This window comes from Molossus molossus, unplaced genomic scaffold (assembly GCF_014108415.1).
Source record: "Molossus molossus isolate mMolMol1 unplaced genomic scaffold, mMolMol1.p scaffold_m16_p_1, whole genome shotgun sequence".
Classification (NCBI taxonomy): Eukaryota; Metazoa; Chordata; class Mammalia; order Chiroptera; family Molossidae; genus Molossus; species Molossus molossus.
In genome coordinates, this window is record NW_023425344.1 from 207,936,143 (window position 1) to 208,072,624 (window position 136,482).

Genomic DNA, 136,482 nt, shown 5'->3' on the forward strand with positions numbered 1-136,482 from the left:
GGTTCTGTTTCTGAAATTCTATCATATGAAAAGTCAAATGAGAGCCTTAAACCTTAGGAGAAAAATAGAGCTGGGGAGACCATAAGCAAACCTCGGAATATTCTTTGTAGTACGGAAACCAACAAAGACAGCCTCCTAACACCTTTTTCTTCTCCAGACGTCAGCCAATCAATTTGCTATCAAAATAGATCACCCTGTCTGGTGGACATTATTTGGCACAGAAAAATCAAGTCTTGCCTTTCTGCTTCGCATACAAATTATTGGAGTTATTACTCTATAGCTTTTCTCCCAAGACACTTCGAAATGATTCACTCCTGTGATAGTAATCTCACTGATTTGTATCCTTTAGTTTTGACGTTCCTTTCCAGGGATGGTTTTTCCAAGGCTTCGCTTGTGCACAATGTACCCTAACCGCTGTCATATTTTGTTGCTGACTCCCTGCTCTGATCTTGTCGCTGATTGTTCCTCTTGTCCCTGATATTCTGTATGGATCTTCAGAGACATTTTAGAGGGGACGTGTATTTTGCAGTATTACTTTCTGTACTTACAGTAATAATGAATTTTGTTTAAATTCTTCTGTTAATACCTGGTTGACAGTCTAGCTCCACCTTCTGCTGGTGGAGGGTTTGGAATACTTTCTGCTAATGGGAGGACCAGAACTCCGGACACACAGCAGGTAGGCTCTACTCAGGCAGTGTCTCGCCTTGGTTCCTACTTAACTGGCCAAAATCCCCCTGGGCACAGCTGCTTGGATCTGCGTCCACACCTCTATGGCTCTTTCTTACCTACTTCCAACTTTGGTTCTGCCTCCTTCCCCATCTTCTGCCTTCTTCCTTCTTGTGTCTTTACATACTCAGGTCGTTCATCATCAACAAGACCTCATGCTTCACACTGAGCCCTCCCAGCTTCCGCCTACCCTTGGCCTCCAAGCCCATCCCCTTCTCCTTCCCATCAACACGTGTATTTTTCTCATGAGGTGTTAGAAAAGCAAATTTCTTGAACTCATTCATCAATGACAACCTCCCAAGGCTTTATGTATGTAACACATACATATATACATTTGGGTTAACCACTCAAGTGAGTTCAATTTTGATGATATTTCAGGCAATATCACAGAAGAATCTGGGGGGCTTCACATCTTTCCACCGAATCCCCAAGTTAGCCCTGCACAGGGCAAAGGGAAAGGAGAATTCTTGCCTCTGACCTTTGCCCTGTCTGGAGGAAGAGTTGGCCATCACTCCGCAAACCCCTTGACCTACTAGCTTTTATGCTGGGCTCTGAGACAGAGACTGACCATTTTCATTTGTGAGGGTCAGCACCTCTCTCTTAAGAAAGATGAGTTCTGCTCACCCTACCCCCTGACTCTCTTTAATCCAAATAAGATTCAGTCTTCTTGGCTCCTCAGAGCTGGGGATTGGCTCAGAGGTCTCAGGGGAGGGAATGATTCTGTGACACAGATCACATCATGATCACACCTCTTTTTGTAGAAATCTTCAGAGAGACTTCTATTCCCTTGAGTTGATCCAAGAAATGGCTGGAATTCTGTTTTGTTCTGTTTTTCTGTGATAAAATAATCGCTCAATGATTCATTTGTTCTTAATTACTATTTGGCACAACTAAGCAAGCCATTAAACATACCATCAATATATACAAGCGGACAGTATTGATTTGTATATGAATTCACCTTATTCCCCTTGTTACATTTCCCTGTGCATCGCAGCCCACACATAGCTGGTGCCGTCTGCAACTCCCTTCTGATGAGTAGGCTGAGAAAGGATAGACAGAGCCCGCAATGAGACATGGACAGAAAGTAGGGAGGCTTTAGCCAGAGAAGGCAAGTCAATCAAAATAGTAAAGAACTAGCTGGGCATGGCCAGGGGGAGGAGGGAGAGAGGACTACTATCTCAAAGAGATTAGAGGAAGAGTTGGAGGATTTGACATATGAGAAGCCCTGGGACAGCTGTGAGGTAGCAGACACTGGGTGCGCAGGAGGGAATGTGAAAAGTGGTTCTGGCTTAAAAATTCATCTCTTTAAAGTTCACCCAGAAATGCAAGTGAAAATGGCCTTCTTTCCATTTTTTCTAGTTCTTTTTAAAATGTATTTTTTAAAATTACTTTTTTTATTGCCAGACTGTGCTTCTTTATAAGCAATTCGCTGCAGAAATGGAACCAGGAGTTGTCCCAGATTCTTTAGGGTTACCTATATAGCGAATATTTAGAATTTGGTACACATGTACCATGGTTTTCTGCAGACAATTTGGAAAAAAACAAAAACAAAAACAGAGGGGCTATTGTTTCTTATCCTATGACCAACTTACATCAGAAACTTCTTTTTTTGCTCCCTGCCTAGTCACCCGAAGGAATACAAAAGCAGTTTTGGAATTTCTACCAATGATGTCTTTTCATTACACAAACATCTGTTAACGACCTAGACTGTGACAAGCAAAGATGAATAGACTGTGGCCCTAGCTTTAAGGGGCCCAATACTAATGAGTGAGGTGGACATACACCAGCTCAATAAAACAGTGCAGTTAGTGCAGACACGGAGACAGAGATGAGGGACCACGTGCCCACAGCGCAGGGCACCGGCTGTACTCGTGTGCCAGGGAAGGCTTCTGAGAGAAGCTCAGTCTGCCAGGATAGGAGGGGTTGCCAAAAGGAATAAGGGCATTTTGGGCAAAAGGAAGAGCACATGGCAAGATGTAGAGGAGAAAGGGTGGGGCTCCATGAGAAACCTGCCATGAAGGCGGCTGCAGGGTGGGTGGACGTGGGTTGCAACAGGTTAAATAATAAGGATAGAGTGTAGTTGGGTGACATTTCAGAATGCTTTGTATGCATTCCTGGCAAAGGAACTAAAATATCCTGTGAGTGATGGGGAGGGGAAGCACTGAGAAATGTTAGCAGGGCAGAGTGACATGTTCAACTCCTCACTTCAGATACGTACTTCTAATGGTCCTGGCTAGGAAGAGAGGCTGGAGCGAGGGGAAGTGTTGCAGTCATATAGGGAAAACCAAGGATTGTGTGTAAGAGACAGGAGAAGAGTAATAAAGGGGTGGTCAAAGAGAGAGGTTGGTGGTGGGAATGAAAGGATGAGGAACTTTAAATCAGACATGGGGTAACACAAATAAATGGGTCTGGTACTCTTTAAAAATTTTTTTCCCTATATTGATTTTAGAGAGAGAGGAAGTGAGAGGGAGAGAGAGATAGAAACATCGATGAGAGAGAACATCGATTGGCCTCCTCCTACATGCCCCACACTGGGGATTGGGCTCACAACCTGGGCATGTGCCCTGACCAAGAATCGAACCTGCGACCTCTTGGTGCATGGGTCGATGCTCAACCACTGAGCTACACTGGCTGGACATTTGATACTATTCTTATATTTCTGCTACGGGCAACTGGTTTATATTCCTCATTCAATGAAATGATGGTATATACAGGGGAACAAGCTTTGGATGAAACTATATATGTGTGTGTGTGTGTGTGTGCATGTGTGTGTATACATATAAAATTTGGGAAATGTTCCTATAAACAAACTCCAACAAACATCCAGCTAAAAAGATCAGTGATGCAGGAGAGATTAGGCCAAAATGATGTTCTCTTTGTTACCACCAGTCTCTTCTACCAGATGTAAGAAATACAAGGTACCAATGCCTACACACAGGGCCATTGATGAATATTAGGTTTTACAGGCTTTTGTTTTATGCATTGATAAAATGTATCTAGGATAGGTTCATATTTAGTTACTGATGGTATGAACTGTTAACGGTGAGATGTAATTGTATCTCCTAAGAAATAAATACTCTGCAGACAGTATGCATGCTTACCACACTTGTGTTAAGAGCTCTGAACTGGATTCATCTTCTCTCCTAGCCAATCTACACCCCCACATGTTTTTTCTCTCCAGAAAATGAGGCTATTGGGACCACTTGAAAGCAGTGAGGTTAATGACAGGAAGAGAAAGATCTTAAAATCTAGTTTTCACTTCCCAGCAATGGCCAGGGTAACCTACTGAGAGTTTGTAAGGCCCAAGCAGAAGGTGGCCAACTTCCCAGAGATGTTATTATTGTCAGAGAGAGATTTTCCTATGCAGACCAGAGGTACGTTCCAACCACTCTGACGGTTGAGAGGAGAGTGAGAAGGGGAGAGAGAGACTGGAGCAAAAGAAATGAAAAAGACCTGTTTGAATCCAGCTAATGCCAGAATCCACTAGTCTAAAATTAGCCAAAGGTTTGTTTCTCTAATCTTTCCAACCATTAATAGTTGTTCTAATAATTTTTCTTAGACTCGGCATCATATATATTTACACTTTTGTATAGAAGCTTCTGGTAATGCTTGGCTCCAAGATTCCTGATTTGAGGTCATTCATGTCTGGTTTTCATCGGGTTGCAGGAGGCTGTGGGCATCTGTGTCCAATCCTCTGCCCCTACAACAGCTCTTTTTGCTGGTGTTTCAAAAGTGGGTCCTCGTTTTTTATCTTACAATAATCCATTTGTAATTTTCTAATGTTAGTAAGTTGATATCAGGGTCCTTTTTGGTAAAAGACTTCCAGGAAGAAATAAAGAAACTCTGTTCATGGGCCTTCAAATGGAAGTAAAGGTGTCCTGGGAGTGTCTCAGAAGATTTCATAGAACTCGAATCCTGTACCTTCTTGGCTAGTGTGCTGTAGTCCCCAAGGTGGCTTAGGAAGACTTACCTGGTGACTTACCTGATGATCCAGTTATCCTGCATCAGCCCTAGATTTCCAACACTTATTTGATTTGCTGGAACAGTTAAGGCAAGACTGGATTTAAAAAGTGGAGTTGGAGAATTAACTCTGTCACTCGGGAAAATTAACTTTCCAGGCGCTAATTCCTGAGGAAGGATTTCTTAGCAGTGCAACCTGGACACTAGAAGGATTCCCCAGCCCCCAGCCTGTGTTTAATCTGTAGCTTCTGTAAAACACCTTGTTGGTGTTGGGGGAGAATGACTCGCAAGCTGAATAAATTGCCACCAAGAGCATCAGGATGTAGTCATGAACGAAGCACCTGTGGGGAATCCCGAAACCAAATACTGGTCCTGGTTTGGGGACTGCGCCAAAGTCACTTGCCTTCTCTGAGCTTCACCTTCCTCTAAAATAACAAGAGCTGATATGTATGGAACACTTCCTATGTTTCAGGAATGTTTACATTGTTTTTGTGTACCATCTCATCGAATCCTCAGATTTCTGTTGTGGGGTGTGACTATCATCTTTTCCATTTTGCAGATGAGGAAATCGAGGCAAGTTGAAATTAAATAATTTGCCCAAGTTCATGCAGTCAGTAACGACAGCTTGTATTCAAATCCTGATGGGTGAAGAGACTTCCTGCAGTCTCAACCCTCATCCATAATGCTGCACCACCTCCTACTGTGACAGATAAGGACTCTGCTGGTCCTTTCACTGTGTGGGGGTGGGGTGGGGGGAGGCTTCTATTTCTGGGCTGGGACTATATAGCATTTAGGATCACCTCCTTCTTTTCCACCATATGTGTTCACTGTTTGGCTACAGGTAGCTTTGTAGGACTTGGTTTAGCTCTGTGCCCCACAAGAATACTTATCGGGGCCATTCTTTTCTGAGTATGTGGGTTAAGCAAGACTTCAGTGGTAGTGGGACCTTGGAGAAATGAGCTGTCTGGAGTGTTGGCCACAGAGAAAATGCTGCAGAGTACGCTGTAAGCATCCAGCTAGCTCATTTGAAAGGGACTACAGTGAGTCAGAAGGAGCCAGTGAGGCTGGGGCTGGGTCTCAGGGCCAGAACCTGGCCAGGGGCTGGGGCTGTTGACCCCCCGCAAAAGAACAGCCACAGCAGCAGCAACAACAATGAAAACAAGCCAAGTTCAAACTAAGAAAGCAGCCTGTGTGCTGGCCAGGGGGCCGCCAGCGAGGCGAGGCAGCTGCTGAGGCGGTTGTGGAGGTGAGGGCGAGGGACCGAGAAGGAGAAGCAAGGAGCAGGCAGTACCGAAGGGGCTTGGAACAAAGGGGAAAGGGGATTCTTCCAGTCAGATAGAGTCAGGAGCCCAGGAAAAGGCGAACCCCCTGGTGAGCCCCGAAATGGAATGAGGGGGAAAGAAGAAAGCAGCTCACAGCTACCCAGAAGAGGAGGAAGTGGGAGATGTGCTGCTTCCTGTAGAAAGAACGATGACTGAAGACAAAGCTGGGTGGGGACTAGTCCCTGGGCTGCAGGCGCCGCTGCTACACACACACAGCGGCCGCTCGGTGGGCAGCTCCTACTACAGCTGGGCTGGGCTGGGCTGGGCTGGGCGGGCTGCGCGGAGCTCGGAGCTCGCTGCACACACCAGCTCGGAGAGGAGAAAGCCTCTTCTCTGACCAGCCTCGGAGCCAAGGTAAAAGAAATGCTCTCTCGTCCCTCCTTTTTAACAGTAAAATGACCGTCGCCTGTGGTTTTAAGGGCAGATTTCTAAGGGAAGATTGGGACATTGTTTCAGGATTGGGGAAAATGATTAGGATGGGTTCTTTTAGAAGGGCTTTTTTGAATGACCACATTTGCTGTTTTTTGAAAAGATTGTTAATGCTTAGCTTGGGTGAGTGGTCAAGAAAACACAGTAAATGTAAGAAGCTGTTTGCATAGTTCTCTTGGATGCAAAGCAGGGCTGAGTTGAAATCAGTTGGGCTGTGTGCTGTGCCCTGATCATCTGAGCGTCGCAGTCCTGTTTGGGGGGTGTAAGTGGTGTAAATGTTAATTGCATTATCTTTCCTACACATTGCATTGGGGCAACATCTGTTTTGCAGCATAATGACTGTGATTTGGCTTTGGGAGGGGGGTGTTAAATCCTTTTGTACTCAGTGTTCGACAACAAAGGCTGTGGAATTGCAAATGTGAGGGGCAGTATTTACCATTAAAACACGGTGTCTTCTTCCCTCTGCTCTGTGTAGCTGCTTTCAGAGAAACCCCAGAAACAGCTACCATTTGCCAGTAGGTCTTATCCTGAAGTTGCATCTTTTCTCAGAGGAGTGTGGCGGGTTTAACTTGCCCAGAATGAGATACCAGGGTATACATGGATTTTATGTTTATATGGATTTTATTTATCTCTAGGTCAAGATGCATGTTAATTTCAGTGAAGGATAAAATAGAAAAGTGTTGCTGGGCTGTTACCTTACCTGTATACACCACTGATAGACTGAAATAATAAAATCGAAACGAGATTTTTATTCTTTGATTTTCTTGAGCAACGGATGCTCTTAGTGAGTCTGTGACCATGACTTGTTCCTATTTATGAATGATATGTAAAAGTGCATTAACTAGGTCTAACGGACAAGAAATGGGATTGTGGATGCCTTTGGCATCATATGTTGGAGAAAGAGTTTAATACTCTAGTATAGCTGGTTTTAAAAATTAAGCTTTGTCTCCAAAAGAAACAGCAATAAATGGTCATTGATGAAAGGTTTTTCTTGAGTTATTAGAATGAAAGCAGTACATTTTCAAAGGAAAGAAAGAATTTTTATAGTAGAGTAAAAAAAATAATAAAAAGGTCACATTTAGACACTAATACATTCTTACAATATAGGTTTTTAAACACTAAATAAGCCATTGAGAGTGTATATGCCTCCTCATTGATCACCATCCTCAGCGGTGAAGAGCTACAGGATTTTTTTAAATGCCATATTATGAAATTGATTTGACTTCTCAAAATTTGTGGTGTAGCAGCACATTTGGAGAGAGAAGAATATTTTAGTACCCAAGGAAAAAAATGTCAACTTTTCTGAGGTTCCTTATTAAATTAAGCTATGGCTAAGAGGCAAGAGATTGCTGGTGTTGAAACCACGGAGCTCTTCTGACAGATTCATTGCATTTAATCATATCTGTGGGCAAAACAAGCCATGCCACGTGTTCTACAGTTCCACTTGCCATTTGCCTTCTACAGTAAAATATGTAAAGATAATCTGCCCAGAGAGGGGATCTAACCTAGATCCGGGATCCAGAATGCCCCTAACTGGGGTTCTCTGGTCAAGCTGCTTGTTATTAAATAAAGTAGAAAATTGGAAATCTGGGCTGTATGAATGACTGTGGCCTCACCCTCTGGTACTTACTGATCTACAGGCTGTATTCACTAGATAATGCCAACGCTCTGCTTGTTTGGGGCGGGGTAAGGGGTGTAGACAATCTGCGTTCCTCTTCCCAGCGTGTTTCACACAAGAGTAAGAAAATAAAACCTTGGCCCATAGGCACTGGAGGGTCCAGAGAGCCCCCTGCTCTCGTTCAGAAAACTAAGAGGTGCCTATTTCCTGCACATCATGAAAAAATGTCCTTAATTGTTAAATTCCAGCTTCAGGCACAACATTAGAGAGTAACAGCAGATCAGTAACTATAATGGTAGAAGGTTTAGGAAAAAAGATGAAAATGCTCCTACGCTGTAAAATGAGGCTATTTCCACTTATTCTGTCCATATGGAATATAGAAAGACATAATGCTTTTGCCCAGGGTAACCAGTGGCTTTTGAAGGAGTCGACCAACACTGAAATTTTAATTGACTGTGTTTTTGTTTTTTGTGTGTGTGTGTGTGTTTTTTTTTTTGTCCTGCCATATGGCCAATGGCTGAGAGGAAACATGACTCTTATTATTTCATAGCTAGCCCTGGGCCTCATAGGGTAGGCACGTAGTGAGTGTGTTTGGTTGACTGACTTTTAGCCTACTTCTGAAGGCAAGCCCAACTTTTAAGTATGAAAGTTCTATAGCCAAAGCAGAATGCCGGTTCGAAGAGACCACCATGGGTAGAAGAAAATAACGTCATGGACTGAATGGAAAGCAGGCTTTGAGAGTTGGCAGATCTGCCTTTGACCCCTACTGCTGGGTTTTACCACTTGACCTGGGATGTTAACTTACGAACCTTAGTTTTTTCATTGGAAAGAGGGCTTAATACTACTAATCAAGGTGGTGGGGTTTTTTGTTTGTTTGCTTTGTTTGGCTAGGTTTCCTCGATTTTTATTTTGTTTTTACTTTTGTTGTGGATATATGAGTCCCTGGGACATGGTTGATACTCAGATGTCATTTTTTTCTTCCTGAGTGGTGTACAGAAAAGTTAGCACATGCTTGATTTTTGCCACTACCACGAAGTTTCTAGTCACTTTTTTTATGTAGTAAAATATATATATTATAAAACTTCCCATTTTAACTATTTTTTTTATTTATTATTTTTTTTATTGTTGAAAGTATTACAGATGTCCCCGCTTTTTCCCCCATTGACCCCCTCCTCCCCGGTCCCACCCCATTTTAACTGTTTTTAAGTGCATAATTCTATGGCATTACACATATTGATATTGTTGTGCAACCCTCACCACCATCAATCTCCAGATCTATTTCATCTTCTCAAACTGAAACTCTGTTCCTATTAAACAGAAATTCCCCATCACCCCCCCGACAGCCACCACTCTGCTTTTGTCTCTATGATTTTGGCTGTTCTAGATACCTTATATAGGTGGAACCACACAGTATTGGTCTTTTTGTGACTGGCTCAGGTCACTTGGCCCTTGTCTTCAGGGTTCATCCACGTGGTATCCTGTGTCGGAATGCCCTTCCTGTTAAGCTGGGTGATGTTCCATTGTATGTGTATGCCACATTTTCTTTCTTCATTCAATGGACACTGGGTTGCTTCCATGTTTTAGTTATTGTGAACAATGCTTCTGTGAACGTGGGTGTGCATGTATCTGTTTGAGTCCCTGCTTTAACTTCTTTTTGGGTACCCACAAATAGAGTTGTTGGATCACATGTTAACTCTAGGTTTAATTTTTTTTTTTTTTTTTTTTGAGGAACTACCATACTGTTTTCCACAGAAGCTGCCCGCATGATTTTGCATTCCCACTAGCAGTGCCCAAGGGTTCCCTTTTCTCCACAACACTTGTTATTTTCTGGAGGTTTTTTTTCTTTTTAAATCCTCACCCGAGGATATTTTTCTGTTTATCTTCAGATAGAGTGGGAGGGAGGGAGGAAGGGAGAGAGGAGGAAGGGAGAAAGAAAAGGTGTGTGGGGGGGGAGATATGTGAGAGAGACACATCGACTGGCTGCCTCCTGCACAACCCTGACCAGGGCTGGGGACAAACCACAACTGAGGTACGTGCCCTTGATCAGAATCGAACCCGAGACTCATTGGTCTGAGGGCTGATGCTCCAACTGCTGAGCCAACCCAGCCGGGGCTGTTTGTTTGTTTTTGATAGTAGCCATCCTAATAAGTATGAGTTGATATCTCTTTGTGGTTTTAATTTGCATTTCCTCAAGGATTAGTGATTTTGAGTGTCTTTATGTGCTTATTGGCCATTTTTACATATTCTTTGAAGAAATGTTTATTCAAGTCCTTTGCCCATTTTTCACTTGGATTGTTTTGAAAGACACATTTTTAAAAGATGGGATCTCTTAACATAGTGTCATAAATATCATGATTATAACATTTGTATTTAACCTTCTGCAAACATCAGTATTATTCCTGCCCAAGTACAATACTTCTCTCAAAAGTAACTTTTAAAATAAAAGGAGAAAGTAAGAAAATCTGTATAGCTCCTGGTAATTGGTGCAGTCAGGAACCTGGTAGGGAAAGTCAACCCTTATGTAGACAGTCACACCAGGGACCCTGCTGGATCAGGCTACTACTGTCTCTTAAGTGTCTTTCCTGTTGCCCCGCAGCTGGATGAGGAAAAAGTGCCCGATAGGTAGCAGTGTCAGAATAAGGGAGGTGGTACTAAAGTTTGCCCCCAAATCCTTTAAGTGGGGAGCATTAACCTGTAGAGAAGACCTAGGGTAGTTAAAGAACAATAGATTTCTGGGACAACAGGTTTCTACTAATGAAATGTGATTCTAATCTAAAGTTCATGTTCTAAAATAAAGTATCGTTCTGTGTTTAATTTTCCGTGACACATTTCACTCTGATCCCCATCCTGGTAGGTGGGGTATAAATGGGGCTGGGGAACGCTGGGCCAGAAGATCGGGGAGGACTCTACTGAACAGGATTGGTGTCTGAGCTTCATGCTGTGGTGTAGTCACTGACCCTGAATGGTTTGAAGGGTTCCTCAGTGACTGCATGTTAACTTTTTGTAATGCACTGTGTGTGTGTTGGGTGTTGGGGAGTAGGGGGTGGCAGATAATGACCCCTGACTTTGTTTGCTTTTCAAATCTGTTCATTTCCCAAGTTCCATGAGGACCCATGCCTGGTTCTATGGGGGCCCAAGGAAGAAGGAAATTACGGAGCTGTGTTAAGGTTTAGTCCTTGGCCTAAGACATCAGGAACGGTAGAGCTGAAAATAACTTGGGGACCAACCTAGCCTGTATCAACCCTTCCATGACTGATAAGGAAATAGGCCCAGAATTTAGATGATCTGTCCAAAGTGGCACCGTTGATTAATTCCTCACCTCTCAATTCGATCTCCATTTCACTTTCTTCTATAATAAACTCTTTAGACTTTGTCACTTTAAAAAAAATTGTTTACAAGACCAAATTATTTTGTTTATAAAGAAGAATGCAATGTTTACATTTAACACCCTATGTAAAGATGGTGTTTCTTTGTTCAAATTTGTTCAAAGGTAAAGACGCCCCTGTGGAAATGAGATTCAGATTTTCGGGTAAGCGTATTAGAGCTATATGTGGTTTCTCAAAACTTTCACGTTACAGAAAACGAGTTATATTTAATGAGAGTCAGTGTTCAGACAATCTCTAGAGAACTTTGTTAAACATCAAAAGAGAGGAGGGGTCAATTTAGTGATAATGTGTTTCTTAGAAGTGCTACCACTGTATACCAAGGTTTAAGATAAGACAGAACCAACCCTTTTATTTCTTGGCAAATATATGTAAGCAGTCAAGCTCTTAATGGAAAACCAGTCACTTGACCCCTGTTCCTTGGGCCTTCTCTTGCCACCCTGCCAGCCTGGTTGTCAGGGTCAGACAACCCCGTGATCCTTGCTCCCAGGTGCCTGGCAACCAGAGCTAATGGAGAGGCTCTAGCAACTGGATTGATGAGTTCTTCTCCAGACCCATTGCAACAGCAGCAGAGCCGTTGCTGTTCTTTGAAAATCCGTTTCTTCTTTTTTTTTCTTTTCACTTTCTACTATCCCCTGTTCATTTGTTATGGAAACCATTAAACCCAAGTCCCCACCCCCTTACTCATGACAGACAGCCCACCTCAAACTTACTCCTTACCACTTCAAGGTTTCTGTCTTCATTCACGCTCTTCTCCTTCCTTCTTAGGTCAAATTAACACAGTCCTTTTTCAAGGACTTTTTCAGGAGTACACTCTCTGCTTGGACGCTCCATTCCGTTTCCTTCTACTTTCTAGGGCCCTAGGTTCTGACAATAATTCTGTCTCCTTCTTATGTATTTGTTTTCTTCTCTTTATTGGCCCTTTACTCTTTGCCTGCAAACATGCTTAATTTACACACATCAATTAATAAAAAATTATACAACCCTGATGCTAGCAAAGCTTCCACTGGACTCTTTTAACCTCTACTAACCTGTTCTCCTCCAACCTGTAAGGAAGGAAAAATCATTTTTCTTCTATCCTTCCAAGTTCTCAGCTGGGCACCTTGTAACAAAAGACAGATCAATAAGAGAAAAGGAGACGTTTAGTAACATGCATACCTCATGTATACAAGGGAGATACCCAGGGAAAACTTTGTAACTCTCAGAGTTGGTTTAGATTCAGGCTTAAATAACATCTTCAGCTAAATGACAAAAGTGAGGTGGGTGAAGGAGGCCAGTTATGGGGAGGTGATCAGGAAAAACTTGCTGAGTAAGAGTGAGATTTTCATGCAGATTTAAGTTGGTGCCTCTCCATAGAGGAGAGTATCTAGTTATTTATTTATCCTCCTCTGCCTGGTACAGAGAGGGAGGCACTTTTACAAATAAAGATTTCCTTCATAATTGTAAATTTTTCTTGTAAAAGAGGTAACTTCTAGTCTGTTTTCAGAATTTCTCCTGTGTGTGCTGTTTCCCAAAATAATATGCTCAAAATAATCCTTAGGCCAAAGAAGCAAATTTTGTGGTGGCATAGTCTGCCACTCTTCATTCCTCTCTGTAGGTTCCCAACTTCTCCACTACTGTACCTTCTCTCTAAATATGAGAGTTCTCAAGATTTGATAATTCTGCCATTTAATTTCTCTCCCTTAATCAAATCCCTTCCTATGGCTTCAATCATTGTTGCTGTGTGGGTCAGTCCCTAAACTGATTCTCCATCCTGATCCCTCACCTACTCCCTAAACTTACACATCAAGCTCCTGGCAAATTTCCCAGAACATCCAACCCCCTGACAGTGAACCTCACATTGTCCAAAACAGTGCTGGCCATCACCTTCCCCCATTCCTCAAAATTAGCTCCTTACCTGATTCCATGACCATTAATGACACCCATTCTTTGAGTTCCTCAATTATAAAAACTAATTTTCACGATTTTTCTCACCAACAACCCACGTTGTAGTCAGTTGCACAGCCCTTTGCATTGTCATTGAAAATATATTTTGACACTACTCTTTTCCATGCTGAGAGCCATGTTTTAGTCCAGGCCCATCTAACCGCAAGCTGGGCTGGTCTGTTGTTGGCATTCTTGCCACTCCTTAGAATAACTTTCCTACTTCCCCTTGCACGTGTCACCTCCACAGTCTTCTCTAGATAGCCAAATCCCATTTATCCTGTCAGGTTCAGGTCAAATGCTACCTCTTCCATGAAGCCTCCCTTGGTTTCTTCCCTCCCCTCCCCAGTGAACAGCACTGTCTACCTCCCCAGAAAGCTTTTGTTCTTTCATCACAGCAATGAGCACATTCTAGGGTGTGTAATGGCAGTCGGATTTTTTTTTTCTTTTGCAAGATCTTTGAGGAGAAAAGCCACACCTAGTTTCATCTTTATCTTCCTTAGAGCACACAAGAGCAGTTTGGGTTTTCTTTTGTTTGTTTTTAGCTTCAGCTTTATTGAGGTATAATTAATAAAATTATAAGATATTTAAAGTGTATTTCATGGTGATTTAATATACATATACACTGTTAAGGATTACTCCTATCTAGTTCATTAACACATGCTTCATTCATCATCTATCTGTCTATCTATCTATCTATCTATCTATCTATCTATCTATCTATTTTTATATGGTGAGAGCGTTTTGTTTATCATTCATTTATTTAATGAATTTTTTTGAGCCACTTGCTTTTTGATGCAGAGTGGGTTTAGATAGTCCAGGAGCCCATTCATAAACTTCCAGGGAAACAGACAACTGCTGACATAATCATAATACACTTAGTCTGTCCACGTATCTTAAGTGAATGTCTCCAATGTGCCACATGTCCTTGAGGGGTAGGGGAGGTTGGATGAACAAAATAGGCCAGTCCTTTGTTTTCTTGGAACTTACACTATAATGTTGGGAGAGGCCTAGTAACCACAAAAACCAGTGTAAACCAGTGGTTCTTAGATCTGGCTGCACACTGGAAATCACTGAGAGCTACTTTAAAAAACTACCTGTGCCCCAGCCTCAACCCAGATTCATTAGATGAGATTCAGCCAGGATTGGACCCCAGTGACAGACACAAATTACAATACAAGAAAATATCAGTTAGTGATAAGTGCTAAGATGAGTTAAAATTCTGTTTCTATAGGTTTAATGATAGAAGTTGTGTGTATGACGGTGATGGTATTGGGGAGTTTACTTTTGTTGGGTAATCCCTGAAGGCCTCTCTGAGGAGGTGACATTTTAATCGAGACTGTATTATGATGAGAAGTCAGCCATATGAAGATCTGGGGGAGCGGGTTCCCAAGCAGAACGTGCTAGATTCTGAAATAAGGATGAGGTTAAATTCCAGAGGAAATGTGGCCTTTTCACATATATATATGATAATCTATAAAATATGTCTTTCATCGGTGCAAGAAGATTTTCAATTCAACGAGGCCGACTCCAAATGAACACTTGGCTATTCTGTTGAGTACTTGATCTGGGCTGAATTTTACTTAGATCCACTGATTTACACAGTCGGGAAGATGACTCCATTTAATTATATTTTTCTACATTGCAATCAGTACTACAGGGCTTGCTGTCTGACTTAAACACCAATCTCATTGTTTAAAATAAACTTGGGTACTTGGTGTTATCTCTCCCACGAATAACTAGAGAAAGCAGCGACTTCTACCCTTACTTCTCACTCCTGTTTGAATGAGTGAAGATCAACACGTTTCAAGAATCAAGTCGAGAACTAGCATCTGTTGCCCATTCTGTTTGTGTGCTGGATACTTTAGACACATTACTGTTTCCCACTAGTTTTAAAAATAAGTCTGTGAGATGAGAACAGTATTTTTCTATGATACTTTGGCTGCTAGTAAAAGAACACCCTACCAAAATGGCTTGAACAATAGGAAACTTATCTCAAAACCTCCTGAAAGGAGGGTAAGTCCAGAGTTAGTTATTCATAGGTGAACAATGTTCTTAGCAACCTGAATCCTTTCCTCCCTCCCATTCTGACATCCTCAGCAGACTGGCTTACCCTCCTCTGCCCATCCCGCCACGGTGCCGAGATAGCTACTCAATTTCAGAATTACAGGCAGGTTTCAGTGTCTAGAGGCAAGGTGAAGTGGCTAGTTTCTTCTCATGAACCTTTTTTTTAAGGTTACAGGTAAAGCTGTCACCAGCAGAATTCTCCTCACAGTGCACATGCTCATCTCCTAGTGGCTGGGCAGATGGCCCATGTGACTGGCTGATGTAGGAGTCTCCTCCTGAGGCCCTGAAGCAATCGCCTCTCTGAGGAACACAGTCACCAAATCCCAGAAAAAAGACTTATTCTATTAGCAAGGAAGAGGAGTTAATGGTTATCAGGTAGATAGTCAACAGAGTCTGCCACTAATATTATCCCCATTTTATAAGTGAAATGACAAGACTCGGAAAGGTTAAATCACTTAGCAGGAGCACACAGCTTTGAGTTGAACAGTGTTTCCATGCATTTCCCTTTGAAAACACACACACACACACACACACACACACACACACACACACCCCCCAAAAAACTTGTTTTGGTTAGTGGAGATGATCTAAGTAGATTGGAGAAAGAATCCTGTGAGGAAATACAAAATGACTGATGTAAGACTAAGTAAAGAAGAAGCTTCTAAACAAATTATTCCAGAAGAAAATACATCAGGTTCTATAAAGCAATAAAAATAGCATTTAATTTAGACAACCAGCCTGCATGTCTGCATTGGAAAAATATATAATTAAATTGAGTCTTTTCGACCGGTCATTTAAATCAATCTGATTGAAATAAAATCCATCCTGGGCCAAGACACGAGCTCGAGAGGCCCAGGTTCTATGTATGGTGTCTGTCGGACTTGAAGGAACACCTTGTTGTTTTTTCTCGACAGGGATGTATTTTGTTGATTGCAGCACCTGTAAGAGAAGAATGAGTAATCTGTGGACTTTTTTTATTATGAGTTATTTTGAAAATAGGTTTTCACTTTCCATCTCCAGAGGCAACATGCAGTTCTATTCTTGTTGCATTTTCTTTGTGATCCCTACCTTTCACTTTGGCTTCTGTGTCAGAGGCTACATGTGTGAAGCAGCAATAGGGGAAAAGGGAAATTTCAGTGGAACTGGCATCATTACGGTGTTTTGACTGCTCATCTCGAGGTGTCTTTCTGTGCATTCTCATCATAACAGCCTGAGTATTCACGGTAGGAGTACTTCGCTGTAATAAATGATTGAGTGCTTCCTACTCGTGTATCTGCATTTTTAAAAGGGAAAGTCAAGTTAATTTTTAGGCTTTGCCAACAGAGCTCTGTTTAAGAAGGGTATTTATCTGATCTGCACAGAACCATATGAAAAAAATGGTGAAAAATTTAAACAGGAAAAAAAAAAATCTCTCATTTTAGAGGCTTTCCTTGGAGAACCCAATTCGTCCTTTGCTGTTTTCTTAAACCTCATGAATGATGGTTGTGCTTAAGGAACACTGCTAGGTATAGACATTAAAGACATTTCACTAACAGTATTATTTTGTTTTTGCTTCGGAAGGGAGGGGAACTTGATATAGCTCCAAGGTTTTTAAAATTAAAGTAATAAAAATGTATGCAAAGGTGAAAAATCCTAGGCCAAAAAAAAAAAAGGTACAACTTGTCTTTTATTATGTCTTAAAAGAATTCCAAAATACTGAGTGTAGAAAAATAATATCCTAAGGCTTCCTACACAGGAGAACACGGTAATTAAAGAACATTGGAATCGGAATTTCTTGGGCAAGTTGCTTAAACTGTGTATGCCTGTTTCCTCGTCTATAAAATGGGATGTTATAATGACAATGCCTACTGCACAGAGTTATCAGGAGAAAATTATATTATGTATGTAGAATGGTGAAAGAATCCTGGGAGAAAATACAAAGTAACTGATGTAAGGCTAAGTAAAGAAGAACCTTCTAAACAAATTATTTCAGAAGAAAATACATCAGGTTCTATAAAACAATAAAAATAGCATTTAATTTAGTTTATTTAGCATAGTGTCTGACTTACAGTAATTATTCCGGAGTATAGCTGTTATTAGTACAATTGTTACTGTTACCACAAGCTAGAGTACAGTATCTTTTATTCTCATGGGATTCTTACCAAATTCTAGCAGAAATGATTATGGCCCATCAGTAATAGGCGCTCAGAACTTGGGGTAAGGACTCACCTAAGGAAGCCTGTGTGCGTGGGAAAGTCACATGTCGATGTCCTGACTTAGTGTCAGCCTCAGTCATGTGCTCTTTGTTCAGTAATCCGTGTGCTTCATCATAAATATTTCCAGTTTTCCTTCCCAACTCGTCATACGTTTATGCTTCTCTGTCCACTTTAATTAGACGTAGCCCTAATAGCTTGCATTGGCCAGTGAAATGTGAGCAGAAATGACATTTATCACTTTCAGGAAGAAGCTTGTAAGAACCAGGTAACAGCACATTCCTTGGAAACTGTGCACAGAAAGGGAGGCTCCCCTCTTAAGCCTGAGTCTTAGAGTGAAGACAGCACAGAGATGGTCTCTCCACTGAGACACTGAGATTAGGGGGCTTGTTTGTTACCACAGTATAACCTAGCCTATCCTGACAGATACACTCAGGTTATCCCTTTAAGCTCTAGAGAAAGATATATCATTGGTAACAATACATTAAACGTGTAGTCATTTGGAGGTAGTTCTTTTTATTGACGATTTTGTGTGTCTGTGTGCATATTATATATTGTATTACACATAAGCATCAGGAGACTTAGACTCTTAAGTTCAACAGATCTATATAAAAATTTCTAGTTAAATTTCTTGTAAAATAAAATTTATTTCCACTTCATACAGAGGAAATCAACATACCAAAATTACTAGCATATTTTTGTTTTTGGAGGGAGTCAACTGCCACACTTAAGTCGGACTCTGAATTCTAGGTCTGATAGGGTCATTAGGTGACGGTCGCTCTCACTGAGAGCTTATGCAAAATGGTGTCTTGTGAAGCAAAGGGTCTTTCCAAGAAGAGATAATGCCCTCAGCCATGCCGTGGCTCCCATCTCTCGTAATAAAATAGTCTTCCCTCACCCCTATTGCAAGATTCCAGTTATAAACAATGGTGCTTAGTACATAGAAGGTCTTGATAAATATATATTGAATAAATAAATGGAAGTAGTCCACAGTGCTTCCAAATGTCTGGACTCTTTCATGTCTACATTTAAAAAATAACTGTCTTTATTTTGGACATTGGTTTAAAAAGCTTTCGGCATTAAGACATTTATTCTTTTCTAACACTTTACATGTGACCAACCATGTGCCCACCGATTTAGGCTATTTTATTTTATATTTTTTAGTCCTGATTTTATTTCATCTTATTATTACCTTTAGGTCTCTAAAACTACCTTATGAAATACCGTAATTATTTAAATTGGGAACAGATTAATTATCTCCAGTGTACACACTCAAATTAATTTCATTTTTAACTTGAGTTTTAAATTGATTAATCTTGGAGTGTTAAGAAACCAAATGAATTTTTTTTTCTTATCCTTAAGGAGAAGGACATATTTGATTTGATGAAACTCTCTCTATCACACCCATTATGCTAATAGGAGTAAGAGATTTGCAAGAAAACTTTGGATAGATTTTATAAACCAGCCAGAAACCTGTGTGTCTGGGGCTTCTGGGGGAACAATCTGTGAGTCATTTTAAAAAACAAACACACTCATTCTCACCGAGCATGTCGTTGCCATGGTAATTAGGCCTGTGGCATTGGCTTGCTTGTGTTCCTATAAAGGAAAGAAGGGGAGAGAAACTGAGAATTCAGAGCTTTGACTATCAGCTTCAATTATTGCAGGAGAGAATATAGGGTGTTCTGGAGAACATATTGGCACAGTCATCCTCGGAGGGAAGTAAAGAAACTCTGGCATCCTGCCTTTGTTGTTGAATACAAGTTAGCCATATTAGTGCTGGGTGTTGTGATTCATGGGTGCGAAAAGGACCATTTGGCAATCTCTTGGGAAGAAGGAGGAAAAAGAGAGTTTATAATCTGATCTGTTATTACATATAAATCTCTAAGGTCTACCTGGTGAACTGTCTTATATGCGGGTGCACAGGGCTTTAATGATCCTCTAAAAGGCACAGAATGCCACTGGCATAACAGTGTTGCAGATTTAAAGGATCCTCAGTGCATTATTCTAATATGGTTAGAGACTGGTTTTAGTGAGGCCATTCTTCCAGATCTGACCCCTAAGTAGACCACGTATCTTTACTGTATTTGGGACTCCTTTGTCTTGGACAGTCATCCTATAATGCAGGCCCCTAGGTCACAGAGGAGACCGGGAAGGTTATGTGAGCCCTGCCAAGTCTGTCACCCCTCCAGGGGAAAGTGAAATCAAAAACTCTGTTGATGGACAGTCAGCAGTTGTCGGGCCAGTGGAATTGCTGTAAGAGTGATTTATTATGATTCTATAGGGAGAACAAACAACACCCTTAAAGGTACGAGTTAGTGCACATACAAGACTGCTTTTAAGAATGTTTCTTGGTTCAGTTTAAGAAGTCTTTGTAGCCCTGGCCAGTTTGGCTCAGGGGTTAGAGCATCGGCTTGCGGTCTGGAGAGACCCGGGTTCGGTTCCCGCTAAGGGCACGTACCTCGGTTGCAGTTTGTCCCTGGCCCTGGTTGGGTCATGCGAGGCAGCCACTCGATGTGTCCCTTTCATGTCAGGTGAGGATAAAAAAAAAAAAAAGAAGAAGTCTTTGTAGCCTCTTAAATGGCTAAATATACAGTAGTTCCTCACACTAATTCCCCATATCTGTGTGGGATACATTTTTTTTTATTTATTTATTTTTATCCTCACCCGAGGACATTTTTCGATATTTTGTTCAGATAGAGTGGGAGGAAGGAGAGAGAGAGAGAGAGAGAGAGAGAGAGAGAGAGAGAGAGAGAAACATCGACATGAAAGGGACACATCGAGTGGCTGCCACCCACACGACACAACCAGGGCCGGGGACAAACTGCAACCGAGGTACGTGCCCTTAGCGGGAACCAAACCCGGGTCTCTCCGGACTGCAGGCCGACACTCTAACCACTGAACCAAACCGGCCAGGGCTGTGTGGGATACATTTTTAAGAATCCCATTGCATGTTTGAACCTTGGATAGGACCGACCTTATATGTATTATGTTTTTTCCTATACTTACATACCTTTTCACTTAAAGGAAGCACTTTACTTCTTCTTTTAGGCATATTCTAATTGCCAGCATCACTATTCTTGTGTTTTCGGGCCATTTTTAACTAAAATAAAGATTACTTGAACATAGGCCCTGGGTTACCATGGTGATCAATTTGATAACTGAGAAGGCTACTGAGTGACCACTGGGAGGGCTGCATATACATTGCGGATATGCTGGATAAAGAGATGATTCTCATCCCAGGCAGAATAGAACAAGATGGTGCAAGATTTCATCACACTCCTCAAAATGGCATGTAATTTAAAACTAATGAGATATTCATTTCTGGAATTTTCCATTCAATATTGTTGAACCATGGTTTACCATGGAAAGTGAAACCACAGATAAGAAGTAACTACTGTAATACTTGACAAGAGTTTTTTATTTTTTTAAGTGTATTCCTTAAGCAGATTTTGTTTAGACTTAAACAACTTTCCCTGATTAAAACTATTTTTCAAAAGGTTTCACATGAAGTGCTATGGGGTGTGACTAAGGGTCACACAGACTCGGGGGGTTTGTGTGTAATCTGTGCCCTGGAGCCATGGCCAGTTTGGCTCAGTGATTGGAGCGTTGGCCTGCGGACCAGAGGGTCTCAGGTTCGGTTCCCGCTCGGGGCATGTACCAAAAAAAAAAAAACCAAAAAACATCTGTGCACTGGCATGTGATGTAGTAATGACTTATGACTACAGATTCCATTTTTTTCCTCCTATGTGGGAAGAAGGCATATGTGCTATCTTAATTTTCTTAACATCAGTAAGCGGAGCTTAACTTAAAATTTTCTTCTAATGATCAAAGTAATTCATGGTGATTATTGAAAATTTGGAAAATGCTTAAATTGTAAAGAAAAAGATAAGAATAACCCTTTCCATTAATTAGGTTGTTGGTTGAACTGCATGTAAGAGACCTGATTTCATAGTGGCTGACAAATGCTGGGAGTTATTTCTTTTTCACATAACAATCCAGAGGTGGGTGGTCCAGGCTGGTAAGATAGCTCTTCTCCACAAGATCATCAGGGAACCCAGGCTTCTTACATCACGTTCTGCCCTCATTCCTAGCATATTTCCCTTGCCTCAGGGTCTCACATGACTTGCCATAAGGATCCCACTATACCCAGCAAGAAGGGAGAAAGTTGGAAGGGGAAGGCATGACTCTGAAGTTGTACATATCACTTTGCAGCCATTCCTTTGAACTTTGACTCATGGCCACACACCTAGCAGCAAGGGAGGCTGGGAAAAGTAGTTATTTTTGACATGTAAGTGGTATGTGCTAGGTTAGAATTCAATTATAAGCATGGAATAAGAAGAGAGCAGATATTGGGGAATCTAACAATTTCTGCTACTTCTATTATTCTATACAAAAGAATACACTATTTACATTTTGACGTATCTCCTTCTAGTCTTTTTTTCTAGAAAAATATATTTCAGTGAGATGATGTATAATATTTACTGGAAAATATATATGATATAGTAAAAGAATATTACATATGAAAAAATATAGAAAATGTGTTAGAAATATGTATTTGTAAATACGTATATTAGTAAATGAGTTGAGGTTATACTATATATAAAATTTTATATTCTTCTTTCACATAACTTTATATCATTGTGTTTCTCCTCATTTAAATTTTTCGTTTTCATTGTTTTAAAGTTCCATCATGTGGAGTTTCTCTGTTTTATTTGATGGGTTGTGTTTGATATCTAGGCTATTTTTTTTTTTTAATTCTCACCTGAGAATGTTTTTCTATTTATCTTCAGATATATTGGGAGGGAGAGAGAAAGAGAAAAAGGGAGAGAGAGAGAAACATTGACATGAGAGGGACACATTGACTATTGCCTCCTGCATGACACCGACCAGGGCTGGGGGAACCACACCGAGGTACATGCCCTTGACGGAATCAAACCTGAGGTTGATTGGTCCACAGGCTGACGCTCCACCGCTGAGCCAAACTTGCCAGGGCTGATATTTAGGCTGTTTTTAACATATGATAATAATTCTTTGTCTACATTTTGGATTTTACTTATTTATTTATTTTCCATTGATCTTCAGATAGAGTGTGAGGGAGAGAGAGACAGAAACACCAATGTGAGAGAGACACATCGATTGGCTGCCTCCCATCAGGGCCCTGACCAGGGCTAGGGACAAACCGCAACCGAGGTATGTGCCCTTGGCCAGAATCGAACCCGCGACTCTTTGGTCTGCGAGCTGACACTTTAACCACTGAGCCAAACCGGCCAGGGCTACTTATTAATTTTTGCATAAAGTCAAGGTGTGGCATCTCCAAGACAATGACTGAGAAAAGATTTGAGGATGTTGATAAATGGTGCCAAACTGCTTTCCAGAGAAGTTTTGCTGATTTATGCTGTTGCTCATGATATACGAGCATGCTGGAGCTCCCTTGAACAGGCTTATTTGGTAGTCCCACTAATCATTGTTCTCCCTAGGGTTCATTCTCTGAAAATAGGTTGTTTTTGCCCTTGGCTTGTTTTTTTGTTTTTTCTTTTGCTGTCATTAATCATAATAATAGTTTTCTAATAACTTTGGTTCATTTGAAAACATATGATCCTTAAAGTCATCTGGGACTATAATTGGTTGGGTTGAGACTGGAGAACGCCTTAAGCATGTGTCTTCAGCAATGTGAGACCACTAGAGACACTGGTGTTTGATTGGCTGCTAGGACCCAATACGAATTGGATTTTCACCCTTAGTCTGTACTTTATTTTATTTTATTTATTTATTTATTTTATTCCTCACCCAAGGATATTTTTCTATTTATCATCAGATAGAGTGGGAGAAAGGGAGACAGAGAGACACAGAGAGAAACATCGATGTGATAAAGCCAAGCCACATCGATTGGTTGCCTCCCGCACGACCTGACCAGGGCCGGGGGCGAACCGCAACTGAGGTACGTGCCCTTGACTGGAATCGAACCCGCGACTCATTGGTCCGCGGGCTGACGCTCTAACTGCTGAGCCAAACCAGCCAGGGCTTAGTCCATACGTTAGATGTGAGGTACTTCTTTGTTCTGAGCCACCACAAAATAGGAATGGTAAAGCACTTCCTGAGGCAGAGGTATTCCCTTTGAGCTGAGTGCTGCGTAGCTTCTCCTGAACATAGGCACTTTCTTAGATAGGCACCATATTTGGATGGTAGGCACAGTTAGGCCAAATCTGCTCAACATCTTCAGAAATCATAAGTGCTGGGTATACAGGTGCCTCTACAGAAGCTTTGGATGCTAAAGATGCTTTTATAATCACTAACTTGTCCATATACCCTCTTAAAGCGCTAGATACCTACAAATAGAACTCCAATCTGCCCCTAACTCCTGGATAAAGAACATGCTCCATCTCTGCCACTTTGTCCTGCTGGGAGCAAATTGTTTTTGTTCATCTCACCGGCCTCTGTCACCAAGAACTCTGCCTCCCCGGGGTCCCCAGACAACTTTGCGTTTTCATATTTTCTTTCAGGCGAGGGGTATTCACAAAGAAAGGAACTCCTGTTTTCACAAATATATTTCTTAAAATAAAAAGAATTAACAACATATCTGTTTCTTGGCTCAGAAGTGTAAACCTGTCAGACCTTCCTGCTCTTACAGCCAGCCCGCCACGTACAAAACATTCATCTGCTTGTTCAGCTCTCACGTAGCATGTTATTTCTCCTTTTTCTAAAAAACACATTTCCTCTCTCTTTCTTGACAGCCAGATCTGCCAGAGAGCCTCAGGCTTCGGGACCTGGAAAGGTAAGGATTCTGAAATATCTTCCTCTTGGATCTTCTTGAATATAACCAGAACTTCAAGAGGAAAATAAATATCCTAAGTGATGCTATAGATGAAAGCATTTGACATGTGATATTTATCAAATAGTCATAGCATCTGTAGCAATAGCAACATGACTTCAGGACTTAAAGGGGAAAAAAATGGCTCTGCTTGATAGTTAAAATCAGATTTCTCACCCAGATTTCCCCATTTTCTTCTAAAACCCATGTTGGGGAGAGCCTTTGAGGTCGCTGCCTTTGCAACATGTATTCCTATGGCACTCATGGGATGCAGCCATTGAGAACATGCCCTGTGAAAGACAGACCTTAGGTAGGTCAGAGATTAGATCAGAGAGGGGAAACCCTGTTCTTAACAGATAGGTTGTAGACATGGTAAGGGCATTTCTAGCAGCAGCAACAATAACTACAATAAAAGGTCAGTTTAATGCTGGTGGGGTTTCTTCTTGAAGGAGCTGACTTGGTTTTTGAAACTAGCTAAAGCCATTTTAATCTGGTCGTAGATTTGAAAGGTCACCATATTGTTGAGACAGGTGATAAAGTGTGTGTTCTCCCCAACCAAGACAGACAGTTTCCTCTAGTCAGTGAAATTTAACTTTATTAACTTTATTAAATTTTAAATTTAACTTTATGAGGAAAAATTGCAAGTATATACCAAAATCAAGAGAACAATAGAACGAACGTCCATAGCCCTATTCATTTAATTTTAACAATGATCAACTCACACCCAGTCTAGTTTTACTCCTCTTCTTTTCCCATTGGATTATGTGACAGTGGCTTGAATTTTGTTGTTGAATTTTTAATCATGTATTTACATAATTATTTAGTGGCTAAAGCAAAATGCTAATGAGAAATAAAACCTACTTATAATGACTTAGTTGACTAAGCAAATATTCTTTCAGCAAATATTTAGTATTTACTAGTGTCAGAACCTTCTTAGGACACGAGAGCCAACTTTCTCCACCTCACTCTTATGAAGTCTTCAAATTTGGACTTCTGACATCTCCAGATAAGGTTCTCTGCCAGAGAGACGCTGACAAGATGAAAAGATGACACTCATCCTATAACTGTGTTAAATATAAACATTTAAAATGTGCCACACTTTTAAAAACCTGTGTTGACATTTTTTTCATTTCTTAATGCACTGGAAACTTAAAAACACAAAACACCTTTTCCAACCCTCTCACGTACCTTCTTATTTTACCATACATGTTTGTTCAGTTATCTGCCTCCCTTTCAAGAACATAAGCTCTGAGGAAGCATTTTGCCTTTAGTCTCTAGCAAGGCGTCTGGCACTTGCTACATATTTAATACAACTGTTGATTGAATGAACAAGTGAGTGAATGCCAGATGCCGGGAATATGGAGATGAAAAACACACAGGTCTTACCCCAGAGTTGCTTGATCTCATGGGAGAGAGAAACTTGCAAAAAAAAAAAAAAAGGAGGTCTCTGAGTGGAGCGCGTGGGGTGAGACAGGAGAGGACCAGCCTGGTGTGGAGTTTGGTGAGAGGCTTGCTGGACAAAGTGGACTTTATTTGAGTGAAGACATGAAGTTAGAGAAAGGAATTCTGGGAATAAGGAATCATGCGAAAGTACACAGACATCCCAAAGAGCGTGCTGGAACCTTTGGAAATTTGCAGTGGCTGTGCCATGGTTGGGACATTGAAGGGACGTGGCTGGAGAAGCCGGCCGATGGAGCTCGGGTAGGCCTCCAAGGACTGGGCTCCAGAGTGGGTTCTAGTTTGGGTGGGAGGACAGAGAAGGGCACATTCTTTCAAAGGATAATTCCTCAGGCTGCAGAGTAAAGTATAAAGATGTGGAGAGAGACTAGCGGGAGGGAGACCAGTAGAGGTCTTAAGTTTGGGAATGTTGAGCCTGATACGGGAGGGCTGACGGAACTGCTGATGAAGGATGGGGAGTGAAGGGCCCGAAGACATCTGGAGTAACTGCCAGATTTCTCTTTTGGGAGATGATGTGGGTTGTGATAATTGGGCTACAAATACAGGAAGAGAGAGTTCAACTCCGTGGGGTGGTCACGTCCAGGTAGATATGCCCGGTAGCCTGCTCACAGATGGGGACTAAGTGGCGGTTCCTAGTCCTGACTGCACATCAGAGTCTCCAGGGAAGAGTTTAAAACACTCCTGTGTGGACCCTGCCCTGACTAGTCAAATCAGAGTCCCTGGGGCAGGACCTGGACATCTGCCGTTTTTAAAAGCTTCCCAGGTATTTTAATGTGCAGCCAGGATTGAGAATCTCTGGTCTAGAGCTTATTAAACAAAAGGCCTGTATGTGTGTCTGCTTTTAAGACTGTGTATAGCTTTTGCTACTCCATGATGAGTTTCTTTTGGAGGTCAGTACTTAACATCTTACAGGTGAGGGTTGAGCCATCCCTACACTCTACCAAATATGACACATAATGAAGACTGTTTTATAAGTATTTGATATTCTTTGTCTACTATTTGGGTTGATTTCTTCTGTACTAATACATGTTTTTAAGTTGTTTAAATCAATCCAAGAAGAATTTCTCAATGGGGGCTGCAGCATGTTGAGGGGGACAATTCTTCACTGTGTTTGTTGTTACCCTGGCCTTGGCTCATGTGAGGCCAGGGGGATCTTCCGGTCACTGTGATAGTCGGAGACATTGGGAACTACTGTGTCCTAGCGTGCAACTTGAAAGAGGTTATTTGGCATTTTGTACTCTCACCTAAAAGCATTTTTGCCTCTTGCAAAATTATTGGTTTCAGTTATGCTCAGTGGTTCCTTACGTAAGTGGTCTCTGTGCTAACAAACCAAAGAGAGAAACTAAATAAAGCAGACATGTGAAAGGAAGTGTTGTTTTGTACTGTCATAGGGATTTCGAGTATATTTACTCTGGTACTAAAATCTATTTTTTAAGTCTATGTAGAGAAGCAAATTAAACACTAGGTAAGCAATGGCCACATTGGGGTTTAAAGCAAAATACTACTAAGGCATTGAATAGCAATGATGAAGAATGTATTTATTTCCTATCGCTGCTGTAACAAATGGTCACATCCAGTGGTATAAAACAAGACAAATGTATCATCTCACTGTTGTGCAGGTTAGGTTCTGGAGGGATCTCCGAGCTAAAAGCGAAGTAGCAACAGAGCTGCATTCCTTTCTGAAGGCTCTAGGGGAGAATTAATTTCTTTGACTTTTATGGCTTCTGAAGGTCCACTTTCCTCTATCTTTAAAGGCAACAGCATTACATCTCTGTCTTTCTACCGTAATTATCTCTAATTCTGAACTCATCCAGGAAAGGCTTTTTTATCTTAAGGACCCATGTTATAAATTTGGAACACCTGGATCATCTAGGATAATCTCTTCTTCACAGGGTCTTTAATTTAATCGTATCTTCAAAGTCCCTTTATTCACACCAGGTTCCATATTAACAGGTTCTAGGGATTAGGACAGGGACCTGTTTGGGGGCTATTATTCTGTGTACTCCAAAGCAATTTCTCGCCTTAATCTCTTTAAAAGGTAGAAATACCACAGGTAGCAGAGATAAGATTATCTAACACTTTCCTGTTTAGGTTGAGAGGCTTTAGGGTTCCCGAACTGATGAAGCAAGGTCTTGTCCTGACTCTGCAAATCCTGTTTTCCAGGTGCAGGCGCTGAAGGCTTTTGGTTTTCTTGGCACATTTGGCATGGGATCGGGTGGACAGGTTGAAGTCCAAGGGCTCCTTTCTTGGCCAGACTTTCTGGTACTGTGGGTGTGGCCTCAGGATAGAGTGCTGCTTTTGGCATTTCTCCAACTCTGAAAAGTTTGCCTCCAGTGTGCAGGTTCCAAGGTCTTTGAATAGCAGCAAAGAAATGTGAGATTTTTATTTTATGCTGTTATGTCTGCCTGTCATATTATACTTTATTTATTAGGCCCTAAAAGGTGAAAATTGAAGGAAAAAATAACACAATATTTCAGAACCTCACTGTAGTGGTATTTACTGTAGCTAATTTCTGGTATGGTCTAATTTCCTCCATACGTTAGGTGGGTCATCCCCTGCAAAGTAAGACAGCATATCTTACCTGTGAATGAAATGAACTCCTGGGTTAATTTTTGAAAACCATCTCTGGAATAGAATGTAGCCGGAGTTGTTGATGGAGATTGAAATTTTTTCAGCTCTTTTTGTAGCAAGTCCCCTTTCTATCCACTTTGAGACACTTCCGCTGTGCAGATCCGAAGGCCAAACCTAGCGCCGGCAGCAGAGTAATAAACCATCCTTATTTGTCCGAAACAGAGTTGTTCCCTGTACACACACCTTCAGTGCTGAAACTGAGTCGCGGGACAAACTGGAACAGTTGGTCAACCCAGACGTCTAACAAATGGCTCTGGTGGAAAGTGGCTGTCACGTTGATGAATTAAAATAGAAATGTTGGTTGAGTTAAACAATGACAACAACCCTCGGGGTTTGGGTTGACCATAAGCGTGAATGTAACTTGGAAAATCTGTATTCACATATACATGTTTGCCCAAATCAACTTAAGAAAAGAACAACACTAAGATTCAGAACTAAGAACCAGCAACATTTATGAAACACTGTTTCATAGCCTGCCCTGCCGCTCTACATTGTCACCAGGAGGTGACGTGCTGTCTCTGATGGTCACAGCTTTGATGACTTCATTATTGAGGTGACCTCAGGACCTCGTTGAATCTTCCTCAGCATGTCAGCATGTACGGAAATTAAAAAATCCAAGTTTGCCAAAGTACCAGGAAGCTCTCTTAGTTTAAATCCTGCCTTTTGTAAAAGAAAATTGACCCCCCACCCCCCATCCCCCCCCAGACAGCGTAGGTGATTCATTCCGGAATGGATAAGTATTAGGAAGCCTAACTCGAAGGCCCCAGGGGAAGCGGTTGGAGTGGATAATATCTCGGAGTCTGATCCAGCTCTAAGAACGGGTGCTTCCCGACCTCCAGGTTGTAGAGCATAAACTACTTGGTGATGTAGGTGGCTGCACCCATAGCAAAGCCAGACAGAGGAAACAGGAATACAACATGGAAGGTTCTAGGCCCTCATCCCTTACATTTCTGTGGCCTTCATTTGGAGGTTTTTGCTCTATGAGCCAGTGGGACTAAGCGGAGACCGAAAGTGTATTTGAGAGAGAGATAAACCAGCTTTTTCCAGAACAGACATTTGATTTTTAGAGCTGGTGATTGTGAGTGTATATATGTGTGTATTTCATTGTTCCCTGTCTTCCCAACTGTCCTAGTTGAGCATTATCAGTCATGGAGGTAGGATCTGAGTTTCTGCCGAGGGTGGGCCTTGAATAGAATTGTGAAGTATTTGGATACTCTCTTAGCTTCCTTTTCGGGGTTCCTTTCTTGTAGCACTCTCAATCTTGGTTTTATTTTAAGACCAGCCTCATTTCAGCTTTGAACCTCTCCTGTTTTGGGGGGAATCAAACAAGTTTCAGCGGAAATGAAAGCAGGTCAAATCATGATAAGCAAGTCATTTAAAAAAAAAGTTTTATCTTTGTTGTTGAAAGTATTACAGGTGCCCCCTTCCCTTCCCCCCATTAACCCCTTCCACCCGCTCCCTGCTCCAGGCTTTTACTGCACTGTTGTCTGTGTCCGTGGGTTATGTAAATACACATATACATTCTTTGGTTAATCTCTTCCTGTCCCCCTTCCCTCTGAGATTCATGATGCTGTCATTTAAACCAATTCTTTCCTTCTTTTCTGAAGAGAAATCAGAGAGTAAATATAAATGAGAGATTCAAATGACAACTCCAGGTACAGGGTTTGTTTGAGGACAGTAGAAAGGTCTGGGAACTACATGGAGCCTATGACTGTACAACACTGTGAAAGTACAAAATGCCTTTGAATTGTACACTTTAAGATGATAAATGGTTAATTTTATGCCATGTGCATTTTCCCTCAATTAAAAAAAATGTCAGTTAAACTTCAAGAAATTTTTTTTCTTACAAGACAGTTTCTCCTTACCTTAAATTCAGGAAGAAGTCTACATCCATTTTAACACCCTCACATTAAATTTTTAGGCCAAAATTGTTATTCTATGCAGTCCCATTACTGGCAGAAAGTATTTGGACTTAAATGTGTCTGCAAAGCAGAACTATGCAGAAAATGTCATGGTGGTGAAAGAGGAACATCTCTGAAAATTAAGGCACTAGTGGTTTATTGTTAAGATGTGTGGTTGCCCTGGCTGGGTAGCTCAGTTGGTTGGAGCATTGTCCCATACACCATAAGGTTGTGGGTTTGATTCCCGGTCAGGACACATATGAGAGGCCACGGATTGACATCTCTCTCTCTCCCTCCTCCCCCTAAAAAAAAAAATCAATAAACATATCCCTAGGCGAGGATTTAAAAAAAGACATAGTTCTTGTTACTAGAATATAGACTGGCCTATATTTTGCAATATTGATCAAAAAACAAATTTGTTTTTTAATTGTAACAATTTAAAACACTGGACTTTCTTCCACCTCTCGTGGGATAAGAGTTGTATTAATGAAACTGGAAAGTTTTTTAATGTCCTAAGTAGCAGACTGCAGTTGGATATGATAAAATGGGAAGATGAGATGACTGTAATGAAATGTGAGCATGGGAACCAATTTCACAAAAAGAAATGTCTTTATTATATCTCCTTAGAAAGCCTCAAGGCTGTCACCTGATCAAAATCTGATGGTGACTCGTTTAATGATGACTCCATAGGGTTTCTACACACTGTCTTTGGTTTCATGATGAAACATTAAGGTTTTGTATTCCTCCTAGACTCAGAGACTATCATTTTGACCTTTCTCCTGAGATGTAACTAGGCAACCAGTACAGGACTTAACTGGTGCACAGCATCCAAACTTCATAGCTATTGCATCATTTTAAAAAAAATACTATTTAAATCTGTCTTTTAGCTTTGGCATATGCTGCTATGTAACCTTTAATTTCTTAGAAAATATCATGCAAACCCCCAGCTATAATATAGAATGGCTCCTAGAAGCCCAGCATCGTCTTCTGTCTGCAAGGATGGATGCTCACAAGAACAGTGTAAGAGTTCAGAGGTAGCTGCACGCACTGTGCTTCGTAATTGGGAATTAAGAAAGCAGGTTTCATTTTTGGTGTGTGAAAGTGTAAGAGTTTAAAACCTTCCCCTCAGCAGGTGGTAATGAGCATTTCTCACAAAATGATTAATGGGCAACGTACATTCACAGAGATGAAAGCTGGCTTTTATTCTGGTGAAACTGATTGTACTTTGCTGGATAGGTGGTACTCGTGTGATCGGCAGGCAAGAATGTAGTGAAAGCTTTTGATGCGTGCTGTGTTTCTTTCCTGTGATAACCATGCTTTCACTTTTCGAAATTGTTTTTTATTATGAAAGGAATTTATGTGTAAGAGTTTACAAATTCAAGTGGTAGACATAGGAATAAATGAAAACTAAAGGTTTCTTTCCAAACACTGACTTCTAGCCCCATTCGCTAGAGGTAACCACTGTGAATAGTTTCTCGTATGTTCCAGACATGTTTTATCTCTTGGTTAATCCATATTGAAAAAGGATTGTCATTTGTGCCATTAAACCCTCTACTCATAAGCTTCTCGTCTGAACTATATCTTTGAATTTTGACCCCCTACTGGATACTTCTTTTTGAAAAGTCCCTTTGAAAACTGAAAAAGTAAAAATGTCAGAGCCAAAGCGATGCTGCTGGAGGGCTGGTGTAGAGAGAACTGGAACTGAAGAAGGGCAGTGTGTACTTTTAGCCTCCATAGAATTGACATGCAGAACTTAAGGAATAAATCTCACGGTAGTTCTTTGTGATTTTCAAAGTCATCTGGAGTACGTTATCTCCCTTTATCCTCTTGATCACCCCGTGACGCAGGAATTGTTTACTTTACTTTACAAAGGAGGAAGCTGTGGTGCCCAGAGGTTAAGTAACTTGCCCACAAACACAGCTGGAGAGTGACAGGGTCACAACTAGAACATGAGCCTTTTCCAGGTTTTACTCCTGAACCAGACCACACTGGTAACTGTGAGGAGCGGCGGGCACAGAAACACCTCTGTGCTGTAGCAGCGACAAGCTGTGTCCCAAAGGGGATAATGCTGGGCTTGCAGTCCAGAGATCCGTTATGAAGTTGTTCTGATTCTGTCCCTTGGGCAAATTATTTAATAAAGTATGTACAAATTAGGGTGGCTGGCTCTCTCCCCACAGTTCCCTCACTGGCTATGTCTACTTCTGTTTTGTTTGTTTGTTTGGGTAACACTGGCCACAGGGATGGGGACTTGACCCAAGCAGGGGAAGCCATAGTATTTCAAGCCCAGACCACAGGAGTTGGTTCAAAGGGTGAACATATAACCCAGCAGGGGCCGATAAGTTCTTCCTCTGGAATGTCCCAACTCAAGTTGAAGGAAGAGAGGTTCCAAGGCGTTAAGAATCATGTAAGTCTGTGTTTTCGTCTGTTGAGAGAATGAAGTCCAATGCACAGATGGGAAGCAAAAGAGAGAGAGACAGACAGACAGACAGAGACAGATAGATGAAGGCAAAGAAAGGTGAGATCATTATAACAGTTGGAGTCCACGAATCCAGTTGATGTGAGCCAATACAGTTCCATTTTTTTTTTGCCTAAGCTAATTTAAGTTGCTACCAAAAGAGTCCTGACTGATATCTCCAAGCCTTTATTTCCTCATCTATAAAATGAGAGTTATATTTGCCCTGACTATCTCTGAACTACAGTAGTCCCACTTATCCACAGGGGATACATTCCAAGACCCCCAGTGGACACCCGAAACCTCAGATAGTACCGAATCCTATATATACTGTTTTTTCCCTATGCATACAATAAAGTTTAATTTATAAATTAGACACAGTAGGAGATGAACAATAATAACAAGTAATAAAATAGAACAATAATAATAGTATGCTGTAATAAAAGTTATATGAATGTGGTCTCTCTCTCTCTCTCAAAATATCTAGATGTACTGCACTCACCCTCTGCTTGCGATGATGTGAGCTGACACTCTGCCTCTGGGATGAGATGAAGTGAGGTGAATGCTATCGGCATTGTGACACAGTGCTAGGCTACTATAAGGGTTCCTGGCCCACAAGCACTGTGATGCTATGACAGTCTGATCTGATAACTGAGACAGCTACTAAGTGACTAAGGGGTGGGTAGGTAGACCATGAGGATACTCTGGACAAAGCGATGATTCAGGTCTCCAGTGGGATGGAGCTGGATGGCATGAGATTTTATCATGTTACTCAGAAGAGTATGCAATTTAAAATTTATAAATTGTTTTTTTCTGGAGTTTTCCATTTCATATTTTCAGACTGCAGTTCACTGGGGGGTAACTGAAACTGTGGAAACCAGAACCGTGGATAAGGCGGGACTACTCCACTGTAAAGAGCAGTTGAGATAATGAATAGGAAAGCACTTTGTAAATTGTAAAATGCTGTGTAAATACAAGATGTCATTATTCATTGATATAATGCATTGAGTTAGGAAAAGTAGAAAGAATGAAATTAACTCTCATTTGGAAAATAAGGAGAGCTTTGTAAGAGCCATCTGGTGTTATGCAGATTTAAATGGAAGCTGCCATAATTCCCCAGATTTTCTTTGGAAACATTCTTAAATTCTTGCAGATACTCGTAATGAACACAAGGATAGCTCTTACCTTGCTGACTCAGGTTAATTCAATTTCTCTCTTCTTGCTGTGGCCCTAATCTGTGGCATACAGACATGAATAACATCCATGTGTACACACACACGCACACACACTCCAAACAAAAATAAATGAAGTGCCATATTAATACTTCTATAGTTTAGCTTTTTCACATAAAAGAGCTTTATAGATTCATGCTAAATAGCATTTTGGCTTCATCAGAGAAAAATCATCAAAGGAAATCAACCTTAAAGTAACTATTCTAGTTATACTTCATTTGGGAATGATATAGTTGGGGTGATTCTGGGGATGGGAGGTTAGTTGTTTTGGGCTTAGATGAGATTACAACCCGTTGTTTTCCTTAAAGGACCTGTATCTTTGTATAAACTCCAAGGAATTAAGAATCTACATGAGATTATAGTACATGCATAAACAGAATCGCATTGTTTACTACATATAAGACACTTCTCAATGAGAGAAAACAGATAGTACCTCTGAAATCTGTTCTCTCTCTTAAATTTGCTCTTAGGCAGTTTTTTTTTTTGTAGCCAATATCTCATTCCTCACATTTGATAATTAGAGCCCACAAAAGCGGTTGATAGTCCCAATCTAGGTAGAATAGCATATGAAAAAAGTTTGAAGGCACCATGGAAATATACTCTGTAAGCGTGAAGCAGATATAGCATCCTGGAAATGTTTTACATCTCCTACATTTTAAAATCTGAGAAATGTGCCCTGGCCAGTTTGGCTCAGCGGTTAGAGCGTCGGCCTGCGGTCCGGAGAGACCCGGGTTCGGTTCCCGCTAAGGGCACGTACTTCAGTTGCAGTTTGTCCCCGGCCCTGGTTGGTCGTGCGGGTGGCAGCCACTCGATGTGTCCCTTCACATCGATGTTTCTCACTCTCTCTCCCTTCCTCTCTCTCCCTCCCATTCTATCTGTACAAAAAATGGAAAAATATCCTCGGGTGAGGATAAAAAAAAAAAAAAAAAAAAAAAAATAAAAAAAATAAAATCTGAGAAATGTATCCACTACCTTTATTGTTCTTGTAAATCTATATGAACATGCCTTCACCTTACACGCGAGCCAGTGCAGTCAGGTTGAGGCAGGGCTGTTTGACCACACTTGACCTGACCATTGTTTATCTTTGCCTGGGCGTGACATCAACCCCATGAATGTCAGTGTTTTCATGTCAACTGAGGTCTTGGAATAAGTTCATTTTCTGAATAGCCCTCAGAAAATGTCAGCTGCATTGGAAACAGTTGACAGCCCCAAACTGATTAGTTTTAGCAGAGCTTAATAAAGAGAATATTTACAGACACATGGGGAGAGTATAGGGAAAGTACCAGGGAGTGCACGTGTCTTTAGGCTCGGTGACCACCTGTTGGCCTGAAGGGACGAGGACTGGGAGGAGAGGACCTCCTGAGTGGAGCCTTGGCCTCCGGGAGAAGGGGAGAGCCAGATTACAAGGACACTTCAGGCTGGGGTCCCAGGAAACAAATGCCCTGAAATGATTCTCCTCTGTCCTCTGATCTGCTTGTGTTCCCCACTCACCAAAAACAATGGGAAGACAAAGAACAAGAAAGCCTGCTGCTGAGTCCATACGGTTCAGTTTCCTAGTGCATAGAGCTGGGTGGAGAGAATGGAGGATGAATCTGGAGAGCAAATGGAACACACACTATCCGGTACTGTTAACCTTCACTGTGAAAGTCTTTTGTGAAAGAAACGGCACCCTTCCCTCCCTCAAATCTAGCTATCTTACAAAAAGAAATTGTTTTAACCAACTTTCACTCTTTAAAAAATTTTATTTTATTTTTTTCTTAGAGAGGAGAGAGATAGCAACATCAATGAGAGAGAGAAACATCAATTGGCTGCCTCCTGCACACCCCCTACTGGGGATCAAGCCCACAACCCAGGCGTGTGCCTTGACCGGGAATCGAACCAGGACCTCTCAGTCCCTGGGATGACACTCGATCCACTGAGCCACACCAGCCGGGCCCAGCTTTCACTTTTTAATTAGTTTTACTTAATCCAAGTCACAGCTCATTCAAATGGGCCTCAATACAATGGTAGCACTTGTGCGGAGTTCAGTTGTCCGTGTGGTAAAAGGTGACCTGAAGGGGGAAACCACCCTCGTGCTTGTCCTATTCAGAGATGGGCTGACGACCTCAACTCCAAGTTCAAGTTTGGTGAAAGGGGCAGCAAACAATAGGCAGCAAGTCCAAATAGTCCACGTCCTTGGGCCTCCCATAATCAAAGGAGTGACTATTGTCCCAAAGGAGTACACTACCTGGCTAGTGGGCTGAATGGCCTGTTTTTTATTTTGTCCAGCTTGCTATTCATCTCAGAAGAACTATTTTCAGTCCTTGGACTCAAGGACCAGGGTTCCTTGCCTTGATCTAATCCAGATTAACCACTCTGAACCACTAAAAATGAATAAATCAATGGAATCAAATATCCCCCTTAGTTGGAGAGGTCTTGGTGGCAGCATAGAATGGTAAGCAAAGAAAACAAATTGGGTATGCCACACCCAAAGCATAAACCCCTTCCATGGCCCAGAAAGTTCCCTGACTTTGGAAGTGCTAAGATCCAGGGACTTGGGGATAAAAGAGTTGGGTCTGTAATAGGAACAGTGAGAGGCAGTGTGGTATAGTGAAAAGAACATGGATTTGGTTGTTCAGAATAGAATTCAGCTTAATACTGACTGCAGCCACCCTGGCAACTTACTGAACTCTCTGCATCTTGGGTTTCCTCATGTGTAAAAATGACAATAATTTGACTTGCTGTAAAATTAATTGAAACCTTATATGCAAAGTGAAGGCAGTGTTTTGCACACAGTAGTCATTCAAGCACTCTTCATGGGGTATGCTCACTTTATAAATAATATTGTTTCTTAACAGCTTTATTGGGGTATAATTAACATCAGAATATAGTTGACATGCAATAAATGATACATATGTAACGTTGATGTATTTTGACTACATAAACCTGTAAAACTCTTGCCACAATCAAGGTAAAGAACATACCCATCCAAAGTTTCTTCATCTCCTTCCCAAGCCCATCTTCAGGCAGCCACTGATTGGCTTTGTCACTCTAGAAGAGTTTGCATTTTCTAGAATTTTATATAAATGCAGTCATATATTGTATTATAAAATTCCAGAAGAAAATGTCTTTTTTTTTGCTCAGCAGAATTACTTGGAGGTAGATCATGTTGTATGTACCGGTTTATTTCTTTTATTACTGAGTAGTGGCCTATTGGATGGGTGTATCGCAGTTTGTCCATCTGCTCACCTATTAGAAGAAATTACTCAATTATGTTTGACTTCTGTTTCCCTTCTTCTTTTCTCATCAATAGTATAAGAAAATTTCCACATATTTCATGTTAGCAGAGCTGACATGGCCATTAACGTCCTCCAGGAGTAGCCCAGTTTACAAGAATTGGGTATAAATGCAGATATAGCAATAATTCTGTTTATTAAGCTCTGGCTTGAGTTGAGTTCTGAACTGAAATTCAGTTCCTTCTGCGTCCTAGGCTTTCTTTGTTTTCTATACCATAAACAAGCAAGCTGGAGGAAACAGCTCAAATGCCCATCAACGGATGAATGGATGAAATTACGGGCTATCTCTACAATAAAATATTATTTGCCCAAAAAAGGAATAAAATACTGATTCATGCTTGCGTTGTGGATGAACCTTGAAAAGATTATACTAAATGAAAGAAACCAGGCACAACAGGCCACATGTTATATGATTTGATTTCTTGAAATGTCCAGAGTAGGCAAATCCATAGAGACAGGAAATAGATTAGCGGTTGCAGGGCTGGAGGGGGTGGGGATGTGGAGTGACAGCTAATGGGTGTAGGTTTTCTCTCTGGGGTAATGAAACTGTTTCGGAATTTGATAGTAGTGATAGATGCACGACTCAGTAAGTATTCTAAAAATCACTGAATTGTATACTTTAAAAGAGTAGATTTTATAGTGTGTGTAGTATATTTCAATAAGGCTGTTGCTTTTAAAAAGCCATCTGTGAAACTTTGCTTGGATGAAGACATTCAAGAGCAGCAATTTAATTTCTCTTTTTTTGTTTGCTAAAAGGAAAGCCCACAGCTGTTTTCCTCATTGATCTGCTGCCCCTGCATTTCCAGGTCTTGAGCACAAAGTGGAACTTGCTAGCATTAGGAAGTAAAAATGTCACATCTGTAATACGTCGTATTTTGGGAGGTAGTTCAGTATCATGTTGTTTCAGTTTACTTGAAATGATAAATGGCCTGACGCTACCTTGACTTTTTTGTCTTTTCCTTTCCTTTTAAAAATAACATGCTTTCAGATTGTCTAATCACCCCTTCCTCTTGCCTCAGTTAGTTAAACTAGATACAGGATATCCTGTCAGTAAAGCATCTTAGCTAAATCAGATTATTTACCAAACTTCTAGCAGCAGTAGACAGAACAGAGTAAGTGAAGTAGAAGTCCAAATACTCAAAATAATCCTTGGAAAGGAAAAGAAGCCAGTGGCTCAGAATTAGCAGTGGTTTCAAGCAGCCGTGGAGGATGGGAATGAGGACAGACTTCCTCCCTTTCTCATTGTCTTCCTTCACCTGCTACAACACCGCCTCGCTCAGAATGCTTCCAGCTGCCCAGCTGCTGTGGCTCAGGATCAACACTGTCATATCTGAAAATAGAGCGCCACCTGGTCTATTCCCAAGACACCAGTGTTTCCTGGGGACTCGAGTTTTGTCCTTTAGAAAAGGCTTTTTTGTTATGGTTGTTCCTGGTCTTGAAAATCTTACTAGCCCGTTTGAGTTTTGGTGCCCTTTAGTTTGTATCATAAAGTGAATGAAAGGTATTAACCTAGGGTGAGAGAAAAACCCATGTAATGCTACTCAGAAATGTTACCTTTGATGTTTACTATAACTTGGCAAATAAAGCTTTCCCCAGGTGACTTGAAAAATTTTAAGTTGGTATGCGTGTTTATCTTGGGTTTTCTGTTATATTCTCTCCAGCTCCTGGTACACTTCTAAAAAAATGCCTTGGAGAACTTTCTGTTTTATCCTGGCCCTGGAAGAACATGGCTCCCAGGGATGTTCCTTTGAGGATTACTCTAGAAATGTATCTATTCATTTATATGTTAAACGCATCCACAATGCAAAGTATACCTGGAAGATGGTTAAGTGGCTTCTCCAGTAACAGGATGGGCTTTGTAGGCTAATAGGATGGGCTTTGTAGGCACAAGCCAGCACTGACCCAGATTCTTTGTGTGTGTGCGTGTACATGTGTGCATGTGTGAAATGTACTATACAGTGAAAGCATACATGCATATACACACATACACATACTTAAAGACTATTAACTAAACAAACATGCATATTATTCCTTGTCTTTTTCCCCAAGCTTTATTGATTAGTATCACTTAAAAATTGCTTTTAATTAATTATTTTTTTGTTTCAGTATAGTTGATAACAATCTTATATTGGTTATATTAGTTTCTAGTATATAATATAGTCATTTGACATTTTTATACCTTACCATATCATCACCCCACTGATTCTAGTAATTATCTGTCACTGTGTAAACTTATCATAGTATTATTGACTCTATTCCCCCGCCCCTTTCACCCATAAATTTATGAAAGGGTAAAGAAGATGTGGTGTATATATGTGTGTGCGTATACACACACACACACACACACACACACACACACAATGGAATATTTCACAGCAATAAAAAAAGAATTAAATCTTTCCATTTGTGACAACATTGGTGGATCTAGAGAGTATCATGCTAAGTGAAATAAGTCAGAGAACGGCAAATACTGTGTGGTTTCACTTATACGTGAAATCTAAAAACAGAACAAGCGAACGAAACAAAAACAGACTCATTTTTAAAGATTCCTTTTTGCCTTCCCCTGACCCCTTTCTGCTTTCTTCTCTGAATTTTCATTTTTACTTGTCAATAATGTTCTCTGAATTTCAGTTTTGTTGTAGCAATGTTATGAAATTCTTTTTGTAAAGAACCAAAACTGGTTTTATTTTTATTGTGAACTATCTTGGTGAAAGAGACCAGGAAAGAAATTGGTTTTTGTTTACCACATTTGATAAAGTTAAATGGACCACTGCTGTAGATTCTGCCCCTAGATATATGTTTTCAAGTAATAGCCACACGGAAAGTCTCATTTATTTTCTGTTCTTAAAATTTTTAATTTTTCAAATAGTTTTAATTTGCAAATTTTTAAACAAATAAAACGGTACAAAGATGTATGAAGAAGTTTATTTTCTCATTTTCTCCCTTATCTCTCCCCTCCCCTAGGTAACCAGTATTAATGCCCTGGGGTATATCATTCTTCATTTCTTTCATGCTCATAAATATATAATAAACTTATATTAAGTTGAGACCTATGAGACTGCCATTTTATTAGCTCCAAAGCAGTTGAATGTTAGCAATTTTGTGTAGTTCAATTACACATATATCAGCAGTTTCATACAGTTCAGTAACACTGCCTGCATATCATATCTTTGTTTTTTTCAAATATAAGTGTTACCATGCAACTAGCATTACGTGCAAAGGTCACAGGCATTTATCCAGCTCACTGGTGTGGATCTAATGCACTCAAGTTCATGATTGCATAGTGTTCACTCCACTGTCCCTTTATGGAGAGAAATCAACATGGTTTCCCTTGGTTGTGGTTGTGTTTTGTCTGATTAACTTGTACCTGTATACCAGTACTGCACTCTAGTTGAACCCCAAGAGTGGGATGGAAGGGTTCGTCGAGTCAAAGGCACATGTATCTTAAATTTTAAGATATGTTGACACATTTCTTTCCAAAATAGTTGTACCCATTCAGGCTTTCATTAGCAACTATGAGACTACTTGTTTTCTATATTCTCGTCATTCTGCTATTACTACTCTGTTGGGTAAAGAATTATATTATGTTTTAAATTATATTCCCTTGAATTTTAGTGAGGTAGAGTATATTTTCTTATATATTTTGATTGTTCTTTTGTATTTCTTCTTCTGTGAGTTGTCGTTTCTTATCCTTTGCTCATTTTTCTAATAATGTTATTTGACTCTTCCCTCAATTTGTAGGGAGCTCTTAGTTTATTAGTGATAATTATATTGTCTTTGATCTACATGATGCAGTTAATAATTCCCAGTCTATCATTTGTCTTTGATTTTGTTTATACTATCTTTTGCCATATAAAAAAAATTATATTTAGTCATATTTATCTAACTTTGCCTTTATGGTTTTCTACTTTGCTTAGGAAGGCTTTCATTAGCAACATATTTCCCATCCAAAGAAATATAAACATCCTCCTAACTTTCCTTTTAATCTTTTCATTGATTTATTTTTATATACATATATTGTCTATGTGGAATGTATTTGTATATGGTATAAGGTATGAATATAACCTTATGTTGTTTCAAATGTAAAGCCAGTCTGACGACACTACATACTTTAAAAACCTTCTTTTATCTATTGGATTGAAATGTGACCTTGGTCATATATGGCTCACATATACTTCTATCAATTTCTGTACTTTGTGTTATATTTCCTTGACCTAGTTTTATTCCTATGTCAATATGATACAATCTTGATTATAATAGTTTTATTTAAGTTTGATTATATTGGGGTGGGAAAACTTAGGTTTACAGTTGTTTGTATGGGAAATAATACAGTGATTACTAAATAACAATACAAGAATAAATTCTGTGTTTCACATACTCACAATGATAAACCTACTTTTGTTTGCCTACTCCTGTATAGAAAAGCAACTGAGTCATATTTTACTCTTCTTTTTAATATTTCTTGGTATTGTTTGGCATTTATTTCCATATAAACTTTGTTTTATTTTAAAGTCAAAGGCCTTGAGTTTAAAGGCATTATTTTTTCAGTTGAATTTATTGGGGTGACATTCATTGGTTCACAAAATCATACTGGTTTGAAGTATACAACTCAACGAAACATAATCTGCACACTGCCTTCACTCCCCTCACCCAAAGTAAAGTCTCTTTCCATCTCCACTTTCCTCCCTTTTCTCGCCTCCACCTGCCTCGCACCCCCCTTTCCCTCTGGCTATCACCACACTGTTTCTGTGTCTATGTGTTTTATGTTACACACACACACACACACACACACACACACACACACACACAAATGCCTTTTTTTTTTTTTTCCCATTAATCCCTTCACCTTCTTTTTCTTTTATCTTTACCGGAGGACATTCCTGCATTCATTCTTAGGTAGAGCAGAGGGAGAGAGAGGCAAAGAGAGAGAAAGAAACATCGATGTGAGAGAGACAAATCGACTGGCTGGCACCCACATGACCCCGACTGGGGCTGGGGACAAACTGCAACCGAGGTACGTGCCCTTAGTGGAACCGAACTCAGGACTCTCTGGTCTGTGGGCTGACGCTCTGTCCGCTGAGCCAAACCAGCCAGGGCCCTTCACCTTTTTAAAATTCATTTTGTTACAGTCTCTAAAGGGGGAAACAACCATTGGAGATTCTGATGAAAACTATGTTAAAGTCATATATTAATTTGAAAAGGATCACCTTTTTCATATTCAGCTTTTTTTCCATTCAGGAAACATGTTTCTCTGTTCAAGTCTTGTTTTATATTTTCTAAAAATATTTTGTAATCATTTTCAAACAGATACTGTAGCTTTTGTCTAAAATGTATTCCACCGTATATATGAGTTTTTGTCTTTTGGAATTGGAAGTTTTATTAAATGGCTGATTATAAGATAAACGTAAAAACAAATAGCTTTTCTTCTCTTAATGCTAAAACTTGTTCTCAGACTGAACTACAGAGGAGGCCCTAGTTCCGGTCCTGAGGGACAGATGTGTCAGGCTGGACTTAATGAATGTTAAAAAGAACTTTGTGCTCCTGAGCTCATTCCAAAATTGCTACTGTGGGGCAATGTTATTTTAGATAAAGGCAGCACTTACAGCTTTATGTGATTATTTCTCCTTTTAGTTCTGGATTAGCCAAGATGTTGTGAAAAGTGGGATCTTAACAGAGGAAACTAATTATTGTGGCTCAGTTGGTTGGGCATCGTACCAGGCAGCTCCTACCAAAAGGTTGCCTGTTCGGTTCCTGGTCAGAGCACATGCCCGGGTTGCAGGCTCAGTCCCTGGTAAGGGGTGAGCAGGAGGCAGCTGATCAATGTTCTGCTCTCACATCAATGTTTCTCTCTCGCTCGCTCCCTTCCTCTCTCTCAAAATCAGTAAAAATAAAAATATGAAAATCTTTAATTATTAGATTTACATTTCAGTTTTCCTTGAAGCATAATTTTATCTGTTGATTTTTATTATCAATTAAAAAAATACAGTACCCCTGTATTTACTTTTAAAGCCTAGAATATACAAGTAGAAACCTATTGCCCTTGGAAACTGAGGGCCTAGTAGCAGTGTAGAGAGCCTTCTGCATATTGAAACCCAGCAAAATGCCAATGAAAATGTCTCAAACAAATGAGGTTAATAACATAACCTCAATATCCAAAAAACAAGTCAAAAGAGAATTTTCAAAATAACCCAAATAATTTTTAAATATTTATAAAATAATAATGAACTTTAAAATTGCCTGATATGCCCTGGCCAGGTAGCTCACTTGGTTAGAGCATTGTCCCCATATGCCAAGATTGTGGGTTCCATTCCACTCGGGGCATATACAAGAATCAAACAATGAATGTAGAAGTAAGTGAAACAACAAATCGATGTCTCTCTCTCTCTCTCTCAAAAAACAAACAAACAAACAAATAAACAAAATATCTGATTGGAACAACCAAAAAGTCTCAGTCAAAATTCAGAAATGAGTCAAATATACTCTAAATGATAAGAAACAAGATATAAGGCCACGAAACAAAGGCCATGTAGTAAAAATTGCAATATTACAATTAAGGACATTTCTAGAAGTAGTAAAGAGTTTACAATGAAAACCCATAAACAGTTCATTAAAGGTATATGCTTATTAACTACAGAATCAAATCCAAAATTAGATAGCTTAGGTAAAAGAGTATAATTAATAGCAGACCAAAATGACTCATTTCTAAAGTTGAGCACAGTGTTTTCACTCAGAAATAATATGAGTATGTGAATTGATAGAAAAAAACATAAAGTTTAAAGAATCAACAATTTAAGGTATATAGTGTTAGCCTATAAGTAGAAACTAACATCTAGAGAAAGATATGAAGACATTACTTTTAACATTTCAAATTTCAGCTAGGAAGAAATCTTAAAACATCTGGATTGAAAGGCCAGATAACACTCAGAATACTGATTTCAGATGTAGCCACAATTGAGACCATGAACTCCCCAAGGAAATGAAACATCTGCAGTTCTTTTATGGAAAAAATTATCTAGGCAAGATGTCATTCATTTGGGAAAGCTAAAGAAAGATTTTCACATATCCCACCAACCCTAAATGTCTCTGACCTTACTTACACTTTGAGTCCAAAACAGGAATTTCTTTATATTGTGGCTGACTTACCAACTCTCAAGATGGAAGATTAAAAACACTAGATCTTAAAAGAAGAGAGGAAGGGGCCAATATTTAGGGAGCATCTACTATGTATTATATTTTTTTACAATGCATTATTTTACTTAATCTTTAAAAACCCTGGTGGTATGATCCTCTTGTTTCAGATGGGAAAACAGCTCAGGTTAAGTAACTTGCTTTATTAAGTAGTAGTCAGAATGTCTCTCTGACCTGCAAGAAAAAGTGAAAGTTTCAGAATAACAGTCCAAAAACGGAGGCTGAGATAAGAAGGGAAAGGGTTGACACCCATACTCATGGAAGGAAGCCTAAGAATTTTGGGTTTTCTTGTGACTATAACTAGAAACCAGCAGAAAAATCTATCTGATGACTGTCACAATTGTGTGTATGTGTGTGTATTGGTGTATAGATTTGGTTTAAAACGAAATGAGTTCACTCTGCTTTCTTTCAAACATATTTCAAAAGAAAGAAGGAAGTATACATACAGCATTTGGTTAATACCAATGGCATGTGTTAAGCGAAAGTAAGAAATAGCAAAAATAAGAGGAAATAAAGAACGACAGATGATGGTCCAAGTGTAATCATCGTAACAGATATGAACTTAATTATGCTGCAAAACAGATGCATCTAAAACAAAAAATCATATACTAAAATAAATACTAGGCAAAACTATGATAAATTAAACATCATAAGGACACAGAGAATAATAATATCTGAGAATTAATTGCACAACAAAATGTGTGAGGTTGGAAACAAACAAAAGGAATCAGCAAATAATGTTAAGACGTGTAAGTGGCGATATGAGGCTGGAGTGTCTCCTTTGAGGGGGCATCGTTCTAAGGGTGGAGGTTGGCTTATGGTGGGGTAGATTCCAAGAACCCTTAGGGCCAGGGAAGAGCTTTGGCCTTTTGGGATGTAGAAATACATGTTGTACACTTCTGATTTACTAACACCGAGTGGAGTTGGACAGTCAGCTTTTATCTGGACTGAGATACAGCAGAGTCAAACCATTCGTTCGCTCAGTCAGAATGTGTGAGTTTCCTGGGCTTGATCGTCTTGAGGAGGAGAGAGGACTCCTAAGGTCACGCAGCTGTAGGAGGGATGGTTCCCAGCGCTAAGGAGACTGGAAATAGATGTGGGAGTCCAGGTTACTTCATACACAACTCCAGGGGGGCCGGGGAAGTAAACCTGTGATGGTAGAATTAAAGTGTTAGAAAAGGGTGTTAGAATAAGGTGTCGAATAAACAGGTCATTAAGGTGGAACCAAGTATCCAGTTGAATCAGAATTCTAGTGATAACGTCAGGAAGGTGAAATAAACTGAGGAATTTAATTGATGAAAACGTTACTAGGTGGTGCATTGGTGGTCAGCTCTGCTTTGCGGGGACATCAGCCTACCTGTGACGTGGCCTGTGGTTCCTCCGTATCTGGCCCTGGAAAGGCAGGGGACTCCTCTGCTGAAAGGCCAGGTGGAGCTGAAAGCGACCGAGTGGACAGAACACGTTCTTGGCCCTGCCGTGGTTGAGACCACGGTCCCACGAGGTTATGACAGCCGCATGGCCCACGGCATACGAAGGAACAGTGTCTTAAAGAAAGGCTGTGGGAAATATCTGCCCGATGGTCACATTCTCTTCAAGTCCTGCCCCAGGATGGGGTTGTGGGGAGGTGGGCCACTCTGAAAGGGGTTCTGTAAACAGAGAAACCTCTGGCTATGCAGTGAACAGTCCCTGGCTGTTTCCCAGAAGATTCTTGCTCTCTGGGTATTGTTTTTCATTTATTTTCCATCTGTGGCCTGGACTTCTCGAGTGAATTGTCTCTGTCCTGCGGTTACATATGTTAGAGACCACAGTTTCTAGTTTACAGATCTCATATTCTGGAAATTCTGGAGGGTTTTTATTCCAACCATTTCCTTAAGCTGTCTTTGAGGCCGATGTTATTGCTTACGAATGATTATGAAATATTTAAATTATACAGAAAAGGACATAGACTTTCTTGCTTCGTGGTTCTTTTGGATGATTTGCATGATGCGTTTTAAGCATAGAAACAGCCCCTGCGTTTAGGTTTTGCTGGGTCTGAGTTTGACACAGACATGTGTTGAGTAGATATAGGAAGGAACACCACAGGCCTGGCCAGGAGAAGAGATGCCCGCATCGGTCTTTCTTTGTTTCCTCATCCCTGTTTAATAAAAGTAAAAAAAACAAAAAAAAAAAAACAAAAAAAACCCCACACACATAAAAATGTAACATGAAAGAAAGACAAGAAGATCACTCATTAAAAAAAGAAAGAGAAAATTGTAAAATAATAGCTCCAGCAAAAGACCAGTGGAATAAACAAAATAGCCACGGAGGACTGGGGAAAGCTCTTTGTCTGAATTAAAAATAACTAAACGGGAGGGTGTGCATTGAATGCAAATGTGCGTTTCACTGCAGAGTCCTCTGGCTCTGTTCCTTTGCAGCCTGGGAGACAGCGGGGCCTCTGCCACCCTGGGGAAGCGCTCCCCTCACAGCTGCTAGGGCCAAGTCCCTGTCCCCTGACTTCTTTGACAGTCCACTACAGCACCTGGACACTCAGGTTCCTGCCACAGCGCCTCGAGGATTTGGTGGAAATAGAATAGGTGGGGTGAGGCAGACCGCTCATGAATAAAGCCCCTGTGTTCCGATGTGGTTCCCCGACAGCAGCAGGGAGGGGACATGGGAAAGAAGGGGAGGAAGGGTAGCTGTGATCAAATCTCCACCCCTGATAGGGCCTTGTCAGCTTTCTGGAAACCTGCTCTCCTCTGGAGTTGACCCTCAAGGACTTGTGTCCCAGCCTGTGTAGAGACCTCCCCGTCTCTGCAGCACACTTCCGGCCCTCACAGCCTTGCTGACAATTAGGACTTTACTTCTGGGCTCTTCTGGAAAACCGAGTGCTTTCCCCTGTCCCAGTCCATCTCTGCCCATCAGCTCTTGTTTGGCCTTGGCTCTGCTAAGGTCCAGCCATCCTCAGTCAGCCCAAAGGCTCTGAACAAGTCCCTTCCCTCCGGCCGGGGCCGTCCCCAGCCCAGGCCTTAGTTAGCACTGAAGCAAGAACAGTACTGGCAGTAAGGCAGAATTATGATTGATATCAAAATTAAGGGTAGGATAAAGGAAAACAGCTCAGGTTTTCTTTTGAGGTTTCTTTTCTTTCTTGAAATTGTGGTAAAATGCACATTACAAAATGTATTGTTCGAGCCGTTGGAAAGTATACAGATCGGTGGTATTAAGCACATTCTGACTATTGCACAACCATCATTGCACCATCGCCACGCATCTCCGGAACGGCTGTCATCTCACAGAACTGGAACTCTGTACCCATTGCACACTAACGCCCGTTTCTCCCTGCCCCAGCCCCTGGCCGCCACCATTCTGCTTTCTGTCTGTATGAATTTGCCTACTGTGGGAGCCTCATATAAATATTTGTATACAGTATGTCTATTATATACAGTGTTTGTCTTTTTGTGTCTGGCTTATTTCACTTAGCGTAATGTCTTCAAGGTCCACCTATGGTGTAGATGTATCAGAATTTCCTTCCTTTTGAATTACTTTGAGTAATATTCTACTCTATGTATACACCACATTTCATTTACCCATTCATCTACTGATGGACACAGGGTTTGCTCTCGCCTCTTGGCTATTGTGAATAAGCTGCTACGAACATATACGTACACATTCCTTTTCAAAATCCTGCTTTCAATTCTTTTTCATAAATACCCAGAAGTGGAATTGCTGAATCATATGGTAGTTCAATTTTTTTTTATTTTTTGAGGAACCTTCATACTGTTTTCCACAGTAGCTGTACCAATTTACATTCCTATCAGCTATGCACAAAGGTTCCCTTTTCTCCATATCCATAACAACACTTGTCTCTTGTCTTTTTGCTAACAGCCATTCTAACAGGTGTGTGGTGATATCCTGTGGTTGTGATTTGCATTTCCCTGATGCAGTGACACTGAGCATCTTTTCATGTGCTTATTGACCATCTGTATATCTTCTCTGGAGAAAAGGGTATTTACGTCTTTTGCCCATTTAAATTCTGTTGTTTGTTTTTTATTATTCAGTTGTAGGAGTTCTTTCTATATCCTGGATGTTAACCCCGTATGTGATTTTCAAGCATTTTCTCCCATGGACAGCCTTTTCTGTTTATTGTGCCCTTTTATTCCCAAAAGTTTTTAATTTTGATGTAGTCTAATTTGTTTTTTTTCTTTGTTGCCTATGGAAAATATTTTTCTCTCAGACACATAGGATCTTATTAAAAGGTATTCTCTACTTGAACACATGAAAGTTTTCAATAAGAACTTTTAAATTAGCCCTGCCGGTTCCGGTTCTGGTCAGGGCCCATGCCTGGGTTGTAGATTGGTTCCAGGTACGGAGTATGTGGGATGCAGCCAATTGATGTTTCTCTCTCTCCCTGTCCTTTCTTCTCTCTCTAAAAACCAATTTTTAAAAATCTTTTTATAAGAGAACCTAAGAAATCAGAAATTATATCATCATGTCACATTTTGTGACCATAGGACAGCTCGCCCCAAAATAGTTAAAATGAAAATAACTATATATAAAATAATTTGACTATGACCGAGCCGTACAAAGGAAGAAGTGTGTCACTTTCAGGATTGCTTTATTCTCCATTTCTGTCTTCCCTGGAATCATTGGCCAGAGGAGAGGAGGAGTCTGTAATGTTTGAGAATGGGAAGAAGGAATAGACAGCAATGTTTTGGATCACCTGCCAAATGACAGGTGATTTGCATGTTATTTTATTAATTTCTTGGCAGGCCTGTGAGGGAGGCATTACAGCTGCCAGGTCACAGGCTAAGACCCAAGATGTTGCCCAAAGCCACAGACTTTCTGAGCAGCAGAGCTGGGATGGGAATCCAAACCCTGTTTTTTTGGAGTTTTTTTAAAATACTCACCCGAGGACATTTTTGCATTTATCTTCAAATAGAGCAGGAGGGAGAGAGGGGGGAAGAGAGAGAGAGAGAAACATCGACATGAGAGAGACACATCTAGTGGTTGCCACCCACATGACCCCAACCAGAGCCGGGGATGAACCGCAACCAAGGTACGTGCTTTTAGCAGGAACGGAACCCGGGACTCTCTGATCCACGGGCCGATGCTCTAACCACTGAGCAAAATGGGCCAGGGCTTGTTTTTTTTTTTAAGCCCATCACCAAGTAAGCTAATAATTAACTAATAGTTAACCAATAGTTAACAATTTCAATTGAAATATAGACAGGACACTTTATGGAACATAACAAAATTATTCTAAAACTAATTGGTAAGGATTAACTTTAAAACTATCAAAGAAATAAGGGTGATTAAAAATGTATTATAGCCCTGGCCAGTTTGGCTCAGCGGTTAGAGCATCGGCCTGCGGTCCAGAGAGACCTGGGTTCGGTTCCCGCTAAGGGCACGTACTTCGGTTGCAGTTTGTCCCCGGCCCTGGTTGGTCGTGCGGTGGCAGCCGCTTGATGTGTCCCTTCACGTCGATGTTTCTCTCTCTCTCTCCCTTCCTCTCTCTCCCTCCCACTCTATCTGTACAAAAAATGGAAAAATATCCTCGGGTGAGGATAAAAAAAAAAAAATGTATTATAATGTCTCACAATTCAAAACAGTGTGATAGAGAATTAAAAAGGGAAACATAGATTATTGTGACAGATCAAAGACCTCAGGAATAACCTTTATACACTTAGGCTTTAATATATAATACTCTGAGTTTACACAATTGTCAGGGGAAAGTGACTCGTTTGAACAAGGTTGAAATAACTATTAATTCATATTTAGAAAAAGTCATAGACCAAAGGGTCCCACGTTAGCCAGAGGTGTGTTTGACCAGAAAGGTGTGTGTGTCTGTCTGTCTGTCTGAATTTGAATGCTTCTGTGTGGGACATCCAGGCTACAATTTTCCAGGGAATCTACCTTCCTTATAATCCTCATCTTGTAAAACTGCATTTCTTTACCTGCCTGGCCCCTTTGCCATTGAAGCTGAGTTTGGATGTATATACTTATTCCAGGTGAGTTATTCTATACAATTGAGCGTGCATCCAAGTCACCTGAATGTCTGGTTAAACACAGACTGCAGGACCCCACCCTCAGAGTTTCTGTTTCATAGGCCTGGGGTGAGGTCCAAGAATCTGCATTTCTAACAAGTTCCCAGATGAAGTATAGTCCTTGGACCTGAGAGTCCATAGAGAGTAAGCCCTGAGAAACTATTATATACAGATCATGTATCATAGAAATGTACACTTGAGACCTATATGATCCTATTCACTAATGGCACCCCAATAAATTTAATAATAGAAAATAAAATAAACTTTATTTTGCAAGTATAAAAAAATGAGAGAGACTATTCTACTTTTAAAAGAAATTTCTATGTGACAGAGTAGTTTGGATGTTTGGATTCTGTTAAATCTAATAGTAAAAATGGGTTTGCATTTTTGTATTACTTTTTAATTTAATTTTATTTTTCTAGTAATATATTTTTATTAAACTTTATAAAGGTATTGGTCCACAGCCCTGGCCAGTTTTTCTCAGTGGTTAGAGCATTGGCCCACGGACCCAAGAGTCCCAGCTTCAGTTCCTGCTAAGGGCACGTACCTCGGTTGCAGTTTGTCCCCGGCCCCGGTTGGGGTAGTGTGGGTGGCAGCCAGTCGATGTGTCTCTCTCAGTCGATGTTCCTCTCTCTCTCTCTCTTTCCCCCCTTTCTCCCTCCCACTCTATCTGAAGATAAATGCAAAAATGTCCTCGGGTGAGGATAAAAAAAAAAAAAAAAAAAAAAAAGGATTGGTCCACAGGGATTGGAAATCAAAAACAAACAAATGAACAGAAAACTTGTCCGCAACCACAGGCAGTTTGAGAAGCCCTGACCCGCTGGCATGGCCTTGGTGGGATCGCGTGGTCTGAGGTAGGCCACAGCCTGTGGGCCCAGAAACTCGATCCGGTGAGGAACCAGAGTCACAACACAGACACTCCGTCAGGCTCCACAAAGGGCAGGAATGTCAAACCACAGGCCAGTGATCATTTCTTCGCTTGCAAGGAAAAATGAAACTAGCAACTGGATGGATTACTCATGGTGGCCTGGCCAGTGAATCATTTCTGCGCCGGGGAAACCAACTTATAATCTAGAGGTTACTCCGTGAGCAGGGACATGGGGAAAAGGGAGCTAGATATGTGTTTTGTGTATTGGTGACAGCAGGCTGTTGATAGGGATCCACCTGCCAAGTGGACCCCACATTCCCCTAAGCCGAGTGCTTAGATTCGTGGACTTGTACCAACGGAGCTTCCATTGCTGATCCACCCGGCTCCCCTTCGTAACTGACAGGCGATGAAATTAATGCAGCCCAGTCACTGCCATCAATCCAGTCAGCCCTGTCTGGAAGTAATTCTGTTTCTGATGATGTCTTAACAAATCACCGTGAACCATTAAGTTATGATTGTCAAAGTCAATTTTGAAAAATGTAAGAACATGAATCTTACACACATACATAGTGAGCAAGTTAAAGATTTAATTAACTCGTTAAAGGAAACAGTGAAGGAAAAACCTAATTCAAAGAATACAAGAAATATATCACCCTCGCCAGTTTGGCTCAATCGGTAGAATATCGACCCATGGATGGAAGAGTCACGGGTTCGATTCTGGTCAAGGTCACGTACCTGGTTGCAGATTCGATTCCCGGCCCCGGTCAGGGTCGGGCAGGAGGTGCCAATTGATGTGTCTCCCTATGTCTCTTTTACAACATCATTTCTCTTTCTCTCCTTCCCTCCATTCCACTCTCTAAAATATCCTCGGGTGAGAATTAAGAACAACAACAAAAGGATACAAGAAATATATATAGCCAATCAAAGAAAGAATGTTGAAATAATATTGCCAAGTTACATACAGAACTGGTTAGTCTCCACAGGACAATAAAGGCATAACCTTTGGGGTTATTTTTTCAATGAAATAATGTGCATTTCTGGCAGAAAAAAATATCATCTGTAATTTATCAACCTTCTACAAGTAAATGTCTAGCTTTGCAGAGTCTGGGCCCTAATCAATAGTAAATAAAAAATCTGACTTTCTCCAGTGTCAGATGAAGCTGGGCAAGCTCCCAGGACGACACCCAAGTGGCAGATAGTCACCTCTCTGCCTTATTTCTGAGTTTTGGAATATTTATCTTCACAAACTGAACAGTTCTACTCTCAGAGAGCAACCGTTTCCTTGTTTTGATGTCCCTGGATGAGGGGAGGGATGGGTCTGGGGAAGAACAGAGAGACACCATTCAGTGGTCTCCCCTGCACCTTTCTCAGCTCTTCCCGACCAGAGGGACTTGGCCCTGAAGGGATTTGGATCGATCGGTTGTCCCATTGCTGCAAAGAGGAGCTCAGTATTCACAAATGAATAAAAGCAGTGGTGTGAATGCGCCTATGGGTGTTTAAGTGCTCTTATTAACCGACTATAGGTTATGTTTATTTAGGTTAGATATTTAGCCAGTACATACAAAGTTCAACTGTGGAACATTGAAGGATGAGTCCAATGTGTTCCCACATCCTGCCAAGCTGACTATCTAAAATATTTGGGAAGGTGCGAGATTTGTTATCTAAGCAGGTGTCACATCTGCAGGAATTACATTTCTGCATAATCATTTCCTACAAAGCATTTATTATGTGCTAAAATACTGAAATGTTTTCATATTATGTTGGTAAAGAGGAATTATGTCGCCATTGGGATTATAAGGTGTCTAAGGATGTCAGCCATCAGTGGCCCAGGAGGTGGTAATGGACCCGGGAGGAATGCAGGACAGGTGCTGGGGGCCCCAGCAGCCACTGAGAGCTCCAGGAGGCAACAGGGCGGTCTGCGCACAGTCCTCCGCCTCAGGGCTGCCTGCAGTTGGCAGGGCAGCCAGGGAGGCACAGGCCCTCCGGGAGGCCCTGGGAGCCAGACACATACCTGCTGTGAAAAGCCTTTAGTATCCCAGCTGCACTAGAGTTTAATTACTATCCGTATATGGTGAAGTCATTGATGTGGTTCTTATGGGGCATCGCTTAGCTAGGTAACAGCTGTATCACAACAATTTGCAAAAATCAACCAATGATTTGGAAATTTCTAAAATATTTTGATGACTCATTTTCTCCATAATCTATTACTTATGAATATATTAGCATGTCATTGATTTAGAAAATAAAATGAATAGTAAATATATTTCTGTTAAATATTTTGGTTTATTACATAATTAACATTTTAGCTTGCCAAGTGTTAAATATTTTGAATGTGATTCATTTCTGGCTGTTTAAAAAATTTAAATATTCATTAAAATGAATGGACAATATAATAGGTAAAGATTTATTGTTTAGATATACATAAAGAAAGTGTTTATTCAAAGCTAGAAAGATGACATATACCTGCAATCAATTTTTAGTGAGGCATTTTACATAAAAGCAAAGGCAGGCAGAGGGGAGGTCCCCCAAGGGCAGGGACACTATGTGACAGGAGCCTGGCCTCCTGGTTGCGTGGTAGAAACTTGTGAAATGTTATGTGACGAAGTGAATGACTGGATCAGTCTGTGAAAAAGCTTTTTATCATCAATAGTTAAGTAAATGCAAACTGAAACGATCATGAGATACAGTGTTATACTTATTAAGTTCATGAATTTAAGAAATAAAACCAATGCTGGAGAGCCTTTGGGGAAATGAGAAAGCTTGTCACCACTTCTGAAAGGACCCAGTTAATTTATTACTAGCAATCAGGGAAGTTAATGTATTACTAGCAATCAGGGATGCTCACTTTCTTCACCAAATGTGAGGATTTCGCCTCAGGAAACAACGTTAAAGAAAATGAAAACTGCCCTGGCCAGTTTGGCTCAGCGGTTAGAGCGTCGGCCTGCGGTCTGGAGAGACCCGGGTTCGGTTCCCGCTAAGGGCATGTGCCTCGGTTGCAGTTTGTCCCAGGCCCTGGTTGGTCGTGCGGGTGGCAGCCACTCGATGTGTCCCTTCACGTCGATGTTCCTCTCTCTCTCTTCCTTCCTCTCTCTCCCTCCCACTCTATCTGTACAAAAAATGGAAAAATATCCTCGGGTGAGGATAAAAAAAAAAAAGAAAATGAAAACTTACTTTAGAAATGTTTATTGTAGTGCTACATATAATAGCAATAATTGGAAGCAATGAAATACCTGGCAGCTCAGTGGAATAGTATACACTTGTTTAAAATGATACACGTGAATGTGATATAGAGAAGTTTAGAAGAAATGTTAACTAATGTGCATATTCTGTCTGCAGCCGTGTTTAAAAACAACATCTATCTATGAAAAGCTACTGGGGTGTAATTTTGATTAAGTTCCCTTGCTAATGAACAAACAGATATTCTTAAAGAAAAACTGACCTCCCTTATAGATTGCTCATTTAGATCATTATTACCTCAAATCGTTATTAGCGCATTAAAATTTAATCCAAATTTTATTTTCCCAAAACCAAAGATTGTTTTCTTTCTGCAGTTTACATTACTCCTCACAGATAAGCTTCATTCAGGCATGAGTTATAGTACTATTGGCCTCTAGTTCAATGTTAACAAATCAGCAATATATATTAAAATAAGTTCTTTATTTTTTAATTTTTTTTTATCCTCACCTGAGGACATTTTTGCATTTATCTTCAGATAGAGTGGGAGGGAGAGAGGGAGGAAAAGAGAGAGAGAAACATCAATGTGAGAGAGACTCATCAACTGGTTGCCACCCACACGACCCCAACCGGGGCCGGGGACAAACTGCAACCGAGGTACGTGCCCTTAGCGGGAACCGAACCTGAGACTCTCTAGTCTGCAGGCCGATGCTCTAACCGCTGAGCCATATCGGCCAGGGCAAAATAAGATGTCTTTAAACAGAAACACACATAAAGCAAGCTTATGTATTGATCCATTAACCAAATGTTATGACCAAAGCCTCCCAGGAACCTAACCCTGTGTTTCTCGTAGGTGCAATGCTGCAGCATTTGCTAATTCAGTGCGTGCAGCAGCTTGATAGAACACACCTACCACATGGAATGAGAATTGACCATATGTGGTTAGTAGGGGCATAGACTTAAGTGTTCACATCTGGTTGAGTATCTCTGTGATCTTCAATGTCTTGGGCAAGGCAGATAAAAAAACAGATGTTTTTATAGGTTATTGTTTGTACCCCCCACCCCCATGGCAGTGAACATACACAGTTCCAGACCTCAATGACTTTCAGTTTTTGTGGAGTTTTTCAAATCTTTTATTCCCTATTTTCTTCTAAGATCAACAAGAGTATTATTGTTCGAGCAGTGGAGACCAGCACAATAAATCCTAAGAAAATGGCAGGAACCTGATATATCCAATATTTTTACTTATGTCCCCACAAGATCAGAAGCTTATTAACTATTACCAATTCTATGATTTGGGAAGAACTCAGATAGTGACATGGTGGCTGTGACCCAAATCCTACTCAGACAGCCCATGCTGGACATAAAGACTCAAACCTCAGAGAACCAGGGTCTCTTCCCTAGTTCTGTCCACTGTGGGCATTCATAGTTACAAGGAGTCATAACTAACTTGGGCAAATTTTTCCATAGAAGGAACTTATCAAAAGGATACATGACACTCACAGAATCTCTGGGAGAGCTGAAGAATCTTGATACATGGAGGATGGTTAGTCAGAAATAACACCTAGCCCTGGCCGGTGTGGCTCCGTTGGTTCAGCATCATCCCATGCACTAAAAGGTCACGGGTTCGATTCCCAGGGCATGTACCCAGGCTGTGGTTCGATCCCTGGCAGGGTGCATATGGGAGGCAACCAATCGATGTTTTTCACATCAATGTTTCCCTCTCTCCCTCTCCCTTCCTCTCTTTCTAAAATCAATAAAAACATTAAAAATAATAATAATAACAACATATCACAGAGCTGGTCCAGAGAAGACTTAGGATTCATTTTGATTACCTTTACCTTTTCACTGTGAACTGTAGACAAGCTCAGAAAGAATAGAAGTCAATATGTCATAGAAATGGGTGACCCATAGCAATAGAGTAGGTATTCCTCGGTTGAGTGCCTTCAGATATAACAGAGACTTAAAACAGATAACATTTCTTTCATCCTTCTAAGTAAACTTTATTTCTGTCACTAGTCTACTGAAGTTTCTAGAATTTTCCACTTGAGGCAGGAGTTTTTATTCCCTGCCTTTTCTACCACATGCCCTCAAGGGCCCTGCTCTGTTCCTTCTTTCCTCTTCCTTCCTTCTTTATTTTACTATTCCATATTAATCTTTTGATATACTAGGAATTACAACATTATAGTACATTTTATATACCATATTTAATGTGCAAGGAGACTGCTCTTTTTGTTTAAAATGTATACTCTGTAATGTAAATTTACGCACACAGCATGATTTGCTTAGACAATGCACTGAATTTTCACATTCAGGAGTGGGCAAAACAGAGTTAGATTGCAGTTATATTTCAGTGGAGAATGAGAGAGAGTCTTTCACTAAGATAAAATTTTACAAAATCTCAGTGCATTACATATTGGAAGCTATATTTTTCATATCCATTGACTAAGAAAGCTATTAATTGAAAAGCAGTTTTGAACAAATTCGCATTTGATGTATCACACGGTCATCTACTCATATTTAGAAAATGGAAGAGCACGTGTTGAATATATTTTACAAGGAGCCTGTTTGAGAACCCCTTGCAGGGACCTCATGATTTTTTTTTTTCACTAAGTCACACTGGAGGCACAGACATGACCTCTCCTAGATCTTATGCAGGCTGGCGGCCACTGCCATCTCTCCTTGGACCAAGGTGGCAGCGAACTGATGGTGCCTTGGCAGAGATTGGTTCCCCCAGACATGCTGGCCACGCTTCCCTGACTGCTCGTCGATTCTTCAGATGATGGTTCATACATGTTTGGTTCAGTTATATAAAATGTGCAATACATGTGCAAGCCATTTTAAAACAGAACATGAATGCCATTCCTTGAACTATTTCAACAGATGCATATGGCTGGATTAAACACTACTGAAATAAGAGTCTCAAGTGGAAACACACCAACAATAATAGCAGAAAAGACTGGTAGAACAATGGAAGCTCATTTCCTTCTCTTGCCATTAAGTAGCAATAAACTTACTCAGGAAATGACTCCATTTCTTCTTCCATCAGAGACCTCACTTAGCAAGAAAATAATGAACAGCTTTTCAGCGGTTCTGTCCTTTTGTCTTTGTTATGAGTGTTCTCTTATGGCACGGAATATGCACCACTGCCTGAATCAAAAAAAGTAATGATTTGATTGGGTCAGATAAAAAAAAGTCAAGAAATCTTTTAAAATGTACAAGGTTTTATTTTGAAAGTCTGAGACCAAATCAGTTCCGGACACCTATGTCTCTGGTGACTGCCTGTGATTCAGTCCCTTTCCCTTCCTCATTAGCAGTGCCCGGCTGGGGACAGAACACAATGCCCTCTGGTAACTTTAGGTGCTGGTCTTGACCAACTTGAGGTTGGTGCAAAGCGGGAGCCAATGTGAGACTGAGTTCAGAGCACAAAGGTGGTAACTTCAAAAGGCAACATGAGCAGATTGGGAAAGTGGAACTGAAAACTGGAGTGGATGTAGTCCTGTGTTAGTTATCTATAGCTGCCCAAGAAACTCACTCAAACAGTGTCTTCAAGCAACAAGCATTTATTATCTACCGGTTTCTGTGGGTCATGAACCCAGGAGCAGCTCAGCTGGGTGGCTCTGGCTCAGGTGTTCTCCTGGAGCTGCAGTGAAGGTGTCAGCTGGGCTGCAGTCATCTGAGGCCTGACTGGCCCCGAGGGTCTGCTTCCCAGCGCATTCATGCAAAGCCAAGCGTTGGCAGGAGGCCTCAGTTCCTCACCACAGGGGCCTCCGTACAGCTGCTCATGACATGGCCTCCCCCAGAGCAAGTGATCTAGAAGGGAGGACACCCAGGTTGAAAGCATTTTACAACCTAATTTTAGAAATAACAAGCCATCATTTCTACCACATTCTACTGGTCACACCAGGGGGCAGGAATTATTGTAGGTCATCTTGGAGGCTGGCTCCCACAGGTCCGGGGAACCAGCTTTTCAAGAAACCATGCAGTGGGTTAGCTGAGTCTTTGTACGTCTGTTGCGGTAGCTGATCAAGTGAATAACAATGACTATCAAATTTCAACACAAATGTTATGTTTTTGCTTAAAACTGTAAAGTTGAATATTATTATATGTAAATAAAATATAGTTACAAAGCCTGTAAATAATAGGTAATAGTGCACAATATAGAAATTTAAATTGTCATGTAAACGTATAACCATAGTTAATAACATATCTATATATCACTATACAATATATTTAATGAACACTTTACACTATTCTGAATCTTTTTTCTTTAACTTAACAGTATATTGTGGATCTCTTTCAAAATCAGCATATAAATTCATTTTTTATTAGCTGCATAATCTTCTATTGAATGACAGTAGCAAATAGAATAACTGTCCAGAATTTTCTAATTAGTCCCTACTGTTGAACGGTTATTTTTCTCCCATTTTTAGATAAAATGAGAATCATGTTTGTACATATATCTGCTGTGTGAGAATTCTACAGGGTAAATTTTCAAGGTGAGTAACTGAGTGAACTCACCAGTTTGGCTCAGCAGTTGGAGTGTTGTTGGCCCACGGACTGAGAGGTCTCATATTTAATTCCAGTCAAGGGCATGTGCCTGGGTTGCAAGTTCAATCCCTGGCCCTGGTCAGGGTTGTGTGGGAGGAAACTGGTTGATGTGTCTCTCTCACATCGATGTTTCTCTCTTCTTCTCTCTTTCTCTCTCTCTCTCTTTCCCTCCCTCCCTCCCTCCCTCCCTCCTCCCTCCCTCCCTCTCTCCCTCCATCCCTTTCACTCTCTCTAAAAATCAATGGAAAATATCCTTGGGTGAGGATTAACCAAAAATCAAACAAACAGAAAATTTTACTAGATACTGCTGAATTGTCTGCTAAAAAGATAAACTTACACTCTCTCCAGGGGTGACAAAAGTGCCCCAAACACCTGTCTTCTAATGACACACTATGCTGTGATTTTGAGAAAGGCACATAGCATTGTATTTTGCAAAGAAACCTAAGACAAAAAGAAAGGGCAAACACCCATGGTGAGCAGAGTAACCATCAGGGAGAGTGGAAAGGACCCTGTGAGTGGTTGATTCTAGGCAGCTGCACCCCACCCCACCCCCAGAGTTCTGCATGTAGCTCCAGAGCCCAAGTGTGGCTTCTGTGCCTTGAGTATGAACATTGGGATGTTTACCCAGCTTTCCTCTTCACGAAATAACTCATGTCTTCAGGTTTCTATGCATCAGTGAAGGCAGTAACAGCCTGGATGTGAGGATAAGTGGATTGTAGATAAGAAGGCAGTGGATGTGAAGATAAGTGGATTGTAGCAAGCCGCCTTTGCCAGCTTTCCAAAGGCCTGCACAATTCCTTCCTGAAAATCTCACTATTGCTTTTTTTTTTTTCATTAATTTTTCTTTATTGATTTTAGAAAGAGAGGAAGGGAGAGGAATAGAGACATCGATGAGAGAGAACATTGTTTGGCTGACTCCTGCATGCCCCCCACTGGGGATCAGACCCACAACCTGGGCATGTACCCTGACTGGGAATCGAACCAGCGACCTCTTGGTGCATGGGTTGATACTCAACCACTGAGCCACACCAGCCGAGCCCTCACGATTGCTTTTGTCTGACACCTTGGACTCAAGATCCTTTAAGTAGCACACATATTGTCTGAGAAAAGTAGTGCATTGATATCAGCCACTAATATATAAACAAGGTTAATATTTTACATTATTTGAAGAGACCATTCATTCATTCATTCATTTATTCATGGATTTAGTCAACATATAATAACTATTGAGTACACACTGTAGGCTAGAAGCTATCATGGGCCCTGGGCATATAATCGTGAGCCCAAACAGACATCAACATGGAGCTGCTAGTCCAATGGGGAGATGGACAATAATCAAATATTCACAAATATATACTTACAAACCGTAATCATGTCTACAAATGAGCAGTAATTTAGGGAACCAGGAAGGTGGAGATGTAAAGGATGAGCTTGAGGTCAGTAGGAGAGAGGCTGGGAGACTCAGGTCAGGTAGAACGTAAAGTAACGAAGAGCATGCTGGCACAGGCTTGAGGTGGAAAGGAGTTGGGCTGTTTGAAACACTGAAAAAAGCCAGTGTGTCCAAACAGGGTCATAGTAAGAGATAAGGTTGGAGAAGGGGCTGGGAGCCAGATCATGTGGGGCCTACATATTTTGCTGGAAGAGCAGTTTGAAAAAAAGGAATTCAGGATATGGGAATGTTCAAAAGGGCAGGTATGAAGGAGCGGGGGCAAAGGGATGGACATCTGGCTGGAAGGATGAGATGTTAGCTGGACGAGAAGGCCCCGACGGCTTCATTAGCCATGTTCCTCCTTCCCTCGTTATCCACCTGGGCTTCCTGGGCAGAAGGCTCCCGGGCGGGGACCCACTGTTGCAGGGCACACACCCCAGGGGCCAGCAGCCTTGCCAAGGCCTACCTTTCTACCCTCATAGACTTAGAGGTCTGTGCCCCAGTTCAGCTGCCTAGAGGATTCCAACAGAAGTCCATGCCTGATTCTATTAATTGAATTACAGTGGAAAGGCCCCAGCGCATTCAACAAACCTTAATCCTTCCACATCACCGTGCAGTGTTGAGTGTTTTGAAAAGCCCACTGCGGCATGCCTCTGGAGTGGCACTTAATTGACATAATATGGGTCACCTGTCTACATGGAATTAGCTGGTAGAGCTTCCAGAACAACCTACTTTCCCTCCCTTTTGCCTTCAGTTTTTGAACTGCTGAAATGCATCACTGCTGCTAAGTCATTTCTGAGCCATTATTTAACCAAGAGGGGTTCAGCTGAGAGCTGTGCTCCTGGCTTCAGAGCGTGTAGCCGTGCCCCTGGGGACGTGGGCAGGCAACGTGGGCAGGGCCTTGGGAACTGGGTCAGGGGCCTGTCAGTGCGGCTCACCAGGTTGGTCAGCTTCAGCTTTTGTTGTAAAAAAAGTATAACATGACGTGGTGTCATGCTTTAAAGGTGTCATGCTTTTAAGGTCAGGCTTCATAAAAATTGTGTGTGTGTGTGTGTTTGGGATGGGGACATGCACGAGTAAACCTGTCATGGGGCAGGGATGGGAATGTCCCTCCAGCTCTGTGGGAATGAAATAGCCCCTGAGCATGAACTTGGTGTTCCTGTGTCCTGACTGGGGAAGCCTGAGAGCCAAATGGCCAAGGATGTGGCCTGGAGACCCACTGCCTGAGCTCAAAACCTGGCACCACCACTTACTATCTGGGAAATCTTGGAGCTTTATTTTCTTCACTGTAAAATGGGATAATGATAGCCTTCTCTCGTGGGGTTTTTGTCAGGATTAAAAGAGTTGAGGCAGGAAAAGGGCCTTTGTGTAACATAATTATTTAGTAGATTTAAAGTACAGCTAACAGCGCCAGTCTCTGTTCTAAGTGCCTTAAACATATTAACTTATTTAATCTTCACAAGATCTCAGGAGACGTGCGATTATTCTTATCATCCCCACTTTCCAGATGAGGACAGGGAGGCACAAAAGTCAAGTAACTTGCCCGACCTCACCCAGCTAGTAGATGCCAGGACTCCGTCTCTACCTTGGACATTTGGGCTCAGAGTCCGAGCTCCTAACCACTTTGCTCCACTGCCTCATAGAGCCGTATGCCCACGATAGCTTTCATTATCACTGGGAGAGGGGAAGAAAGAATGGGGGGAATGTGGTAAGAGTAGCCAGGAAAGGAAGAAGAAAGCACTCGGACTCCCTTGTATCTTGGCCAGGACTGGGAGCCTCTCTGCCCTCCAATCTCTCCCCCCTTCTACCTCTACCCTTTCATTCTGGTGGCTCAGACTAAATACTGAGTATGTCCAGACAATGTTACACCCTCACTGAGACCTCCTGATCCCAGTAAGATGTGAGGGAGAGACTGCCACTTCCTGCCAGGGGTCTTTGCAGGGGTACCTGCCACCATCGCCAGGCAGAAGCCCTCTTGTGGGTTGAGTCCTGTGCACTTTCATTACCACGGGCTCCTTCGGACACTCCAGAAGTCCTCGGGGGTGAAATTCTCATAACAGAATTATGATGACCAGATCTGACATTCTAGAGGAGAGTGAGTCCCTGCACGGTTACCAGCCTAGATTCTTTCCTCTAATATGCCCATGATTGTAATGTGAGGCCAGGGTCACCACCCAGGGGAGGAGCACCATGCGGGTGGTGCTTACAAAAACCTCGCACCGATGCTGTGCCGCAGCCCATGTCTCTGCTACCTGGCTTGGTTTTGTTTTGTGTCCTTGAGGTGGATGATTGCCTAGGAGATGCCAAAATAAATATTTAGGTAAAACTGCCGAAGTTCACTCACTCTCTGGGAATTATTTTAAGCTGCAATGTTAGTGTTCTGCTTTGAAAGGGATGCTACTGCTGAAATGTTCAGGTTGGAGTCTAATGATGTCTGCTACCTGTTCTCAAATGGTGGGGAGAGACAAAAGGACAGAGAAAGCAGAGGGGACAATTGTTCCATCTGATGGGATGGTATGTCAGTGTTTATTGTTTTATTCTTTCAACTTTTCTGTTCACAATTTTTAAAAATAGTAAGTTGGGGGAATAAAAACATTAAAAAATGTTAAGGGGAAGAATTTTTTATTTTTATTTTATTTTATTTTATTTTATTTTTTATCCTCACCTGAGGACATTTTTGCATTTATCTTCAGATAGAATGAGAGGGAGAGAGGGAGGAAGAGAGAGAGAGAAACAGTGATGTGAGAGACCCCAACCAGGGCTGGGGACAAAATGCAACCCAGGTACGTACCCTTAGTGAAAAACGAACCCGGGACTCTCCCATCCACAGGCCTATGCTCTAACCACTGAGCAAACCAGCTAGGGCAAGGGGAAGAATTTTTTAAAATATGGTTGCTATGGACAGGTAGCATAGGAGTAGTGGTCTTTTTCTTCAGCCATCAGCCGCAGGAGCAGGAAGAGCAGCCAAGACAGGGAGAGATTGTAGGAAGAGAAGCATACAGGAAACAGGGAAGGGATGCTCCAGATAAAGAAGTAGGCATCTCTGGTGCAGAACTCAAATTTGCTTTTGTTTGCGCGCGCGCTCTCTCTCTCTCTCTCTCTCTCTCTCTCTCTCTCTCTCTCTCTCAATCCTCACCTGAGGACATTCTTGCATTTATCTTCAGATAGAGCAGGAGGGAGAGAGGGGGGAAGAGAGAAAGGGAGAGACACATCTAGTGGTTGCCACCCACACGACCCCAACTGGGGCTGGAGACAAACTGCAACCAAGGCACGTGCCCCTAGTGGGAACCAAATCTGGGACTCTGGTCCGTAGGCCAATGCTCTAACCACTGAGCCAAACTGGCCAGGGCCAGAACTCAAATTTTCTGTGCGAGTGAAGGTTCCATTATAAATCTAATATTAGGATTGAGGTATTCCCTATATTCCTTTGAAACGGATCCAACAATAACATCAGGAAGGTTGCGCATATATATAAAATATTTTCCACATGTTTCACTTCATATGTATATTAAAAATGGTGGAAAGAACATTCCTCACATTTTCTCTAAATGGTAAACTACAAATAATTTTTATATTCTTTATATTACCTCTCTGGGTTGCCCAGGTTCTTGTCAAATGACATATTTTATAATCAGGAAAAAGGCAGTATTTTATTAAATAAATGGTATGTACATAGTATCTGTACGTAACTTTTTTCTATATTTGCCATATTAACAACTGCACCACATGGAATTTACTCCTTTTATCCAGAAATTAACTTTAGATATTTCCAGGGAGTATGTCCTATACCTCGATAGGAGTTAATGAATAAACCTTTGCTGGCTTTATTTATACTTTTGATTTTATGAATTTTGACCACCTTAATAATTTGCCCAATTTTGAGGAGTTTTTCACTTGTACTGATTTAAAAGTGTTTTGGCCAATAGTCCCACAATTTCAGTCTTACTTTCTTGGAAACAAGTAGAAGCGTGCTGGCCCGGTGACCTGTGTGCGTGCAGTTAGCCTGTCAGGACTGTGACATGCATTTACCACGGCGGGATTCATTTGCTCAGACGTTTCTCTTTCCCAAGATTATTTTCAGATGGGACTCTCTCCAGTGGCTTCCTGAATAAAGAACAAAGCCAAAAATTCATTTAGTTTCTTGACAAACATGTTTTCATCCCTAGGCCCATATTATGTCCACAAGGAACCAAGTGGGTTTTTGTTTTGTTTTTTTAATTTACATGAATGAATTTTATAAAGGACACACAAAAACTCTTTCTGATCTAATTTCAAATTTTTATTCAATTTGCCATATTTACTAGGCCTATTTGGGTAGGAATTTCCATATGTGTGCTTGATACGGGGAGCCCCTCTATCAAGTATAAAATTCAAGGTTCTCACCCTGGCTGGTTTGGCTCAGTAGTTAGTGCATCGGCCTGCGGTCCAGAGAGACCCGGGTTCGGTTCCTGCTAAAGGTTCGGTTGTAGTCTGTCCCTGGGTTGTGCGGTTGGCAACCCACTCGATGTGTCCCTTTCACCTCGATGTTTCTCTCTCTCTCTCCCTCCCACTCTATCTGAACAAAAAATGGAAAAATGTTCTCGGGTGAGGATAAAAACAAAAAATTCAAGGTTTCTTTTTGTTTGCTTGCTTTTTTATATATTTTTGCACAAGGTACTTAATTGCAATCATCTTGTGTTTCTTGAGAATGGAGCGGTTCCATTTGGCTCCTGTGTGTGTCTGTCACCACTTTTATTCCAGCTAGAGGCTGCCAGACGTGGAGAGCCATTGCACAGAGATCGGCAGGTGACAGGAACACACATGGGATCAGGGCAGTGGAAGAGGCCCACCGTCGTGGGCAGCTCTGTTAGGCCTAAAGAAAGGCAGACCTGCCCTGGCCGGTTTGGCTCAGCGGTTAGAGCATTGACCTGTGGTCCAGAGAGACCCGGGTTTGGTTCCCGCTAAGGGTACTACCTTGGTTGCAGTTTGTCTCCGGCCCTGGTTGGTCGTGCGGTTGGTGGCCACTCGATGTGTCCCTTTCACATCGATGTTTCTCTCTCTCTCTTTCTCTCTCTCTCTCTCCCCCCCCACTCTATCTGAACAAAAAATGAAAAAATGTCCTCGGGTGAGGATTAAAAAAAAAAAGGCAGACCACATTGACGTAGCTCCTGTTTGAACAGTTTCTTCCCGAATCTTCTTAAAAAAGCCTTCCTGCTAATTGTGCCCTGAGTGGAGGAGGGATGAGAAGAAAGGTAAACTGTTTTGGCAAGAGGTTTGGTAAATCATTTTAGATGCTAAGCCCATATAACATTTTCTGATAGTGATGAGATACCAGCAATTTTTAGCTATTTAAGGCTTTAAATATACCACACAAGTAATGTGCTTCAAGTGCTTATCACTAATTAATTAATTCATTTGTAAGTGAAATATCTAATTAAAGCAGCCTAAGGAAGCTCCTTTGCGGCCCTTATCTGGTGGGTCTGCAACAAGCTGATGAAGCTTGTTGGATGTATTCCCATGGGGCTTGTTAGCTTGATCAGATTTTATTTGAAGAGTTTTTTTGTGTGTTTGTTTTTAAGTGTAATACATGTTTAAATTGGTCTTTAATATTGACCAGAGTCACTCATATTCATAGCTTTGGAAGAAACTGGAAGACTATATGATTAGGATCTCTCTTTCTTTTTTATTTTTATTTTCATTTTTATTTTTTGGTACTTGTCTCTAGCAGGAACCAAACCCGGGACTCTATGGTCCACAGTCCAACGCTCCAACCACTGAGTCAAACCAGCCAGGGCTCTCTCTCTTTATTAAAGCCATTCATTCATTCATTCATTCATTCGTTCGTTAAAACACAGTGCTGCAGGCTGAGTGAAAGAAACAGATAAGATTTGGAACTTGATCTAAATTAAGGGGATTTATATAAATAATCACAGTCAATGTACTATAGTGTTATAATTGTGATATTTGAAGAATCTATAAAGAATAGCAGTGGCCCAAAGGACAGTAACTATCTCAGTCTGGAGCAGGAAGTCAAAGTTGAATTTAAGGAAACAATGAAACTGAAGCTAGATCTTTTTTTAAAATTTAATTTATCTTTATTGTTGAAAGTTTCACAAATGTCCCTCCTTTTTTTTTTTTACCTCATTGACCCCCTCCAGTTGACAGCAGATACACATGCCTTACTGCCGTGCCATCAGGAAGGGCTAAAGAGCCTGTCGCTTCAGGAATTCTTCCTTGGGTTTAACTTCAGGGACATTTTTTTCTACTTATGAGTTTACTTTGCCTTTACCTTGTCAGAAAACAATTTAACCCAAAGTATTCACTGTTTTGCCTCAGTTATTAAATTTTGGCCATGTTTAGAGCTCAAATGTTTTAATCAGTTCAGTTATCTGTTCCCTATTCTCTCTTTCATCTTTCCTGTTCTTTTCTTAGAATAAGGGCATCACCCTTAAAGGAAAAGAGCCTTGTAAAGGCAGTGGATACAAATAACAATGTTTGGTTGAGAAATGTGTATTTTATGATACTGAGCCTCTGCTCTGTTAGGAGGCAAAAGGATACATTTGAGTGTAAGAATCGTGACTGACTCATAATGTGTTGTGTTCTTTTAAACTGTGACAACCTCAAATAAAACGAATAGAACAAAGAGCATAAATGAATTCACCAAAGACACCTACGCTGCTGTAGGTGACGGGAGGCATTTAGAGAGGCAGCAGGTAAACAAATTGAACTTGGAATAAATGGAAAATTGGGGGGGTGGTAAATATGATACATTAGAAGCCACCCTTTGTCTTCTGTATAATCGTCAGAAATGGGGTCTGGTTCTCACACAACTTTTCAAACAAACCCCAGTCCTTGCTGATCCCCAATCAGAGTTAACGTGTATTTTTATTTAAAAAACAACCTTCCTCTATAAATTTTAAATCCTTAAAAGAATTTCTCCACAACAGTAAATTGATATTCTTCTAAAATGTTTTGTGAGAAAATGCTATTTGAAAAAAAAAAACTGCATTGCTCTACATTAGTTCTCTGAAAGGAGCATGCACTTAGCAGGAAATGCCATTTTGGCCCACATACATGATGAAGGGCGTGTGTTTAGAACTTTGTAAACAGATGTTGTAGTCTTTTCTCAGGCAGAAACATACTACGGAAGACCACATATATGCTTTTTTTTCATTCTGCTGGGAGTGTGACAGTAGGCAACAACAATATTTAGAGAAAGATAAACCTATAATTATCGTCCTTTTCAGAGGTGAGGCATTAGGAATACAAAGGATATAGTGGGATTATAAAATATTCTAAGTCAACCTCAGAGATAAATTTATTGAGAACAGGATCTCTTATTGTTTATTTCTTTGTCCCCTGTTGTACAACATAATACATAGAATAGACACCAAATGAGTAAAGAAAGTTGATTCAATTAATGGAATCATGCATCATTGTATCACATAATCATTTTATTTCTGTATGGATTTTCCTTGTGTTGACTGGTTGCTGATAGTATCTAACAAAGGACTAATTTTAGGTGGAAAGCCATATTTTAGCTCTATTATTATTTTAGCCAGAAGAACACACAAATTGAGTGGGTGCTGGAACACATCCATTATTTGCCCCCTGGAGATAAATAAAGTAGTTGAGAATTGTGCACCGTTGGCAGAACATGGTGAGAACATTTGCACACTGGCTTCCCACAAGGACCTATTTTGTGCTGTTATTTCATATTTCAGTCTCGAGGATGCCAAATTGTAACATTTTGAAGTGCTAACATTTCACCACCAAAATAATTCTGAAAAAGAAAATGGACCTTAATCAAATTAAGCACCCTCTCCTGGGGAGATCAAGGTTTGTAGCAGGTGAATCTTCATCTGGGCCTAGTGAGAAGGGAGGACGCCCAGAGCAGAAGAGGGGGCACTGGGAGACCCAGCTGCCTGCAGTGTGGTGGGGGCTGCCGCCTCGGACCACACCCAGGTTAGTGCAGGTATCCCAGGGGTGCAGAGCGATGGACAGGGATGTCAGCTAATGAATAGTGTTAGGGTCCCAGGGCCATCTGCCAGCTTTGAAGCTACCTCCTATCTAATAGCATTTAAGATTCAGGTAGGAAGTCCTACCGTTGAGGGGTGGGGCCTGGCTGTTGAGGGGTGGGGCCTGGCAGAAGGCCCAGCCAAATGGGCAGAATGCAGGGAACATGACCTGGGTGCCCAGGTGTTCCCAGCTTTCTGGCTGTATGACTCAAGAAGCAATATCTATTTCATAACTCACCCACTGCTGAAGATGTGATTTTAAGTACACTGCCAGGCTTGTTTGGAGCTGGCTCAGATACCAGCTTGACAAAGCCGGCTAGGAAGGAAGGCTACCGCAGGAGAGGAGGTGGCGGTAGCCAGGAAAGACGTGACCTAATGGATTTCCCCGAAACCTCTGGGAGCCCTCAGACATGTCAATGCATCTCCAACTGATCCCTCACCTTTTTTTTTTTTTTAATTTTTTGTTTCTTTATTGATTTTAGAGATAGAGGAAGGGAGAGGGAGAGAGAGATGGCAACATCACTGAGAGAAAACATTGACTGGCTGCTCCTGCACGCCCCCCTCTGGGGATTTGGTCCACAACCTGGGCATGTGCCCTGACTGGGAATCAAACCGGAGACCTTTTGGTGCATGGGTCGAGGCTCAACCACTGAGGCATACCGGCCGGGCTGATCCCTCACCTTTGAAAATGATTTCCCATTTCCGAAATTTCTTCCATCAAAGTGGAGACAGTCCCCAAATGCTCTGGACTCAAAATACCCAGTCACCACACTTCCCAGTGAAACCCAGCCACTGCTGGGAAGATGAATAAATAAGGAGCAATTTTCCCACAGAGGCACTAGCTGAGCTCCGGGAGGAAAGCATAAGAAAACTGCAACCCCTTTGTCAGCCGGCCCATAGGACCGGTCTCCTTCGTCCTGCAGTCTCCTCTGGAATCTTCTGTGGGATGAACATCCTCTAGGATTTGGCACCGGAACCTTAGCTGCGTGTCCTTTTTATTACTTACCTTCTAGCAAATGATATATTTTTAAATCAGAATTTCCTCTTACTAGTCCTGGCCAGTTTGGCTCAGTGGTTAGAGTGTCGGCCTGTGGTCCAGAGAGACCAGGGTTCAGTTCCCGCTAAGGGCACGTACCTCAGTTGCAGTTTGTCCCCAGCCATGGTTGGGTCATGTAGGAAGCAGCCACTCAATGTGTCCCTTTCACGTCGATCTCTCTCTCTCTCTCTCTCTCTCTCTCTCTCTCTCTCTCTCTCTCTTCCTCCCACTCTATCGGAACAAAAAATGGAAAAATATCCTCAGGTGAGAATTAAAAAAAAAGAATTTCCTCTGATTTAAAGAATTTAGAATTAATCAAGGGAGCTTGCTTTTTGTTCCCTTCAAGTAAAAATAAGCCTTTTTAAAAGTAAAAAAGATAAACCATTGAGCTATTTAGCCATGATTATTTTAATCATAAAAGGAAATCTGAATTTTTGATCATTTCCTTATCAATCATCAGACACACTATTATTTTAAATACTACCAAGGAAGCCCCACCTCCCTCTCCAAAAAAGGGAAGAAGACTAAAGTTACAGGGTAATAATAAGCCTTAGTGGTAAGGGGAACAGTGGGATTTAGTGGGTAGAAGCGATCCCCAAAGCATCGTTGACAGTGTCAAAGACACCTGCCAGGGCCGGGGCCCAGTAAGACTTGGCTGTGGCGCCAAGATGTGGTCAGCACGCTGGTAGAGACTGGACTATCTCTGCAGGGCGGTTGTCCTCATGTAAACAGAAGTCCCAACAGAGAGCATTTTTTAAATACAAAGTTGACTTTTATCTCCATTTAAAAAAGAGCAGATTTTGCCATTTCATTTTGATTAAGATGAGGCTAAGTGTTAAATGTGAATTTCAAAAAATTTCTATCCATCCCAACTCACACAAACGTATTTTCTACTAATAAAAAAAGTAGTTGTTCATCTCTGGCATGGTCCCCATGGGAGAGCGCTTACCTTGTATTTTGAAGGGTCTCTTTTCAATCATTTATGCTTCTCAAAGTAAGTACCATATATAGCACAAAAATAAGACAGATTGTACTTGGATCCATCTATAAGATAGAAACTAAAGCGATTGGGTCACTTAGGCATGAAGTTAATGCTACTGACTTGAATCTGTTTTCTTCATTGTTACTGTTCTTGAAGAAATTCTTATACATAATCATCAAGGAAATAGAATTTAGAAAACTGTTTATAATTAAGCTACTATAAAAATTTTGTTAATTTAACTTCCATTAATTCACAGTTCGTTTTGTTTCAGATAGTGACTGCATTGACATTAATTTTACTCAACAGACTCTTTTTTTCCTCTGTGAATAATAATGCAATTATTAAAATACACTAATGTGTAAGCAAGACTGTAAGAATAATGTTTAAAATGGTAAAAGAATAATTTGTTTTTGAGCATCCTGAAGGACTTTTGCAATGGCTCATTACATATAAATGTGCATGCCAAATAGAAACATGACAAGCACAAATTATTTTTTCTAATCTTTCAAGCAGGTTCCCAAAGACGTGTCTTATGGCAAGCTCTGCTCACCTAGTTTGAGTTATACTTAGAATTTAAAAGTCATGCATTTCCTTCTAAACATGTTTCATAATTTACATATTTTCAACTGGTCTTCTACTTAGTTTGATGATGGAGGTTTAGCGTTATGACCAGCTCCACACTGGGGGTTTCTGACCCTTAATGAAAGGTAGATACATAAGCCAACTAGACTTCTGCTGATGGAAACGCTGTCTATTTGCACATGTTCTACTCTAGTAATGGATGTGATGCAGGTAATGAGCACTGAAGAAGAAATGTTTATTAGGCAAAATGTAGAACAGCCAAAGACCATCTTTTAACACTGTGTTTGCTGAGTCTTTGGTGTAAGTTCATTGAACAAATATTAACTGAGCACCTATTACATATCAGGTTCTAGGCAAATAAAACAGAGTTATCCCCTGTCCTGAGGGAGCTTACAGTCTAGCTGTAACACAGACACATACAGGTATATATACAATTACAGATTGTGTTATAGAAGTACTCTGAAGGCTAGGAACAGGGTGCATGGAATGCATGAGGGGAGATTTGCTTCGGATAGATCTTACAAATGGAAAGGTCAGGAGAGCCTCAGGAATTTTGAACTCTTAGAATAGTGTTTTTTGAATGGTTCTTAGTTCCTCCTTCCCCTTCGTTCTTTATAACTGACCAGAATGTCCCAACCACGAATTTTGCCTCTGTTGCTGTCGGTATTGATCTTTCTTAACCAAGAGATCATAAACTTACATAGTCCTGACAAACTGCAATTGTTTGGGTTATGATAATATGGGAGAAAATGTTGCCTGGTGAAAAGGGTACTGGGCTCCATAGGAAAACCTGGATTATTCTGGGGGGTGGAGGGTGACAGAAGAGGACAGTACTCACACATTTCATTAGGATTAGAGTGATTTTGGTCTGCTCTGGACTGTCTAAGAACTAGCTCTATGTCCCAAGAAAAGTCACCTAACTTCCATTGACTCTCATTCCTTTTCCTATAAAATGAGAGTTAAGATGATATAATTTCTGAGGTCCTCTCAGATTCAAAGTCCTGAAAACCTGTATGGTAGAGTGACAAAAAGTACAGACTCTGGAACCAGATTGTGAGGGTTCAAATCCCAGCCTTGTCTCCTGTTGACTGTGTGACCTTGGGTAAGCTTCTTAACTTCTCTGTGCACCCATTTCCAAAAATGTAAAATGGAGGATAAGGATAGTACCCACCACATAGTGTTGTGAGAATTCAATGAATTAATTAAAGTACTTAGAACAGTGCCTGCCTCATGGTATGTTCTTAAGAAGTGTTACTATTAGTAATATCCTCTGAAAGGAGGTCACCTCCTTGAAGGATGGGACTCCAATAGATGCAGAATGCTCAAGACACTGGAGCAAACATATAAACAGATGAGTATGTGGGAACCGAGATTTACAATCCCCAAGTTCCTACCAAACCTCCCTTTGTTTTAAGGGATAACTTTTTCTCACTGGCAGAGGGGCAATAAGCATAGAATGCTTTATTGATACCCTCAGGGACTCTTGTTCCTTAGAACACAGGCAGGCAATGAAGTCCCTGGGCATGGGGTGTGTACAGGATATTAAACTAGCGCTTACTTCATAATGCTGTTAGCCTGCGGCCAGGGCAACAGAGCAGCAGAGATCAATGTCATTGCCGGAGGTGCTGAGATGTGGATTCTCTTAGGGCAATGAGTTTTTGTTCTTTTTAAGGAACACAATGCGACCTCATAAATTAAACTTGGAAAGGATTTTTTAAATCATGACAAGTTCTTTAAAAATGATAAGAATTCACTTCAGCTGACTTCTGCCTACTGTAGAGATTGTTTTAATAAAGCTGATACAGAATTGCAATAAGCAGTGGCATTTTCTCTTCATTTCTTAATGAATCCAAATCTCTAAAGCCCCTATTATTTTCCTTTGTAATGTTTTCCTCGACATTTTCTTCATAAGTGGCAGCACCTGGTTTCAGTGAGAGTGTAATACATTTTTATTAAATGTTTAATGAATGAATGACAAATTGAGACTGCACTATATACTTGTGTGTGTGTGTGTGTGTGTGTGTGCGCGCGCGCGCGTGCACGTGTTTAATCATGGTAAAGCCAAATAAGTCAAATTGTAAAACTCGAGCCTTTTTCTATATACTTACTCAGGTTCTGGGATGTCTGAAACAGCGGAGGAGATTTTGCTTCTTTAGGAAAAGAAAAACAAACTACAGTAGTATGATGAGAACATTGCTTGTGAATCTTGTAAAATACAATATGCAGCTTTTTAGATAAAAAGAAAAGAAGAAAAAGACAAGAAATTAAGTCTATTCAGAGAACACCTAGTTCCCTGAAATTTTTCTGGGAACCAGAGCACTAAGATTTCTCCTAAACATTCTTGCATGGATGCATCCCTTTCTGGGGATAAGGCCCCAAGTGGTTGTCCAGCCAACTGCTCTTAACCCTGATTACAACACCTTGACCCCACGCCTCTGAACCACCCAGCACTGAGCTTTAACCTCAGAAAGGTCTTGGACACTTCCCTCTGCCCCTCCCTGGTCCCCAGCGGAGTCCCCCATGGAGTCTCCTCCCCATCGTCAGCTTCTCCTCCCTCTCCAAAGACTGTTCAGAAGGAGCTCAGTTTTTCCTAAAGAGTAAGAAACAAAAAAGCCTTTATGCGGGAGTCTGTTTAAGAAATAACCGACTCCTGTTTATAAAGGCCCCTTTCATTCTGTTTGCTGGTATGTGCTTCCTGCAGCCGCGGGTGGGATGGCTCCGTAGAGCCCAGTCGGTGACTGCAAGGGCGCCTTTCCCCGGCTGGGGCGGGGACGGGCCCGCGCGCGCCCTGGCGACACGTCCCACCAGTCACTCAAAGCGGCTCCAGGCGCTCTGCCTTCCACAGGCCCATTCATTGTGGTACCAGGGCAGTTCTTTCTGCCAAATAACACTCTTTGCGGCTTTCCATGTTCAGAGGTTTTATTTTTCACAAAATACCCATATTTAAAAGTAACAACTGAGCAGAGAAAATAATAGGCATTAAATAAGCAATGATTGGAAGCTGTCTAAGGTTTCTTTCTCCGCGGCCACCGTCAGCCAGAGGGTGAGCTGTTTCCCGTGCATGCCCAGAGCCAAGCGGAGCGATTAGGGCCGAGTTCCCGCGTGGTCCTGGGTTTTAAGTTAGAATTACATCAAGGTCACCAGGCTCCTAGAAAATTTGACTCTGAATTGTGGCGGTCAAGAGGGGGTTGACAGTGATTCACAACTTTTTTGAAGCTATAAAAAAAGCAAAAGGTTAGTTTCATTTCCCCCCATACATGCACATACAGGTATATGACTTAGATTTTATATCCATGACATATTCCATATACATATATGATTTAGATTTGAATGAAAAGACATCTGTTTGTGGGACTCTTAAACTGGGATAGTGCTACCCTATACCAGGATTCATATAATACAAGTTTCACTCTATTTTATTTTTTTAAATTTATATAAAAGTAAAAACATGGAATAGAATGCAAAATGTATGTGAATTTAAGGTAAAAATGGAACATAACCCTTGCTTGTGACAGGATAGGCCCACACACTCCCTAGGGACATAGGTTTACCCTCTTCTCAGCCGCAGCACAAACCCCGAGACACCTCACCTTAGAGCTGGCCATGCAGGTCAGCGGGTGTGGACAGCAAAAATGTTTAAATATACCTAAATTTCCACACACACACACACACACACCCCTTTATTCTATAACTATAAATTCATTCATCTTTCCAGCTTTCTCTTTTTTACAGCATATATCTCTAGTTAGGTTTAAGCAGTTGGTCATCCACATTTTAGCATGAATTACTTTAAACAACTAGCTTATTGTTCCGATTGGCTTTACAGACCAAATCAGAAGCTGTGACTTCCTAACGTAAGGTTACTTAAGTTTTGTGGACTAGAGTTAGCCAGTTTATTCACCTAGGCTCAGTTTCCTAGTCTGAAAATAGGAATGAGCACCTGCTTTGCCATCATAGAACAGCTAGGAAGTCAGAATGCCGTGCAATGTGCATGAAAGACCTCTCTTAAATTATGAAGTACTATTTAAATATCCGTTATCACTACTAATCATTTTAGTTGAGACTAGTTAATAGATGAGGCAGAATGGCATAGGAAGAGGTAATTTTGAAATATAAGACATCTGGGAAAATCAGACCTACAGCATTACCTTAGCGAGAGACTTGGGTATTTGAAAGTATTACCAGTCAGAGGAGAGAAGGAAGAAGAACGAGCTGAGTAAATGCCAGGACAAACTTCTGCTCTGCAATTCAGCAAAGGGACCTCGAGGTAGACCCCTGGTTGCCCAAGTTACCATAAAGGAAAAAGTCCAGAGATGAAATTGTTAGACAACCCCCAAGACACAGACAAATATTTCTCAATGCAGAGAGATCTACCAAAAGTGTAAATAATGGAAGGTAAACACTAGTTTCCTTTCGAAATGTGTAGTGTTCTTTCTGCTTCTCATGATGCTGCCTGTCATCTTTTCTCTTGTTCATCATCCTAATAACAGCTACAGTTGTTAGGCAAGTACTGTGTATGGGGCACTATACATAAGTCATTTTATCTTCACAACCCTAAGAACTAGATACTTTACTACTCCCACTTTACAGCTGACAAAACTGAGGCTGAGTAAGTAACTAAGTAACTTGACCAGTTAGGATATGGCAGAAGATCCAACTGAAACCAGGTAGTGTGACTGTAGAACTGAATAGATACCATGTCTCTTTCTTGTACTTCCTCCCAACACAAGGCATAGCGGTTGCTGGTAAAGGTTATTGCAATGTTCAGGAGACAGGAAGCACTGGGCGTAGGCTTCTCTGACAATCAGAGGATGCTCCCTTCTTTGGGGCCAGCACTCAAATTCTCTTATGCAAGACGACCTTGAAGCCTTAAATGTACTTGGAGAGGTGAGGACAGAGTGGGGACAAAACGGAAAAGACTCCAAGGAAGTGATCAGTTGTGTTTTTGTTTTGTTTTTTAAGCTGAAGAAGGGTTTGAGAAGAACACAGGTGTAGGGACATTAAGAACATAACATGTCCATTTTAAAAGTGATCTGTAGTCCGGCTGGTGTGGCTCAGTGGTTGAGCGTCGACCCATGCACCGAGAGGTGGCTGGTTCGATTCTCAGTCAGGGCACATGCCCAGGTTGTGGGCCCAATCCCCAGTGGAGGGCATGCAGGAGGCGGCCAATAGATGTTCTCTCTCATTGATGTTTCTCTCTCTCTCTCCTCACTTCTCTCTGTAGAATCAATAAAGGGGAAAAAAAATTTTTTTTAAATAAATAAATTAAAAGTGATCCGTAGTATGTAGTGAGCTCTCAGACCTGTTTGTTGGCCATGATGAGATACACTGAGTTGTTTTGCTGTTTCCAGATCTCCCTGAAATTGTCAGTTTAACATTATGTTTGTTTCTAACACCAGGCTTCACCAAGATGCATTTGGAGAAAGTCATGAAGAGCTAAGCAAAATAGTGGATTTTAGATCTTATCTTTTAAAAATATCCTCTCTTCCATTCTAAAGAAGACATAGAAATTATAGGCAGAAATAGATTCATATGCAAGAAAAAAGGTAGACGGTTTATATCTGATTCTTGAATGAGCTTTGGACTAATTTTTTTAGGGATGGGGGCTGCAATGGGCAGAAATGTAGTCTGAAGGTTGATGTGCCCGCATTCCGTGCCCTACCCCAAGTCACCACTGACACAGGACAGTAGTGGCCCTAATACTGTTCCCTGTCTGAGATTTCTAATTTTTTAAATGACTACTTTTGTTATTGTTTGTCAACTCTTGTTTTCAAAACGGCTGTAAAATAGACTAACATTTATAATAGTCTAGGTATTAAAATCACCGTAAGGCAATCTTTTTGAAAAAATACTTGGATATAGGTACCAGATATCTGTGTTTCTCTATTTTCAGGCTCATTCATATAAAATGACTTTCACGTATAGTGTTGATCAATAATATAGTGTGTGGGTGCCTTGCTCAAGATCCCCCGTGTTCAGAGAGGGGAGGCCCTTGGAGGCGAATGCAACTGTCTGACCTGAGGCAGGTTGCCAACCATGTTGCAGCTGGTTCCTTTTCTTGGACTATTAATTAGGAGAAGAGTCTTCCCTCCTTCCTGGGCTGTGCTGACCTTCTCATTTTTTGTCTCTGACCATTAGCAGTCCCATTTGGCCAGATAATTCCATTTGAGTGCACAGTCAATCCAGCAGCATGGTCAATAATTTTGTCTAGGATCAAATGTCTATTGCTTATCAGGAGCTGATGCCATTTTAAATTACAGTCACCACACTCCATTTCCCTGACCTTTTTTCCCCATTTAAGAGCATTAGAAGCCTTCGCCCTGGCCCGTTTGGCTCAGTGGTTAGAGCGCCGGCCTGCGGTCCAGAGACCCGGGTTCGGTTTCCACTAAGGGCACGTACCTCGGTTGCAGTTTGTCCCTGGCCCTGGTTGGGTCGTGCGGGTGACGGCCACTTGATGTGTCCCTTTCAGGTCGATGTTTCTCTCTCTCTTCCTCTCTCTCCCTCCTGTTCTGTCTGAATAAAGAATGGAAAAAAGTCCTTGGGTGAGGATAAAAAACAAACAAACATTGGAAGCCTTCAAATTCGGGTCTTCTTCTGTCAGTTAGGGTCTCTACTTCCACTAAGACTCACCTCCCACTGTGTGAATAACAGCAAATAACATTAAACCTCCAAAATCATTCATGTCTGATTATTATTATTATTTATTAAAATAATTTTTTTTTCTTTATTGATTTTAGAGAGAGGAAGAGAGAGTTAGAAACATCGATGAGAGAGAACATCCATTGGCTGCCTCCTGCATGCCCCCCACAGGGGATCTGGCCCACAACCTGGGCATGTGCCCTGACTGGGAATTGAACTGGTGACCTCTTGGTGCATGCATCAGTGCTCAACCACTGAATCACACCGGTCGGGCATGTCTGGTTATTTCTGTCATTGGCTCAAATTGAAGTCTGCCTTGATTGTGTGACCAGGGATCAATAAGAATTCATGTCCAAAGCTGGAGAAAACTGTTGGTATCTTTGTTTTCAGCATCTGTCATCAGCTTTCGTCACATATTTCAATTAAGTTCCTTGCCTTTCTCACTGTCACTTGAAACGTTTTGTTTACCTTGAAGTCTGTGACCTGAACAAATTGTACACTGAGCACACAGAGCTTTGCAGTTATTAGCTAGAGATAAATTATTATTTTTGTACTTCACTGTTGTCTTATTCAAGATTAAACCCCAGTGCCCCTTACACAGGTATTATAAAGCACGTTTTTAGTAGTGTGTTTTTTGTTTTCCTGGAGGACAATTTGTGTGCAGATTCTTCCTCTTTTTTCTCCAGCTTTATTGAAATCTAATTAGCATATAACACTGTGTAAGTTTAATGTATACAATATGATTATTTAAAACATAATGTGTTGCAAAATGATTACACCGTAAGGTTAGTTATTCTCAGGACATATTCATCTTAGAAGTTTGTCCCCTTCTACTGACATCTCCCCATTTCCCTCACCCCAGCCCCTGGCAACCACCATTCTACTTGGAGAGAAATTCTTATTTAACCTAACAGATCACTATATTTCACATTAGTACTATAAACTCTTTTTATTTCTTCTTCTCTCTGGGGTGTGAGGGGGGCAGGGAATGGGTTAGTGCCCCACCTGGGTGCTTCCGTCATACCTGGGCTGTCTCCTGTCTTAGCACACATGACACCATGTTTAAATGGCCTCTTTATGGGTCTGTCTTTACCTTTAGAGTATAAGCTCCTCAAAAACTGGGTTGTGTCCAGTTCCCTATTCCAACTTAGGCTCCCAGCACCACCTGGCTCATTAAATAAACAAGCCCCAAATCTCTTGATTACACTGAGATCTGAAAGGAAAGTAACCACAGAAGGTGGTCAGTCTTTTGTTTAATTGCCCAGTTAGGTGACATAAAGCCACACAGGTGTTTAGGAAGAACCATCTGTCATATAAGGAAGACTGAAAGTTTTTTAAACTAAGCCTCTTGGTGTTCTTTGCAAACAATGGGAAGAAAGGATGATTGATTGCCTGTGTAATTAAAACCCTAAGCTTTTGTTGAGACACTGAAACACTTTGTGAAAAGACCAAGTCTCCTCTGAAGCCCCTCTCGGGCGCTGGCCTTCTGCGGTCTTGAGCCACCACAGACCTGGTGCGAACTGAGCCGCGGAGTCACAGAGCTCAGCTCCTTGTGCGCCACACCAGAACCTCTGTCGTCTTAAAAGGCTCACTGAAGCTTCTGTTCTGTCCTTTGTGTATCGGTGGAACACTTGGGGATAAAAAGTATTTTACAAGCAAGTGGAACTACCGACATTAGGGTCTTTAGAAGCAAATTCTAGGAATTTCAAATGACTTTGTCGTGTCACAGTATTAATTAGACCTCTGTAAAAGGAATGGGCTCATTTGCTTAATCAGGCGTCGTCTGAAGGACAGGCCCAGCAAGTAAGCTGGCTCAGGCACAGGCTTGTTTATTGTGTTTTCCCCGCTATTTTAAATAGCTGCTGTGATGGGGCCACTGGCTGTTCCTCCCGTTCCTGTCCACCCTCCAGAGGTGGACGCGGTTCACAGCTGCACGGCCCGGCGCACGTTGTAAAGAAGGGAAAACGGGAGAGGGTGCTGAGAATCCAGAGCCACTCGCTGAGCAGCCTTTCAGACACACACCGTTTCTGAAAATGAGGATCTACAAACCACAGGATTCTCTAGCAGCTTCAGCAGAAGTTATTTCTCCAAGGACAGCAAAAGCTAAAGAAAGAATACCAGGCATTGTCACAACTGTTAGCCTTATGTACCTGGAGCCAAAAGTAATTAGGTATGCCCTGGCCAGTTTGGCTCAGCGGTTGAGCGTCGGCCTGCGGACCAGAGAGTCCTGGGTTCGGTTCCCGCTAGGGGCACGTACCACCAAAAAAAAAAAAAGTAATTGGGTGGGTTGAGGTTAATGAATATCCGAGTGTTGAAACCAAATATATGTCCACCTCTCTTTCCTACTCAGCTTTGGTTTGATTTTCATGGAAATATTCTTTAGGATGAGAGAATATTGGCCTGGCCAGTGTGGCTCACTGGTTGAGCGTCAGCCCATGCACCAGAGGTCAGCTTGTTCAATTCCCCATCAGGGCACATGCCAAGGTTGTGGACCCAAACCCCAGTGAGGGGCATGCAGGAGGCAGCCAATCGATGTTCTCTCTCATCGATGTTTCTATTTCTCTCTCCCTCTCCCTTCCTCTCTCTCTAAAAATTAATAAAGAAAACACGACACACAAAGAGAACATTGGATCCACTTGCCACAGGGACACCCCCACCCCCCCGTCCTTCTGTGGTTGGCCGGGTGGAGAACACAAGGGGGGTGTGAGGCTGGTGTTGAGAGGAGAGGCTGGCAGTGGTAATCAACGTAAGTTGCTCTGATACCAGTCTGACAGATAAATGAAAATTTTTATAGAACATTCTGTGCCTCTGGAAAACTGTTTGCTAGGATGATAATATCTGTTCCCACCAGCCAGAGGAAAATGTACCATCCTAATTCTAGGCTCACCATGATGGAAGCATCCATCTCTAGGGCTTCCAGAATGTGTTTCTATGCAGACTGCTGATCACCACCCCTGTCTGTGAAGTGGCTCATTCACCTTGGCCTCAACCTGTTTGACACATAAACAACCCTCAGCCAAGCGAATCATGCTCTGCCCAGGCATGAATCGCTCTTCTGCCTCTTGTGCGCATATGTCCTGTGGTGTATTTGGTTAGCACATTGTACAAATATGGTTTGAACACTCATATTCCTCTTTAGTAGAGTCAGCTTGCTTCATTCAGGACCACAGAATGCTTGTTCAGCCCTGTCCTGCCATGTTTCTTGGTGATGGGGCCTGACTAACCCATCACCACCGTAAGCAAAGTGTTTCTGAATGTGAGCTCCGTTCTTGACCCTACTTAATGGAGGATATTAGTCATTTTCATAGGAAAGAACTGGTAAGAAAAGAGATTCTATTTTCTGGTGTTTTCTAGTGAAAGTACTAGGTCTCAGAGACATAGAACTGGCTCTATCACCATCTGTGACTGTGGTCAGGTCACCTGCTCTCTCTCTTGTTTCTTCATCTGAAAATCTGTTTCTGATTCGCCTCAGATGTGTTTCCCCCAAACAGTGGAAATACAGTATGAGTTTTTGAAGGAAACTTTCTACAATTATACTTACCATTCTATATTGATGGCCTAAAGTTAAATGGAACAAATAAGCCTTAGGAGTACCACTTAAAGGTTAGCATCAAATCCCCTAACCTATATAGGTAAGAATAATACTTAGAGGGTCCAACAGGAAACCTGTTTGAAAGCTAACTTTCTGGAAGGTCTTTATTTATTTATTTTCAATCCTCACCAAAGGATATGTTTTGCATTGATTTTCAAGATAGGGAGTGGGAGAGACGGACACACACAGACACACACAAAATGATGTAAGCAAAAACATCAATTGGTTGTCTCCCTAACACACCCTGACTGGGGATCGAACCCATAGCTGGGTATGTGCCCTGACTGGGAATCGAACCCGCAACCTTTCAGTGTACGGGACGATGCTCCAACCAAGTGAGCCACACATGCCAGGGATCTAAGGTCTTCTTTAAAGTTTCAAAGTGCCAAAGCTCTCAAGACCCATCTACAAATAAGTAAGAGAAGCGAACCCCATTTTGGGAAATGACTCATTTGACAAAGGCATTATAGATACTTCATTCATTCATTCACTCATTTGTTCTTTCATTCTGCAAATAGTTATTGAAAGCCTGCCATGAGCCAGCCACTGTTCTAGGCACCAGTGATTCAGCAGTGGTCAAAACAGACTAATTCTCTGTGCTTGTAAAGCCTGTTATATTAGGTAAAACAGACAGTACAAATAAATAAATCAAGAATATATCAGGTGGTGTTAAGTGCCAAGAAAAATGTAAAGCAGGGTAAGGGGGATGAGAAGTGTAAGAAGGAAGGGTGCTTCTTTAGACATGAAAGCCAGGGAAGGTCTCTGATAAGTTGGTGTTCGAGCAGACACCTGAATAATACGAGGAGGTGAACTATAAGAAGAGTACTCCAAACAGTGATATCCGTAAGTGCAAAGGCCCTGGGACAGGAGTATGCTTACCCATATCCAAGAAACAACAAGTAGGTACTATTGCTGTATTAGAGTGAAGAAGAAGAGACTAGTGGAAGATGAAATCTGAAAGATGCCCATGGACCTTATTATTTAGCTCCTATAGACCATGTATAGAACTCAGCTTTTACTCTGAGTGAGGTGGGAAGCCACTGGAGAGTTATGAGCAGAGGACTGATATCATTTTGACATGTTTTATTAATGAACACTCTGGTTGCTACTTGAAAAATGGACTGAAAGGGGCCAGGGTAAAGTCAGGGAAGATAAGGTAGTATTGAAATATTTAAGAAATAAAGGTGACAAGGCCAGTATGGTAGTAGTGGAAGGGAGGGATGGGATTGGGTTCTGGAGATATTTTGAAGGAACAGTCCAGGAATTTGCTGGTAGGTTATAGGTGAGATGTGAAATAAAGAAAAAGAAGCAAGACTGTGCTCAGCGGTTTTAATATGAGCAAGCAGAGGAATGTAGCTGCCACCGGTCTCCATGAAGACTGATGGAGGAGCAGGTGTGGGGAGAAAATGAAGAACTTGGCTTGGGACATGTCAAGTCTGAGATGTTCATTCATGTGGAGAGGTTGAGTAGATAGTTGGATATATAGGTCTAGCATTCAGGGGTAAGACTGGTAATTGAGATATAAATTTAAGAGATGTAGTCATGGGTCTGAATGAGATCATGCAAGGGAGGGTAAGGGGTGAGTGTGACATAGAAGATAAAAGTGCAGACACAGTGAGACCTGGGGATCAAGCAGATGAATAAAACCAAGGAGGAAGACTGAGAAGGAACTGACAGGAAGTAAGCCAAGACTCAAGAAAGACAGTGTTGTGTGAAAGGAGAGAAGGGGAGCACTCCCCTTGACAAGGATAGAAGAGGCGCTCAGGCCTAACAACACGCATACGATGAAGGCATTGCCACCTACTTCGTGGCTTCTAACCATCGTTGTTCACATTTCACGTGATCTCACTTATCTGTGGAATATAATGAACAAAATAAGCTGATGAACAAAATAGACCCAGAGACATGGAAGTAGGGACCAGACTGACAAACCTCAGGGAAAGGGGGCGATGGGGGAGGGCTGGAAGAGAAAAACCAAAGAACTTATATGCATATATGCATAACCAATGGACACAGACAACAATACTGTGAAGGTGGGGGTGGGGGGATGGGAGCTGGGACGAGGGTGTCAATGGAAGGGAAAGGAGAGATATCTGTAACAAAAATAAATTAAAAAAAAAAACAAAAAACAAAAATAAATGAGCAACATGCTAAAAAAAAAAGAAATCAAGAAATACAGAAAATAACAAGTGTTGGCGAGGATGTGGAGAAATTGAAAGCCCTTGTGCACTGCACTGTTGGTGGGGATGGAAAATGGGGGAAACAGTATGGAGGTTCCTCAGAAAATTAAAAATAGAATTTGCATATGATCCAGCAATCCACCTGCTGGGTATATATTCAAAAGAACTGAAAGCAGGATCTTGAAGAGATATTGAACATCCATGTTTATAGCAGCATTATTTACAACAGCCAAGAGGGAGAAGCAACCCAAATGGCCACTGATGAATGAATGGATAAACAATATGTGATATATACATACAACAAAATAGAAGGAAATTCTGTCAGATGCTACAATGAGGATAAAACTTGAGGACATTATGCTGAATGGAATAAGACAGTCACAAAAAGACAAATACTGTATGATTCCATTTATACGAGGTATTCAAGATAGTTGAACTCACAGAAACAGAAAGTAGAATTGTGGTTGCCAGGGGCTGTGGAGAGGGGGAAATGAGTTGTTCAATGAGCATAGAGTTTGTTTTGAAAGATGAAAAGTTCTAGAGATTTATTGCACAACAGTGTGAACATAGCTAACACTACTAAACTATACCCTTGAAGATGGTTAAGATGGTAAATTTTATGTTATGTGTCATTTACCACAATTATGAATCAATCAATTAAACAAGAAAGAATAGTGCCCTGGCTGGTTTGGCTCAGTGGTTAGATCATTGGCCCGCAGACCGGGGAGTTCTGGGTTCAGTTACCGCTAAGGGCATGTACCTCGGTTGCAGTTCGTCCCTGGCCCTGGTTAGGGTCATGCAGGTGGCAACCTGTCAGTGTGTCTCTCTCACATCAATGTTTCTCTCTCTCTCTCTTCCTCCCTCTCTCCCTCCTGCTCTATCTGAAGATAAATGCAAACATATTCTCGGGTGAGGATTAAAAATAAGAAGAAAGAATAGCATCTCTGAAGTCAAGTGAAGAAAGGGTTTTAGGAGAAGGGAGTAATCCACTGTGTTAAATGTTCCTAGAAGGTTGTAGAAGATTAATAATGATCCCTAAAGATATTCAGTCCTAATTCCTGGAATCTGTAAATGTTACCTTATAAGGGTAAAATAAAGACTCTTTGCAGATGTGATTAAGTTAATGTTCTTGACATGGAATCATTATCCTAGATTATCCTAAATCCAATGATAGTATGCTCATCAGAGAGAGGCAGAAGGAGATGACACGAGAAGAGGAGGAAGCAGTGTGACCACGAGGCAGAGTGGAGTGATGTGACCACAAGTCAAGGAATGCTGGGGGCCACCCCAAGCTGGAAGAAGCAAGAAATGGATTCTTCCCTAGAGAGTTTATGGAAAGAAGGCCCAGATGACACCTTGATTTTTACCTGTGGAACTGATTTTCAACTTATAGCTTCCAGAACTATGAGAGGATAAATTTCTGTTGTTTTAAGCCCTCGAGTGTACGGTAATTTGTTATAGCAGCCATAGGAAACCAAGACAGAGGTCAAATAAAATGAGGACTGAGACATAACCATTGGATTTGGCAGACTGGAAGTGGGACCTGCTGGTGACCTAGACAAATGCAGTTTCTGTAGAGTCATTGGGGAAAAACTCTTCGAAGTGAGTACAAGAAAGAAGTGGAGGAAGAGAAGTGGACACAGCAAGGCTAGACAAATCTTCCACGTCATCTGTACGAGAAAGCAGAAAAACGGGATTCTTGCTGAGGAGGACATGCAGAGTCAAGGGACAAGTTTTGTTGTTGTTTTTCTTAAGATGGGAGATGTTTTAGCAGCTTATATGCTGATGAGATTGCTCTAATAAAGAGGAGAGGAAACGTGATGCAGGACAAAAACAAGAGAAAAAGGACAAAGGATAAGTCCTTTACTAGATAAGAGAAGATGGGACAGGGCTAAAGTGAAGGGGCTCCTCACCAAAATACAACAAAAACAGGGCATGAGCATTTCATCGTCACAAGAACAGAGAAGGCAGAGTGCATGAAGGTGCAGGTACAGGTGAGTTGGTAGGTTGCTCATGGGAGAATGGGGTGTTCTCTTCTGGATGCTGCTACTTTTTCAGTGAAATAAGAAGCGAGGTTACCAGCTAAGGATGAGGACTGGGAGAGAGGAGGTATTAGAGGTGTGAGGAGAAAGAACAGGGTATGAGAAAAATCATTGGAAGTTGACTAAGAAAATGGGAAAGAAATGCTGGGCAGTACCAAGGGCCCACTTGAAGTTCTTATCTATGAATGTGTGGTTGTGTGTTTACTCAACATTCTTTAGTTGCCCAAGGACAGATTGAGGGTTGGATTCAACTAGGGTTGGGGATTTATCAGCTGGTATGATTGAGAGAGAGAGAAACAGAGTTGCTGTGATTTGAAAGGGAGAGACCACATGATGGACCATGAGATCTCTAAGCCTGGGAAGGTGGCACATGAGGACATGAGGGTTTTGAGGGACAGTGAAGAAACAGCAGGCTCAATAGATTGGTGTCCTGAATTCTTAGAACTGGGGTTCAGCGGGAATGATCTGGAAAGACAGGAAATGGGCAGGAGAGAATGGGAGGCTTGACTCCTCCTTTCAGCCAGCTGGGGTCCTCTTGGTCTGAGGCCTTTTCTGCATATTCACTCACTTTCCTTGGACATTTCATTTTGGGATTTGGGCTGAAACTTGACTACGTTGAGAGAGTTCCAGAGCTGTGACATTTTGTGATACTGTGACAGGAATGGAACTATGTTAGTATCTCTTGAACAACTAGCAAAAAGAAAACTAGAGGGAATCACCCAGTCACCCATCTCAATTCTCTCATTTTACAGAAGGGGAAATTGAGGTCAAAGAGGGTAAAGTGACTCATGTATGATTACGCAACAAACTGGAAACTCCAATTCAGACCTCCAGCCTCAGAATTCACACTCCGTATTGCCCTATATTCATTCTGACATTTTCTTCATTAGCGTTGGTTCAGTACCTTGGGATGCCATGACTTCAGCTCCTTGAGCATCCTCAGGGCTCTGCTGCTTCCATATCCTTCTGTCTTTCCCTTCACATTTCCATTAAGAGAACCACATTTATTAAAAAGAGATGGCCTCGCCCTGGCCGGTTTGGCTCAGCGGTTAGAGCGTCGGCCTGCGGTACAGAGAGACCCGGGTTCGGTTCCTGCTGGGGGCACGTACCTCGGTTGCAGTTTGTCCCCGGCCCTGATTGGTCATGCGGGTGGCAACCACTCGATGTGTCCCTTCACGTCGATGTTTCTTCTCTCTCTCTCTTCCTCTCTCTCCCCCCTGCTCTGTCTGAACAAAAAATGCAAAAATGTCCTCGGGTGAGGATTAAAAAAAAAAAAAAGAGATGTCCTCTAAAAAAATCCTTAGGGATCTACATAATTATCTGTTTCTCCTTCCACACAACATTAAACCTATTTTATTTGTTTGTTTGTTTGTTTTACCCTACCTCTGGTCTCTCTCTCTCTATAAGATGTTTCCTTTGCTGAAAATAGTGCCTAGGATTGTTTTCGTCTCTCTAATTCATGCTTATCTATAACACATCAGCTTAAATGTCATATCGTCAGAGAGCCGTCCCTGACCTCCACTCATGAATCTATTTTATTTAAGTGCAGGGATCTGCCTAACAAATATTATTCACTCACTAATCAGAGAAACTTTGTAGTCAAATTTGCTAGCTATTTACATTCTTTGCAAAAATAGTGCAAAAAATAACTAAAGTGGGGAAAGCAAGTCCAGTTCCTCTAGTCTAAATAGATCAGAATGTCTCACTGTTGAGTAGTCATCAACATAGGGTGGCGAGGGGTCAGTAGAGAGAGTAGGCTCTTATTTTTACTTCATTGACTCCCTTCTCTCCGTACCCTATTTTCCTGATAGGTTTTCCCTAGTAGTGCCCATACATTGTGGTGGGGGCAACTGAGTAAGAATCTCAGCCTTAATAATGCTTCCAACGTAGGGAGTACTAAAATGTTAGAAATACTCAAGAAACGGTGAAAATCGCGTCTAACTTTTAAACTAGGGTTTAAGTCTTGGATTCTGAGGCTAGGTTATAGCTGTTTTTTAAGGCAATTCACTTAATCATTCTGGCCCTTAAGCTTTTTTAATCTGTGAAATAAGGGTCTTGGTTCAGTGGGTTTCAAAAGTCTTATATTTGGCCCCTCTCTAAGCATTGGTGGCATAAATTTGCAGAGGACCATTTTTTAACATTCATTCCTAGGAAAATCCTAAACTCTTATCTCGGAGTGGCCTCCTTTCTGAGCCCCTAAGAGGCCTGCTCAAACTGGACCGAAAGTTAAATAAAACACAGTGCCACTCTGGGCTCTACACATTTTATTTTCTAAGCCTATATGTCTGTCATAAGTGATTAAAGGGTATTAAATCGGTGGTTATAAAAAAGGTTTATGTTTTGGGTAGACAGTTCTGCAAGATAACTTCTGGGCACTGCTAAACTCTGAGATTTAATAACTACTTGAATTGCAGAGTAAATTAATTAAGGTCAGTCCAGTTCACAGCCTTTGCTTTCTCTAGGTAGCTGGGGACTGATCTCAAGGTGTTTCTTCTGTGAGGGAAGGCTGGAAGAAGAAGAAAATGAGCAGCCAAAGTGGTTAAATATCTTCTGAAAATGCTACCTGCAATTGAGGTGCTTTCAGGACTATCTGTGCACAATTATTAAACCTTTCATCAGCACACCAAAACGGTGACTTTGAGTGTGTGTATATAACTTATACCTTGATAAAACTGACTTTCCAAAAAATACCTGTAAGATGAACTCCTGGTTCCCAAGTCAACATTTCAAGCAAGTTCCTCTCACCCTTTGATGGCAGATAAACAGCTGTCCCATTCAGAAGGGCCCTCGACTTTCCTGTCCTGCAATCCAGGGTACTTCTGACTCAGCGTGAGCAGTAGTTGTCTATGTCCTTACGTAGTGACAAAGTAGAAAGAAAAAAGAGGTTACTTGTTTCTTCATCTTTAATTTCTTAGCTTTCTCCTCTGTTCACTCTTTATGATCAGAGGGCCATCGGCATGGCAATTTATTTTATGCACCTAGAGCAGCAGTTCTAAAAACTATTGTTTAAAAGAAGAAAAAATGACTCTGTAAGACAGATATGTAATAGCCTTGAAAGATGTAATATAAAAGTTGACACTTGAGTAATGGGGAAACATTAAAATAACTTCATTTTCGCCCTGGCCGGTTTGGCTCAGTGGTTAGAGTGTTGGCTCTCAGACCAAAGAGTCTCGGGTTTGATTTGGGTCACGGGCATGTGCCTCGGTTGCAGTTCGGTCCCTGGTCCTGGTTGGGGTCGTGCGAGAGGCTATCAGTTGATGTGTGTCTCTCACATCGACGTCTCTGTCTCTGTCTCTCTCTTCTCTCTCTCTGTCTCTCTCTCCCACTCTATCTGAAAATCAATAAAAAAATATCCTTGGGTCAGAATTTTAAAAAAAAATTTTTTTTTAATAAATAAACAAAATAACTTCATTCTCTTAAAGATGTTGGGCAAAAGAGGACCAAATCTTGCAGTGTGGATAATGAGAAAATATCTCAGATGGTCAACGTTTCTGCAAGGCCCAGCAAATGGTTATGTGTATTAGTTAATATTATCTTCCCAGCATGATATCACACACCAAAAAAATAAGCACTCTACGTTGAGGAAGGCACTGGGAACATTACTGTGAAGATTAATTTGGCTGTCTACTGGTGGAAAGATGATAGATTTTTGTTTTCTGAATCTCTGTGTTTTTCGGTTTTCCAGTAATGGCTATGTATCTGTTTTATACGAAAAAGAAATTTTTTTAAGCCCTGGCCGGTTTGGCTCAGCGGTTAGAGCGTCGGCCTGCGGTCCTGAGAGACCCGGGTTCGGCTCCCGCTAAGGGCATGTACCTCGGTTGCAGTTTGTCTCCGGCCCTGGTCGGTTGTGCGGGTGGCAGCCACTCGATGTGTCCCTTTCACATCGATGTTTCTCTCTCTCTCTCTGTTCCTCTCTCTCCCTCCCACTCTACCTGAACAAAAAGTGGAAAAATGTCCTCTGGTGAGGATAAAAAAAAAAGAAAAGAAATTTTTTTAAAGTGAATTGGGGCTAAAGGGGCCTCCTGCTGCTTTCCCTGACATTAAGCTAATAGAAAGGAGACGAGACCTTCTCTGCCTTGTTTTGGGGGCTGTGGTCTGTCTGGGGTTCTGTCTGAGAAGAGTGCTCACAGATTGGTGTTGGGGGGGGGAGCACAAGGCCACATTACAGAAGAGCCTTCAGCACTGGACTGACATTTACACTCTCTAACAGAGCGTTTGTGTAACTTTGCAACTGGGAAAAGTTACTGATGCTCTATGTGTTACCCAAAACAACCCAGAATGCATCTGGTCACTTGAGGATCTGTTCGCTTTTCTGTCAGGAGCCAGGAAATGGTGAGAGGGAAGAAGGTGCAAGTCACAAACAAGCTTATCTTTTGCCCCAAGAATGTGGGGATACTTGACGATCAGAGGAGGTACAGAATTTGGGAGGTCCCTTTTTTGGGAATACGCTTCATAAGCACATATGCTACCAAACAAAGGCCATTGTTAGCAGTCTGTACCCAGAACACATGTTTGGTGGGGCTACAGAGAGGGGCGTGTGTGATGCCGGTGCCAGGAACTCATCCTCAGAAGTAGCAAACATTTACTGGTGCGTCCAACATTACGCACTTAAGGCTGGGTGCTGGGGGTGCTCTGGAAGACGTTCATTCATTTAACATATATTTACTGAGCACTTTCTGTAAATACGACAGGCAAGGTCTTTGCTCTTAGTTTACATTTAGAGGAGAAAAGAGACTAATGATATATAAATTAATTCAATAACTTCAGATTATTGTAATGCATTGAACAAAATAAACAGGGTGATGTACGGGAAAATGACTGGGGCCGGACGCCGCACTTCAGATAGTGTGATTAGGAAGGGACTTGGCATTGGAGCAAAGATCTGAAGGGGAAAACAGCAGCTGTGTGCGGCCCCACCCAGGGAGGATGCAGCAAGGCAGACCTGGGAAACAGCATGTGCAAGAGCCCTGGGGCGAAACCTGGCTTGGCCTGTTGAACAGTGAAGACAGACAGACTTAGAGCAATTTGGGGATAGAAAGGCAGGTTTGATAAATATTTATGGGAGGAAGCCTGGACAAAATACTGACAACTGGGAATACTAGTCAGCCTGCAATTTTAAAAATAGGCAGAGAAACGGCTCCTGGGCTGGGGTGGGCTTGAGGGACTGAGGAAGTTGCTGTAGTTGCAGAGGAAGGTTCCTCTGGGGAAGAGAGGCTTGAGCTGGGCTGTCAGATACAGGCATGCATGAGGGATGAGAGAAACGGTGAAATCACAGCTGCCGCGGGCGTGAGCTGTGCCGGGAGCACAGAGGGCGCGGCTGGTTTGGCTGGTGCTGTGGAGCAGCAGCAAGCAGTGCAGGTTTTGGTGGAAATGCTCGCTGTGTGTGCACAGATGCTCTGCTGCCTTTATGTACAGGAGACAGGCCTGAGGAGGAGGCAGAAGCCGATTAGCCTCGGGTGCTAGGCTTGCAAGTTTATTCTATGGCCACAGAAAACCTTTACAAACACTCTACGGGGATGTGAACCTTTCCCTTCAGAAGATACCAACGAAAGAAAGTGCCTTCCTGGAATTATTGAGATAGCACATCTGCTGGGCTGCTGATTCCCTTGGAAACACTGTGTCTAACCTGGCCACGTGCTTCTGGTCCACACACATGAATCACTCAATAAATCCTTGTTTACCAATTCCAAATCACAGCTGATTTTCAGACCATCTCCATCTCTTCCACAGGCTGTGAGTGCAAATTAGAAAGTTCAAAATTGAATGTGAAGATTTACTCGTTCTCCTCCCCAAAAGATTTACTTCCCTTTGGGTTGTTTTGTTGTTGTTGAGTTCTTGCTTATTATTAAGTTATCACTCAGCAGAGTCACAGTTGGTCATCATAGATTTTTTTCCCCTTTGCCTTTCTTCGTCCCTGATTCTTTTTCCATGTTCCTTGTTGTGAGGATTGGAGATTATGCATGTAATGTTCTTAGGTCATGGTGCCTACTAGTTGCTCAATAAATGGTGGTGGTCATTCTCTATTCGTGGCTGCTTCTTGTATAGCACTAACATGCTGCTACAAACAGTCAGCACACTAGCGCAGTCCTGGAGTTGTTATTTCTACTTCACAGCAGAGCCACTGAGCCCCAGAGAGATTAAATGATCCTTCCACTGTAAAACAGCTTGGGGGGGCCAGAATACACTGAACTTCGGGTCTCCTATCTCCTGGGCCTGTCTTCTCACTCTTGGGCCACTTGTCAGTGGAATCACAGAGAATATCCCCAGACAACACAGTGATACAAAACAAGGCACTGGGGGAGGTCCAGCTCCTACTGGGGGCCGGGGGCTGTGTTGGGGAGCTCCGCCAAAGGACTTCTGCTGTCACCACTTTGTAAGCCCAAGGGGCCCGTGGAACAGTGGCAAGGAGCTCGGACAGACAAGCCTCCCCGAACTCCGCAGGTTGCCTAAAGCTTGAGATACACTGAGGATTTAGAATCGAAGCAGTGGTGGGTTTTGTGTTTGTTTGTTTGTTTGTTTGTTTGTTTGTTTGTTTGTTTTTTAAAGAAGTTAACTGACCAATAGATAATTTCCTACAAAGAGGCAGAAGACCGCTGCCTGTCGATCCCCCTCACCTGCTGTTGTGGAGTCTTAGATATCAGTAAGTTAACAGAGCCATTTCTATGGAAACAAGCTCTTTATTTCTCTTTTGTTGGAATCCTACTGGTTCATGGTCTGGGCTTCCATATTTTAAAAGGAAAGAAAGAAAGGAAGAGAAAATCCAACATATGCCATCCCAAGTACTAGTCTTTTGTTCCTTGGAGTGAACAAAGCCCATTTAACATCTAAGAATGCCAGCCCCATCTGTGGATAAGAAGCCATTTCCTTATCCAAGGCTCAGATAAAAACTAAAAGCTTACGTGTCATTTTTTAGGTTGCAACGTGGGCTATTCATTCCTGTTTCGTTTTACAAAATCTGTTGAATTCCGTGGCGTTGAGTCAACATTTTTCAAGGGCTGTGTTTTTGTTAAGGTTGTTGAAAGCAGCTAGCCAAGGATGCTCTTTCCAGGAGGAAGGCTGCATCTCCCAGAGATGTTTCAAAGGCAACAGTTTACTGGAAAGCAGAGAGCTGTCATTTCAAATCATGGTTTCCGGCACCCCAGTGGGACGGGGAAGCTGTGTTGTGTCTTGCTCTCCACCTACACTGCATAGATGCCCCCATGCTGGATTGAGGGAGATCAGATGGGATCTTGTCTTTCCTCCATTGGGCAAGTGGCACTATGCCAGCAAACATGCATGAAATCGTACAAAGTGGATTTGAAGTCGATGTCGTTCCCGTGGTTCCTTTTCCTCCCGGAGACCCCCTAGCACTTTGGCCTGGTACATCTTCCACACCAGCCCTCATTCGTATTTGCTCTCCCTGAGCTACAGAGACCATAAAAATCGCTATTATGTTTGTGAAATGGCCAAACATATGCCACAGTCCTCAGATTAGGATCAGTCTGCTGCCTCTGAAACTGTGAATCGAGAGGCCTGGAAGAAAATCTTTCCCCGGGGAGCATGCTTCAGAAACACCCTTCTCACTGCTGATCTGATTTAATCTAAACCACAGTTTCCTCCGACTAGGGATGCAGTGGTTACTTACTTCCCTAGAATTGTGAGGGTTCAACAGGATAACGCTTTAAAACACTTGGCCCACTTCCTGGCACATGGCAAGCCCTTGGTTTATAAGCGAATATTCATTTGTAATATGAGTTCCTGGTCGTCTGGTGAAAGAACAGAGTGTTTGGCCTGTAAAATCGAATTCCCGGAAATGAGAAGCACTAGAAGATGGAGGAGGGGCGGGCACTTAGAAGTCCCCTGTTTTGTTTTGTTTACAAATCCATCTTGAGCCAGCAAGTGTTGTCCAGCTCTCTGCACCCTGGCAGCCTGTGAACTCCGGAGCCCCCAGGGGAGGATGTCTTTCTGTGCCTCCTTCATCTCCCTGGATCCCCTCCCCTCCCCCGTTCCCCCTCCTCTTCAAATATCAACCAGTGCCCAGTGGAGTTCAGTATCATTTCATACTCTTTATCCCCAAGCTCCTCCATGTCTAAGTCTGTGTAGATATACCCTACCCGACCCCCACCCTGTCCCCCCACTTGTTCTGTTCTTATCTCTGTTTTGATTCTCCACCTCCAGCCTCCACACTGCTGCTCAGAAATGAGCAAAGGCAGGGGAGGGGACCAGGACACTGTGACACCCAAAAGATATCTTGACGATGTTCCCAACTGTTGAAACGCATGACCGGGGAAGAAGGAGCGTCTAAATGGATTCCAACCCTGATACTCTGGGGCTGGGAAGTGTTGAGGGAGAAGCAACAAGCTTCATGAATAAATCCCTTATTGATTTCAAATATCCCTAGTAGCTGGAGAACCAAAAAATCCGCCCTGGCCGGTTTGGCTCAGCGGTTAGAGCGTCGGCCTGTGGTCCTGAGAGACCCAGGTTCGGTTCCCGCTAAGGGCATGTACCTCGGTTGCAGTTTGTCCCTGGCCCTGGTCGGTTGTGCGGGTGGCAGCCGCTCGGTGTGTTCCTTTCACGTCGATGTTTCTCTCTCTCTCTCTGTTCCCCTCTCTCCCTCCCACTCTACCTGAACAAAAAAATGGGAAAATGTCCTCGGGTGAGGATAAAAAAATAAATAAAAATAAAAAAAATCCGTGTGTGCTGATTAGTACAGATTGACATGTGCTACTTTGGTATCAAGTCAAAGTGGCCAGCTGGTAATAGACAAAGCGATGCTGAAGTCTGGCAGGCTCTTTTACAATTATTATTTGATTCACACAGCAGCTGCTATACGTAGATTCACCGGTGTTCTGACTGCTGAAGCCCTTCACAGGAATGGATATTAACTGTACTCTTTGTATGTCTGATCTAATCAATTTCATGATGGTGTCCTTATTAGCTGCAGAATAAATTAGAGTAGGGATCAAAAAAAACAATGGCAAAATGACCAAGCTAAAGTTGGGTTGTGGTATAAACAGTTAACAAAGATATTTATCTAGGCGACTCATTTGTAGAAACTCTAAAATATTTTAAATCTAAATAGTTTGAAATCAGTCCTCTAATTCAAAAGCAAGTAACAGCCACTCACCAATGAATGATCCAGCTAAATGATAATAATAAAGGTATCATCAGGTGACTGGGAAACCTCTCATTTGTTTTCTAGACCTACAATCGTTTGTTTTATCGCCATTGTAATCTGAACCTGTAGATACACAAAACAAATAAAGCAAAACCCCTTAGCACCTACTGCAAATATCAAAACACAGTTCTGAGAAACACACCGTTGTGATGAGAAGGAAAGGCCGCAGGGAAACCTGCCTGACCCCAGGCTAAAGAAGCGCTATTAGAATATAATCAGAAGGCTCCACAATTCACCTACACTCTCTCAGGCAAAGCTCCCACTATCAAAACATGTATTTATGTTTGTGCCTTAGAAATAAGGGGTTGTGTGTTTACTCTAAGCCTAAATGGCAAGAAAATGTGTGGTTTCTTAACAGAAAAGTTCCTCCCGAAAGACACCAAAATGCTGGATATATTATTAGGAAAGGAAAACTCATCTAATAGGTACTATTCCATGGCATGCCTCCTTCTCCCGTTGCTGGGGTGGGGGTGAGGGAATGTTCCTCTCATCAGCTGAAAACAACAAAACGCCCTCTGTCTTATTCCTGGGTGTGGAATTCAGGTGGGATAATTAGGACATTCTTGCCGTCCTGCCAATCGGCCCTACACAAGCTTTATCATTGTTCTAGGGGGGTTGTTGTTTGTATCTTTTTGCTCACTGGCAGATAAAACCCAGCATAATCTCATTCCACCAGCGCATTGCAAGAAAAAGACTGTGTTCTTTTTTAAATAAGCAGGAATCAAATATTCATAAGGCATAATGCTAATGAGAATGAAGCGCACTTAGCACGCATTCATCACTGGCAAGGTAACAGGGACCATGAGACACAAGTGTAAAAGCCCAGTTGGTTGAAACTTTCCACGCAGAGGACTTTCTTTGAGCAGATTTTCCCGCATGGCTCTGTGCCTACCTTGTCAGTGTCCTTTCCCATGAAGAGGACCGTAGGCCTTCTGAGCAGCACAAGTCACTGTTGCCTGGCCCTCGGCAGGCACGAGAGCCGCTGCCTCTGCTCGCTAAGTGCCAGGAGCACCTCTAGTTACTGTCATAACCCAGACCACCCCACACATTTCCCAGTGCCTCCGGAGGGGTGGGACCTCCGCTGAGCACCACTGCCAGGAATGTAGTCCGGGGCTTGGAGAGTAGATTGAATCCCATTTAATTTCCAGAGGGTGAATTATTAAAAATTTTAAAAGAGCCTTTGGCTATAGAATCCTGAAAGAATCAGTGTGCAGTATTACAGCCCTTCTCTTCAAACTTAGCGGCGTGTGACCACCCACAGTCTATTCCAGAGCTTGGTTGCAGATGATCCAGCACTTGGCACGTGCTACCAAGTGCTGGGCTGAGAACAGCTTGCTGGACCAGAGCATAACTCTAGTGCTACTCAACTTTTGATTGTCACCCCAGCTGACTCCCAGAGATGCTCCGGGATTCCAGAAATGACCTCAGGAATCCAGTTTCCTCAAGAGAACCAGACTTGAACTCAGTTTCCCTCTGCCCCACTGATTTTGAGAAGAGGTAGAGTCCACAGCTGGGTGACTCTCTGGAGGGCCCTCTGCTGGCTCCAGGGCCAGGCTGGGCCCCGGCAAAGGTCAACTGCAGCCTCCCAGGGCAGGCCAAGGACTGGGCTGCAGGGAGGAGCAATGCGCAGAAATGAGTCGTCCCTATTTTTAACTAAAAGTTTTTAGCTGTTTTTAAGAGGTGTGTGTTTTAAAGCTCCATCAGCGTGATCTTTTCAGCAGAATTTTAGTTTTTGTTTTAGCTATTTTAGTTTGTGTATTCAAATAATTTCCTTCCCTCTTATAAGAAACATTTCTGCCCAGTTTGGGTTACATGTAAAATGAAACAGGAACATTAGCCAAGAATATCTGAGGTGTGTCTGTGCTTCCCTGTTGAAACTGCCTAAGCACCGAACAGGACTCTGTCAGCACTTTTGCTCGGTCCCATTATGTTCACGAGGTACTAGACCCTTTCACAACGACACTCCTCACACCAGGCAGTGACTCTCTCTCCCGTCGGGTCGGAAGGCACAGGCTCCCTCTTCCCCATTAAGAGTTAGTAATGTAGCATTTCTATGCACTGACAACGAACAATCTGTAAAGGATATTAATTTTAAAATTCCATTAATTTTAAAATTCCAGTGTCAAAAGAATACAAACTTAGAAATTACAAGAGAATCCATTTAGGAATAGAAGAGAGAGCCCAGGAATAAACCCTCACATATATGGTCAAATGATTTTCAACAAGGGTGGTAAGACTACTTAATAGGGAAAAGACAATCTTTTTAACAAATGGTACTGGGGGAAAAAACTAGATGTCCACACGGCCTTGGACCCTTACCTAATGCCATGTACAAAAATTAACTCAAACTGTATCCAAGACCTAAATGTAAGAGCTAAAACTATAAAGCACTCTGAAAAAAAAAAAAAAAATAGGGCAAAGGCTTCACAACATTGGATGTGGCAATAACTTCCTGGATATGACAACAAAGGCACAAGCAACAAAAGAAAAAATAGACAAATTGGACTTCATGACAATTAAAAACTTGTGTGCATCGAAGCACACTGTCAGCAAAGTGGAAAGGCAATTCATGGAACAAGAGAAAATACTTATAAATATATAGAGAACTCCTAAAACTTGACAACAAAAATGCTGATTAAAAAATGGGCAAAGGGTTTGACTAGACATTTCTACGAAGAGGCTGTACAAATGGTCAATACGTATAGGAAAAGATATTGAATTTCACTAATCATTAGAAAATGAAAATAAACACAATGAGAAATCATCTCTCACTTATGAGGATGACTACTATGAAAAAAATAAATAAAACAGAAAATGACAATTGTTGATGAGGATAAGGAAAAATTGGAACCTTATGCACTTAAAAAAATTTTTTTTCTTTATTGATTTTAGAGAGAGAAAGGGAGAGGGAGAGAGAGATGGAAACATTGATGAGAGAGAACATCAATTGGCCACCTCCTGCATGCCCCCTATTGGGGATCAGGCCCACAATCTGGGCATGTGCCCTGACTGGGAATCGAACAGGCAACCTCTTGGTGCATGGGTCGACGCTCAGCCACTGAGCCGCACTGGCTGAGCGAACGTTATGCACTTTTAAGAAATTTTTTTTCTTTATTGATTTTAGAGAGAGAGGAAGGAAGAGGGAGAGAGAAATGGAAACACTGATGAGAGAGAACATTGATTGGCCGCCTCCTGCATGCCCCCCACTGGAGATCTGGCCCACAACCTGGGAATGTGCCCTGACTGGGAATCGAATCGATGACCTCTTGGTGCATGGGTCAACACTCAAGCACTGAGCCACACCAGCCAGGCCGCTTATGCACTTTTGATGAGCATGTAAAATGGTACAGCCGCTGTGGAAAACAGTATGGCTGGTCCTCAAAAAATTTAAAAATAGATCTATATATGATCCAGCAATTCCACTTCTAGGAATATACCCCAAAGAACAGAAAGTAGGGTCTTGAAGAGATATTTGTATATCCATGTTCATAGGGATCTTACAGTAGCTAAAACATGGAAGTGACTCAGTTGTCCATCAACAGATAAATGGACAAGCAAAATATGGTATATGCATACAATGAAATGTTATTCAGCCTCAGAAAGAAAAGTTCTTAAGAAGGAAATTCTGACACATGCTATAACATGGACGAACCTTGAGGACATGAAATAAGCTAGTCATAGAAACACGAAGACTGTATGATTTTACCTCTGTGAGGTACCTAGAGTAGCCAAAATCATAGAAACAGAAAGAAGAGTTGTTTTCAGGGCTGAGGGGACAAAAGAATGGGAGTTATTGTTGACTGGATATAGACTTCCAATTTCATGTGAAAAAAATAATGTGTATGTGTAGGTGTAAAATGCTTTGTCCAAATGCCTCAAGCTTAGGAGATAGGCCAACTTTTCTTATTTACCGCAGCCACTTTTTAGGAAAACGTGCTTCCGTGGAACCTGGTGTGGACTGCCCAGTTTCCAGTCTTCAGAAGGGGTTTCGGCAGTGCTTTCATGGGAAAGCAGCTGGGTGTGCAAAGAGGAAAGTGCACAAGGGGATTCTGAAAGAGGCACTGGGCTTCAGTGGGTCGTATGGTAAAACAAGAACCGTCAGGGTGTATCTTCCTAAAAGTAGGAGCACAAATCAAAGCCTATGTTTACTTTTCCTCTTAAGTCTATTAGATGTCAAATGGGTTCTCTCCCAGCATTTCTAGACTGGCATCCTGCCCCATTCCTCGCCTTTGCCCATCTCAACCCCACCTCCCCACTGCCCTTCTCTGCCTGCACAGAGGTCTCCTTCTATGGCCAGTCGGATAACGGCCCCCAAAGATGTCCATGTCCCCACTCCTGGAACCTGTGGTTATGTTGTTACATGGGAAAGAGAAATGAAGGTTGTAGGTGGAATTAAGGTTGCTAATCAGCTGACCTAAAGATAGGGAGATTGTTCTGATTACCTGGCTGGGCCCGATGTAGTTACCGGGTCCTTATACGTGAAAGGAGGGGGCAGAGAAGAATCAAAAGGAAATGTGACTAGAGATGAGGTTAGAGTGATGTGACCTGAGAAAGACTCAACTCACGTTTGCTGGCTTTGAAGATGCGGGAAAAGGCCAAGAGCCAAGGAATGCTGGCAGCCCCTAGAAGACAGAAAAGGAAAAGAAAACGGATTTTTCCTTAAAGCCTTCAAAAGGAATGCAGCCCTGCCAACACCTAGAATTTAGCCCAGTGAGACCTATTTCACAGTCCTGTCCTCCAAAACACTAGAATAATTCCTTTCTATCGTTTAAGCTATTAAATTTATAGTTGTGTAGTATAGCAGCAATAGACAAGTCATATACTTTCTAGCTCAGTCTCCTCAGGACATCCACGGCTTCGCCAGGAACATGAACAGGCATTAGGTCACAGACTTTCTTAGATACGAGAATGAAAATAATGGTTTATTAACTCAGTTGGAAGAGCTGTCAGCCAATAGCAGAGAAACCCTGGTGATAGAAACAAGGTAAGCGCTTATTTCGCTTCCCATAGATGGTAACCCGTTCTTTGCTGGTCTGGTGGTTCTACAGTGTCAATAAGAACCCAGATCCTCCCTGCTCACCCTGGAGTGCAGTCTGGGGGCTCAAGATGCACTCTGTGGTCAACATGAGTACTCTCCAGGCCAGTAGCATGAGGAAGGGGAGGCAAAGGGCATACCCGCTCCCTTCAAGGACACTTCTGCTTATATCTCATTGGCCAAAACTTAGTCATTTAACCAGACCAAGCTGCAAAGGAGGGTGGGAAATGTATCTTTCAGCTAAATATGCCCAGCTAAAATTCAGGGTTCTTGAGGTTTCTGTTAAAAAGAAGGGGGAAAAAAATTACTAGTGAAGAAGAGAAGGAGTATTTGGAAGCAAGCTGTGGTCTCTGTGATCTGATTCACATTCAAAGGCAGAGGAATAGCTGGCCAGAATCCCAGAGCTCCCTCAGGCCCAGTGAGGATCTGGTAATTCTGTGATAGTGTGTATTCTAGTGTGCTAAATTTTAGTTTGTAAGAAACATTCGCTTCACCGAACCCCGTCCAGGGGCTTGTAGATCATGGCGGCTTCCAGATTTGGAGGAATGGAAGAGTTAGGCTACTCAATGAATAAGTCAGCATTCCATCCAGGCCCTGTGAGGTTTTGCAAGGTGGTTAGATGTATGTTAGATTTGGGGGCATATCATTAATTTCCTGTAGGACTGAAGTGATTGGGTCCCTAACCATGCTGATGAAATCATTGTTCTTAAAGCCTCCTTTTATTTATTTATTTTGTTTGTTTTCACATGTTCCTTGATCTCCAAGCTTGTGAAAAGCAGCATTAGACATCTTTGTGGCATTAAAATCTCTGACATCTTCCCACTTTATTGTCTTCAAACCCGTTGAGAATAATTGAGACAGCAGTTAATTTATCTTCCAATTTCTACTGTAAATAATGTCAAGGTGGCTTATTTTGCAGTCTTCTTTATAAAATAGCGCTCTCTATCAAGGGACTTCTTTGTTTACAGAGTTATACTTCTTTTTTTTTGGTCATGAAGAACTAGATATCAAGAAATAAAAACCAAATGAGTAATTTATAGTCTTTTGCTTTTTTGGTCATTTAAAATTGTTTCTTGATTTTAGTTTTAAAAAATCCATGTATTGAACTTATCATAGGTTATTCTTTCTTCCTGGGGTTTTCTATTTGCCCTCTTTCCTTTTTTAGACGGTAACCTGATCCTCCTTTATCCGTAGATAAAAATACTCCCCACAGCTAGCAGAAGTCACGGTTTTTAATATAGTGTCTTCAGAACAGAGTCAACTCGTGTTGACCGAAGCAGTGTTGTGATGCTTCGCGTTTCTTGAGTCGTGCACGCGAGCCAACGGCCCGCGACCTCCAGGGCACGTCTGCACACGGTCCTGAGAGAGCATGTGTTGCCTTGGCCTGATCGAAAGGTGGGGGAAATGGGCACTGACAATAAAGTAGGATGCATTCCGGGGTGAACAACAAGAATAACAGGAGACGGTGGGTCAAGAAAGAAGGAGCAAAGGAATGAAATTAGGACGCGGGAAGGGGTGGGGCAAGGATGGGGAGGAGGGGTGTGGCCAAGCCAGTGGCTAAGAAACCATCTCACAATCTACATAGAGCTCCTCTGAACATTCATGCTCCATCGTCACATTTTTAATGGTAATAAGTCTGTTGTACTTAATTTAGAATGCCACTCATGAACTCATTGATATAATTAACCATTTAGACATGGCAACCCTCCCCCTGGACATTATAGATGTGCTTCTGAAGAGCTGTGAGTACAGTGAATAGTTGAGAATAAAGCCATATTTCGGCAGAGTGAGGAGAAATGACGATTTAAGCCATGCTGGAGAAGTGTCACTGCAAAGCCACATAGCCCATTGCAGTGGCTCTGCAGTTTATTTTATTATTTTATTTTTTTAATGTATTTATTTTTTCTTTATTGATTCTAGAGAAAGAGATAGAAACATTGATGAGAGAGAACATCGATTGGCCGCCTCCTGCATGCCACCCCTGGGGATCGTGCCCACAACCTGGGCATGTGCCCTGACTGGAAATCGAACCGGTGACTTCTTGGTGCGTGGGTTGATGCTTAACCACTGAGCCACACCTACCGGGCTGGCTCTGCTGTTTAATAGGCCGGGGTGGTTAGAGTTATCCAGAAGATTGATGTGTGCGCCCATCAAGAAAACATGGTGAGCTCTGGCCGGTTTGGCTCAGTGGTTAGAGCATCGGCCTGCGGTCCAGAGAGACCCGGGTTCGGTTCCCACTAAGGGTGCGTACCTCGGTTGCGGTTTGTTTCTGGCCTAATTGGTCATGCGGGTGGCGGCCACTCGATGTGTCCCTTTCACTCTTTCTCTCTCTTCCTCCCACTCTATCTGAACAAAAAAATTGGAAAAAATGTCCTCGGGTGACATGGTGAACTCGGTGTCTTTAGTCCTGGAGGATTGTGTAGTGCTCCATTCCTCTCTCTGCTTGCCTTTCCCGCCTCCTCCCAGGGCACTTAACATCGTATCCGACAACAGTAGTACCCAATAAATAGCATCAGTAATAATGTATGTGGTCACCATTATTATTTTGAATTAATTTCATGAGCTAGGATAATTTTATTAACTTGCTTTGTTAATGTGGCAGTACATCTCATTATAACTGACTTGGTAACATCCTTCATTTTCTTCCCATAAATAAGGATGGAAGGGCAGAAGGGAAGGGGAGCAAACCCCACATTCTGGTCTGCCGGACAGTCCGAGGCAGTGCTGGACCGAAGAGGCAGAGGGCTGGATGAGCCAGGCCTGACTACAGTCACTCTTTTGAGATCCCTCAGTTACGATGAACCTGCACTTTTGGCAGCTCCTGAATTCTCTGATGCATTCTTCCTCCTCTTTTCTTTCCCAGTGTGTCTGAAGAACCCACCCAGCACGCCAATGGCCAGCAACAACACTGCCAGCATAGCGCAAGCCAGGAAGCTGGTGGAACAGCTGAAGATGGAAGCCAACATCGATAGGATAAAGGTAAGGGCAGCAAGCCCACCCAGCTCATCTAGCCTTGGTTCTAAGGGACATGAGGTGCAGCGCCCCAACATTCACTGCTCTTTCCGTAGAGACGGATGAAACCCATGACGATGGGAGAGGCACTTCATGATTAGGCAGAAGTTCGTTTTTCTGATGTCTTTGCTTTCTCTAGATTTCTTCAGCATAATGTAGTATAAATTAAAATCAGTTATCTAAGGAGGATTAAAAACAAAACAATATCAACAGAACAAAATAGAAATAAAACATAGGCTCCTGACTGAATTCTAACCGAGGAAATTGGAGAAGACGTAAAACATAGCAGGCCGCTAATCGACCTCCCTTACCTGGTAGGACCTCTTCTTATTTGGGTTTTAATTTCTTTCTGTCCTGATTTAAGCTCTAAAGTTAAGTCATCCATCTTTCACGTCCACTCATTTTCATTCAACGTTGTAGGTTATTATTTTTTCTTTATACCTTATTGTATTTTTAATCCAAAACACAAAAATCACACACACATGTTCTCGCTAAGAAGTCAAACAGCACAGAGGTTTAAAATGGAAGTTAAGAGTCTACTTTTTTCCTTCTTTCTTTTACTCCACAGATTTAACCTGACAGCTTTGCCTTAAGTTCGGGCTAACTCATATGGAACCAAGACTTTAAATCCAAACTCTTTGTTGTCAGATTTTAAATGTAAAGTCGACCCACACAGTGTCATTATTGACAGATAAGTGCAGGGTTGGTAAAGGGAATTTTCGTCAACTACCAAAACTTCACTTACCCAGAAGACCCAAGTACTTTATGCAGTGGAACTTAGGAACACATCTCATTTTACTAAAATAAAACTAGAACGTTCTTCCAAATGCCTCTTTTATAAACTACAATATTTTTTCTATTTTCCCTATACTTGACTTAGCAACCTGGACGACCTAACTTCCTTTGAAGTGTGCTTCTATATTAAGGATCAATAAAGTATGGCTCATGAGCCAGATTCAGCCTACTGCCTGTTTTTATAAATAAAGTTTTATAAGAACACAGCTGGACCCATTCATGTACATCTTGTCTATGGCTACTCTCACACTACAACAGCAGAGCAGAGTAGTTCTGACAGGGACCATGTGAACCACAAAGCATAAGATATTTACTCTCTGGCCTTTTACAGACAACTCTGCTGCCCCCTGGTCTAGAGCAATGGTTCTCAGCCCCTTTGTTAGTTCCCACCACCCCGAGAATTCTATAAACAGGCCAATTCCAATACCATATCCCAGACCAATTCAATTAGAATCTTTTGGAGTATGATTCAGGCATGAGTACATTTTTTTAGTTACAGTTATTGTCAATGCATAGCTGAGGTTGAGGACCAGGGGCCTAGGAGAAGGGGTTAGCTCCTTCGAACTCCTAGCAGATGTGCGCCAGGGAGCGAAGGGAGAACTGGTCTTCCCCCATAAATAAGCTTTTTCATCTATCCTACATCTGCTTTGTAATATTTGAGTCCTGCTGAAGGGCCACAAAATGTAACCAGCTTCCACTCTTCTTATAACAGCTTTTATTCTTCTTCTTCATCCACACATGAGGCAAATAAAGGGCCTTTCACCTTCTGCCTCGCTTCTCTACCACCTTCTTCTCCTTCTTCCCGTTGCCTGGTCTCGTATCTCCCTTGCTGCAAGAGTGCAGTGTGGCAGGAGGGCACAGTGATGGCCGAGAGAAGTGAGGTGGCCCAAGGATGGTGGCTTCAGAAAGAGTTTTGCAGCTTTTCTTTCTGTTTGTTTGTTCTTTTGTGGGTGGGGGGAAGTTCTGTTCATAGACCTTCTGAAAAAGCCCACTGTGCCCTTTGGGGTGGCCCAGCTAAGATAAAAGTGTCTGTGAAGAACTACTGTGGTTGGCATTTTCTGTTATGACTCAACATCCCCAGGCCTGGCTCCTGAGAGAGGCTGTGAGGGTGTTGTTGGTGATGAAAAGCTGACAGGGGAGGAAGAAGAGAGATGCAGGCCTTTTCAGCCATAGGTCAGACCTGTGTTGTTCCTCACCCGAACTATTAACTGCAAGGGGCTCTTAGCTGGTCTCTGAAACCCCATCTCAATTACCCTCCATGTTGCTGCCAAAGAAACATTTCTATAAGAAATCTCATTATATTCCTCTCCCACTGAAAATCTTTTTGTGATTGTCATATAAAAATAAAATTAAATTTTTAAAAGTATTTTTCAATTACAGTTGCCATATTATATTAATTTCAGGTGTTCAATATAGTGATTAAACATATACATACCTTACAAAGTGATCACCCCTATAAACCTAGTACCCATCTAGCACCATACATAGTTATTACCATCTTATCAACTCTAGTCCCCATGCTGTACTTTACATTCCATTGACTATTTTTGTAACTTTCAATTTGTGCTTCTTAATCCATTTCACCCTTTTCAATGTCTTATATTTTCCAAGTACAAATATTTTATCTCCTTGGTTAAATTTATTCCTAGCTATTTTAGTCTTTTTGATGCAATTATAAATGGGATGGTTTTCTTAATTTTTCTTTCTGATTGTTTATTTTTAAATATGTGAAATGCAGTTAATTTCTGAATATTAATTTTACATCTTGCTATTTCACTGAATTCATTTATTAGTTATAATAAGTTGGGAGTGGATTCTGTAGGATTCTCTCTATATAGTATCATGTCATCTGCAAATAATGACAGTTTTACTTTTTCCTTTCCAATTCAGATGCTTTTTCTTTCTGTTTTTTGTTTGATTGCTGTGGCCAGGACTTCTATTACTAGGTTAAATAAAAGTGGTGAAAGTGGACATTCTTGTCTTGTTCCTGATCTTAGAGAAAAAGCTTTCAGCTTTTCATTGTTGAGTATGTCAGCCGTGGGCTTGTTGTGTACAGGCTTTGTCATGTGGGGGTATGTTCCCCCACCCCCACTTTGCTGCGAGATTTTATCATAAATAGATGTTGGGTTATGTCAGATGTTTTTTCTGCATCTATTGATATGATCACATAATTTTTACCCTGCATTTTGTTGATGTGATGTAGCACATTATACATTTCTAATTCCTTAGAATCTGAAAGAGGGACCCTGCCCATCTTCCAGCTTCATCCCCTTTCTTTTGCCCACATGTGATAACGAACCACTTAATTCTCTTGATGGGTATTTCAAATGCCCGGAACATTCAGTCTCCTTTCTACCATTCTGTTTTACTAACTCCAATGAATTTATACTTCCTTGAAGATTCAGCCCAACGCCCAATCATTATATCCTTTAAGAAACTTCCCCAAACTCTCCTCCTAAAGTTGGATTTTTGCTGTTTCTTCAGTTGTTCATTTATTTATCTATCTAATGAATACTTTACTAAGAGCTTTCTAAGTTGCCAGGCCTTGTTAGGTACTAGAGATATAGATATGGATAAAGATGAAGACATGCTTCTTGCCCTCAAGGATCTCCTTGTCAAGGGAAGTATGAACAAGACCTACCAATGACCCCAATAAGATATCCAAGGAGCATAATTACCAACTATCACGAGAAAGAAGCCAAACAGCACACCCTGATTCCCTTTGTATGCTACTTCTAAAGAGACCAAATGCGTCACTATTGAAAGAGAGACAAAACATCAGCCTAATCAACTGAGCGCTGAGGAGTTGCCTTCCTAGGTGATCTTCTCATTCCAATCTCCGGAGCCCTCGTGACGTCATTAGACCTTGAATTGTTGACAATACAGCAGCAGCCTGTATGTCAGCATTTGTTCTGACATCAGAGCCCGGCCGGCATGCTGTGGTGAAGGGTGAGATTATTTTTAGTGTAGCTGTTGGATAAAACCGGCTGCGTTGGCAGCTAGCTGGTGCAGGGCTTGGTTATCTGCCTTTGGAAGTCCCTTTAGGCTTCTGGGCATCCAGGCTTCGCTGCCTACTCTCCAGCACGACACTGTCAGCAGGAAGGGGTTTCTCTCGGAGGAGCCCATATGATTTTCTAGTCGGAGTAGTGACCTGTTCAAGTCATCATTTCTGGCAACAGTGGCTTCATGTACATCCACCAGAGCCTACTGTGGCTGAGGCCACAAGGAACAGCGGGCAAAGGGGCACAGATGGCCCTGGAGCTGCCAGGGTCCCCTTGTCTCTCATGTGGCCTCCAGAATAACTGGGCTGCACAGAGTAGCCCTGCCACAAAAGGATCTGAATAGCGTATTCATTTTTAAACCTTGTTTCCTATCCCTTTGCATCACAGATCTTGGGAGAGTTGGGCTAAGCAACCCATTATCTATTCATAAGCCTCAGGCATATATAATTCTACTCCCAGACTTTCTGTGTTTCTTTGTTAGCATTTCATTCAGGGACAGAAAGTAAAATCAAAAGAAGCTGGGCAAGGCTGGGGGGAGGGGCAGGGAGGGTGTTGCGGAGACCGTGACACTCAGATATGTGAAGAGCAGTATACTCACACCAAGGCGAATGAAAGAAACCTTGTCCCGGGAGCCTGCATGAAAGTAAAGGACAGCAGGACTTCAGTAAATCTATTTATTCATCACTATATTCGGAGTCTTTGGGTTTCTAATAATAGGAACCTAACCCAAGCTAGTTTATGCAGAAAGAGGGGATTGCTAGTAAAAGATAGAGAGTCTCCGAATCCAAGAGCAGAAATGTAGCTGTGTCATCAGTGGATGGAGAAAGAGGAGGCCACCGGGAACAGCGGGCGCTCTGCAGCACGTCCCTGCTTTTCTCTGTGTGTCTGCCTCTTTCTTTTCCGGGGAAGAATAGATTTCTCAGCTACCTATCCCATGTGGCAGACACAGGATGACTTCCCATGGCTCCCAGGATCCCATGTCACAGTCCCAGCTCCATGAAGAAAGAGATGGGCTGATTCAATCCCTTTTAGTCTTAATAGGTATCTAAGAAGAAGAGAGAATCATTGTAAGCTGGGAAAACGTTCTGTGACAGAGTCCGTGAAAGGTACTGTAGATGGAAAAGCCAAAGAAAGGCAAGGCCAGTAGAGTGGGTGAACTGATTGCTTCTGTACTAATTGGATGCTCCACAAATTGACCCCCAAATAAAAAAAATGTCAAACTTATTTCTCATTTCTCCCAAATGTTACCAACTGACCCTTCTAACTGGTTCTCTTTACCATCCCAAGAACATGCTGTGCAAATTCCCCCCTTTCTGGTAATTCTGGGCCCCTCACTGAGAACACCCTGCCCCTTCTTCTTTGTCTATTATAGACTATTCGGCTTGTGTCCCCCTCAAAAATGTGTATGTTGAAATCCTAACCCCCAACATGATGGTATTTGGAGGTGGGGCCTCTGGGAAGTTATCAGGTCATGAGAGCAATTATAGAAGAGACCCCATGAAGATGCCCTGCCCCTTGCACCATGTCAGGACACAGTGATGAGACAGCCATCTATGAACCAGGAAGCAGGCCCTCTCCAGACACCAGATCTACCAACACCTTGATCTTGGACTTCCCCGTCTGCAGAACTATGAGAAACAAATCTTGTTGTTTATAAGCCACCCGGTCTGTGGTATTTTGTTATGGCAGCCTCAAGAGACTAAGACACTATCTAAATCTTACTGCTCCATCAGGGGTCAGCTCCAATCCCCACTTGTCCATGAATCCTTTTTGCCATTTTGACCATCTTTACTAATCAGTTTACTAATTAATTTTACCCTCAGCAGATAAATTTTTCCAACTGAACTTTATATCCCCCCAAGCCAAAGACCATGTGATTTACTTCTTTGCGTCCTTCATGGTGCTGAGGTACCCAGGCATTCAGGAAACATATTTTTGATGGATAGCTTTATGTTTATGTACTAAGAGTGTCATATAACAAGACATTAGGAACTATATTCTGTATGACATTTCCAGTTACATTTATGCTTTAGGAAATTCCAAGAATTAAGGTAATTGGCCAAATAAAACTGTGGTAATAGGAGAAAATTTAATGAAATATAAAAAAGGAGAGCAGAATTTATCATTTTATGGATAAAGTGTATATCATGTCATACATATGATTATAAGTAGCCAGTATTTATAGTATATCTTCTTTTTAAAATAGTTCAATATATAAAGAAAAGACTGATTTTTATAACTGGCAAATATGTGTGAATTATTTAACCACATGTGAACGTTTCCAATTATTAAGTCATCTTTCTGTTGATTGGCTCATGACAGATTAGAATTGAACTTCACAGAAAGCTGTACTGAGAGATGGACCAGGTAGTCATTATACTTGGTACCAGAGAGGGGTTATTTAAGTATTTTTCCAGCATTTAATTGAAACTTCTAACATTTCTCTCCTTTTGCTTGTATTTAATTTATTAGACAGATGAGATGCAAGCCTCTTTCTAGGCCAGTTGAGAGTATTTTCAGGGATAATAAAATAGGCACAATATATCAAAGACTTATAGAGGAAAAATGGGCAGTTCTAATTCATTTGATTTGCTGAAAATGAAGCAGAAATTTAAAAATTCGCTTTAAGTATATGTTAACAATTAAACATAAAACTTCATTTTTATGAGAGTTGATATAATTAAAAAATTTTAATAGATATTTGTTAAGCACCAAGTAGGTGCTTAGCCTTTTTTATTGTACCTGGAGCTGGAGAATTAGTACTGTGGAGCTTTGATAATTTGAAATCTCTGGGAAATGAATTTTTCTAAATAGCCTAGTTTTCAAGCCAGATGATGTCTCCTTTAAAAAAAAAAATAAGTAACTATTTTGGATGATAATTCTGAATTTCTTTTATTAAATAGAGTAAATTAAATATAAGGTACTTTTTCTCGATGACTATTGTTTCAGAAATCAATTATTCTATTTCCATTTCTAAAATATCCTATTGCTATGTACCATCAATTTAATGTCACCTTGGAGGAGCGGGAAGAGAAAGCTTACTTAGAATATTTACACATTATTTTATAAACAAAAATAGTAGATATTTACCTCTACAATTATAATTTCACAGTCAAAGTTTGATCCTGGTACTCCTCACAGTCACAGTGGAAAGATCCATTAGACTTGCCTCTGGCCACAGCAGTGATGGTGGCCAAATGGTCACACAGGCATCTCAGTGACTCCCTGCTGTCCTTCCCTGCATTGGTGAGCTTGCTCCCTATAGTACTCCCCGTGTTTTCGTTTTCCGTATAATTCCACGGCATAACAAAGAATACTGAGGTTTCTTCTGCATTTACTAGTGCTTGAGCTACATATGTACATTTTTTCTTACTCAAAGTACACATTAATGATTCAAAGAAAACTAAAGCTCTAAAGTAGCCTGCAGCTGTTGACCTGAGTAAAAGGTCTTTCTAAACACATTTCAGACCCATCTCTCCTCGTTTGAAAATTCAGCCATACTGCCAGGCCCGTGAAAAGACCACGTGGGTGTTCAGTCTAACGCCCCTTTTCCAAGCCTCCGTCTCAGTGTAATCTTTGAGGTTCTTCTAAGCAACAAATTAAAGTCGTCAGCCTGGATGGCTCCATTAATGCCAGCAAGTCGGCTGAAGGAGCGATTGAATGAAGACGCCCGTGATGCACAGCAGCTTCCCGCGTGCATGGCAGTGACGGCCTGTCAGTGCTTACTTCTTTGCCTGACGGCTTGCGAGCATTTCGCAACATCAATTTTAAGATGTCTCAGAAGATAGACTGGGGTGGAATTACATAATTTGAGGTATCTTAAAAAAATAAAAGACGTGTCTCAATTTCAGGATGTAATGAAGACAGAGCAATATTCTAGCATATTGGTTACATTCTTGGGTCTGGTTTTTATCCTTACAGAAAACTGCTTCTTCTCAGAGCTGTTAGGGAGCCTGCCTAGAGTAGGTTCCTTTTTTTTTTATTATTTTTTTAGAGCACAGCATCACAGTCTGGTGGGCTTTATTGGGACTGTCTAGAGTTCCCCTCCCCTTACTCCCTGGTTCTAAGCCCCAGTCTGGTTTGGTGAGGCTGCTGGATAGCGGATAGCAGGGTTTCAGCAATTCTCATTCTGGGAGATCCTTGCTGTTAGCAAAAGTAAATTCCTTCCCTTGCCCATCAGTTTCATCTCCCCAATCAAAGACATGCTCCAGGAGCTCAACCCCCACCACCTGCTCATCCTGAATCATTTTGGCTATTTCATCAGCACACAAATATAATGTTATTTCTTCATCTTAAATAAAATCTACATTTTTTCCTCTTGAATCTCCCACTTTCTCTCCCAGCAACTGCCTCATTTGTTTTTTCTGCTGTGCAGCATAACTTCTTGAAAAAGTTGTCTGTACTCACTGTCTCTGATTTCCCCTTTCCCTTTCTTTTGAAAAATTATTTTTACTCTGGAAATAATCTCAAAGGTACAGAAGAGTTGCAAGTACAGTGGAAAGAATTTTGTTTTCCCCTGAACCACTGGAGAATAAGTTGTCAACAGATGCCCTGTCACCTCTGAATACTTTAGTGTGTATTTTCTACAAGTAAAACATTCTTCTACAATCATTATACAATCATCAGAATTAGGAAATTAACATTGATGCATTACTACCTTCTATACTTCAGACCCCATTTAAGTATCGCAAATTACCCAGTAATGTCCCTTTTAACAGAAGGACCCAGTTCAGATTTATGGGTTGCATCTAGTTCTTAGGCATTCTTGACTTTTATGACCTTGATCTTTTTCAAGATTAGAGGTCATTGATTTTGAAGGTCGTAACTCAATTTGGGTTTATCTGATATTTCTTTATAATTAAATTTAAGTAACAAAGATGTCTGGAGCATGAGTGCTCTCTCCCACCACGCACACACCAGATCTTTCTTTCCTGTTACTTTTGCCTCAACTCAGGGACATTTCTGAACTCTGTTTGGGTGCTCCCTACCTGTGCTGTGCCCTGGGAACCCTTTGGGGCAATAAGCTAGGGTGATTGTAGGGTTTATCTCCATTCTCTCAGGGATTACTCTTGTGCTGCCTCTTATATAACATTTAAAAACCTTTTGTTCATGTATTTTGTCAAATTTTTAAGTTAAAGTAGGAAGGTTTAATTGGTCTCTGTGACTTCATCAGAATCAGAACTGGAAACCTACAGTACCACATAAGTTCCACAAGGACAGGAATCTTTAGGAATTTTGTTCTCTAATTCCAAGCCTCCAGAACTGTGTCTGGCATATTAGGTATTCAGTAAATATTATTTCAATGAGCCCAGCTGGTGTGGCTCAGTGGTTGAGCATCAAACTGTGCACCAACAGGTCACCAGTTCAATTCCTGGTCAGGGCACATGCCCAGGTTGTGGGCCAAATCCCCAATGGTGGGCATGCGGGAGGCGGCCAATCGATGTTCTCTCTCATCAATGTTTCTACGCCTCTCTCCCTTTCCCTTTCTTTCTCTCTAAAATCAACAAAGAAAAAAATTGTTTTAATAAAATAAAAACTTTAAAATTATTTTTAAAATGATATTTCAATGAAATATTTGTTGAACAAGATTATGTTTGAGAACTCTTTCAGCAGTATTTGAGTGCTACTACAAGGCAGGTAGTAGTGGTAGGTAAGGCAAATGTAGTTCCTGCCTTCAGAGAGCAGAATGCTCAGAGGAAAGATGTCATATATCAAACAGGAAATAAACAAACATGGCCGTAATTATGTACTGTGAGAAGTGTTTTCTACGAAGGAAAGGAATGGGGTGCTCTGAGAGAATAATGAGGAAATTGGATGAAGTGTTCAGTGAAGACTCTACAAAGAGGCAATATTTCAGCTGACTCCTAAGGGAAGGATAAGAGTCAGCCTGTTGAGGTGATGGGGAGAAGAATGTTTCGGGGAACTGTATATGTGAAGCTCTGAGGCATAAAAGAACTTGGAGATTTTGCAAAATTAGAGAAGACCCGTGCGAGGAGGAAAGAATGTTACCACATGACATTGGAGCAATGGGCAGCTCCCAAGCAGGCTGGACCCACACCTTGTTTTATGATGTTTTGATTTGCTACAAAGTACAATGGGAAGCTACTGAAAGTTTTAAATAGGGAGGGATATGAGCCAAATTATATTTTTAAAATGTCTTTCTAGCTACATATGGAGAATACTACTCCTGGCACAGTTACAAAAGTAGGAAATTCTTAAATATGTTATGTGCCCTAAACCTGTTTGGCTGCCTGTTGAAGAATATGTTTCCCTTCTCAGATTAATGTTTTTAAATTACAAATGGAACTAATTATATTAAAATATAGTTCATCAGAATAATTTTTAGAAAAATATTTGTGATATATGCATAGTCCTTTATTAACTGATCATGTAAGATCTAGTAGTGGGTCAATAATTATAAAGTGGGTGAACATAAATGAAGTGTTGAGATGTTTGCAATAACTGTCATATGAGGGAAAAGATTTGATTTCTATTGGTGATGTCACAGAAATTGCTAATGCTACTGTAGTGTGTTATCTACATCTAGATAACTAGTAATGGAAAGAAATGCTAAATGTCCATTGAGGTTAGTGAAAATATAGATGTAAATTTTAAACAATCATTGAAGTTCATAAACTGCCCCCTGAATTCTACCCATAGACCCAGTTTGAGATGCTGTACAGAATACCACACACCATGTGGCTTATACACCATCGAAATGTATTCCTCACAGTTCTGAAAGTGAGAAGCCCTAAGTTAAGGTGTTGGCAGATTTGGTGTCTGCGGAGAGCCTGCTTCTTGGTTATAGAAGGCTGTGTCCTCACTATAACCTTACATGGTGGAAGGGGCAATGAAGCTTCTTGGGGTCTCTTTTATAAGAGCTCTAGTCCTATTTATGAGAGCTCTGCCTTCATGACCTAATCACCTCCCAAAGACCCCACCTCCAAATACCATCACATTGGTAATTGGGATTCCAACATATGATTTTGGGGAGACACATTCAGTCTATAGCAGATCCCTTGGGAATTTAAACTTAAGAGGTTATTGCACTAATCATGGAGAAAAAAGGGTACAGGCTTCAAGTAGGGTAGTAGTAACAGAGATGACAGTAGACAGATTGGAACTATTTTTGGAAGAAGAATCAACAGGACAGAAAAAGGAGATCACTTGGAGTTGTTGGGGAACTCTTCATGGAAAAACTAGGCCTAGGGATGTAAAATGTAACAGAGCCTGTGCACAAAATGTTAAAAGGAATAGTCAGAAAGCAAGATTTGCCAGTGGATGATTGCTGTGAATCATTGTAAGGTAGGAACAAGGCTGACAGCTGTGGGTTAGAAAGGAAGAGTGTTCATGAAGATAAGTTAGGAACACCGAGACCCGTCACTCGGCCACTCATGAGCTTGGGACCTGAGGCAAACACTTACCTAATGAAGCCTCAACTTCACATATTAAAGATGAGGATAATAATAGCTTGTGACTCATAATGTTGTAGGGATTAAATGAGTTATTGTCTGTAAAGTGGCTAGCACAGTTCTGACATATAGCAAGGGCAGATAGATATTAGCAATTATTCTCTTACTGCTAGGATTCTGACATTGTTTTGAACCATCACCCCCAGGGGACCGCAGTCTAGTTGAAGAAACAAGATGAAACACATAATATATGTTGAGAAGGAAATCATTCAGAATCAAGTGGTCAAATATAAATGATGAGCAATTCTAAGCTTTTAATTTTGTCCAGAATAGCACTTTCTGTTTCATAACAAGATTTTGAGAATTTCTGCCACATATTTGTGTGTGAGCATTGCAAATGAGTGATGATGGTGCTGGATCTCGTCTTAGCAAGTGAGTTTTAGGTTTTACTGCTGTCCAGTCTCTGCTGCTTACAGCTAAGCTCCTGTTTGGTATAATGACTATGGCTCAAACAGTAAAAGGGACAAAAAAGTAATCAAGATTCTGAAAGTCTGTTCTTTGCTTTCATTTAGAGGAGCTAAGAACAGGATGTTTCCTTTCATTCTGTCATAGTAGCATTTTATAAAGATGCACAAAGAATTTTAATCAACCTTTAGAACTAGCCCTGCATTTGAGTAGTTTGTGTGTGGATAGCTGTGGCTTAATGGCAAAACATAAAAGGGTTCAAGTTCTTTTTCTGCTGTGTACTTTGCTATGTGACATTGAACAACTCATACAATGTGCTGAGCCATAATTTTTCATTTTTAAAAAGAGTATAACAGTTTCTACCTCAGAAGTATTGTGTAAGTCAAAAGAGGAAACTTAGCGCCTGCTTTTGTGGCTCAGTGGACTGAGCATCATCCCATGGACTGATTCCCGGTCAGGGCACATGCCTGGATTCCGGGCTCAATCCCCAGTAGGGGACGTGCAGGAGGCAGCCAATCAATGTGTTTCTCTCACATCTATGTTTCTATCTCTCTCTCTCTTCCTCTCTCTCTAAAAAAAAAAATCAATAAAATATATATATATTTTTTTTTTTTCCTCACCCGAGGACATTTTTCCATTCTTTGTTCAGGTAGAGTGGGAGGGAGAGAGAGGAACAGAGAGAGAGAGAGAAACATCGATGTGAAGGGACACATCAAGTGGCTGCCACCCTCACGACCAACCAGGGCCGGGGACAATCTGCAACCGAGGTACGCGCCCTTAGCAGGAACTGAACCCGGGGTCTCTCAGGACCGCAGGCCAACGCTCTAACCGCTGAACCAAGCTGGCCAGGGCTATTTTTTTAAAAAAAGAGAAAACAAGTCAATGTCTGGAACAAAATAGAAACACAATAAAAATATTTTTATAAGATTGCCTATTGAAGAGTGAAACTTTAAGCCAAAAACTATAACAAGAGACAAAGAAGGTCACTATATAATGATAAAGGAGTCAATTCATCAAGTAGATATAATAATCATAAGTATGTATGTACCCAATATTGGAGGACCTAAATATATTAAGCAAATATTAACAGAGCTGAAAGGAGAAATAGCCAACAATACAATAATAGTGTGGGACTTCAACACCCACTTTTAACTATGGATAGATAACTCAAACAGAAGATTAGAGGAAATGTTGGACTTGACCTTAACTATACATTAGACCAAATGAACCTGACAAACATATACAGAACATTAAATCCAACAGCAGCAGAATCCATATTCTTCTCAGGTGCACAAAGAACATTCTCCAGGACAGGTGAATTGATAGGTCACAAAACAAGTCTTAGCAAATGTAAGAAAACTGAAATCATATCAGGAATATTTTCCAACCACAGTGGTATAAAACCAGAAATCAATAACAGGAGGAAAATGGGAAAATTCACAAGTTTGTGGAAATTAAACAACATACTCCTGAACAACCAGCCAATGGATAAAGAAGAAATAAACAGGGAAATAAAAAAATATGTTGAAACAAACAAAAAAATTGAAACAACGTATCTAAAACTCACATGCAGCAAAAGCAGTTCTAAGAGAAAGTCTATAGTGACAAATGCCTACAATAAGAAAAAAAATATCTAAAATAACCTAATTTTATACTTCAAGAAACTTTAAAAAAAAAACCAACAGATTAAGCACAGCCTTGGCCGGATGGCTCAGTTAGTTGGAGCATTGTCCCGTCCCGTACACCAAAGGGTTTTGGGTTTGATTCCCCATCAGGGCATATATCTAGGTTTAGGGTTTGATCCCTGGTCAGGGCATATATGAGAGGCAACCAATCAATGTTTTCCTCTCCTTTCCTCTCTCAAACAACAACAACAAATCAGTAAAGGCATATGTATGGATGAGGATTTAAAAAAAAACAGATTAAGCACAAAATTAGCAAAAGAAAGGAAAAAATAAAGATCCGATCAGAAATAAATGAGATAGACCCAGAAAAACAATAGAAAAGACCAATGAAACTAAGAACTGGTTCTTTGAAAAGAAAAACAAAATTGACAAACCTTTAGCTAGACTAATAAAAAAGAGGAAAGACTCAAATAAGTAAAATCGGAAATGAAAGAAGAGACATTACAATTGATACCACATAAACACCACATAAAAAGCATCATAAGAGAATACTACGAACAATTAAATGCTAATAAATTGGATAACCCACTAACAGGGCTGTACAAATGCAGAATTGAGACTTGCGTGACCCTGACCAAGAGCATCTCCTTCAATTTAGTGCCTAAAGCGCCTTAATCCCCTCCCCCTAGTCCTGGATCTGCTTGCAACGGGTCAAGTTCATCGACTCCTTTCTTTGCAGAAGTTTATGGAGGCTGAGTAGCTTGCTTCACTTTCACTTGAGCTAGTAAGTGGCGGCCTTAGGATGTGAACCCGAATTCTTGAGGGGAGTTGGACACCAAAGCCTGGGTCTTGACTGCACCTGCATCGATACCACCTCTAAAGCTTTGGTTGTTGTCTTCCTTTCCAGGTATCCAAGGCAGCTGCGGACTTGATGGCCTACTGCGAAGCTCATGCCAAGGAAGATCCCCTCCTGACCCCTGTTCCGGCTTCAGAGAACCCATTTAGGGAGAAGAAGTTTTTCTGTGCCATCCTTTAAGTCTTCACGAGGAACCTGAAGAGCCTCGGGGCTCCTGGGACACTGATGTAGAGTTTCTAGCAAAGTGGGCGCCTTTCTAGTCCACAGCATTTAAAAAGAGGGAGGAGAACCATCCTGGAATCTCCAGGCTATGCATGTTTAAAGATTGGTCCCCTTTACGACAATGAAAGCCAATCCACACCCTGAGTTAAGATCTGTTACCTGCAGAACTGCCTGGAGGAGGGGACTGTGTAAAGATAAAATCCGTGTCATTTCTTTTCTGCTCTCCCTCCCGAAACCTCCTGTTTCTGCTTCATATTTAAAAAAATAAAATAAAAATTCAAACAGACAGCTGTACTGAGCTAAGATATGTCTGACCTTCTTGGAATGAATATTGCCTTTAGAATACCCTTTGATCAGCTGAGTTGTCCAGTGTAACCACGGTTCGGTTTAATGGCATTGATGTCTAGTCTTTGTGCCTTCCTGTTCTTTTCTCCTTCTCCCCAACCTTCCCTCCAGCCCCTCCCAGTAGAGCAGTACAGAGATCAGGCTGGACTTGTCTGTGAGACGGAACTCCAAGGATGAGCACCCAAAATGTTTAGGGAGATATTCCCCGTGGTTTATCCGCATAGTAATAACAAAAACAATGCCGGTTGTCTGTGTTCTCTTATCACTATTCCTGACATTTGTACATGATAGCTTTGATTCTGCAAGTAAAAGTAAATCCTGTGTTGTGACTGGTGCTTTCATATATTTGTGACAATCTTTGAGTAATATTGCATGAAAATGTCCCCGTGTTACATCCATTCAGAGGTTTTGTTGTTTTACTCTAATGCTTGGAAAAGGAATGAGCGAGAAAAGAAGCTGGGAAGGAAAAAAAAACTCAGTATCTTGGCAATTGGGGTTGCTTCAGCGCCTTAGCCATATTCATGGTGTATCTCCAACGTGGTTTCCAGAAGCTAAAGCATTTGGGTTTTATCTGGGATCCAGGGCATCACAGGTACCGCCAGCCGGAGTGGTCCGGGTCTACCCTGAGCGGGAGGTGCTTTGAACAAATTCCTTCTTTTTCCCAAATCACAGAAATTCTAGATTGAAAGAACTCGTTCTGTGCTCTTAAGAAAAATGTGCCCCCACCCGTTTTTCAGGAATCAGGAGAGGTGAACCCCCGGCACCGGAAAAACCCATTCTCAGAATCCCGGCTGTTTGCCGGCCAGGAAGACCGGGCAGGTGTGGCCGCCACCTCCGCCAGCCGGGGTCGGGCTCCTTTTCCCACTGAGATGGTTTTTGTGTGTCACTCACTTATTTTTTTCACTAGAATTTTTTTCTTTGTTTTTGTTCTCCATCTTGTTTGTTAGAGTCTCTCAGTCTTTATTTGCAACTTCCCTGCAGCTAGAGGAGCCCTCTCTTCCCAAGAGGTGATATTGAACGTGAGTTTCAGGGCAGCTGCAGCCTCCATTGGTAACGGGGGGCCCTGGAAGGCTTTATCACTTTTTTTTCTGCGCCATTCCTGGACAAAAGAGAGCCTCTCGTACATCTTGTTTGCTTCAAAATCCCAAAAGACCACTTCCAAATTAATTTTATTCTCCTCTCGTTCCTTATCCCCATTAAAAAAAAAAAAAAAAAGATGGAGAGGGAGGAAAAGAGAAGATAAAAAGACTTAATATGCCAAGGACAGATTTTGAAATGGACTTGGTAAATATCTCCCTTAGTTCCTTTTCATAGGTATGCTAGTAAAAGGATAAGTGCATCCAATTAAGGTTCACACCTGGGGTGAGGCAAAGCGAATACTGAAATATTTGTGAAAGGAATGGATGCATTTCTATAACCAGATACTTCTGTTCAAACTTTGGGATTTTGTTATAGTCAGTAGGATACAGATAAAGAATTACAGGGGAAGGACCCTGGAGGGGAATGTATTAAACTAAAGTGTTGTACCATTAGCTTAGTAAATCCGTGGAGTCAGCTAAAACCATATCCATTTGTAAAATGAGCCAAAATATGAACTGAATATGTGGTCACATGAAAACAAGTGAATAAGCACTCTTTGGGGGGTGACTGAGGCATCATTAAAAGACCCTGATGATTTTCATAATCTATACCATTTATTTTTCTTATAAGGAGTCTTTATATTTTCATGTAAACCTAGATCTTTGGAGCAATGAAAATGGAATCAAACTTTAGGAAGCACCATAATACAGCTCTGGTCATTAAAACTTAAGAAAGTGCTGCCCTGCCGGTGTGGCTCAGTGGTTGAGCATCGACCCATGCACCAAGAGGTCACCGGTTCGATTCCTGGTCAGGGCACATGCCCAGGTTGTGGGCCAAATCTTCAGTGGGGGGCATGCAACAGGTGGCCAATCGATGTTCTCATTGATGTTTCTTTCTCTCTCTAAAATACATAAAGAAAAAAAAAATTTTTTTAAGAAAGTTCCAGATTTCATGTGACCTTGGGTATAAAAGGAGAGAAAAGGTAGTAAAATAAAAGCCCATCTGAAATTAGGTTTAAAGAAAATGTTTTGGCTTTTTCATACTTTCATGTCCTACAGTATGGAATTATAAACCAGAGTCTTTATACGAGTTTTGGCTTATTGATATTTTTATTTATTAAGGGAGATAAAAACTTTTTTGATTCCTTATGCCTCTACAGAGCTTTAATTTTTTTAGAAATTCAACAATCATTTTCACCAGCATAATTTTATCTTAAGGGGAAACTTAGTTTAATTATTAAAGGCCCTAATTTCTGTGTATAATAGTAATAAAACCTGCCATAGAATTAAACAGTAACAATAACCCTAATATTTAGGGGGAAAAAAATCTTGCATCATTCTCAATATTAACTCCAGTTTCATTTTTTTTTTTTTAATTTTAAACCAAATACTATTTTATTTAAATTAGAGGTTGTAAATAAGTACTTTGATCTGAGGCTAATTTGCTAATAATCTTCTAAAGAGATTGCTTACCAAGAAAAAATTAAAAACCATTTCTTCATATACTCATTCACAAATGGAATTTAGAGAAACTGAGCATGCTGTGTTAAGAAATTTTTGTACTCTCTCTCTTTTTAAAAAATATTTGCTTCTAGCTGCTCCTGGCAATGGTGAATTGTTACATATACATTAATGTTTTCCCAGCCTAAAAATTGTTCATGTTTTTCCTATATAAGATCAATGGAGTATGTCTTTCAAAGAGAGGGAAATACAGAAATGTTAAAGCAGGAAAACCTGAATGCGATGTGTACATTTTCATCCCATATGGACCATTTATTTGTTTTAATAAATGGAATTTTCAGACTCATTTCATACGCAGTCAGTTTTATTGCGAAGGCCTGTGGACCACCTCACCCATCAGTTAATTTGGGGAGGGTGATAACACATTCTATGAATGTGGAAATGGGAATCCATTTATTTTCTTTAGGGTTTTGTTAACAGAGGTGCCCTAAGGAAGGAAAGACAAGAGGCTCTTGACAAGCCTTTGTCCCCGGTGTCTACATCCGAGGTGCAGGGCCTGGGCACAGAGGAAGACGATAGGGACACCCCCAGGGCTCTGCTAGACCACGAAGACAGATGCGCTGCATTCACATTCCAACATGCTGTAGGTCTGCCATGTGGGGATTTTCCCTTTTCCAAAAAAAAAAAAAAAAGAAGAAGAAGAACAGAAAGTGCTATTCTCCATTCGCTGTTCATGATTTTAAAAGAGTGCTAGAGAAGATAAATGCTTAGAACTCTAGATTCACTAGCTCTTCGTAGATATTCTTAGTCAAGAAAGGCTTCTATATGTCCTTCAAATTATGCCAATAATATACCGTTAGTAAAGAAAGAAATGTTGGATCTCCTGGGACTTGTGCCGATGACAGCTGAATCTTTAAACCTCTGATGACGGGGCCACTGGAGTTGGTGCATTTGTCCATTGACATCTCTGTCTCTTAGACTGTGGTCCCTGGACCACGTGCTTCAGAATCACGGCGGTGTGTATTAGACAGGCAGACACCAGGCCCTACATTAACTCAGAATTTCTGGCGGTAGCACTTAAAAAACACGGACCTGCTGCATGCTATCGTCTGGGACTACTCATTTCAGTACAGTTGACCCAGGAGTTAGAGGTGCTGACCCCCCTCTCCCATGCATATAACTTTGCATTCCCCCAAAACATAACTACTAACAGCCTACTATTGACCAGAAGTCGTACCAATAACATAAAAAGTCAATTAACACACATTTTGTTTGTTATATGTATTATATACTGTATTCTTACAATAAAGTGAGCTGGGGGGGGGGGGAAATGTCATTAAGGGAATCATAAGGAAGAGGAAATACACTTAGAGTACCGTGCACATATACTGCAGGGAACCACACCCAGGTAGACCTGCGCAGTTCAAACCCATGTTGCCCAAGGGTCACCTGTACTATAACAGGCAGGCAGCTTTTCCTAATGCGTCAGGAAAGGCACCACCAGTGATAAATACACTCGCTCTGATTCCTACAGCGCGGGAAGTGGCGCCTGGGCGCGAACATGTAACCGAGGGTGAGGATCCAGGCAGCTCCTGGGCAGGAGACACGGAGGAGGAAGCTGTGGGTTTTCACTCTGCTCCTGTTCTGTTGAGCCCCGGGGGAGGGTTGCCTCCAGCTCTGGTTCTTTAATAAGCTGGTCACATTTTAGTGCTCACAGTGACGTGGGAATTGGAGCTGGGTCAGCTCCAATCCACAAATTGCAAATAATTTGCCAAGGGAAATCCCTTTCCCTTTGGTTCTGCCCCAAATCTACATTTCTTCTATTTAGAACCAGGAGACTCAGGCAGAGTTTATTTTTAATGAAGGGGGTCATGGGCTCCCAGGCCTTTCCTCAGTAAGGACTCCTACCGTGTCCCCATGTCCATAATGAGAGAAGCCTGGGGCTGGATGTGCACCTCAGCTCTGGGGACAGAAAGATCGTGTCTGGTGACTTGGGTCCATACTGTACACAAGCAAACGAGAGCCCATCTGGCATGAGCTAGAGCATCAGAAGCATGCCCCAGAGCTCCCATGTGACCTTTGGCCAATCCTTGAACCTCTTCATGCTATAAGTGGGGGCAGGAATACCAGATTCACGTGCCTCACTGCGTTGTGAAAACCACCTGAAAGAAGGCAGGTAAAGGGCATCGTGAGGGAAGAGGTGATGAGTAATTATCACGCACTGCCTGTATAGCTTTCAAAGAGAGCAAAGGACCCTATAGTTCCTTCTCACCTCTTGACTCACCTTCTTTTTTAATTTTTACCTCCATAGCCCCTGGTTGAGACCCTCAGTGCCTCCTGTCTGAGTCCCAGCCACAAGCCACTGGTGTGGCCACTCTGATGCTCATCTCTTCCACTCTAAGCCATCCCACGTACCACTGTGTATTCATTCATCAGGACCCCTTTGGTTGCAAGTGGCAGGAAACTAACGGAAACTGGCTAATAACTGATGAGCTCAGAAATACATGCTACTTCAGGCTCAGCTAGATCCAGGTGCTCAGATGACATCATCAGGTGCACCCCTGGGCTCTGCTTTGCTCTGTGCTGGTTTCATTTTCAGACAGACTCTTGCCCTGCAGCATCAGGATAGAGTCAGCAGCTCCAGGCTTACAGCTCACTAACTGAGCAATCAGAGAAGAAAGATAACAGCTCCAGCCAAAGTCCCCGGCTGGATCTGTGAAACGCTTCCTAAGACTCTTATTGGCTGAATCTGGTTCACGTCCTTCCATCCCTGAACCAAGACGCAGCAGTAAGGTCACTGTGCCATACGGGCAGGACAGTGATTCTCAGGAAACTGAAGTGGTCCTACTAGAGGAGGAGAGGTCAGAGGTTAAAGGCAAAAACAACTGGTACCAACCACATCTTTCCAGACTCACTGACGAAACTCAGGTTTCCCACACTCAGAGGCCCAGAGTGCTCTGCTCCTGGTGCTCTTATCAACCCGTGAGATAGATCCCCACTCAGACGCCTGGCTCTCAAGGCCCACCCCACTAATCCTACCTTGTTTTCTAAACTCTCTTCTGATTCATCTTACCTCCTGTGAATTTTTTTTTTTTTTTTATCCTCACCTAAGGACATTTTTCCATTTTTTGTTCAGATAGAGTGGGTGGGGGAGAGAGAGAGAGAGAAATATCGATGTGAAAGGGACACATCGAGTGGCTGCCTCCTGCACAACCAACCAGGGCCGGGGACAATCTGCAACCGAGGTACATGCCCTCAGTGGGAACCGAACCTGGGTCTCTATGGACCGCAGGCCGACGCTGTAATCGCTGAGCCAAACCGGCCAGGGCGCCTCCTGTGATTATAACATTCACAATCCCACCTCCACGCCTTTGCTTATGACGCTGCCCCTCTGGAATGTCATTACCCAACCCCTCGAGGTAATAAATCTTGCTCGGTTCTCAAGGCCCAGTCTGAACTCCATGTTGCCTATGGATGACTTCAGGGAATGCTGTCTCTCTCCTCTCTTAACTCTCATTGCCCTGTTTTCAGCCTCAAACCGTTTGGCATTTGACTGTGTTTGAGGCCCCCCACGCTGTGGAGCTTGTGCCCGAGTGCAGGAAGTAGCCGAGTGAGTGGTCCATTACCATCACAGTGAGAAGCTCACGACACGGGGAGCTGAGGGGAGGAGGGCAGAGGAGCGTTACCAACCAGAGAAGGGGCTGTGGAAGTTGGCTCATTATATGACAATCTCGTGTCCCACTGTCATCTTCTAGGGAGTACAGAACACCAGTTGGACCGGCCTCTCTTTTATCTTCTTTGGTGCCTCGCACAGCACTTGGGATCACAGTAAGTCCTCAGCGGGGATCGTTCATGGATCGGGAGCACAGGACAGATGCCTGCTGAGACATAGGACAAGGCTGAGGCACAACTAGTCAAAGCCGGCCTGTGAGTGTGCAAAGGCAGCGCAGAATGCAGCCCTCCCCGGCACACCAGTCAGCAGGCGCTCTGTGCACAGAACAATGGACCAAGCTGCAGGCGCGGTGGCCTCTCCTCCCCCAGCCAGACCAGCTTTGTGTCCCCACGACTTTATGCTTTTCAGCCAGCAGCCCTTGGCCTCCGTGACACCACCGTCCTCCAACCCGGAAGTGGATTTGGTGGGCTTAAGTCTAAATGAAATACACCACTAGCCACATTGCCTTAATCTTAGCCCCAGGAAAAGGGTCCTTTCCACTCACTGTTCACTGAGAACACTGTCTCCTGATTGTCCACTGTGTCTGCATGTGCCATTTAAATTTAGATACAAATTAACTAGAGTTGAATAAAACTAAAAACTGAGTTCCTCGGCCACACTAGCCATATTTTAAGTACCCAGTGACCACATGCAGCTAGTGGCTACTGCATTGGACAGCGATAGAGACCCCTTTCATTATGGCAGGGAGTTCTACGGGACAGCGCTATTCACGCTTAGCAACCACGGTCAGCAACCATTTTTCCACTCTGTACAACTGACTGAACATGACTTTTCCTCATAACCAAATTTCAACACACATATGAAGAAAGTAAAAGTACTATAATAATGTATAATAATCACCAGTAGCCAGAGGTCATGGTCAATTCTACAGGCTGTGGGATAGAAGAGACGCTGTGGGTTATATATCATTTCAAAAATGTACCCATCTCTCATTCAAGAAAGTGCAATGATAATAATCATGCTGATGAGAATAATTACAGCAGCAGCAGCAGGACAGTAAAGTGAACATTTATTAAGTACTTAACTATGTAGCAGGCACGATGCTAACCCTCTTATAGATATTTCCGTTAAGGCTCACAATAACTCTACAATATGGATATTATTTATCTTGCCTAGCTTAGCAGATATGTTCTGTGCCCCATATCACATTGGTGACCCACTTCTGATTTCAGCCACAGCTGCAGTGCAGACTTCTGTGCAACCCTGGGGGGATTAGTGCCCCTGGGGCAGTCCTCAGGCACAGAGGGACAAATGTCTCAAGCACCCACCCTTCAGAGGATAATTCTGGAGTTTTCCAGAGGGTCTCTGGCAGGATTGAGCCTCAGTTATCCAGAATAGTAACCAGCCCAACAATTCACCATATTTCTCAGACTGACTGTCTCATTTTCATGTCTTTTCTGTCTTTATCTGTCTCATTTTCTGTCTTCCTACATTTCTGCTTTCTGAGATCACCTCACCACCAGCCCCAAGTCCTTAACTTGGGCCCTGTGTTGGGGAAGACTCAACCCATTTTATAGCCAAAGGATATGAGATTAAAATAGGTATTTCCCCAAGTTTCCATTGCTAGTAAGTGGAACATCGAGGATATGTACCCAGTTGTTCTTGATTCCAAAGATTTAACTCGACTACTGTCTTGTAGGAAATGGGAACACAAGCACGGAAGAGGGAGGCTATAGCAGAAAAGTTCTGAAGCTGTACTTGTAAAAGCTTCCAACCTCTGCATTGCTTCTCTGGAATGAACAAATCCGTGAACTCTTTCTCATCAGTACTTACCTAGTGATCACTGTGCTCACCGGGTACCTGGAAGGTGTTCACCTCACACAGAGCTCATCGCTGGCACCCAGGAGCTGGGACAAGGAACACCAAGAAGGGTCTTTAACAGGGATGGTCTAGAATGTTTATCTTCCTTCAGGACTCCAGGAGGGGAAAGTTTCTGTCCTCTCCAACTACTACTGTTCTGACAGCTGCGTCCCTGTCATCTCAGAGCCCAGGGACCCTGCAGGGGTCAGAAGCGCGGTCTGAGTGGCAATGGAGGATTCCAGAGGCTTCGTTTGAGAAAAGGATCAGGAAGAATCTCAGACAAAGGGCCCTGCCAATGCAGCTTCGAGGTCTCACCCAGAGCTTCTCTGGGAACAGACAAGAATGGTGCTCATTTCCTTCCCCACTCCCACCCCACTTCCTGTCCCTGCTCCAGCACTGGGCAATGTCCCACTCGTGCCTGTCACACGGAATCCCAGCTCGGATCACCCAGTACGCTGCACGTGCTACCACACCCCGGAGGAAGGGCGGCCTGTTCCCGAGAGCTGCAGAGAGCAAACGCACGCTCCAGAGAGGGGGCTCCAGAGAGGGGTCGGAGTGAGGTGCCGGCAGGTCCGGCTGTCAGAAGCTGCTACTCCGGCCTGCAGGCTGTTGTGGTTTACTTAGCCCCGTAGCAGTTCTCAGAGAGCTTCGGACCTCTTGAGGGTCCCTGAGATCCTTTTTTGGGGGGGAGAGAGGAGAGTCTGCTAGATCACTATTTTTATGATACACTATGTCATTTGCCTTTAATACTCTCATTCTCTCATGAGCATACAGTAGAGTTTTTGGAGGCTAAATGATATGGATGTCACAACAGATGGATGCAAACGCCCATCTGAGAACACAGCAGTCTCCTAGTAAGTAGATTTGCAAAAACCTAAAACAATACCACTCTTCCCACTCTATTTTTTGGTTTTGTTTGGGAAAATATAGTCATATTTTATAAAAATATGTTATGTTAACATGTAATGGGTTTGTTGTAGTTATTTTCAGTGAATTTAAAAGTGCATTTTTTTTTTTTTTAAAAAAACAAACCTTAGTTTTAATTTCTAATATGGTAAATACCAATAGATATGTCCTGCATAAACCCAAATCCTGATAATTTGAGGCAATTTTCAATCATTTTAAGAGTGGGAAAAGGTCCTTAGACCATAAAGTTTGAGAACTGCTGCCTTGTAGACAGTTTTCTACTTCAATGCCATGTTTTGCAGATGGGAAAATGTGTCATTCCAAATCTTATAGCTATTTAGTGATGACATGGGTAGAACATAAGTGGTGAGAAAAGAGAACTCGAAAGGACAAGACAGAAATGTTTTAGGTTGTCTCCTTGGGCGCTATTCAAATGATTTCTAGCGCAACATTCCTGAATTCAATTTCACAGTCAAATAGCATGTCAATGGAGAATTTTCCACAGAAGTAAAATCTTGGCTCTCACACAGGTGTAAAATGAACACATGTCAAAGATTGTATTTAACTCACTGTTAATGAGGAAACCAGGCAGATGTTACAATTGGTTCAAAGCAAAAGTCAAAAAGCAGAGACATTTAAAAATCAGGATCAGTGGACTGAATTTGCAAAGGGATGCAAAACTGGCTTCCTTCACAAAGGGGGAGAGAAGTCATGGAACCTCCACTAGATGGGAGTTAGTTGCATGACTAAAGCAAGAACTACTTCACACTGCTATCAGTTATCTGCAACTCACAGAGTGACAGAATCACTCAAAGGCAAGGAAGGGCACAGAGCCCCATGGAGCCAGGCTCCGGTAACTTGGAAGAGTGTGCTCTGAGCAATGAATAGCTTCCTCTTAAAGTATAGGTTTCTCTCTACAATTGATATGTTGAAATCCTACCCCTCAATATGAAAATGGAACCTTTGGGAGGTGATTAGATCATGTGGATGGGGCCCTCATGAAGGGGATTAGTGCCCTTATTAAAGAGACCCTAGAGAGATCCTTCATCCCTTCCACCATGTGAGTACACAGCAAAAAACAGCCATTTGTGGGCCAGGAAGCAGCCCCTCACCAGACACCAAACCTGCTGGCCCCTTGATCTTGGACTTCCCAGCCTCCAGAACTGCTGTTTATAATTCACCCAGCCTGTGCCACTCTGTAATAGCAGCCCAATAGACAAAAAAACCCTATAACCCATTACTAAAGTTGGAGTGTACCCTGTTTCTCAAGATGAGGTATTTCTCAGGGTTCATCTCTATCTTCTGGGTAATAAAAGCTACTATCTATTTAGTGCCTACTATGTCTCAAGTTCTTGGCATCCTCCCTAAATTCCCATCATATAGATAACGATATCTTCTCATTTTCCAGATGAGGAAAGAGAAACTGGAGAAGTTAAGTCGCGTACAGGCCCGAGATCTCACTCCATAAGGCTGTGTTTGGGTTTACACGCTGGCGTAACTGACTCCACTTTCACTCTCTCCCCAGCTCAGTGCTAATTCAGAAGAGCTTCTCAGGCAAAACATGCATTTTGCAGTCAATATTCACACCAGAAAGAGCATTAATTATGTTGACCCTTGAGAATCATGAGTTTTTATTAACCCTGACTCAGTCCAAAATTTTTAACAGATCCTTGTTCAATAATCTCTTTGAGTAGGACCTCAAAGAGATGTTCTGTTTCCTTCATCTTTCTTCAGCAGGAGTTGGCAAATCGCAGGCCATGGGCTGAATCCAGCTGGTTTTGTATAGCCTGTGAGCTAAAAATGATTTTTACATTTATAAATGGTTGAAAAAAGCCCTGCCTGTGTGGCTAAGTGGACTGAGCATCGTCCCATGGACTGACGACAGGCCCTGTTTGATTCCCTGGCAGGACACGTGTCCATGTTGCAGGCTCGATCCCCAGTAGGGGGTGTGCAGGAAGCAGCCCATCGATGTTTCTATCTTTCTCTCTAAAAAAAAAAAAAATCAATAAAAACATATTTTAAAAACAAATAAATAAATGGCTTAAAACAACAACAAAAGACAAAGGACATTTTGTGACCTGTGAAAATTACATGAAATTCAAATTTCAGGGTCCATTAACGAAGTTTCATTAGACTACAGCCACACGTTAATTTTGTATTTTCTGAGCCTGATTTCAAGTTATAAGGGCAGATACGAGAAGTTGTGACGGAAGCTATATGACCAGCAAAAGTGAAAACATCTATCACTACCAGAAAAGAATTACCAACCCCTAACTTTCTGTGTGAATTTTAAGAATAATTTCTCAGGAACCCCAGAATGAGTAGCTCTGAAGGCCTTCAGCATGGCATGACCTAAATGTGTCAGGTTTCGAAATTACTTGGGGAAAGTCTGTTATTGCAGTAGTCTCATAAAAAGGCAGAACCCCACTAGAGGCTTGAAATTCTCCTCTGAGCACCACCTTGGGGAGGTTCTCCGCTGGGTTTCCTGCTGTTGGCACCTCTATCACTCCGTGGCTGTTCTGGTTTGTGTCCTGTGGAAGCTCCGCTTGCCTTTACCATTAATTACAATAATTAAAATTAAGTGGGGCCTCCTGTGTGGGAATTTTCCAGTCCCTGACAGGAAGAAGCTTCCAAATACTTCTTTTGCAAGAGCACCCTCTGCTGGTCAGTTCTCAGAAGGCACCGCGTCTGCGCATTTACACCTGCCGCTGGGCTTGGCGGCTAGGAACACGCACGCCAAAGGCCGATTTTGATCTAGACACGTGTATTATCTCCATGCCTGATAAAGTTTTTCACAGTGCATGAGTATCAGCATCTGTAGATACAGAACTTCTTCACTGTCTAACTTGGTGAGAGAACAAAACTCCCCTTGAATGCAAACTAACAATCTCCCTAGTGAGGCAGGGGAGGTCTGGGGAACACAAGGCCTTGTTGAATGCTGGCTCCCCAAACAACCTGTTCATACGGCAAAGCTGAGTTTGCTGTCTACCGCCAGGAGGAAGTCTGAGGGTCTCCAAAGGGCAAGGGCAAAGTCTGATTTACCAAGAGGTCTGGTTTCAACCAGAGTTTTTCATGATGGGAGAGGATAGGATTGAGTAAACATTATGGAATAGCCGTTTGGGGTTGGCGGAAACAATTGAGACCAGAGAGACCAGTCTAGGAACGTAAACTGTCAGCTGATGACCTGCTGAGACTTTCCAGAAATCTCTACAGTGAAACAAAGATTTGCAAATGTGCTCGTCCAGGGTAAAAGGTCTCTGAAGTAGTAAAGTTATATGATAAGGGTGATGGAATAGTAGGGGTATGTTAATGTAGACAGTAAGCTCTGGGGGTAAAGGAATAGAGGGTTTGGCCCTCAGCTTCTTGAAAACGGTTATTGTGGTCTAGGGGCCTCAGTGTGAATGGAATTCGGGCATAGCCAGTGCCCTGGTGACTTGGGACAAAATGTTGGGCCTGTTCTGGGCTTCCAGGTTTTGGGGGTGCATGGAACTGTGTTTACAACATTCATGTTTGAATGCGGGGGCTCTGTGGCTCTCAGGTAGCCTGTGAAGGAACCCAGAACACGCCATCCCAAATTTGTATGCCTCTTTGACATGAAAAGTGTCTTGAGCTGAAGGCAATTAAGAAGCCATAGATGCAGAAAAAGCTCCCCATTTTGTGCCTAAAGGCAGGAAATAAATTCTCCTTTTACTGGAGACAGACTTTTATTAGCCAAGAGAGGGCACCAGAGGGTTCTGCCAACAAACCTTGTTAAATTAACCTTAGCTTCCTAGTTAAGGGAGGTGAGGACTGCCTAGCCCTGCCCTAGTTGGAGTACCCTAGCCCAGACCTTTTGTCTTGTCAATTCTCTTACACTTGTCAGTGCTGCACTTTTTTTTTTTTTTTTATTAATTGAAGGTGAGACATGCCACCAGCAAAAAAGACTATGACTCACTTTATTGCAATACTCACTTTATTACAGTTGTCTGGAACCAAACCCACAGTTTCTCCGAGGTGTGCCCGCAAAAGCTTCCTGCTCTGGTCATTTCTTTGAGTCCTCCTTCTCTTGTGAAGACGCCATGTACATGTAAAAATTCTATAAAATGTGTTTGCCTTTTTCCTCTTAGTCTGTCTTTGTCAGTTTAATTTTCAGACCTAGCCAGGGACCCCAAGAGGGTCAAGAGAAAAGTTTTCCTCCCCTACACCTAACAGGAAAGAGTAGATCTTTGTAGGCTGCTATGGTGCTGGTTTGACTTGAGTATCTGTATCGGCCCTGAGGGGACCAAGGGGGACGAGAGACCACCCGAGCTGCTCCCTTGCAGAGGCCCTCATTTGAGAGCTACTGAATGGGCAGAGGAGGAGAAGTCAGGGAAACTTGTCACGTTGACTTGAGAGCTGAGATTCAAGGCATGGTGGGAATTCTCCAGACTAAGAAAGGAGGGCAGTCAGGAGGCTTCTGAGGCCAGGAGGTTTGAAACCTCCCAGCATGTTCTGGGCACAGCAAGTGGTTGTGTGTGGCTGGAGTCATGTGTTTTGGGAACAACATAGGAAATGAAGTTTGGGGCCAGGTGCTCTAGGGCCTTGTTTGCAAAGGTGTTGAACTTTATCCAGGAACTCATAGAAAAGAGTTTAGCAGAAAAGTGCTACATGTGCTAATGATTTTTTCCCCTTATTGATTTTAAAGAGAAAGGAAGGGAGAGGGAGATAGAAACATCGATGAGAGAGAACATCGACTGTTCGCCTTCTGCATGCACCCCCACTGGGGATCAGGCCCACGAACTGGGCACGTGCCCTGACCAGGAATTGAACTGGCAACCTCTTGGTGCATGGGTCGATGCTCAGCCACTGAGCCACACCGGCCTAGCATATGTGCTAATGATTTTTAACTTGTTATCTAGCATTCCACTCCAGTTGCAGAGTGGTAGATGTGTGGGTGCAAAAAAGACCAACCAGCCTGAAAGCTGTTGCTGCAACAATAGATGGAGGGTCTTCACTAAGAGAGTGGCTCGGAGGAGGGAGAGGCGGGAAGATTCACAGTGAGGAGGTAAAATCACTGTCCCTTGGTGACTCACTGAAACTGGACGAGGAAGCGAGAAGGTTTCCTGGCTTGGATGATACAATAGACGTTGGTTTAATTAGCTGAGGTCTAAATTCGAAAGAACAAGTGGGTTTACTGTGGAATATGCCACACCAAAATAGGCCCCTGCGGCATGAGCTTCATGTTGAGAAACAGAAGACACAGGAGATGCTCTGACAGCAGAATAGACGTTACCCTTTAGTAAGGGAAATGTACATTTATAAAGGAAATCTCCCTCTCTACCTGGGAGAAGAGGATGCCTAAACCACTAACGACTCTTAATTTTTTTTTTTTTTTTATCCTCACCCGAGGACATTTTTCCATTTTTTGTTCAGATAGAGTGGGAGGGAGAGAGAGGAAGAGAGAGGGAGAGAGAGAAACATCAACGTGAAAGGGACACATCGAGTGGCTGCCTCCTGCACAACCAACCAGGGCCGGGGACAAACTGCAACCGAGGTACGTGCCCTTAGCGGGAACCGAACCCGGATCTCTCTGGACCACAGGCCGATGCTCTAACCGCTGAGCCAAACTGGCCAGGGCATGACTCTTAATTTAAGGCACCAAATTAATTCTGCATAACAATCCTGACTCTTGTTGACCTTACTTTTCCTGGTCATCTCCCCCAGACTGGTATCCCCCACACCCTTTTTTGTTTTTGTTTTTAGCTAAAGATGCTATTTCAGCCTGAATTCTATGCTTCCTCTCAAAGAGTCACTGAATTTTCCCTGAGTGTCTCCTGTGTATATATGAGCAATACATGTTAATAAATTGCTGTTTGCGTTTCTCTTGTTTATCTGTCTTTTCTAGTAGAGGTCCCAGCCAAGAACTTAGAAAGGTAGAGGAAAGATGTTTTGCTTCCTCTCCTCTAAGGTGGAACATTTAATTTGGACAGGCGGGCTGTGAGGTACGGAGGATGAGGCCAGACCAGGAATGGCAGAATTCGAGCTTCTTGGAGAGTGGGGATCAGACAGGTTTAGGCTTCATTGGCAGGGAGACAGCTGAAGCCATGAAACACAGGTATGCTTCCGACATAGCGTGGGTTTCGTTCCAGACCACTGAAATAAGGCAAATTGTAATCATTTTGCTGCTAGAGGGTCTTGCCTTTGATTTGTAAAAACAGGACATCTGTGAAGTGCAGCAAAGCCAAGTGCAATGAAAGGAGGTGTGTCTGTAGCTGAAACTCGCAAACCAGAGAGGGAAGAACAGAGATGAGAAGGAAACAGCAGTTCTTATCTTATGCTTATCAATGGCCGAGCAAAGCTCCTATGCTTCTCCCTCCGGGGACAGAGGTTCTTGTCAGAGGACCAGAGAGCCTCTGGGAGCATGTATGGACATCTGGGGGCCTCGAGCCACCTGCCCAGCAGATGGGGCCACGGACACACAGAAGGCTATACTCAGAGAAGGGAGGGAACGAACTCCCCCACCTCACAGCACAGAACCAAGAGGACAGAGAAGGTAATTAGTTTTTATGGAACAGAGGATGTGACCTATTTCTTCCTCTGAATTTAATCAACTCAATGCCTGAAAGGTTGGGAAGCAGCAGGAGGAAGGAACTTTTCCAGATGAAGGCTGCCTCTGAGCGCCTGGGGGCGCTCGGTCTCCGCGGCGGAGCAGTAACCGGAGGGGAGGCGGGGCTGAGCCGAGGCTCAGGAAAGGGTCTGAGCTGGCAACTCCTTTGTGCTCTGGAGGTCGGCTCCCAAAGTTCCGGCAGCCAGCCGTTCTGTTCCCGGTCTTGAGCACATCATCCTCGAGGCTTGTGAAAACACAGATTGCTGGCCCCACCCTCAGAGTCTGAGCTTCAACCAATCTGGCGTGGAGCTGGAGAACCTTCATTTCTACCTGTTCCCAGGTGCTGATGGGGCTGCTGGTCCAGGGATCAGGCTTTGAGAACAACTGGTCTGTGTGACCCCCAAGATGACTGTGGGAAGCACACAGATGAATATGAGTCTTTGTAACAAGTATGCATATCTGTGCATGTGTACTCAAAAGTACCCCTTGTCTATTCATGATTTTAAGGATATTCTTGTTGAGGACAAGGCAGAAGTGGGTATAAGCAAAAAGTGAGTCAATTTAAATAAAATATTAAGAAAAATGTTGTGTGGGCAAAATGTGAATGTAGGGCAATCAGAAGTGGTATGCCAATGACTAATGGTAAATATGAGCATAAAGAGGAGCGGCCTTACGTTCATCCCTACTATGCAGGTGGGAGTCGGGGTGGATGTTCAGAAATAACAGCGGGAAAGGCCTGGACGGACAGTCAGTCTTGCAGTAGAGTTGAATACAGCGAAATACCCGTTGGGGCAGTTAATTGGGTCCTATGTTATAGCTGCGGAAACTGAAATGAAGAGATCAAGATCATAGTCAAATTCAGAGCAAAGCCATGACTGGAACCTATAGCAGGTGCGGAGACAAGACATGGAGAACTGGACACATTTCTGTAACCTCTTTACCCCGTCCCGTCTACCACCTGCAGGAGAAACAGGGCGACTTTCCCCAGCCCTCCGCAGGGGTCATTGGCCCACACATACATACGTATCTACAAGCCCTGCTTATAGATTGTTTTCATTGCATTTGTTTGACAAATATTTCTTGAGCACTGCTCTGTGCGGGGACACTGTTCTAGATACCGAGGACACAAAGCAGTAAGACACAAACCACCCTCGAGGAGCTCACAGTCTGTGGTGGGGACAGATAAAAAATCATTACATGAAGTAGTGATGCTCTGAGGGACGCTGTACATGTGGAGGGACACCTGATACCACCAACTGAAGAGAGGGTCGTTCGAATCTCCCCAAAGGTGATGACCTGACCCAAGTCCTGAAGGCCAGGAAGCCTCAGCCACGTGGCAGGAGGGCACGAGACTATTCTAGACTGAGGGGCAAGGGCAAAGGGGAGACCTGATTCGTGTATTCAGTTGGCTGACACACATTAATGAAGTGCCTACAATATACAAGGTTCCATGCACCAGGCTCTGGGAACAGAGCAGTGAACAAGGTCGATATGACCCCTACACTCAGGGGGCTTATCTTCTAGCAGTGAGAACAGTCATTAAAGGAAGAAGTCCACAACAAATTAACTCATGAACATGGTAGTAAGTGAAATGGGAGAGCAGATTAGGGTCTGATGAAAGTGTATAACCAGGGGCCCAGTAGTTCTGGGAAATCAGGGGTAGCTTCCCAGAGTAAGGACAATGTCTGCTTAGGGATGAGTAGACATGAACCAGGCAAAGGGAAATGAGGAGGAGAGGTTAGAGAAAGAAGTGGGTATGCCAAGACTTGTCACATACAAGGAACTGTATTTGGCACAAAGAAAGCAGAGATTTGGGAACAGGAATAGGAAAGGAGGAACAAGCTTTATTTTTGGAAGTGTTGAGTTTGAAGTGCCAAAGGGACACACAATTGGAAATGTCCAAAGGGCATCACGGTACAGAGATGGGAATCAAGGATCTGGACTTCAGGAGAGAAGCCAGACTCATGGCAATTAAACCCGTAGGAATGACTGAGATTGCCCAGGAATGTGTGACTGTACAGGGAACATGGATGCGAAGGGTTCCCAAGATAGACCAGGAGGGAAATGTTCGAAACCTTTGGGGCAGAAAGGAGGAAACATCCGCCATAAATCACCACTTGTGGGACTTCCTACCTCCCACCCAGACCCCCATATCTTGGCCGATTCCCAAACAGCCTCACACACAGACTTTTAGGTCAAATTCCATATGCAGTGTGTGTGTGTGTGTGTGTGTGTGTGCGTGTATGTGTGTGTGTGTGAGAAAAGTGTTCATTCGGTATATTTTAAACATTTAATTTTTACAAGGCTTGGTGTTTCTCGATTTTAAAAATAAACCTGAAACAACAAAAACTGGAAATGGTCTGCCCTCCCTGAACTTCCAGGAGGCCCCGAGGGGGAAGTCGAGGTTCTGTGTGACCTCAGTGTCCCTCTCAAGCTGGCGGGTCCCTTCAGTGTTCCAGCGCTCAGAGGTGTTCTTCACCGAACGGTTACCTGAGTCAGCAGGGGCCCCCACCGCAGCCCCTTCCTAAGACCCCTTTCGGAACAAAATTACCAAGTCGTGAGTGAGCCAAGGTTAGAGAATATGTGGATTCTAATTCCAGGACCTTTTCATGTGCATGCATTCAAATTCAGGTAAGATCTTCAGACTGTCAGATTTTATTCGCCAACAATAAATAGAGCTGTGGTTTTCTTTTGTTGATTGGATTTTTTCCGGTGATTATAATTTAGAGTTCCAGTTTTGTAATTTTTAGTTTTGCTTTTTTAATTGAGATATAATTAACATATGACATTGTGTAAGTTGATGGTGTACAACACGTATTGGTTTGCTGTATTTATACATTGCAATATGATTAGCTAACACCTCGATCATGTCACATAATTATTATTTCTTTTTCGTGGTGAAAATAATGAAGATCTAGTCTCTTAGCAACTTGGAAGTTTATAATACAGTATTGTTGACTATAATCACTGTGTTCTGCATTAGAGCTCTAGAACTTAATATATCTACTAGTTGCAAGTTTGTACCCTTACACAGTCTCTCCCTAAGTCCCCTACCTCCCAGCCCCTGGTAACCACCATCCTACTCACTGTTTTTGATGAGTTTCACTTTTTTTAGATTCTACATATAAGTGATATCATACAGTATTTGTCTTTCTCTGTTTGGCTTATCTCACTTTTAGGGCTACATTTGTAATAATTCATGAGAAGGAAACTAAGAGCCCAAAGCCCTGGGGTTTCTTTCCACCTCTGCCTCTAACACTCTGAGACCAACCCAGTGGCATCCTTGCTGCTTTTTTTATTTTTTATTTTTGTTGCAGATGTTTCTCCTTTTTTACCCCATTGACACCCTCCTCCC

At 42.0% G+C, this 136,482-nt stretch overlaps 1 protein-coding gene and 1 non-coding gene across 4 annotated transcripts; both read left to right on the forward strand.

The window, feature by feature from the left end:
• Positions 1-6,230: 6,230 nt before the first annotated feature.
• GNG2 (G protein subunit gamma 2) lies at positions 6,231-117,909 on the forward strand. Of its 3 annotated transcripts, none has more exons than XM_036261363.1 (4): positions 6,231-6,362; positions 24,356-24,392; positions 102,713-102,828; positions 117,068-117,909. In XM_036261363.1, the coding sequence occupies exons 3-4, from the start codon at positions 102,742-102,744 to the stop codon at positions 117,194-117,196; spliced, it is 216 nt and encodes a 71-aa protein (XP_036117256.1). In that variant the 5' UTR covers positions 6,231-6,362; positions 24,356-24,392; positions 102,713-102,741; the 3' UTR covers positions 117,197-117,909. The 3 variants fall into 3 exon arrangements, with proteins under 3 accessions (XP_036117256.1, XP_036117237.1, XP_036117248.1); XM_036261344.1 differs by having other exon boundaries at positions 6,249-6,362; positions 24,352-24,392; XM_036261355.1 differs by lacking the exon at positions 24,356-24,392 and having other exon boundaries at positions 6,282-6,362.
• On the forward strand, positions 83,140-83,265 carry LOC118622673. Its single transcript, XR_004958107.1, has one exon. It is a non-coding gene; the product is annotated as a U6atac minor spliceosomal RNA (small nuclear RNA).
• Positions 117,910-136,482: the final 18,573 nt, after the last annotated feature.

Bases quoted from the DNA above. Each gene is read 5' to 3' on its own strand.
- GNG2 (XM_036261363.1), top strand. From the start codon at position 102,742: ATGGCCAGCAACAACACTGCCAGCATAGCGCAAGCCAGGAAGCTGGTG. The intron at 102,829-117,067 runs GTAAGGGCAGCA...CTTCCTTTCCAG, and splicing joins CCAACATCGATAGGATAAAG to GTATCCAAGGCAGCTGCGGA.